The 144,179-nt window shown below is 50.0% G+C and overlaps 1 protein-coding gene across 1 annotated transcript; it reads left to right on the top strand.

Annotated features, from left to right (window-relative positions):
* Positions 1-37,622: 37,622 nt before the first annotated feature.
* LOC138489517 (zinc finger protein 271-like) lies at positions 37,623-131,110 on the top strand. Its single transcript, XM_069617258.1, has 3 exons — positions 37,623-37,756; positions 61,477-62,356; positions 123,592-131,110. Exons 2-3 carry the CDS (start codon positions 61,546-61,548, stop codon positions 124,974-124,976), a joined length of 2,196 nt encoding a protein of 731 aa, XP_069473359.1. The 5' UTR covers positions 37,623-37,756; positions 61,477-61,545; the 3' UTR covers positions 124,977-131,110.
* Positions 131,111-144,179: the final 13,069 nt, after the last annotated feature.

Genomic DNA, 144,179 nt, shown 5'->3' with positions numbered 1-144,179 from the left:
TGCTATATTACAGAGATCCGTGTCACTGCAGTCCATGCTGAGTGCACACCAGCCGTCATATGGAGCATAGAACTAGGGGTAGGTAGCCTGGTCCAGTGGGTGTCTGCAACTGGAGAGGTGCAAGGATTGTGCTATATTACAGAGATCAGTGCCACTGCAGTCCATGCTGAGTGCACACCAGCCATCATATGGAGCATAGAACTAGGGGTAGGTAGCCTGGTCCAGTGGGTGTCTGCAACTGGCGAGGTGCAAAGATTGTGCTATATTACAGATATCAGTGTCACTGTAGTCCATGCTGAGTGCACACCAGCCGTCATATGTAGCATAGAACTAGGGGTAGGTAGCCAGGTCCAATGGGTGTCTGCAACTGGTGAGGTGCAAGGATTGTGCTATATTACAGAGATCGGTGTCACTGCAGTCCATGCTGAGGGCACACCAGCCGTCATATGGAGCATAGAACTAGGGGTAGGTAGCCTGGTCCAATGGGTGTCTGCAACTGGCGAGGTGCAAGGATTGTGCTATATTACAGAGATCAGTCTCACTGCAGTCCATGCTGAGTGCACACCAGCCGTCATATGGAGCATAGAACTAGGGGTAGGTACCCTGGTCCCGTGGGTGTCTGCAACTGGCGAGGTGCAAGGATTGTGCTATATTACAGAGATCCGTGTCACTGCAGTCCATGCTATGGAGCATAGAACTAGGGGTAGGTACCCTGGTCCCGTGGGTGTCTGCAACTGGCGAGGTGCAAGGATTGTGCTATATTACAGAGATCAGTGTCACTGCAGTCCATGCTGAGTGCACACCAGCCGCCATATGGAGCATAGAACTAGGGGTAGGTAGCCTGGTCCAGTGGGTGTCTGCAACTGGCGAGGTGCAAGGATTGTGCTATATTCCAGAGATCAGTGTCACTGAGTCCATGCTGAGTGCACACCAGCTGTCATATGGAGCATAGAACTAGCGGTAGGTACCCTGGTCCAGTGGGTGTCTGCAACTGGCGAGGTGCAAGGATTGTGCTATATTACAGAGATCAGTGTCACTGCAGTCCATGCTGAGTGCACACCAGCTGTCATATGGAGCATAGAACTAGCGGTAGGTACCCTGGTCCCGTGGGTGTCTGCAACTGGCGAGGTGCAAGGATTGTGCTATATTACAGAGATCAGTGTCACTGCAGTCCATGCTGAGTGCACACCAGCCGTCATATGGAGTATAGAACTAGGGGTAGGTAGCCTGGTCCAGTGGGTGTCTGCAACTGGCGAGGTGCAAAGATTGTGCTATATTAAAGAGATCAGTGCCACTGCAGTCCATGCTGAGTGCACACCAGCTGTCATATGGAGCATAGAACTAGGAGTAGGTACCCTGGTCCCGTGGGTGTCTGCAACTGGCGAGGTGCAAGGATTGTGCTATATTACAGAGATCAGTGTCACTGCAGTCCATGCTGAGTGCACACCAGCCGTCATACGGAGCATAGAACTAGGGGTAGGTACCCTGGTCCCGTGGGTGTCTGCAACTGGCGAGGTGCAAGGATTGTGCTATATTACAGAAATCCGTGTCACTGCAGTCCATGCTGAGTGCACACCAGCCGTCATATGGAGCATAGAATTAGGGGTAGGTAGCCTGGTCCAGTGGGTGCCTGCAACTGGCGAGGTGCAAGGATTGTGCTAAATTACAGAGATCCGTGTCACTGTAGTCCATGCTGAGGGCACACCAGCCGTCATATGGAGCATAGAACTAGGGGTAGGTAGCCTGGTCCAATGGGTGTCTGCAACTGGTGAGGTTCAAGGATTGTGCTATATTACAGAGATCAGTGTCACTGCAGTCCATGCTGAGTGCACACCAGCCGCCATATGGAGCATAGAACTAGGGGTAGGTACCCTGGTCCCGTGGGTGTCTGCAACTGGCGAGGTGCAAGGATTGTGCTATATTACAGAGATCCGTGTCACTGCAGTCCATGCTATGGAGCATAGAACTAGGGGTAGGTACCCTGGTCCCGTGGGTGTCTGCAACTGGCGAGGTGCAAGGATTGTGCTATATTACAGAAATCCGTGTCACTGCAGTCCATGCTGAGTGCACACCAGCCGTCATATGGAGCATAGAATTAGGGGTAGGTAGCCTGGTCCAGTGGGTGCCTGCAACTGGCGAGGTGCAAGGATTGTGCTAAATTACAGAGATCCGTGTCACTGTAGTCCATGCTGAGGGCACACCAGCCGTCATATGGAGCATAGAACTAGGGGTAGGTACCCTGGTCCCGTGGGTGTCTGCAACTGGCGAGGTGCAAGGATTGTGCTATATTACAGAGATCCGTGTCACTGCAGTCCATGCTATGGAGCATAGAACTAGGGGTAGGTACCCTGGTCCCGTGGGTGTCTGCAACTGGCGAGGTGCAAGGATTGTGCTATATTACAGAGATCCGTGTCACTGCAGTCCATGCTATGGAGCATAGAACTAGGGGTAGGTACCCTGGTCCCGTGGGTGTCTGCAACTGGCGAGGTGCAAGGATTGTGCTATATTACAGAGATCAGTGTCACTGCAGTCCATGCTGAGTGCACACCAGCCATCATATCGAGCATAGAACTAGGGGTAGGTAGCCTGGTCCAGTGGGTGTCTGCAACTGGCGAGGTGCAATTATTGTGCTATATTATAGAGATCCGTGTCACTGCAGTCCATGCTGAGTGCACACCAGCCGTCATATGGAGCATAGAGCTAGGGGTACCCTGGTCCCGTGGGTGTCTGCAACTGACGAGGTGCAAGGATTGTGCTATATTAAAGAGATCAGTGCCACTGCAGTCCATGCTGAGTGCACACCAGCTGTCATATGGAGCATAGAGCTAGGAGTAGGTACCCTGGTCCCGTGGGTGTCTCAACTGGCGAGGTGCAAGGATTGTGCTATATTACCGAGATCCGTGTCACTGCAGCCATTGCTGAGTGCACACCAGCCTTCATATGGAGCATAGAACTAGGGGTAGGTAGCCTGGTCCAGTGGTTTCTGCAACTGGAGAGGTGCAAGGATTGTGCTATATTACAGAGATAAGTGCCACTGCAGTCCATGCTGAGTGTACACCAGCCATCATATGGAGCATAGAGCTAGGAGTAGGTACCCTGGTCCCGTGGGTGTCTCAACTGGCGAGGTGCAAGGATTGTGCTATATTACCGAGATCCGTGTCACTGCAGCCATTGCTGAGTGCACACCAGCCTTCATATGGAGCATAGAACTAGGGGTAGGTAGCCTGGTCCAGTGGTTTCTGCAACTGGAGAGGTGCAAGGATTGTGCTATATTACAGAGATCAGTGCCACTGCAGTCCATGCTGAGTGCACACCAGCTGTCATATGGAGCATAGAGCTAGGAGTAGGTACCCTGGTCCCGTGGGTGTCTCAACTGGCGAGGTGCAAGGATTGTGCTATATTACCGAGATCCGTGTCACTGCAGCCATTGCTGAGTGCACACCAGCCTTTATATGGAGCATAGAACTAGGGGTAGGTAGCCTGGTCCAGTGGTTTCTGCAACTGGAGAGGTGCAAGGATTGTGCTATATTACAGAGATAAGTGCCACTGCAGTCCATGCTGAGTGTACACCAGCCATCATATGGAGCATAGAACTAGGGGTAGGTAGCCTGGTCCAGTGGGTGTCTGCAACTGGTGAGGTGCAAAGATTGTGCTATATTACAGAGATCAGTGCCACTGCAGTCCATGCTGAGTGCACACCAGCCATCATATGGAGCATTGAACTAGGGGTAGGTAGCCTGGTCCAGTGGGTGTCTGTAACTGGTGAGGTGCAAAGATTGTGCTATATTACAGATATCAGTGTCACTGTAGTCCATGCTGAGTGCACACCAGCCGTCATAAGGAGCATAGAACTAGGGGTGGGTAGCCTGGTCTAGTGGGAGTCTGCAACTGGCGAGGTGCAAGGATTGTGCTATATTACAGAGATCAGTGTCACTGCAGTCCATGCGGAGTGCACACCAGCCGCCATATGGAGCATAGAACTAGAGGTAGGTAGCCTGGTCCAGTGGGTGTCTGCAACTGGCGAGGTGCAAAGATTGTGCTATATTACAGAGATCAGTGCCACTGCATTCCATGCGGAGTGCACACCAGCCGTCATATGGAGCATAGACCTAGGAGTAGGTACCCTGGTCCAATGGGTGTCTGCAACTGGCGAGGTGCAAGGATTGTGCTATATTACAGAGATCAGTGTCACTGGAGTCCATGCTGAGTGCACACCAGCCATCATATGGAGCATAGAGCTAGGGGTTGGTAGCCAGGTCCCTTGGGTGTCTGCAACAGGCGAGGTGCAAGGATTGTGCTATATTACAGAGATCAGTGCAACTGCAGTCCATGCTGAGTGCACACCAGCCGTCATAAGGAGCATAGAGCTAGGGGTAGCCTGGTCCAGTGGGTGTCTGCAACTGGCGAGATGCAAGGATTGTGCTATATTACAGAGATCAGTGTCACTGCAGTCCATGCTGAGTGCACACCAGCCGTCATATGGAGCATAGAACTAGCGGTAGGTACCCTGGTCCCGTGGGTGTCTGCAACTGGCGAGGTGCAAGGAGTGTGCTATATTACAGAGATCAGTGTCACTGCAGTCCATGCTGAGTGCACACCAGCCATCATATGGAGCATAGAACTAGGGGTAGGTAGGCTGGTCCAGTGGGTGTCTGCAACTGGCGAGGTGCAAGGATTGTGCTATATTACAGAGATCAGTGTCACTGCAGTCCATGCTGAGTGCACACCAGCCATCATATGGAGCATAGAATTAGGGTAGGTACCCTGGTCCCGTGGGTGTCTGCAACTGGCGAGGTGCAAGGATTGTGCTATATTACAGAGATCATTGTCACTGCAGTCCATGCTGAGTGCACACCAGACGTCATATGGAGCATAGAACTAGGGGTAGGTAGCCAGGTCCAATGGGTGTCTGCAACTGGCGAGGTGCAAGGAGTGTTTTATATTACAGAGATCAGTGTCACTGCAGTCCATGCTGAGTGCACACCAGCCGTCATACGGAGCATAGAACTAGGGGTAGGTACCCTGGTCCCGTGGGTGTCTGCAACTAGCGAGGTGCAAGGATTGTGCTATATTACAGAAATCTGTGTCACTGCAGTCCATGCTGAGTGCACACCAGCCGTCATTTGGAGCATAGAATTAGGGGTAGGTAGCCTGGTCCAGTGGGTGTCTGCAACTGGCGAGGTACAAGGATTGTGCTATATTACAGAGATCAGTGTCACTGCAGTCCATGCTGAGTGCACACCAGCCGTCATATGGAGCATAGAACTAGGGGTAGGTACCCTGGTCCCGTGGGTGTCTGCAACTGGCGAGGTGCAAGGATTGTGCTACATTACAGAGATCCGTGTCACTGCAGTCCATGCTATGGAGCATAGAACTAGGGGTACATACCCTGGTCCCGTGGGTGTCTGCAACTGGCGAGGTGCAAGGATTGTGCTATATTACAGAGATCAGTGTCACTGCAGTCCATGCTGAGTGCACACCAGCCGTCATATTGAGCATAGAACTAGGGGTAGGTAGCCTGGTCCAGTGGGTGTCTGCAACTGGCGAGGTGCAATTATTGTGCTATATTACAGAGATCCGTGTCACTGCAGTCCATGCTGAGTGCACACCAGCCGTCATATGGAGCATAGAGCTAGGGGTACCTTGGTCCCGTGGGTGTCTGCAACTGACGAGGTGCAAGGATTGTGCTATATTAAAGAGATCAGTGCCACTGCAGTCCATGCTGAGTGCACACCAGCTGTCATATGGAGCATAGAACTAGGAGTAGGTACCCTTGTCCCGTGGGTGTCTCAACTGGCGAGGTGCAAGGATTGTGCTATATTACAGAGATCCGTGTCACTGCAGTCCATGCTGAGTGCACACCAGCCGTCATATGGAGCATAGAACTAGGGGTAGGTAGCCTGGTCCAGTGGGTGTCTGCAACTGGAGAGGTGCAAGGATTGTGCTATATTACAGAGATCAGTGCCACTGCAGTCCATGCTGAGTGCACACCAGCCATCATATGGAGCATAGAACTAGGGGTAGGTAGCCTGGTCCAGTGGGTGTCTGCAACTGGCGAGGTGCAAAGATTGTGCTATATTACAGATATCAGTGTCACTGTAGTCCATGCTGAGTGCACACCAGCCGTCATATGGAGCATGAAACTAGGGGTAGGTAGCCTGGTCCAGTGGGAGTCTGCAACTGGCGAGGTGCAAGGATTGTGCTATATTACAGAGATCAGTGTCACTGCAGTACATGCGGAGTGCACACCAGCCGTCATTTGGAGCATAGAACTAGGGGTAGGTAGCCTGGTCCAGTGGGTGTCTGCAACTGGCGAGGTGCAAGGATTGTGCTATATTACAGAGATCAGTGCCACTGCATTCCATGCTGAGTGCACACCAGCCGCCATATGGAGCATAGAACTAGGGGTAGGTACCCTGGTCCAATGGGTGTCTGCAACTGGCGAGGTGCAAGGATTGTGCTATATTACAGAGATCCGTGTCACTGCAGTCCGTGCTATGGAGCATAGAACTAGGGGTAGATACCCTGGTCCCGTGGGTGTCTGCAACTGGCGAGGTGCAAGGATTGTGCTATATTACAGAGATCAGTGTCACTGCAGTCCATGCTGAGTGCACACCAGCTGCCATATGGAGCATAGAACTAGGGGTAGGTAGCCTGGTCCAGTGGGTGTCTGCAACTGGCGAGGTGCAAGGATTGTGCTATATTACAGAGATCAGTGCCACTGCAGTCCATGCTGAGTGCACACCAACCGTCATATGGAGCAAAGAACTAGGGGTAGGTACCCTGGTCCAGTGGGTGTCTGCAACTGGCGAGGTGCAAAGATTGTGCTATATTACAGAGATCAGTGTCACTGCAGTCCATGCTGAGGGCACACCAGCCGTCATATGGAGCATAGAATTAGGGGTAGGTAGCCTGGTCGAATGGGTGTCTGCAACTGGCGAGGTGCAAGGATTGTGCTATATTACAGAGATCCGTGTCACTGCAGTCCATGCTATGGAGCATAGAACTAGGGGTAGGTACCCTGGTCCCGTGGGTGTCTGCAACTGGAGAGGTGCAAGGATTGTGCTATATTACAGAGATCAGTGTCACTGCAGTCCATGCTGAGTGCACACCAGCCATCATATGGAGCATAGAACTAGGGGTAGGTAGCCTGGTCCAGTGGGTGTCTGCAACTGGCGAGGTGCAAAGATTGTGCTATATTACAGATATCAGTGTCACTGCAATCCATGCTGAGTGGACACCAGCCGTCATAAGGAGCATAGTACTAGGGGTAGGTAGCCTGGTCCAGTGGGAGTCTGCAACTGGCGAGGTGCAAGGATTGTGCTATATTACAGAGATCAGTGTCAATGCTGTCCATGCGGAGTGCACACCAGCCGCCATATGGAGCATAGAACTAGGGGTAGGTAGCCTGGTCCAGTGGGTGTCTGCAACTGGCGATCCAAAGATTGTGCTATATTACAGAGATCAATGCCACTGCATTCCATGCTGAGTGCACACCAGTCGTCATATGGAGCATAGAACTAGGGGTAGGTACCCTGGTCCAATGGGTGTCTGCAACTGGCGAGGTGCAAGGATTGTGCTATATTACAGAGATCAGTGTCACTGGAGTCCATGCTGAGTGGACAAAAGCCGTCATATGGAGCATAGAGCTAGGGGTTGGTAGCCTGGTCCCTTGGGTGTCTGCAACAGGTGCGGTGCAAGGATTGTGCTATATTACAGAGATCAGTGCAACTGCAGTCCATGCTGAGTGCACACCAGTCGTCATAAGGAGCATAGAGCTAGGGGTAGCCTGGTCCAGTGTGTGTCTGCAACTGGCGAGGTGCAAAGATTGTGCTATACTACAGAGATCAGTGTCACTGGAGTCCATGCTGAGTGCACACCAGCCATCATATGGAGCATAGAGCTAGGGTTTGGTAGCCAGGTCCCTTGGGTGTCTGCAACAGGCGAGGTGCAAGGATTGTGCTATATTACAGAGATCAGTGCAACTGCAGTCCATGCTGAGTGCACACCAGCCGTCATAAGGAGCATAGAGGTAGGGGTAGCCTAGTCCAGTGGGTGTCTGCAACTGGAGAGGTGCAAAGATTGTGCTATATTAGAGAGATCAGTGTCACTGGAGTCCAGGCTGAGTGCACACCAGCCATCATATGGAGCATAGAGCTAGGGGTTGGTAGCCTGGTCCCTTGGGTGTCTGCAACAGGTGAGGTGCAAGGATTGTGCTATATTACAGAGATCATTACAACTGCAGTCCATGCTGAGTGCACACCAGCCGTCATATGGAGCATAGAACTAGGGGTAGGTACCCTGGTCCAATGGGTGTCTGCAACTGGCGAGGTGCAAGAATTGTGCTATATTACAGAGATCAGTGTCACTGGAGTCCATGCTGAGTGCACACCAGCCATCATATGGAGCATAGAACTAGGGGAAGGTACCCTGGTCCCGTGGGTGTCTGCAACTGGCGAGGTGCAAGGATTGTGCTATATTACAGAGATCATTGTCACTGCAGTCCATGCTGAGTGCACACCAGCCGTAATATGGAGCATAGAACTAGGGGTAGATACCCTTGTCCCGTGGGTGTCTGCAACTGGCGAGGTGCAAGGATTGTGCTATATTACAGAGATCAGTGCCACTGCAGTCGATGCTGAGTGCACACCAGCCCTCATATGGAGCATAGAACAGGGGGTAGGTACCCTGGACCCGTGGGTGTCTGCAACTGGCGAGGTGAAGGATTGTGCTATATTACAGAGATCAGTGCAACGGCAGTCCATGCTGAGTGCACACCAGCCGTGATATGGAACATAGAGCTAGGGGTAGGTAGCCTGATCCCGTGGGTGTCTGCAACTGGCGAGGTGCAAAGATTGTGCTATATTACAGAGATCAGTGTCACTGCAGTCCATGCTGAGTGCACACCAGCCGCCATATGGAGCATAGAACTTGGGGTAGGTAGCCTGGTCCAGTGGGTGTCTGCAACTGGCGAGGTGCAAAGATTGTGCTATATTACAGATATCAGTGTCACTGCAGTCCATGCTGAGTGCACACCAGCCGTCATAAGGAGCATAGAACTAGGGGTAGGTAGCCTGGTCCAGTGGGAGTCTGCAACTGGCGAGGTGCAAGGATTGTGCTATATTACAGAGATCAGTGTCACTGCAGTCCATGCTGAGTGCACACCAGCTGCCATATGGAGCATAGAACTAGCGGTAGGTACCCTGGTCCCGTGGGTGTCTGCAACTAGCGAGGTGCTAGGATTGTGCTACATTACAGAGATCCGTGTCACTGCAGTCCATGCTATGGAGCATAGAACTAGGGGTAGGTACCCTGGTCCGGTGGGTGTCTGCAACTGGAGAGGTGCAAGGATTGTGCTATATTACAGAGATCAGTGTCACTGCAGTCCATGCTGAGTGCACACCAGCCATCATATGGAGCATAGAACTAGGGGTAGGTAGCCTGGTCCAGTGGGTGTCTGCAACTGGCGAGGTGCAAGGATTGTGCTATATTACAGAGATCCGTGTCACTGCAGTCCTTGCTGAGGGCACACCAGCCGTCATATGTAGCATAGAACTAGGGGTAGGTAGCCTGGTCCAATGGGTGTCTGCAACTGGCGAGGTGCAAGGATTGTGCTATATTACAGAGATCCGTGTCACTGCAGTCCATGCTGAGGGCACACCAGCCGTCATATGGAGCATAGAACTAGGGGTGGGTAGCCTGGTCCAGTGGGTGTCTGCAACTGGAGAGGTGCAAGGATTGTGCTATATTACAGAGATCAGTGTCACTGCAGTCCATGCTGAGTGCACACCAGCCATCATATGGAGCATAGAACTAGGGGTAGGTAGCCTGGTCCAGTGGGTGTCTGCAACTGGCGAGGTGCAAGGATTGTGCTATATTACAGAGATCCGTGTCACTGCAGTCCTTGCTGAGGGCACACCAGCCGTCATATGTAGCATAGAACTAGGGGTAGGTAGCCTGGTCCAATGGGTGTCTGCAACTGGCGAGGTGCAAGGATTGTGCTATATTACAGAGATCAGTGTCACTGCAGTCCATGCTGAGGGCACACCAGCCGTCATATGGAGCATAGAACTAGGGGTGGGTAGCCTGGTCCAGTGGGTGTCTGCAACTGGCGAGGTGCAAAGATTGTGCTATATTACAGATATCAGTGTCACTGCAGTCCATGCTGAGTGCACACCAGCCGTCATAAGGAGCATAGAACTAGGGGTAGGTAGCCTGGTCCAGTGGGAGTCTGCAACTGGCGAGGTGCAAGGATTGTGCTATATTACAGAGATCAGTGTCACTGCAGTCCATGCGGAGTGCACACCAGCCGCCATATGGAGCATAGAACTAGGGGTAGGTAGCCTGGTCCAGTGGGTGTCTGCAACTGGCGAGGTGCAAAGATTGTGCTATATTACAGAGATCAGTGCCACTGCATTCCATGCTGAGTGCACACCAGCTGTCATATGGAGCATAGAACTAGGGGTAGGTACCCTGGTCCAATGGGTGTCTGCAACTGGCGAGGTGCAAGGATTGTGCTATATTACAGAGATCAGTGTCACTGGAGTCCATGCTGAGTGCACACCAGCCGTCATATGGAGCATAGAGCTAGGGGTTGGTAGCCTGGTCCCTTGGGTGTCTGCAACAGGCGAAGTGCAAGGATTGTGCTATATTACAGAGATCAGTGCAACTGCAGTCCATGCTGAGTGCACACCAGTCGTCATAAGGAGCATAGAGCTAGGGGTAGCCTGGTCCAGTGTGTGTCTGCAACTGGCGAGGTGCAAAGATTGTGCTATATTACAGAGATCAGTGCAACTGCAGTCCATGCTGAGTGCACACCAGCCGTCATATGGAGCATAGAACTAGGGGTAGGTACCCTGGTCCAATGGATGTCTGCAACTGGCGAGGTGCAAGAATTGTGCTATATTACAGAGATCAGTGTCACTGGAGTCCATGCTGAGTGCACACCAGCCATCATATGGAGCATAGAACTAGGGGTAGGTACCCTGGTCCCGTGGGTGTCTGCAACTGGCGAGGTGCAAGGATTGTGCTATATTACAGAGATCAGTGCCACTGCAGTGCATGCTGAAGGCACACCAGCCCTCATATGGAGCATAGAACAAGGGGTAGGTACCCTGGACCCGTGGGTGTCTGCAACTGGCGAGGTGAAGGATTGTGCTATATTACAGAGATCCTTGTCACTGCAGTCCATGCTGAGTGCACATCAGCCCTCATATGGAGCATAGAACAAGGGGTAGGTACCCTGGACCCGTGGGTGTCTGCAACTGGCGAGGTGAAGGATTGTGCTATATTACAGAGATCAGTGCCACTGCAGTCCATGCTGAGTGCACACCAGCCGTCATATGGAGCATAGAGCTAGGGGTAGGTAGCCTGGTCGCGTGGGTGTCTGCAACTGGCGAGGTGCAAGGATTGTGCTATATTATAGAAATCAGTGTCACTGCAGTCCATGCTGAGTGCACACCAGCTTTCATATGGAGCATAGAACTAGCGGTAGGTACCCTGGTCCCGTGGGTGTCTGCAACTGGCGAGGTGCAAGGATTGTGCTAAATTACAGAGATCCGTGTCACTGTAGTCCATGCTGAGGGCACACCAGCCGTCATATGGAGCATAGAACTAGGGGTAGGTACCCTGGTCCCGTGGGTGTCTGCAACTGGCGAGGTGCAAGGATTGTGCTATATTACAGAGATCCGTGTCACTGCAGTCCATGCTATGGAGCATAGAACTAGGGGTAGGTACCCTGGTCCCGTGGGTGTCTGCAACTGGCGAGGTGCAAGGATTGTGCTATATTACAGAGATCCGTGTCACTGCAGTCCATGCTATGGAGCATAGAACTAGGGGTAGGTACCCTGGTTCCGTGGGTGTCTGCAACTGGCGAGGTGCAATGATTGTGCTATATTACAGAGATCAGTGTCACTGCAGTCCATGCTGAGTGCACACCAGCCATCATATCGAGCATAGAACTAGGGGTAGGTAGCCTGGTCCAGTGGGTGTCTGCAACTGGCGAGGTGCAATTATTGTGCTATATTATAGAGATCCGTGTCACTGCAGTCCATGCTGAGTGCACACCAGCCGTCATATGGAGCATAGAGCTAGGGGTACCCTGGTCCCGTGGGTGTCTGCAACTGACGAGGTGCAAGGATTGTGCTATATTAAAGAGATCAGTGCCACTGCAGTCCATGCTGAGTGCACACCAGCTGTCATATGGAGCATAGAGCTAGGAGTAGGTACCCTGGTCCCGTGGGTGTCTCAACTGGCGAGGTGCAAGGATTGTGCTATATTACCGAGATCCGTGTCACTGCAGCCATTGCTGAGTGCACACCAGCCTTCATATGGAGCATAGAACTAGGGGTAGGTAGCCTGGTCCAGTGGTTTCTGCAACTGGAGAGGTGCAAGGATTGTGCTATATTACAGAGATCAGTGCCATCGCAGTCCATGCTGAGTGTACACCAGCCATCATATGGAGCATAGAACTAGGGGTAGGTAGCCTGGTCCAGTGGGTGTCTGCAACTGGTGAGGTGCAAAGATTGTGCTATATTACAGAGATCAGTGCCACTGCAGCCATGCTGAGTGCACACCAGCCATCATATGGAGCATAGAACTAGGGGTAGGTAGCCTGGTCCAGTGGGTGTCTGCAACTGGTGAGGTGCAAAGATTGTGCTATATTACAGATATCAGTGTCACTGTAGTCCATGCTGAGTGCACACCAGCCGTCATAAGGAGCATAGAACTAGGGGTGGGTAGCCTGGTCTAGTGGGAGTCTGCAACTGGCGAGGTGCAAGGATTGTGCTATATTACAGAGATCAGTGTCACTGCAGTCCATGCGGAGTGCACACCAGCCGCCATATGGAGCATAGAACTAGAGGTAGGTAGCCTGGTCCAGTGGGTGTCTGCAACTGGCGAGGTGCAAAGATTGTGCTATATTACAGAGATCAGTGCCACTGCATTCCATGCTGAGTGCACACCAGCCGTCATATGGAGCATAGACCTAGGAGTAGGTACCCTGGTCCAATGGGTGTCTGCAACTGGCGAGGTGCAAGGATTGTGCTATATTACAGAGATCAGTGTCACTGGAGTCCATGCTGAGTGCACACCAGCCATCATATGGAGCATAGAGCTAGGGGTTGGTAGCCAGGTCCCTTGGGTGTCTGCAACAGGCGAGGTGCAAGGATTGTGCTATATTACAGAGATCAGTGCAACTGCAGTCCATGCTGAGTGCACACCAGCCGTCATAAGGAGCATAGAGCTAGGGGTAGCCTGGTCCAGTGGGTGTCTGCAACTGGCGAGATGCAAGGATTGTGCTATATTACAGAGATCAGTATCACTGCAGTCCATGCTGAGTGCACACCAGCCGTCATATGGAGCATAGAACTAGCGGTAGGTACCCTGGTCCCGTGGGTGTCTGCAACTGGCGAGGTGCAAGGAGTGTGCTATATTACAGAGATCAGTGTCACTGCAGTCCATGCTGAGTGCACACCAGCCGTCATATGGAGCATAGAACTAGGGGTAGGTAGGCTGGTCCAGTGGGTGTCTGCAACTGGCGAGGTGCAAGGATTGTGCTATATTACAGAGATCAGTGTCACTGCAGTCCATGCTGAGTGCACACCAGCCATCATATGGAGCATAGAATTAGGGGTAGGTACCCTGGTCCCGTGGGTGTCTGCAACTGGCGAGGTGCAAGGATTGTGCTATATTACAGAGATCATTGTCACTGCAGTCCATGCTGAGTGCACACCAGACGTCATATGGAGCATAGAACTAGGGGTAGGTAGCCAGGTCCAATGGGTGTCTGCAACTGGCGAGGTGCAAGGAGTGTTTTATATTACAGAGATCAGTGTCACTGCAGTCCATGCTGAGTGCACACCAGCCGTCATACGGAGCATAGAACTAGGGGTAGGTACCCTGGTCCCGTGGGTGTCTGCAACTAGCGAGGTGCAAGGATTGTGCTATATTACAGAAATCTGTGTCACTGCAGTCCATGCCAAGTGCACACCAGCCGTCATTTGGAGCATAGAATTAGGGGTAGGTAGCCTGGTCCAGTGGGTGTCTGCAACTGGCGAGGTACAAGGATTGTGCTATATTACAGAGATCAGTGTCACTGCAGTCCATGCTGAGTGCACACCAGCCGTCATATGGAGCATAGAACTAGGGGTAGGTACCCTGGTCCCGTGGGTGTCTGCAACTGGCGAGGTGCAAGGATTGTGCTACATTACAGAGATCCGTGTCACTGCAGTCCATGCTATGGAGCATAGAACTAGGAGTACATACCCTGGTCCCGTGGGTGTCTGCAACTGGCGAGGTGCAAGGATTGTGCTATATTACAGAGATCAGTGTCACTGCAGTCCATGCTGAGTGCACACCAGCCGTCATATTGAGCATAGAACTAGGGGTAGGTAGCCTGGTCCAGTGGGTGTCTGCAACTGGCGAGGTGCAATTATTGTGCTATATTACAGAGATCCGTGTCACTGCAGTCCATGCTGAGTGCACACCAGCCGTCATATGGAGCATAGAGCTAGGGGTACCCTGGTCCCGTGGGTGTCTGCAACTGACGAGGTGCAAGGATTGTGCTATATTAAAGAGATCAGTGCCACTGCAGTCCATGCTGAGTGCACACCAGCTGTCATATGGAGCATAGAACTAGGAGTAGGTACCCTTGTCCCGTGGGTGTCTCAACTGGCGAGGTGCAAGGATTGTGCTATATTACAGAGATCCGTGTCACTGCAGTCCATGCTGAGTGCACACCAGCCGTCATATGGAGCATAGAACTAGGGGTAGGTAGCCTGGTCCAGTGGGTGTCTGCAACTGGAGAGGTGCAAGGATTGTGCTATATTACAGAGATCAGTGCCACTGCAGTCCATGCTGAGTGCACACCAGCCATCATATGGAGCATAGAACTAGGGGTAGGTAGCCTGGTCCAGTGGGTGTCTGCAACTGGCGAGGTGCAAAGATTGTGCTATATTACAGATATCAGTGTCACTGTAGTCCATGCTGAGTGCACACCAGCCGTCATATGGAGCATAAAACTAGGGGTAGGTAGCCTGGTCCAGTGGGAGTCTGCAACTGGCGAGGTGCAAGGATTGTGCTATATTACAGAGATCAGTGTCACTGCAGTCCATGCGGAGTGCACACCAGCCGCCATATGGAGCATAGAACTAGGGGTAGGTAGCCTGGTCCAGTGGGTGTCTGCAACTGGCGAGGTGCAAGGATTGTGCTATATTACAGAGATCAGTGCCACTGCATTCCATGCTGAGTGCACACCAGCCGCCATATGGAGCATAGAACTAGGGGTAGGTACCCTGGTCCAATGGGTGTCTGCAACTGGCGAGGTGCAAGGATTGTGCTATATTACAGAGATCCGTGTCACTGCAGTCCGTGCTATGGAGCATAGAACTAGGGGTAGATACCCTGGTCCCGTGGGTGTCTGCAACTGGCGAGGTGCAAGGATTGTGCTATATTACAGAGATCAGTGTCACTGCAGTCCATGCTGAGTGCACACCAGCTGCCATATGGAGCATAGAACTAGGGGTAGGTAGCCTGGTCCAGTGGGTGTCTGCAACTGGCGAGGTGCAAGGATTGTGCTATATTACAGAGATCAGTGCCACTGCAGTCCATGCTGAGTGCACACCAGCCGTCATATGGAGCAAAGAACTAGGGGTAGGTACCCTGGTCCAGTGGGTGTCTGCAACTGGCGAGGTGCAAAGATTGTGCTATATTACAGAGATCAGTGTCACTGCAGTCCATGCTGAGGGCACACCAGCCGTCATATGGAGCATAGAACTAGGGGTAGGTAGCCTGGTCGAATGGGTGTCTGCAACTGGCGAGGTGCAAGGATTGTGCTATATTACAGAGATCCGTGTCACTGCAGTCCATGCTATGGAGCATAGAACTAGGGGTAGGTACCCTGGTCCCGTGGGTGTCTGCAACTGGAGAGGTGCAAGGATTGTGCTATATTACAGAGATCAGTGTCACTGCAGTCCATGCTGCGTGCACACCAGCCATCATATGGAGCATAGAACTAGGGGTAGGTAGCCTGGTCCAGTGGGTGTCTGCAACTGGCGAGGTGCAAAGATTGTGCTATATTACAGATATCAGTGTCACTGCAATCCATGCTGAGTGGACACCAGCCGTCATAAGGAGCATAGAACTAGGGGTAGGTAGCCTGGTCCAGTGGGAGTCTGCAACTGGCGAGGTGCAAGGATTGTGCTATATTACAGAGATCAGTGTCAATGCTGTCCATGCGGAGTGCACACCAGCCGCCATATGGAGCATAGAACTAGGGGTAGGTAGCCTGGTCCAGTGGGTGTCTGCAACTGGCGATCCAAAGATTGTGCTATATTACAGAGATCAATGCCACTGCATTCCATGCTGAGTGCACACCAGTCGTCATATGGAGCATAGAACTAGGGGTAGGTACCCTGGTCCAATGGGTGTCTGCAACTGGCGAGGTGCAAGGATTGTGCTATATTACAGAGATCAGTGTCACTGGAGTCCATGCTGAGTGGACAAAAGCCGTCATATGGAGCATAGAGCTAGGGGTTGGTAGCCTGGTCCCTTGGGTGTCTGCAACAGGTGCGGTGCAAGGATTGTGCTATATTACAGAGATCAGTGCAACTGCAGTCCATGCTGAGTGCACACCAGTCGTCATAAGGAGCATAGAGCTAGGGGTAGCCTGGTCCAGTGTGTGTCTGCAACTGGCGAGGTGCAAAGATTGTGCTATACTACAGAGATCAGTGTCACTGGAGTCCATGCTGAGTGCACACCAGCCATCATATGGAGCATAGAGCTAGGGTTTGGTAGCCAGGTCCCTTGGGTGTCTGCAACAGGCAAGGTGCAAGGATTGTGCTATATTACAGAGATCAGTGCAACTGCAGTCCATGCTGAGTGCACACCAGCCGTCATAAGGAGCATAGAGGTAGGGGTAGCCTGGTCCAGTGGGTGTCTGCAACTGGCGAGGTGCAAAGATTGTGCTATATTAGAGAGATCAGTGTCACTGGAGTCCATGCTGAGTGCACACCAGCCATCATATGGAGCATAGAGCTAGGGGTTGGTAGCCTGGTCCCTTGGGTGTCTGCAACAGGTGAGGTGCAAGGATTGTGCTATATTACAGAGATCATTACAACTGCAGTCCATGCTGAGTGCACACCAGCCGTCATATGGAGCATAGAACTAGGGGTAGGTACCCTGGTCCAATGGGTGTCTGCAACTGGCGAGGTGCAAGAATTGTGCTATATTACAGAGATCAGTGTCACTGGAGTCCATGCTGAGTGCACACCAGCCATCATATGGAGCATAGAACTAGGGGAAGGTACCCTGGTCCCGTGGGTGTCTGCAACTGGCGAGGTGCAAGGATTGTGCTATATTACAGAGATCGTTGTCACTGCAGTCCATGCTGAGTGCACACCAGCCGTAATATGGAGCATAGAACTAGGGGTAGATACCCTTGTCCCGTGGGTGTCTGCAACTGGCGAGGTGCAAGGATTGTGCTATATTACAGAGATCAGTGCCACTGCAGTCCATGCTGAGTGCACACCAGCCCTCATATGGAGCATAGAACAGGGGGTAGGTACCCTGGACCCGTGGGTGTCTGCAACTGGCGAGGTGAAGGATTGTGCTATATTACAGAGATCAGTGCAACGGCAGTCCATGCTGAGTGCACACCAGCCGTGATATGGAACATAGAGCTAGGGGTAGGTAGCCTGGTCCTGTGGGTGTCTGCAACTGGCGAGGTGCAAAGATTGTGCTATATTACAGAGATCAGTGTCACTGCAGTCCATGCTGAGTGCACACCAGCCGTCATAAGGAGCATAGAACTAGGGGTAGGTAGCCTGGTCCAGTGGGAGTCTGCAACTGGCGAGGTGCAAGGATTGTGCTATATTACAGAGATCAGTGTCACTGCAGTCCATGCTGAGTGCACACCAGCTGCCATATGGAGCATAGAACTAGCGGTAGGTACCCTGGTCCCGTGGGTGTCTGCAACTAGCGAGGTGCTAGGATTGTGCTACATTACAGAGATCCGTGTCACTGCAGTCCATGCTATGGAGCATAGAACTAGGGGTAGGTACCCTGGTCCGGTGGGTGTCTGCAACTGGAGAGGTGCAAGGATTGTGCTATATTACAGAGATCAGTGTCACTGCAGTCCATGCTGAGTGCACACCAGCCATCATATGGAGCATAGAACTAGGGGTAGGTAGCCTGGTCCAGTGGGTGTCTGCAACTGGCGAGGTGCAAGGATTGTGCTATATTACAGAGATCCGTGTCACTGCAGTCCTTGCTGAGGGCACACCAGCCGTCATATGTAGCATAGAACTAGGGGTAGGTAGCCTGGTCCAATGGGTGTCTGCAACTGGCGAGGTGCAAGGATTGTGCTATATTACAGAGATCAGTGTCTCTGCAGTCCATGCTGAGGGCACACCAGCCGTCATATGGAGCATAGAACTAGGGGTGGGTAGCCTGGTCCAGTGGGTGTCTGCAACTGGCGAGGTGCAAAGATTGTGCTATATTACAGATATCAGTGTCACTGCAGTCCATGCTGAGTGCACACCAGCCGTCATAAGGAGCATAGAACTAGGGGTAGGTAGCCTGGTCCAATGGGAGTCTGCAACTGGCGAGGTGCAAGGATTGTGCTATATTACAGAAATCAGTGTCACTGCAGTCCATGCTGAGGGCACACCAGCCGTCATATGGAGCATAGAACTAGGGGTGGGTAGCCTGGTCCAGTGGGTGTCTGCAACTGGCGAGGTGCAAAGATTGTGCTATATTACAGATATCAGTGTCACTGCAGTCCATGCTGAGTGCACACCAGCCGCCATATGGAGCATAGAACTAGGGGTAGGTAGCCTGGTCCAGTGGGTGTCTGCAACTGGCGAGGTGCAAAGATTGTGCTATATTACAGAGATCAGTGCCACTGCATTCCATGCTGAGTGCACACCAGCCGTCATATGGAGCATAGAACTAGGGGTAGGTACCCTGGTCCAATGGGTGTCTGCAACTGGCGAGGTGCAAGGATTGTGCTATATTACAGAGATCAGTGTCACTGGAGTCCATGCTGAGTGCACACCAGCCGTCATATGGAGCATAGAGCTAGGGGTTGGTAGCCTGGTCCCTTGGGTGTCTGCAACAGGCGAGGTGCAAGGATTGTGCTATATTACAGAGATCAGTGCAACTGCAGTCCATGCTGAGTGCACACCAGTCGTCATAAGGAGCATAGAGCTAGGGGTAGCCTGGTCCAGTGTGTGTCTGCAACTGGCGAGGTGCAAAGATTGTGCTATATTACAGAGATCAGTGTCACTGGAGTCCATGCTGAGTGCACACCAGCCATCATATGGAGCATAGAGCTAGGGGTTGGTAGCCTGGTCCCTTGGGTGTCTGCAACAGGCGAGGTGCAAGGATTGTGCTATATTACAGAGATCAGTGCAACTGCAGTCCATGCTGAGTGCACACCAGCCGTCATATGGAGCATAGAACTAGGGGTAGGTACCCTGGTCCAGTGGATGTCTGCAACTGGCGAGGTGCAAGAATTGTGCTATATTACAGAGATCAGTGTCACTGGAGTCCATGCTGAGTGCACACCAGCCATCATATGGAGCATAGAACTAGGGGTAGGTACCCTGGTCCCGTGGGTGTCTGCAACTGGCGAGGTGCAAGGATTGTGCTATATTACAGAGATCAGTGCCACTGCAGTGCATGCTGAAGGCACACCAGCCCTCATATGGAGCATAGAACAAGGGGTAGGTACCCTGGACCCGTGGGTGTCTGCAACTGGCGAGGTGAAGGATTGTGCTATATTACAGAGATCCTTGTCACTGCAGTCCATGCTGAGTGCACACCAGCCCTCATTTGGAGCATAGAACAAGGGGTAGGTACCCTGGACCCGTGGGTGTCTGCAACTGGCGAGGTGAAGGATTGTGCTATATTACAGAGATCAGTGCCACTGCAGTCCATGCTGAGTGCACACCAGCCGTCATATGGAGCATAGAGCTAGGGGTAGGTAGCCTGGTCGCGTGGGTGTCTGCAACTGGCGAGGTGCAAGGATTGTGCTATATTACAGAGATCAGTGTCACTGCAGTCCATGCTGAGTGCACACCAGCTTTCATATGGAGCATAGAACTAGCGGTAGGTACCCTGGTCCCGTGGGTGTCTGCAACTGGCGAGGTGCAAGGATTGTGCTATATTACAGAGATCAGTGTCACTGCAGTCCATGCTGAGTGCACACCAGCTGTCATATGGAGCATAGAACTATGGGTAGGTAGCCTGGTCCAGTGGGTGTCTGCAACTGGCGAGGTGCAAGGATTGTGCTATATTACAGAGATCAGTGTCACTGCAGTCCATGCTGAGTGCACACCAGTTGTCATATGGAGCATAGAACTAGGGGTAGGTACCCTGGTCCCGTGGGTGTCTGCAACTGGCGAGGTGCAAGGATTGTGCTATATTACAGAGATCAGTGCCACTGCAGTCCATGCTGAGTGCACACCAGCTATCATATGGAGCATAGAACTAGGGGTAGGTACCCTGGTCCCGTGGGTGACTGCAACTGGCGAGGTGCAAGGATTGTGCTATATTACAGAGATCAGTGCCACTGCAGTCCATGCTGAGTGCACACCAGCCCTCATATGGAGCATAGAACAAGGGGTAGGTACCCTGGACCCGTGGGTGTCTGCAACTGGCGAGGTGAAGGATTGTGCTATATTAAAGAGATCAGTGCCACTGCAGTCCATGCTGAGTGCACACCAGCCGTCATATGGAGCATAGAACAAGGGGTAGGTACCCTGGACCCGTGGGTGTCTGCAACTGGCGAGGTGAAGGATTGTGCTATATTAAAGAGATCAGTGCCACTGCAGTCCATGCTGAGTGCACACCAGCCGTCATATGGAGCATAGAGCTAGGGGTAGGTAGCCTGGTCGCGTGGGTGTCTGCAACTGGCGAGGTGCAAGGATTGTGCTATATTACAGAGATCAGTGTCACTGCAGTCCATGCTGAGTGCACACCAGCTGTCATATGGAGCATAGAACTAGCGGTAGGTACCCTGGTCCCGTGGGTGTCTGCAACTGGCGAGGTGCAAGGATTGTGCTATATTACAGAGATCAGTGTCACTGCAGTCCATGCTGAGTGCACACCAGCTGTCATATGGAGCATAGAACTATGGGTAGGTAGCCTGGTCCAGTGGGTGTCTGCAACTGGCGAGGTGCAAGGATTGTGCTATATTACAGAGATCAGTGTCACTGCAGTCCATGCTGAGTGCACACGAGCTGTCATATGGAGCATAGAACTAGCGGTAGGTACCCTGGTCCCGTGGGTGTCTGCAACTGGCGAGGTGCAAGGATTGTGCTATATTACAGAGATCAGTGTCACTGCTGTCCATGCGGAGTGCACACCAGCCACCATATGGAGCATAGAACTAGGGGTAGGTAGCCTGGTCCAGTGGGTGTCTGCAACTGGCGATCCAAAGATTGTGCTATATTACAGAGATCAGTGCCACTGCATTCCATGCTGAGTGCACACCAGCCGTCATATGGAGCATAGAACTAGGGGTAGGTATCCTGGTCCAATGGGTGCCTGCAACTGGCGAGGTGCAAGGATTGTGCTATATTACAGAGATCAGTGTCACTGGAGTCCATGCTGAGTGCACACCAGCCATCATATGGAGCATAGAGCTAGGGGTTGGTAGCCTGGTTCCTTGGGTGTCTGCAACAGGCGCGGTGCAAGGATTGTGCTATATTACAGAGATCAGTGCAACTGCAGTCCATGCTGAGTGCACACCAGTCGTCATTTGGAGCATAGAGCTAGGGGTACCCTGGTCCTGTGGGTGTCTGCAACTGACGAGGTGCAAGGATTGTGCTATATTAAAGAGATCAGTGCCACTGCAGTCAATGCTGAGTGCACACCAGCCCTCATATGGAGCATAGAACAAGGGGTAGGTACCCTGGACCCGTGGGTGTCTGCAACTGGCGAGGTGAAGGATTGTGCTATATTAAAGAGATCAGTGCCACTGCAGTCCATGCTGAGTGCACACCAGCCGTCATATGGAGCATAGAGCTAGGGGTAGGTAGCCTGGTCGCGTGGGTGTCTGCAACTGGCGAGGTGCAAGGATTGTGCTACATTACCGAGATCAGTGTCACTGCAGTCCATGCTGAGTGCACACCAGCTTTCATATGGAGCATAGAACTAGCGGTAGGTACCCTGGTCCCGTGGGTGTCTGCAACTGGTGAGGTGCAAGGATTGTGCTATATTACAGAGATCAGTGTCACTGCAGTCCATGCTGAGTGCACACCAGCTGTCATATGGAGCATAGAACTATGGGTAGGTAGCCTGGTCCAGTGGGTGTCTGCAACTGGCGAGGTGCAAGGATTGTGCTATATTACAGAGATCAGTGTCACTGCAGTCCATGCTGAGTGCACACCAGCTGTCATATGGAGCATAGAACTAGGGGTAGGTACCCTGGTCCCGTGGGTGTCTGCAACTGGCGAGGTGCAAGGATTGTGCTATATTACAGAGATCAGTGCCACTGCAGTGCATGCTGAAGGCACACCAGCCCTCATATGGAGCATAGAACAAGGGGTAGGTACCCTGGACCCGTGGGTGTCTGCAACTGGCGAGGTGAAGGATTGTGCTATATTACAGAGATCCTTGTCACTGCAGTCCATGCTGAGTGCACACCAGCCCTCATATGGAGCATAGAACAAGGGGTAGGTACCCTGGACCCGTGGGTGTCTGCAACTGGCGAGGTGAAGGATTGTGCTATATTAAAGAGATCAGTGCCACTGCAGTCCATGCTGAGTGCACACCAGCCGTCATATGGAGCATAGAGCTAGGGGTAGGCAGACTGGTCGCGTGGGTGTCTGCAACTGGCGAGGTGCAAGGATTGTGCTATATTACAGAGATCAGTGTCACTGCAGTCCATGCTGAGTGCACACCAGCTTTCATATGGCGCATAGAACTAGCGGTAGGTACCCTGGTCCCGTGGGTGTCTGCAACTGGCGAGGTGCAAGGATTGTGCTATATTACAGAGATCAGTGTCACTGCAGTCCATGCTGAGTGCACACCAGCTGTCATATGGAGCATAGAACTATGGGTAGGTAGCCTGGTCCAGTGGGTGTCTGCAACTGGCGAGGTGCAAGGATTGTGCTATATTACAGAGATCAGTGTCACTGCAGTCCATGCTGAGTGCACACCAGCTGTCATATGGAGCATAGAACTAGGGGTAGGTACCCTGGTCCTGTGGGTGTCTGCAACTGGCGAGGTGCAAGGATTGTGCTATATTACAGAGATCAGTGCCACTGCAGTCCATGCTGAGTGCACACCAGCTATCATATGGAGCATAGAACTAGGGGTAGGTACCCTGGTCCCGTGGGTGACTGCAACTGGCGAGGTGCAAGGATTGTGCTATATTACAGAGATCAGTGCCACTGCAGTCCATGCTGAGTGCACACCAGCCCTCATATGGAGCATAGAACAAGGGGTAGGTACCCTGGACCCGTGGGTGTCTGCAACTGGCGAGGTGAAGGATTGTGCTATATTAAAGAGATCAGTGCCACTGCAGTCCATGCGGAGTGCACACCAGCCACCATATGGAGCATAGAACTAGGGGTAGGTAGCCTGGTCCAGTGGGTGTCTGCAACTGGCGAGGTGCAAGGATTGTGCTATATTACAGAGATCAGTGTCACTGCTGTCCATGCGGAGTGCACACCAGCCACCATATGGAGCATAGAACTAGGGGTAGGTAGCCTGGTCCAGTGGGTGTCTGCAACTGGCGATCCAAAGATTGTGCTATATTACAGAGATCAGTGCCACTGCATTCCATGCTGAGTGCACACCAGCCGTCACATGGAGCATAGAACTAGGGGTAGGTATCCTGGTCCAATGGGTGCCTGCAACTGGCGAGGTGCAAGGATTGTGCTATATTACAGAGATCAGTGTCACTGGAGTCCATGCTGAGTGCACACCAGCCGTCATATGGAGCATAGAGCTAGGGGTTGGTAGCCTGGTTCCTTGGGTGTCTGCAACAGGCGCGGTGCAAGGATTGTGCTATATTACAGAGATCAGTGCAACTGCAGTCCATGCTGAGTGCACACCAGTCGTCATTTGGAGCATAGAGCTAGGGGTACCCTGGTCCCGTGGGTGTCTGCAACTGACGAGGTGCAAGGATTGTGCTATATTAAAAGAGATCAGTGCCACTGCAGTCCATGCTGAGTGCACACCAGCTGTCATATGGAGCATAGAACTAGGAGTAGGTACCCTGGTCCCGTGGGTGTCTCAACTGGCGAGGTGCAAGGATTGTGCTATATTACCAAGATCCGTGTCACTGCAGTCCATGCTGAGTGCACACCAGCCGTCATATGGAGCATAGAACTAGGGGTGGGTAGCCTGGTCCAGTGGGTGTCTGCAACTGGAGAAGTGCAAGGATTGTGCTATATTACAGAGATCAGTGTCACTGCAGTCCATGCTAAGTGCACACCAGCCATCATATGGAGCATAGAACTAGGGGTAGGTAGCCTGGTCCAGTGGGTGTCTGCAACTGGCGAGGTGCAATTATTGTGCTATATTACAGAGATCCGTGTCACTGCAGTCCATGCTGAGTGCACACCAGCCGTCATATGGAGCATAGAACTAGGGGTAGGTAGCCTGGTCCAGTGGGTGTCTGCAACTGACGAGGTGCAAGGATTGTACTATATTACAGAGATCAGTGTCACTGCAGTCCATGCTGAGTGCGCACCAGCCGTCATATGGAGAATAGAGATAGGGGTACCCTGGTCCCATGGGTGTCTGCAACTGGTGAGGTGCAAGGATTGTGCTATATTACAGAGATCAGTGCCACTGCAGTCCATGCTGAGTGCACACCAGCCCTCATATGGAGCATAGAACAAGGGGTAGGTACCCTGGACCCGTGGGTGTCTGCAACTGGCGAGGTGCAAGGATTGCGCTATATTACAAAGATCAGTGTCACTGTAGTCCATGCTGAGTGCACACCAGCCGTCATATGGAGCAGAGAACTAGGGGTAGGTACCCTGGTCCAGTCGGTGTCTGCAACTGGCGAGGTGAAGGATTGTGCTATATTACAGAGATCAGTGCAACAGCAGTCCATGCTGAGTGCACACCAGCCGTCATATGGAGCATAGAGCTAGGGGTAGGTAGCCTGGTCCAGTCGGTGTCTGCAAGTGGCGAGGTGCAAGGATTGTGCTATATTACAGAGATCAGTGCCACTGCAGTCCATGCTGAGCGCACACCAGCCGTCATATGGAGCATAGAACTAGGGGTAGGTAGCCTGGTCCAGTGGGTGTCTACAACTGGCGAGGTGCAACGATTGTGCTATATCAAAGAGATCAGTGTCACTGCAGTCCATGATGAGTGCACACCAGCCGCCATATGGAGCATAGAACTAGGGCTAGGTAGCCTGGTCCCGTGGGTGTCTGCAACTGGCGAGGTGCAAGGATTGTGGTATATCACAGAGATCAGTGTCACTGCAGTCCATGATGAGTGCACACCAGCCGTCATATGGAGCATAGAACTAGGGGTAGGTAGCCTGGTCCAGTGGGTGTCTGCAACTGGCGAGGTGCAAGGATTGTGCTATATTACAGAGATCAGTGTCACTGCAGTCCATGCGGAGTGCACACCAGCCGTCATATGGAGCATAGAGCTAGGGGTAGCCTGGTCCCGTGGGTGTCTTCAACTGGCGAGAAGCAAGGATTGTGCTATATTACAGAGATCAGTGTTACTGCAGTCTATGCCGAGTGCACACCAGCAGTCATAATCAGCATAGAACTAGGGGTAGGTAGACTGGTCCAGTGGGTGTCTGCAACTGGCGAGGTGCAAGGAGTGTGCTATATTACAGAAATTGGTGTCACTGCAGTCAATGCTGAGTGCACACCAGCTGTCATATGGAGCATAGAACTAGGGGTAGGTAGCCTGGACCTGTGGGTGTCTGCAACTGGCGAGGTGCAAGGATTGTGCTATATTACAGAGATCTGTGCAACTGCAGTCCATGCTGAGTGCAGACCAGCCATCATAAGGTCAGCATCAATAAATGCCGAAACAGGGGAAAAACACGTCGGAATGGCAGTAGTGCGCATGGAGGAAGATGACTATGAGACAATTGTGTAAAAGCGCCTCCCATCCCATTACTCAGCACAGGCAACCAAACTAAATGCCCTGATCGAAGCACTGCGCACAGCCAAGGGCTGTGCAGTGACAATATACTCAGACTCAGGCTATGCAACTACCACAGGTACCTCCTGAATCCCCGTTACGGTGGCGTAGACAGGGATTCAGGAGGGCAGACGGGTCTCCAGTACAGCATGCGACATTGTTGAATGAGCTAATAGATGCATTAGCAATACCATCGGTAGTGGCAGTGGTGAAATGCCAAGCCCATACCAACAACACAGATGCAATCTCATTGGGAAACACGGCAGTCGACGCAGCAGCGAAGGAGGCCTCGTATTTCAATGTGACACCAACACTCAAATGCATTGTAAAAGCAACCACCACGGATCCACAAGAAGAAGCATACAATAATACCCCAATAGCGCAGATAATAGAATTACAAAGAAGAGCACCACAAGAGGAGCAAGAACTGTGGAGCAAACGGGGATGTAAACAATCAGTCAAAGATCTCATTTGGAGACAGGAGACAACAGGAAAGGTTGTAATGACCATAGAGTTACTAGAAATAGGATTCAACAGCTGCATTTCCCCGGCCATGTAGCAAAGCAACACATTGCCTCAGACATTCAGGAACACTGGTTTGTCCCCAATTTGCAAGAACACCTGTCAAAATTCATTGTAGAATGCATAACATGCCAAACATATAATTCGGGAATGACATTAAGAACACTGCGCGGTACCATGCCCCGACCAACCATTTAGAGAGCTCCACATAGACAATGCGGATATGGGAGAGCGGTGTAATGGAGCAAGATATTTGATTGTGGTAGTGTGCCCCTTTTCAAGATGTGTGGAAGCGGGCCCATGTCCCCACCCAGATGCAAAGTGTGCGGCCAAGTTCCTTGTGCGAGAGGCGTTTTCACGATGGGGAATATGCGATGTGATTAGATCAGACAACGGTACGCACTTTGTGAATGACCTCATTAAGGAAGTGACATCACTCTTGGGGGTAAAACACAAACTATACTCAATTTATCATCCGATGGCGAATGGAGTGGTAGAAAAAATCAACGGATTACTAAAGAGTAAGTTATCTAAGCTGTGTAACACATTGAAGAAAAACTGGGTGTATTGCTTGCCCCTAGCACTGTTCCAACTCAGGACGCAACCATGTAAAGACCACCATCTGAGCCCCCACGAAATTGTGACTGGCAGGCGAATACACACACCAGTATCCCTGACTAGAAGAGCGTCGGATGCGCACAAGGCTGCCACAGTGCTGGGGGAAGAGTTCAAGGAATACCTGATCCAGTTAACACGCGCAGTATGCAGCATAGCGCGAAATATAGCACCGCCTTTTACTGAAAATTTGGCGACTGATACTACCACACCGGCCACAGACAGTTCAAGCGGGCCACTGATGCCAGGAACACATGTGTTCATCCGCAGCTTTGTGAGGAGGTGGAATTCCCCCAGGTTTCATGGCCCTTATGAGGTAATCTATAGTACACCCACTGCGGTGAAGGTAAAAGGATTGAAGTATTGGGTGCACTTATCAGATGTGAGGAGGGCACACGATAGTACAATCCCCCAGGAGGAGCAAGATGGTGCCACTGGTACCACAAATGAGGTAGAAAAAGGATAACCAAATTGTCAGTAAAGAGAATATGCAGAGATAGAAGTTATGAAATGTATTTTGTTCTGCACGACTTATCTCCTCCTTCCTCCTTTTCTATGTTTTCCTCCTCTCCTCTTTGATTGATCCAAATACTCTCCATACACCTCAATTCTCTCTCTCTCCAGCTCCCACCTTTGTTTCGATTATTGTTACATGCTTTTCTCCATCACTGTTTTACTACCATCTTCTCCATAGCAAAAGTACATGTGCAATTGAGTAAAAGAACAAACATGACTAAAAATGATGATTAAACATGAATTTGAACAAAACATGTAAATACATGTATATATTGTGGTGACTTAACAAATTTATATTGCCCCTCCAGGTGACTAATGGCCCAATGACCTACAATCACGGAGAACCAATTAATGCTAGATAGTGATAGGGTCGCCATTAGGGCTAAAAGGTTCAGTAACGTTGAATGTGTTTTGAAATGTTCTGCAATTTTGATGTCAGTAATGTTGTTTTTCGCAGCTTGGTATTATACCCTTTTATCTTTTGTTAATGACATGCAAAAGGGAGGAAGCAGGGCTAACATGATACGAGAAGGATCGCAAATGATATGGACTGGGGTAAAAACTATATGGAAAGAGTCACATGAGATTAATGTCAACAAAAAGTTGTGATGCAACCCTCAGAATACATCACTGTAGGATCAACAAGTGTGTCAGTGTTACGTTTTAATGTAAATATGAGTAATGCTTATGGATATAACGAATATGATGGAAATTATTATTGGACAAATGATTTAATTAACACTAGTACACAGACAACCATACACCCTACCTCATACAACATTGTTGCTACTGATGAGAATACACATGCCATATTGAATAGTAATGATACAACCTGGGCCGGAATGTTTCCAATACATTACAAAAGGGTGAAAAACAATAACTAGGGAGGGAGGAGGAGAAAAAGGGGGGCGGTGGGGAAAGATACGACATTTATCATGAAGATCCCCGCCACCCTGATCAATCAAATAAATGGTATTCCGACATGAACGCCACGGCGAAGCAAGCAACAAATGAAAGCTGCTACGTCTGTTCACTCATTCCAAAAGCATCAGGAACACCGAAAATGTTAGTACCGCAGGAAGTGCCCTTGTCGGAGGCCCAATGTTTAATTCATCTGGTTTTATGCAGAATAAAGAGCACGTTCCAAGCGCACACCATCACATTGAAAAAACTGGAGAATGAGAAAACGTGCACAAGCAGACGTCAAGGAGTAATTTGCCTCAAGGAACCATTTCTTGTCATCAAGGGGACGCGGTATGCAGAAAACAAGTGGCACGAGGAAACAATTGAATGCAAAACAGAAGCCCTTCGAGGCCTATCAAATGACACTTTCCAATGGATAAAAGAGGTATGTGACCCCATCTGGTCGCGACATATCACAAAGCTAACGTGGGTCACAGCATTAGAAAAACCTATCAAAATACAGAAAGAGGTGCCACATGAGCTGTGCTTCCATGGGGAGGGAAGAGTGAACATGGGAGAGACAAAGAAATGCAACAAGACGGTCATAATACCTGACATGAAGAAAGGCACCGTTGCACTGATGGACATGTACTGGATTTGCGGCAAACAAGCTTACCTGCACCTCTGTCAGCGATTATACTTTGTTAGATATAAATGTCAATTGCTCCAGGTGAACAGAGAAGGAAAAACAGAAAATCACCTACCTGGACTGGATTAACGAAGAGAAATGTCCTGTGGCCCGGTGAGTGCCTGGAATGAATCTCTCTGACTTTTCCTGCAGTAATTAGGAATTCCCCTGAAAACCCCTCCGGAGTCCTGCTCAAAGGCTTGATCCCCGGGAGGTTCCCAGGGAAACCCTCACGGGGGAAAAAACCCTGCAGAGAGCTGCTAGAGAGCATTGTCTCCCCGAGATGTTCCAGCGCGGGATGCAATTCTGCCTTCTGTGGTTGGAGGCTTCTTAGCAATAGAGACTAAGGTCTGGCTAAGAAGATAAGGTTAGATTAGGTTAGAGTAGGATATCATTTCCTTGTCTATCAGTTTGCCAGACCCCCTTTGTATCTTCTGTTCTATGTCTTACCCCCAGTTAGTAGGAAGAGAGGCATCCTGGGAAATCGATGTGAAGAAAGGGGGAGGTCCCCTGGAGTTCCCAGAAATACTGAATAAATGGGCTAAGGAAAACAGTAGAAATAAAAACAGGGTAGAAAGAGAAATAGCTAAAGATCACAAAACAATAGTAGCAAAACCACAAAATATAAAGCCTACCAGTTTGTAAACAAAGGAAGCCTCCCGGAGACTGCTCACTGGGGAGTGGCTGTTAGCCTGGGGTGTTGAGGTAGGAAACCGCGCTAGAATGAAAACATGAAAAGGGGACAACCGATTACGGAATACCCTAGACTGCCGATGGAAGGAGGATTAATGTAAAGCGCTACGGAATACCTCGTGGTGAGCGAGGATCTGAATACCGAAACAAAGAGAAACTGGGCTGGAACCGCGCTCCTAAGGGGCGTGGTTTAGCTCGTCCGAGATCTGGTAATGTCTTTTCTCGTACTGCCGTAGCGGTCTGCAGATCAAGAATAGAAGGGAGAATTAGCGAGATAAGAGAGTGTCAGAAGGAGTCAGGAATAAGGAAGCAAGGATAGCTAAACTGTAACAAACTAACTCACGTAGCGCTTGTATACTCCTATGAGAGTAGCAACGCACTGGACTCTTGGAGGATTCTGTTGATAAGCTGCTTGGGAGGACGTGACATCAGTGAGCTGCAATGTGTTCTGGGATTGAACATCTAGACTGTTGTGTGTGCTATGATCGCCAGATATGTCGGCCATGTTGGAATACTTCCCAGGATAAGGATCTGCCGTACAGAACATGACAACCTCCCTGCATCGTTGAAAGGAACTTGTGCTCTAGCCACCCTCCACACAGCCCTGATGGTAATACCGGAGAGCCACATCCAAGGGTCAGCATGGCAATCGGCTGGCATATCGGCAGCAAAGCAATCGGCTGACATATCAGCAGCAGGGCAATCGGCTGAACCATCGACAGCGCCCCAACTAATAATAACAGAAGCTCCAGCATATGAACTATTGTCAGAATATGAACTAAAGTTGACACAAAGTAAAAGATCCAATTACATCTCATCCGAATCCACGAAACTCCTTGCTGAGGTCCCGCAGAAATATAAGCTCTTTTCATCAGCAGAGACATTCTTTGCCTCACTTGTCGTCCCGGGACTGCAAGCACGAGCGAACGCCAAATGGTTGCAGATAGTGCGCTGGGAGCTCATTCAACTGGCTAACGATACTGAAGAGGGGTTCAACGTGATAAAAATAGAGCTCCGCACGCTGCGCCTAATGACAATGCAAAACAGATATGTCCTAGATCTCCTCACGGCGATGGACAGTGGTGTTTGCTGAAAAATTGGGGGGCGTGTTGCACATTCGTGCCAACTGAAGATGCTGATAATGGGACACTCTCACATGTGATAAACACAGTGCACAACATAGGGGAGAGAATGAGAACGGAAGGAGGAGCAGAAGAAAGCACATGGTTCGACTATTTGTTCAGCTGGATACCATCATGGGTAAATGTGGCAATGAAAATACTGATCCCCATCATCGTCTTTGTGCTCCTGTTCTTTTGTGTGTGCCAACTGGGACTATGGTGTTGTGAGAAAAGCATGCCAACCCCAGCTATCATGATGGTAACAATGGGCCGACCGACAACGGTAGCTACTATGATAGATGCACAAATGCAAACAGGGGAATACACTACACCACAATACAGGATGACAGCAATTTACAGGCAATATGGGGATATAGTTGATAATTTGCATCATACAACGATAAAAGAACCAAGGGAGTTCCAATGGTACCAAGAAGTATGGGTGGATGTAGATGGGGATGGAGGAATTTACTTAGTGTACACCAGACGAATATGCCAGAAGAGGAAATAGCCTAAGAAGTGTATGCAGAGCATGGATGCCCATAAAAGGAACCCCCGCGTGGGACGAGGCTGTGGCGGAAGTTCACTACTACCAAAGGGAGAATGAAAAGAATAAAAAGTAGAAGTATTCATTACTTTAGATGTAATGAAAGGGGGGAATGTGTGGGAGCGAGAGGCCAATGGGCCCCCCCTCTACCATCACTTCCCAGTACAAAACTCGGACCAAGTGCCTCTAGTGGTGGGTACGCCCTCTCGCCCTTATGCAATGTTAACTTTGGGTTACATTTGCATAGATGGGACCACCGAGCAGGACACGGGGCATCCATTTTTTGTACCCCCTTTTCGACTCCATCTTGGTGACCAGGCCTCACTGCAATAGTACAAAATGCCTCTCTCCCTTTTGCCTGCCGCAATATCTCGGAGCACATGGCCCCCACCCTCGTTCCCACTCTAACTGGAAGATTCCGCAGCTCCAGTCTCACCCTGAAGCCGGAGCTGCTTGCAACAAATAATAAATGTAACACATCTCTTTTCCTCTGAGATCACTGTCCTGCATGTGAACCAACATGAGCCAAGCACATAGCTTGTCCATCTCCACAAAAGTGTCCTTGCCCTCTTACACTCGCCAGTTGAAACTTATTGCCATTCTAACCCTGTGTCCCGGCAAGTTATCCCTTTCATGTGCCAGACCGCTGACCATGCTATGAAGCCCACCCAACAGACCCCCAACTAACATTAGACCCCTGCTGCAGTATATCGTGTCCAATACTAACAAATGCCACATACCGGAGATTCTTGTGAGACTAACCCTATAGTTCAATGACAGTATTATAGTGGTCAAGGCCCGTAAACCTGTGACCTGTTGTTAGGCAGAAACCTGTGCAGTTCCCTCTGGGACCACTGCAAAAGATTTAAGACTACAGGTGTTTGGCAGTAAACCCACTTGGTAGCAGTCTGTACCACACAGATTCACTTGGTAGCTGTGGCTGAGCAGTCAGACTTCCCTCAAGAAGAGTTAGGCAGTATGCAGAGTATTCACAATGGGTCAAAAACACACAATAGAACAAGTAAACACAGACCAGGGCTTGGTGTAAAAGAGATATAATTATTTATTTAAAACCACATCTAGAAAAACACACAAGCACTAATAATAAGCAATTCAAAAACACGGTCACTAAAAGATATACACTCCCTTAAAAGAATATTAGACAAGTCTTAAGTAAAGCCCCACTTATTTTCAGACAGCGGTGAGCGCTTAACGTAGATGGCACTCTAATAGTTTGTTTTAAAAAGGGAGAGAAAAGCAGAGAACAAATTGAGCAGAACCCAACACTTTTACAAGAACATAGCAAGAGGGGAAGGTAAAGTAAAACCGGCGGTATGTTCGAGGCTATGAGAATTAAATATTTAAAGTTGGTAGCCTCGAACAATGGGAAAATCCCATAGGAAAATATTTGCGGTCGAATATAAAAAGTAGTTTCCACTGCCACCAGCCAAAACTCGATCAGGGGGGACGGAGACGTGCCCCCTCGACTAACAGACCCTGGGGAAATCGAATTGCCCCGACCAGTACGTCCACAATATGATGGTTTGTACTGGTTTCTGTTAATAATTTGGGACTAGTAAAGCCAATGGTGACTTTACATGCCCTGGGAGACAGTAGTCAGTCCCAGGGTATGGAGTCTATGGTGGGGTGTCACTATGACACCCCTGTGTTACTGCACGGAGGGTGCTGTGTAACACAGATAGTAAAAACACATGAGACCCTATGGAGTAAATGACCCCATAGCCCATAAAACACATAAGCAGTCAAAGGAACACCATAAATCATGTCCAAGAGTAGGAGAAAAAGAGTCTCACTCTTGGCAGGAAGAAAAAAGCCAAACTCCAGAAATCCAGCAAAGCTGCTGGGGGTCTCACTAGGTTAGGAAATTCAGCCTAAAGAGAGAATTCTCCCTAACACCTGTATAACCCAAATGTTATAGATGATATAAACTCTTGAGTGATTTGTACAATGACATGATACACTACTATGGGTCTTTTGATCAACCATTATTTAGTGCATGCATTATTCAGAATGTATTTTCTTAGCTTAGCGTAGATAGTGACCACCGTGTTTCACAGCGACCTGACCTTCACCCATCCGGAGCACAGATGTCTGACGTCAATCCTCCCGCCAAGCAAGCAACCAACCCGGAGGAAGAGATGATGCCCACACCTAAGACACCACCCCGGCTGACCAATCCAGGTCCAACGTAGCATCATATGTTAAAAATGTCAATGTTCTATATAAATGTGTTGTAACCTTGATGTGGTCAGAGCACTCGCACAGATCTAGATAAACTTTTCCTTGAACTCTCGCAGCCTGCTCTTTTGTGCCTTATTCCCTGTCCAGGGAGTGTCTGTATTATTCATTTTTTCACATAGAGTCAGGGAGGGCACAAACAAAAGCCTGCCCGGCGCAGGTAAGGGCGACACTGTAAAGCCTGCACTGCGCAGGTAAGGGCGACCCTGTAAAGCCTGCACTGCGCAGGTAAGGGTCACCCTGTAAAGCCTGCGCTGCGCAGGTAAGGGCGACCCTGTAAAGCCTGCGCTGCGCAGGTAAGGGCGACCCTGTAAAGCCTGCGCGGCGCAGGTAAGGGCGACCCTGTAAAGCCTGCGCGGCGCAGGTAAGGGCGACCCAATAAAGCCTGCGCAGGTAAGGGGGGAAACTGTAAAGCCCGGCCTGCGCAGGTAAGGGTGACCCTGTAAAGCCTGGGCTGCGCAGGTAATGGCGATACTGTAAAGCCTGCACTTTGCAGGTAAGGGCGACACTGTAAAACTGCGCGGCGCAGTTAAGGGCGATACTGTCAATCCTGCGCGGCACAGGTAAGGGCGACCCTGTCAATCCTGCACGGCGCATGTAAGGGCGACCCAGTCAATCCTAAGGGTGACACTGTAAATCCTGCGCGGAGCAGGTAAGGGCGACCCAGTAAATCCTAAGGGCGACACTATAAATCCTGCGCGGAGCAGGTAAGCACGACCCTGTAAAGCCTGCGCTGCGCAGGTAAGGGCGACCCCGTAAAGCCTGATCGATGCAGGTGAGGGCGACCCTATAAAGCATGCGCTGCGCAGTTGAGGGCAGCCCTGTAAAGCCTGCGCTGCGCAGTTGAGGGCAACCCTGTAAAGCCTGCGCTGCACAGTGGTGGGCGACCCTGTAAAGCCTGCGCTGCGCAGTTAAGGGTGACCCTGTAAAGCCTGCGCTGCATAGTTAAGGGCGACCCTGTAAAGCCTGTAAAGCTGTGCAGGTAAGGGCGATCCTGTAAAGCCTGCGCATATGATGGCGAGACCGTAAAGCCTGCGCAGCGCAGGTAAGGGTGACCCTGCAAAGCCTGCACAGGTAAGGGTGACCCTGCAAAGCCTGTGCTGCGCAGGTTAGGGCGGCCCTGTAAAGCCTGCGATGCGCAGGTAAGGGGGGCCCTGTAAAGCCTGCGCTGCGCAGGTAAGGGGGGCCCTGTAAAGCCTGCGCTGCGCAGGTAAGGGCGGCTCTGTAAAGCCTGCGCTGCGCAGGTAAGGGCGGCTCTGTAAAGCCTGCGCTGCGCAGGTAAGGGGGGCCCTGTAAAGCCTGCGCTGCGCAGGTAAGGGTGACCCTGTAAAGCCTGCGCTGCGCAGGTAAGGGTGACCCTGCAAAGCCTGTGCTGCGCAGTTAAGGGGGGGCCCTGTAAAGCCTGCGCTGCGCAGTTAAGGGCGGCTCTGTAAAGCCTGCGCTGCGCAGGTAAGGGGGGCCCTGTAAAGCCTGCGCTGCGCAGGTAAGGGCGGCTCTGTAAAGCCTGCGCTGCGCAGGTAAGGACGGCCCTGTAAAGCCTGCGCTGCGCAGGTAAGGGGGGCCCTGTAAAGCCTGCGCTGCGCAGGTAAGGGCGGCTCTGTAAAGCCTGCGCTGCGCAGGTAAGGACGGCCCTGTAAAGCCTGCGCTGCGCAGGTAAGGGGGGCCCTGTAAAGCCTGCGCTGCGCAGGTAAGGGGGGCCCTGTAAAGCCTGCGCTGCGCAGGTAAGGGGGGCTCTGTAAAGCCTGCGCTGCGCAGGTAAGGGGGGCCCTGTAAAGCCTGCGCTGCGCAGGTAAGGGCGGCTCTGTAAAGCCTGCGCTGCGCAGGTAAGGGCGGCTCTGTAAAGCCTCGCTGCGCAGGTAAGGGGGGCCCTGTAAAGCCTGCGCTGCGCAGGTAAGGGCGGCTCTGTAAAACCTGCGCTGCGCAGGTAAGGACGGCCCTGTAAAGCCTGCGCTGCGCAGGTAAGGGCGGCTCTGTAAAGCCTGCGCTGCGCAGGTAAGGGGGGCCCTGTAAAGCCTGCGCTGCGCAGGTAAGGGGGGCCCTGTAAAGCCTGCGCTGCGCAGGTAAGGGGGGCCCTGTAAAGCCTGCGCTGCGCAGGTAAGGACGGCCCTGTAAAGCCTGCGCTGCGCAGGTAAGGGGGGCCCTGTAAAGCCTGCGCTGCGCAGGTAAGGGGGGCCCTGTAAAGCCTGCGCTGCGCAGGTAAGGGCGGCTCTGTAAAGCCTGCGCTGCGCAGGTAAGGGGGGCCCTGTAAAGCCTGCGCTGCGCAGGTAAGGGCGGCTCTGTAAAGCCTGCGCTGCGCAGGTAAGGGCGGCTCTGTAAAGCCTGCGCTGCGCAGGTAAGGGGGGCCCTGTAAAGCCTGCGCTGCGCAGGTAAGGGGGGCCCTGTAAAGCCTGCGCTGCGCAGGTAAGGGGGGCCCTGTAAAGCCTGCGCTGCGCAGGTAAGGGGGGCCCTGTAAAGCCTGCGCTGCGCAGGTAAGGGCGGCTCTGTAAAGCCTGCGCTGCGCAGGTAAGGGCGGCTCTGTAAAGCCTCGCTGCGCAGGTAAGGGGGGCCCTGTAAAGCCTGCGCTGCGCAGGTAAGGGCGGCTCTGTAAAACCTGCGCTGCGCAGGTAAGGACGGCCCTGTAAAGCCTGCGCTGCGCAGGTAAGGGCGGCTCTGTAAAGCCTGCGCTGCGCAGGTAAGGGGGGCCCTGTAAAGCCTGCGCTGCGCAGGTAAGGGGGGCCCTGTAAAGCCTGCGCTGCGCAGGTAAGGGGGGCCCTGTAAAGCCTGCGCTGCGCAGGTAAGGGGGGCCCTGTAAAGCCTGCGCTGCGCAGGTAAGGACGGCCCTGTAAAGCCTGCGCTGCGCAGGTAAGGGGGGCCCTGTAAAGCCTGCGCTGCGCAGGTAAGGGGGGCCCTGTAAAGCCTGCGCTGCGCAGGTAAGGGCGGCTCTGTAAAGCCTGCGCTGCGCAGGTAAGGGGGGCCCTGTAAAGCCTGCGCTGCGCAGGTAAGGGCGGCTCTGTAAAGCCTGCGCTGCGCAGGTAAGGGCGGCTCTGTAAAGCCTGCGCTGCGCAGGTAAGGGGGGCCCTGTAAAGCCTGCGCTGCGCAGGTAAGGGCGGCTCTGTAAAGCCTGCACTGCGCAGGTAAGGGCGGCTCTGTAAAGCCTGCGCTGCGCAGGTAAGGGCGGCTCTGTAAAGCCTGCGCTGTGCAGGTCAAGGCAACACTGTAAATGGGGTGGGCGGGAGTGTTGGATGGGGAGAAAACTCACCAGCCAGAAAAAAACACAAAGAGCCGCTGTTGTTGCAAGCAAAAGCAAGACAGGAAGAAGAAACCCACAAGGACCTAAATATGTCTGGCGCTCCCGAGATGTGTAAGCGCCTCAAAAATGCAGAATAACCACCTGCCCAGTCCGGCATAAATGCCACCACTCCTGAGCGGGAGATCTCATCCGATCCGGATGGTTGGCATGTGTAATGGAGCCTCCTCACTCCAAGAGCCTCTTCCTGAGCACGCAGACGTCCTACGTGAAACGTCATGGCGTCCTAACGGAGGTTCAGAAATACGTGAAACGCCAGGACGCTTTGACGGCATTTCAGAAATACGTGGAACTGTCATGACACTGTAAAGGTATTGTCGAAAGTGTCGGCAAATTTTTAAGCAGACCTATAATCTTACGGGGTCTCGTGGGGACTTTAAACGCGCGATTCACTTGATAATGAAAGCAGCACCGGGCTTCGCTTTAGCGGAAGCTCTACTTCAGTTGCCAGGCAGCGGCAGCATCATCAGGTGAGTGCCGCGCGACGGTGCATGCAGTGCCTGTTACATACATGACTTAGATATACACACAGACCCTGCTCTGGTGCGAGTGACTATATATATATATAATACCCACAGACCCTGCTCTGGGGCAAGTGACTATATATATATAATACCCACAGACCCTGCTCTGGTGCAAGTGACTATATATATATATAATACCCACAGACCCTGCTCTGGGGCAAGTGACTATATATATATAATACCCACAGACCCTGCTCTGGTGCAAGTGACTATATATATATATAATACCCACAGACCCTGCTCTGGTGCAAGTGACTATATATATATATAATACCCACAGACCCTGCTCTGGTGCAAGTGACTATATATATATAATACCCACAGACCCTGCTCTGGGGCAAGTGACTATATATATATAATACCCACAGACCCTGCTCTGGTGCAAGTGACTATATTTATTTATATATATATATAATACCCACAGACCCTGCTCTGGTGCAAGTGACTATATATATATAATACCCACAGACCCTGCTCTGGGGCAAGTGACTATATATATATAATACCCACAGACCCTGCTCTGGGGCAAGTGACTATATATATATAATACCCACAGACCCTGCTCTGGGGCAAGTGACTATATATATATAATACCCACAGACCCTGCTCTGGGGCAAGTGACTATATATATATAATACCCACAGACCCTGCTCTGGTGCAAGTGACTGTATATATAATACCCACAGACCCTGCTCTGGTGCAAGTGACTGTATATATAATACCCACAGACCCTGCTCTGGTGCAAGTGACTGTATATATAATACCCACAGACCCTGCTCTGGTGCAAGTGACTGTATATATAATACCCACAGAACCTGCTCTGGTGCGAGTGACTGAATATAATATAGACCCACATATATACCCACAGACCCTGCTCTGGTGCAAGCGACTGTATATATAATGCCCACAGACCCTGCTCTGGTGCGAGTGACTGTATATATAATACCCACAGACCCTGCTCTGGTGCAAGTGACTGAATATATAATATAGACCCACATATATACCCACAGACCCTGCTCTGGTGCAAGTGACTGTATATATAATACCCACAGACCCTGCTCTGGTGCGAGTGACTGTATCTATAATACCCACAGACCCTGCTCTGGTGCAAGTGACTGTATATATATAATACCCACAGACCCTGCTCTGGTGCGAGTGACTGTATCTATAATACCCACAGACCCTGCTCTGGTGCAAGTGACTATATATATAATATAGACCCACATATATACCCACAGACCCTGCTCTGGTGCGAGTGACTGAATATAATATAGACCCACAGACCCTGCTCTGGTGCGAGTGACTGTATATATAATATAGACCCACATATATACCCACAGACCCTGCTCTGGTGCAAGTGACTGTATATATAATACCCACAGACCCTGCTCTGGTGCGAGTGACTGTATCTATAATACCCACAGACCCTGCTCTGGTGCAAGTGACTGTATATATATAATACCCGCAGACCCTGCTCTGGTGCGAGTGACTGTATCTATAATACCCACAGACCCTGCTCTGGTGCGAGTGACTGTATATATAATATAGACCCACATATATACCCACAGACCCTGCTCTGGTGCAAGTGACTGTATATATAATACCCACAGACCCTGCTCTGGTGCGAGTGACTGTATCTATAATACCCACAGACCCTGCTCTGGTGCAAGTGACTGTATATATATAATACCCACAGACCCTGCTCTGGTGCGAGTGACTGTATCTATAATACCCACAGACCCTGCTCTGGTGCAAGTGACTATATATATAATACCCACAGACCCTGCTCTTGTGCAAGTGACTGTATATATAATACCCACAGACCCTGCTCTGGTGCGAGTGACTGTATATATAATATAGACCCACATATATACCCACAGACCCTGCTCTGGTGCAAGTGACTGTATATATAATACCCACAGACCCTGCTCTGGTGCGAGTGACTGTATCTATAATACCCACAGACCCTGCTCTGGTGCAAGTGACTGTATATATATAATACCCACAGACCCTGCTCTGGTGCGAGTGACTGTATCTATAATACCCACAGACCCTGCTCTGGTGCAAGTGGCTATATATATAATACCCACAGACCCTGCTCTGGTGCAAGTGACTGTATATATATAATACCCACAGACCCTGCTCTGGTGCAAGTGACTATATATATAATACCCACAGACCCTGCTCTGGGGCAAGTGACTGTATATATAATACCCACAAACCTTGCTCTAGTGCCAGTGACTATATATAATACCCACAGACCCTGCTCCGGAGCAAGTGACTATATATATACCCACAGACCCTGCTCTGGTGCGAGTGACTATAAATATAATACCCACAGACCCTGCTCTGGAGCAAGTGACTGTATATATAATCCCCACAGACACTGCTCTGGTGCAAGTGGCTATATATATAATACCCACAGACCCTGCTCTGGGGAAAGTGACTATATATATATAATACCCACAGACCCTGCTCTGGTGCAAGTGACTATATATATAATACCCACAGACCCTGCTCTGGGGCAAGTGACTGTATATAATACCCACAGACCCTGCTCTGGAGCAAGTGACTGTATATATAATACCCACAGACACTGCTCTGGTGCAAGTGGCTATATATATAATACCCACAGACCCTGCTCTGGTGCAAGTGACTATATATATATAATACCCGCAGACCCTGCTCTGGTGTGAGTGACTATATATATAATACCCACAGACCCTGCTCTGGTGCAAATGACTGTATATACAATAGCCACAGACCCTGCTCTGGTGCAAGTGACTATATATACAATAGCCACAGACCCTGCTCTGGTGCAAGTGACTATATATATTTATATAATACCCGCAGAACTCGTTCTGGTGCAAGTGACTATATATATAATGCCCACAAACCTTGCTCTAGTGCCAGTGACTATATATAATACCCACAGACCCTGCTCTGGTGCAATTGACTATATAATATATATTTATAGTAACCACAGACCCTGCTCTGGTGCAAGTGACTGTATATACAATAGCCACAGACCCTGCTCTGGTGCAAGTGACTATATATATAATATAGACCCACATATATACCCACAGACCCTGCTCTGGTGCAAGTGACTATATATATAATATAGACCCACATATATACCCACAGACCCTGCTCTGGTGCAAGTGACTGTATATATAATATAGACCCACATATATACCCACAGACCCTGCTCTGGTGCAAGTGACTGTATATATAATATAGACCCACATATATACCCACAGACCCTGCTCTGGTGCAAGTGACTGTATATATAATATAGACCCACATATATACCCACAGACCCTGCTCTGGTGCAAGTGACTGTATATATAATATAGACCCACATATATACCCACAGACCCTGCTCTGGTGCAAGTGACTGTATATATAATACCCACAGACCCTGCTCTGGTGCAAGTGACTATATATATAATATAGACCCACATATATACCCACAGACCCTGCTCTGGTGCAAGTGACTGTATATATAATATAGACCCACATATATACCCACAGACCCTGCTCTGGTGCAAGTGACTGTATATATAATATAGACCCACATATATACCCACAGACCCTGCTCTGGTGCAAGTGACTGTATATATAATATAGACCCACATATATACCCACAGACCCTGCTCTGGTGCAAGTGACTATATATATAATATAGACCCACATATATACCCACAGACCCTGCTCTGGTGCAAGTGACTGTATATATAATACCCACAGACCCTGCTCTGGTGCAAGTGACTATATATATAATATAGATCCACATATATACCCACAGACCCTGCTCTGGTGCAAGTGACTGTATATATATAATACCCACAGACCCTGCTCTGGTGCAAGTGACTGTATATATAATACCCACAGACCCTGCTCTGGTGCAAGTGACTATATCTATAATATAGACCCACATATATACCCACAGACCCTGCTCTGGTGCAAGTGACTGTATATATATAATACCCACAGACCCTGCTCTGGTGCAAGTGACTGTATATATAATACCCACAGACCCTGCTCTGGTGCAAGTGACTATATATATAATATAGACCCACATATATACCCACAGACCCTGCTCCGGTGCAAGTGACTGTATATATATACCCACAGACCCTGCTCTGGTGCAAGTGACTGTATATATATACCCACAGACCCTGCTCTGGTGCGAGTGACTATATATATAATATAGACCCACATATATACCCACAGACCCTGCTCTGGTGCAAGTGACTATATATATAATATAGACCCACATATATACCCACAGACCCTGCTCTGGTGCAAGTGACTATATATATAATATAGACCCACATATATACCCACAGACCCTGCTCTGGTGCAAGTGACTATATATATAATATAGACCCACATATATACCCACAGACCCTGCTCTGGTGCAAGTGACTGTATATATAATATAGACCCACATATATACCCACAGACCCTGCTCTGGTGCAAGTGACTGTATATATAATATAGACCCACATATATACCCACAGAACCTGCTCTGGTGCAAGTGACTGTATATATATATATACCCACAGACCCTGCTCTGGTGCAAGTGACTGTATATATAATATAGACCCACATATATACCCACAGACCCTGCTCTGGTGCAAGTGACTGTATATATAATATAGACCCACATATATACCCACAGACCCTGCTCTGGTGCGAGTGACTGTATATATAATACCCACAGACCCTGCTCTGGTGCGAGTGACTATATATATAATATAGACCCACATATATACCCACAGACCCTGCTCTGGTGCGAGTGACTGTATATATAATACCCACAGACCCTGCTCTGGTGCAAGTGACTGTATATATAATACCCACAGACCCTGCTCTGGGGAAAGTGACTATATATATATAATACCCACAGACCCTGCTCTGGGGAAAGTGACTATATATATATATATATAATACCCACAGACCCTGCTCTGGTGCAAGTGACTGTATATATAATACCCACAGACACTGCTCTGGTGCAAGTGACTGTATATATAATACCCACAGACACTGCTCTGGTGCAAGTGACTGTATATATAATACCCACAGACCCTGCTCTGGGGAAAGTGACTATATATATATAATACCCACAGACCCTGCTCTGGTGCGAGTGACTATATATATAATACCCACAGACCCTGCTCTGGTGCAAGTGACTATATATATAATACCCACAGACCCTGCTCTGGTGCCAGTGACTATATATATAATACCCACAGACCCTGCTCTGGTGCAAGTGGCTATATATATAATACCCACAGACCCTGCTCTGGGGAAAGTGACTATATATATATAATACCCACAGACCCTGCTCTGGTGCAAGTGACTGTATATATAATACCCACAGACCCTGCTCTGGTGCGAGTGACTATATATATATAATACCCACAGACCCTGCTCTGGTGCAAGTGACTGTATATATAATACCCACAGACACTGCTCTGGTGCAAGTGACTGTATATATAATACCCACAGACCCTGCTCTGGGGAAAGTGACTATATATATATAATACCCACAGACCCTGCTCTGGTGCAAGTGACTGTATATATAATACCCACAGACACTGCTCTGGTGCAAGTGACTGTATATATATAATACCCACAGACCCTGCTCTGGTGCAAGTGACTGAATATATCTATAATGCCCACAGACCCTGCTCTGGTGCAAGTGACTATATATATAATACCCACAGACCCTGCTCTGGTGCAAGTGACTATATATATAATACCCACAGACCCTGCTCTGGTGCGAGTGACTATATATATAATACCCACAGAACCTGCTCTGGTGCAAGTGACTGTATATATAATACCCACAGACCCTGCTCTGGGGAAAGTGACTATATATATATTATACCCACAGACCCTGCTCTGGTGCAAGTGACTGTATATATAATAGCCACAGACCCTGCTCTGGTGCAAGTGACTATATATATATAATACCCACAGACACTGCTCTGGTGCAAGTGACTATATATATAATACCCACAGACCCTGCACTGGTGCGAGTGACTATATTTATTTATATATATATATATACCCACAGACCCTGCTCTGGTGCGAGTGACTATATATATATAATACCCACAGACCCTGCTCTGGTGCAAGTGACTGTATATATAATACCCACAGACCCTGCTCTGGGGAAAGTGACTATATATATAATATAGACCCACATATATACCCACAGACCCTGCTCTGGTGCAAGTGACTATATATATATATAATATAGACCCACATATATACCCACAGACCCTGCTCTGGTGCAAGTGACTATATATATCTATAATGCCCACAGAACCTGCTCTGGTGCAAGTGACTGTATATATAATACCCACAGACCCTGCTCTGGTGCAAGTGACTATATATATAATGCCCACAGACCCTGCTCTGGTGCAAGTGACTGTATATACAATAGCCACAGACCCTGCTCTGGTGCAAGTGACTATATACATAATACCCACAGACCCTGCTCTGGTGCAAGTGACTGTATATATAATACCCACAGACACTGCTCTGGTGCAAGTGACTGTATATATATAATACCCACAGACCCTGCTCTGGTGCAAGTGACTGAATATATCTATAATGCCCACAGACCCTGCTCTGGTGCAAGTGACTGTATATATAATACCCACAGACCCTGCTCTGGTGCAAGTGACTGAATATATAATATAGACCCACATATATACCCACAGACCCTGCTCTGGTGCAAGTGACTGTATATATAATATAGACCCACATATATACCCACAGACCCTGCTCTGGTGCAAGTGACTATATTTATAATATAGACCCACATATATACCCACAGACCCTGCTCTGGTGCAAGTGACTATATATATAATATAGACCCACATATATACCCACAGACCCTGCTCTGGTGCAAGTGACTGTATATATAATACCCACAGACCCTGCTCTGGTGCAAGTGACTATATATATAATACCCACAGACACTGCTCTGGTGCAAGTGACTGTATATATATAATACCCACAGACCCTGCTCTGGTGCAAGTGACTGAATATATCTATAATGCCCACAGACCCTGCTCTGGTGCAAGTGACTGTATATATAATACCCACAGACCCTGCTCTGGTGCAAGTGACTGAATATATAATATAGACCCACATATATACCCACAGACCCTGCTCTGGTGCAAGTGACTGTATATATAATATAGACCCACATATATACCCACAGACCCTGCTCTGGTGCAGGTGACTATATATATAATATAGACCCACATATATACCCACAGACCCTGCTCTGGTGCAAGTGACTGTATATATAATACCCACAGACCCTGCTCTGGTGCAAGTAGACCCACATATATACCCACAGACCCTGCTCTGGTGCAAGTGACTGTATATATAATACCCACAGACCCTGCTCTGGTGCAATTGACTGTATATATAATATAGACCCACATATATACCCACAGACCCTGCTCTGGTGCAAGTGACTGTATATATAATATAGACCCACATATATACCCACAGACCCTGCTCTGGTGCAAGTGACTGTATATATATAATACCCACAGACCCTGCTCTGGTGCAAGTGACTGAATATATAATATAGACCCACATATATACCCACAGACCCTGCTCTGGTGCAAGTGACTGTATATATAATACCCACAGACCCTGCTCTGGTGCAAGTGACTGGATATATCTATAATGCCCACAGACCCTGCTCTGGTGCGAGTGACTATATATATAATACCCACAGACCCTGCTCTGGTGCAAGTGACTATATATATATAATACCCACAGACCCTGCTCTGGTGCGAGTGACTATATATATAATACCCACAGACCCTGCTCTGGTGCAAGTGACTGTATATATAATACCCACACACCCTGCTCTGGTGCAAGTGACTGTATATATAATACCCACAGACCCTGCTCTGGTGCAAGTGACTGAATATATCTATAATGCCCACAGACCCTGCTCTGGTGCGAGTGACTATATATATAATACCCACAGACCCTGCTCTGGGGCAAGTGACTGTATATAATACCCACAGACCCTGCTCTGGAGCAAGTGACTGTATATATAATACCCACAGACACTGCTCTGGTGCAAGTGGCTATATATATAATACCCACAGACACTGCTCTGGTGCAAGTGGCTATATATATAATACCCACAGACCCTGCTCTGGTGCAAGTGACTATATATATATAATACCCGCAGACCCTGCTCTGGTGCGAGTGACTATATATATAATACCCACAGACCCTGCTCTGGTGCAAGTGACTGTATATATATATAATACCCACAGACCCTGCTCTGGTGCAAGTGACTATATATATAATACCCACAGACCCTGCTCTGGTGCAAGTGACTGTATATATATATAATACCCACAGACCCTGCTCTGGTGCAAGTGACTATATATATAATACCCACAGACCCTGCTCTGGTGCAAGTGACTATATATATATAATATAGACCCACATATATACCCACAGACCCTGCTCTGGTGCAAGTGACTATATATATAATACCCACAGACCCTGCTCTGGTGCAAGTGACTGTATATATAATATAGACCCACATATATACCCACAGACCCTGCTCTGGTGCGAGTGACTATATTTATTTAAATAAATATAGTCACTCGCACCAGAGCAGGGTCTTAGAGCAGGATCTGTGGGTATTATATATAGTCACTGGCACTAGAGCAAGGTTTGTGGGCATTATATATATAGTCAATTGCACCAGAGCGAGGTCTGTGGCTATTGTATATACAGTCACTTGCACCAGAGCAGGGTCTGTGGCTATTGTATATACAGTCACTTGCACCAGAGCAGGGTCTGTGGCTATTGTATATACAGTCACTTGCACCAGAGCAGGGTCTGTGGTTACTATAATATATATATTATATAGTCAATTGCACCAGAGCAGGGTCTGTGGGTATTATATATAGTCACTGGCACTAGAGCAAGGTTTGTGGGCATTATATATATAGTCACTTGCACCAGAACGAGTTCTGCGGGTATTATATAAATATATATAGTCACTTGCACCAGAGCAGGGTCTGTGGCTATTGTATATATAGTCACTTGCACCAGAGCAGGGTCTGTGGCTATTGTATATACAGTCACTTGCACCAGAGCAGGGTCTGTGGGTATTATATATACAGTCACTTGCACCAGAGCAGGGTCTGTGGGTATTATATATATATAGTCACTTGCACCAGAGCAGGGTCTGTGGGTATTATATATATAGCCACTTGCACCAGAGCAGTGTCTGTGGGTATTATATATACAGTCACTTGCTCCAGAGCAGGGTCTGTGGGTATTATATACAGTCACTTGCCCCAGAGCAGGGTCTGTGGGTATTATATATATAGTCACTTGCACCAGAGCAGGGTCTGTGGGTATTATATATATATATATATAGTCACTTTCCCCAGAGCAGGGTCTGTGGGTATTATATATATAGCCACTTGCACCAGAGCAGTGTCTGTGGGGATTATATATACAGTCACTTGCTCCAGAGCAGGGTCTGTGGGTATTATATTTATAGTCACTCGCACCAGAGCAGGGTCTGTGGGTATATATATATTAAATATATATAGTCACTTGCTCCGGAGCAGGGTCTGTGGGTATTATATATAGTCACTGGCACTAGAGCAAGGTTTGTGGGTATTATATATACAGTCACTTGCCCCAGAGCAGGGGCTGTGGGTATTATATATATATATAGTCACTTGCCCCAGAGCAGGGTCTGTGGGTATTATATATATAGTCACTTGCACCAGAGCAGGGTCTGTGGGTATTATGTACAGTCACTTGCCCCAGAACAGGGTCTGTGGGTATTATATATACAGTCACTTGCACCAGAGCAGGGTCTGTGGGTATTATATATATAGTCACTTGCACCAGAGCAGGGTCTGTGGGTATTATGTATATAGTCACTTGCACCAGAGCAGGGTCTGTGGGTATTATATACAGTCACTTGCCCCAGAGCAGGGTCTGTGGGTATTATATATATACAGTCACTCGCACCAGAGCAGGGTCTGTGGGTATTATGTATATAGTCACTTGCACCAGAGCAGGGTCTGTGGGTATTATATATAGTCACTTGCACCAGAGCAGGGTCTGTGGGTATTATATATACAGTCACTTGCACCAGAGCAGGGTCTGTGGGTATTATATATATACAGTCACTCGCACCAGAGCAGGGTCTGTGGGTATTATATATATATATATATATATATATATATATAGTCACTCGCACCAGAGCAGGTTCTGTGGGTATATATATATATATAAATAAATATAGTCACTTGCACCAGAGCAGGGTCTGTGGGTATTATATATATAGTCACTTGCCCCAGAGCAGGGTCTGTGGGTATTATATATATAGTCACTTGCACCAGAGCAGGGTCTGTGGGTATTATGTACAGTCACTTGCCCCAGAACAGGGTCTGTGGGTATTATATATACAGTCACTTGCACCAGAGCAGGGTCTGTGGGTATTATATATATAGTCACTTGCACCAGAGCAGGGTCTGTGGGTATTATGTATATAGTCACTTGCACCAGAGCAGGGTCTGTGGGTATTATATACAGTCACTTGCCCCAGAGCAGGGTCTGTGGGTATTATATATATACAGTCACTCGCACCAGAGCAGGGTCTGCGGGTATTATGTATATAGTCACTTGCACCAGAGCAGGGTCTGTGGGTATTATATATAGTCACTTGCACCAGAGCAGGGTCTGTGGGTATTATATATACAGTCACTTGCACCAGAGCAGGGTCTGTGGGTATTATATATATATAGTCACTCGCACCAGAGCAGGGTCTGTGGGTATTATATATATATAGTCACTCGCACCAGAGCAGGTTCTGTGGGTATATATATACAGTCACTTGCACCAGAGCAGGGTCTGTGGGTATTATATATATATAGTCACTCGCACCAGAGCAGGTTCTGTGGGTATATATATATATATATATAAATAAATTTAGTCACTCGCACCAGAGCAGGTTCTGTGGGTATATATATATATATATATATATAAATAAATATAGTCACTTGCACCAGAGCAGGGTCTGTGGGTATATATGTGGGTCTATATTATATATACAGTCACTCGCACCAGAGCAGGGTCTGTGGGTATATATATAGTCACTTGCACCAGAGCAGGGTCTGTGGGTATTATATATATATATATATAGTCACTCGCACCAGAGCAGGTTCTGTGGGTATATATATATATATATATATATAAATAAATATAGTCACTCGCACCAGAGCAGGTTCTGTGGGTATATATATATATATAAATAAATATAGTCACTTGCACCAGAGCAGGGTCTGTGGGTATTATATATACAGTCACTTGCACCAGAGCAGGGTCTGTGGGTATTATATATACAGTCACTTGCACCAGAGCAGGGTCTGTGGGTATTATATATATATAGTCACTCGCACCAGAGCAGGTTCTGTGGGTATATATATATATATAAATAAATATAGTCACTCGCACCAGAGCAGGTTCTGTGGGTATATATATGTATAAATAAATATAGTCACTTGCACCAGAGCAGGGTCTGTGGGTATTATATATATAGTCACTTGCCCCAGAGCAGGGTCTGTGGGTATTATATATATATATAGTCACTTTCCCCAGAGCAGGGTCTGTGGGTATTATATACAGTCACTTGCACCAGAGCAGGGTCTGTGGGTATTATATATACAGTCACTTGCACCAGAGCAGGGTCTGTGGGTATTATATATATATATATATATATATATATATATAGTCACTCGCACCAGAGCAGGTTCTGTGGGTATATATATATATAAATAAATATAGTCACCTGCACCAGAGCAGGGTCTTAGAGCAGGATCTGTGGGTATTATATATAGTCACTGGCACTAGAGCAAGGTTTGTGGGCATTATATATATAGTCACTTGCACCAGAGCAGGGTCTGTGGGTATTATTATTATATTTATAGTCACTCGCACCAGAGCAGGTTCTGTGGGTATATATATATATAAATATATATAGTCACTTGCACCAGAGCAGGGTCTTAGAGCAGGATCTGTGGGTATTATATATAGTCACTGGCACTAGAGCAAGGTTTGTGGGCATTATATATATAGTCACTTGCACCAGAGCGAGTTCTGCGGGTATTATATAAATATATATAGTCACTTGCACCAGAGCAGGGTCTTAGAGCAGGATCTGTGGGTATTATATATAGTCACTGGCACTAGAGCAGGGTCTGTGGGTATTATTATTATATTTATAGTCACTCGCACCAGAGCAGGTTCTGTGGGTATATATATATATAAATATATATAGTCACTTGCACCAGAGCAGGGTCTTAGAGCAGGATCTGTGGGTATTATATATAGTCACTGGCACTAGAGCAAGGTTTGTGGGCATTATATATATAGTCACTTGCACCAGAGCAGGGTCTGTGGGTATATATATATATATATAAATATATATAGTCACTTGCACCAGAGCAGGGTCTTAGAGCAGGATCTGTGGGTATTATATATAGTCACTGGCACTAGAGCAAGGTTTGTGGGCATTATATATATAGTCACTTGCACCAGAGCAGGGTCTGTGGCTATTGTATATACAGTCACTTGCACCAGAGCAGGGTCTGTGGGTATTATATATACAGTCACTTGCACCAGAGCAGGGTCTGTGGGTATTATATATATATAGTCACTTGCACCAGAGCAGGGTCTGTGGGTATTATATATATAGCCACTTGCACCAGAGCAGTGTCTGTGGGTATTTTATATATACAGTCACTTGCTCCAGAGCAGGGTCTGTGGGTATTATATACAGTCACTTGCCCCAGAGCAGGGTCTGTGGGTATTATATATATAGTCACTTGCACCAGAGCAGGGTCTGTGGGTATTATATATATATATATATAGTCACTTTCCCCAGAGCAGGGTCTGTGGGTATTATATATATAGCCACTTGCACCAGAGCAGTGTCTGTGGGGATTATATATACAGTCACTTGCTCCAGAGCAGGGTCTGTGGGTATTATATTTATAGTCACTCGCACCAGAGCAGGGTCTGTGGGTATATATATATTAAATATATATAGTCACTTGCTCCGGAGCAGGGTCTGTGGGTATTATATATAGTCACTGGCACTAGAGCAAGGTTTGTGGGTATTATATATACAGTCACTTGCCCCAGAGCAGGGGCTGTGGGTATTATATATATATATAGTCACTTGCCCCAGAGCAGGGTCTGTGGGTATTATATATATAGTCACTTGCACCAGAGCAGGGTCTGTGGGTATTATGTACAGTCACTTGCCCCAGAACAGGGTCTGTGGGTATTATATATACAGTCACTTGCACCAGAGCAGGGTCTGTGGGTATTATATATATAGTCACTTGCACCAGAGCAGGGTCTGTGGGTATTATGTATATAGTCACTTGCACCAGAGCAGGGTCTGTGGGTATTATATACAGTCACTTGCCCCAGAGCAGGGTCTGTGGGTATTATATATATACAGTCACTCGCACCAGAGCAGGGTCTGTGGGTATTATGTATATAGTCACTTGCACCAGAGCAGGGTCTGTGGGTATTATATATAGTCACTTGCACCAGAGCAGGGTCTGTGGGTATTATATATACAGTCACTTGCACCAGAGCAGGGTCTGTGGGTATTATATATATACAGTCACTCGCACCAGAGCAGGGTCTGTGGGTATTATATATATATATATATATATATATATATATAGTCACTCGCACCAGAGCAGGTTCTGTGGGTATATATATATATATAAATAAATATAGTCACTTGCACCAGAGCAGGGTCTGTGGGTATTATATATATAGTCACTTGCCCCAGAGCAGGGTCTGTGGGTATTATATATATAGTCACTTGCACCAGAGCAGGGTCTGTGGGTATTATGTACAGTCACTTGCCCCAGAACAGGGTCTGTGGGTATTATATATACAGTCACTTGCACCAGAGCAGGGTCTGTGGGTATTATATATATAGTCACTTGCACCAGAGCAGGGTCTGTGGGTATTATGTATATAGTCACTTGCACCAGAGCAGGGTCTGTGGGTATTATATACAGTCACTTGCCCCAGAGCAGGGTCTGTGGGTATTATATATATACAGTCACTCGCACCAGAGCAGGGTCTGCGGGTATTATGTATATAGTCACTTGCACCAGAGCAGGGTCTGTGGGTATTATATATAGTCACTTGCACCAGAGCAGGGTCTGTGGGTATTATATATACAGTCACTTGCACCAGAGCAGGGTCTGTGGGTATTATATATATATAGTCACTCGCACCAGAGCAGGGTCTGTGGGTATTATATATATATAGTCACTCGCACCAGAGCAGGTTCTGTGGGTATATATATACAGTCACTTGCACCAGAGCAGGGTCTGTGGGTATTATATATATATAGTCACTCGCACCAGAGCAGGTTCTGTGGGTATATATATATATATATAAATAAATTTAGTCACTCGCACCAGAGCAGGTTCTGTGGGTATATATATATATATATATATATAAATAAATATAGTCACTTGCACCAGAGCAGGGTCTGTGGGTATATATGTGGGTCTATATTATATATACAGTCACTCGCACCAGAGCAGGGTCTGTGGGTATATATATAGTCACTTGCACCAGAGCAGGGTCTGTGGGTATTATATATATATATATAGTCACTCGCACCAGAGCAGGTTCTGTGGGTATATATATATATATATATATAAATAAATATAGTCACTCGCACCAGAGCAGGTTCTGTGGGTATATATATATATATAAATAAATATAGTCACTTGCACCAGAGCAGGGTCTGTGGGTATTATATATACAGTCACTTGCACCAGAGCAGGGTCTGTGGGTATTATATATACAGTCACTTGCACCAGAGCAGGGTCTGTGGGTATTATATATATATAGTCACTCGCACCAGAGCAGGTTCTGTGGGTATATATATATATATAAATAAATATAGTCACTCGCACCAGAGCAGGTTCTGTGGGTATATATATGTATAAATAAATATAGTCACTTGCACCAGAGCAGGGTCTGTGGGTATTATATATATAGTCACTTGCCCCAGAGCAGGGTCTGTGGGTATTATATATATATATAGTCACTTTCCCCAGAGCAGGGTCTGTGGGTATTATATACAGTCACTTGCACCAGAGCAGGGTCTGTGGGTATTATATATACAGTCACTTGCACCAGAGCAGGGTCTGTGGGTATTATATATATATATATATATATATATATATATAGTCACTCGCACCAGAGCAGGTTCTGTGGGTATATATATATATAAATAAATATAGTCACCTGCACCAGAGCAGGGTCTTAGAGCAGGATCTGTGGGTATTATATATAGTCACTGGCACTAGAGCAAGGTTTGTGGGCATTATATATATAGTCACTTGCACCAGAGCAGGGTCTGTGGGTATTATTATTATATTTATAGTCACTCGCACCAGAGCAGGTTCTGTGGGTATATATATATATAAATATATATAGTCACTTGCACCAGAGCAGGGTCTTAGAGCAGGATCTGTGGGTATTATATATAGTCACTGGCACTAGAGCAAGGTTTGTGGGCATTATATATATAGTCACTTGCACCAGAGCGAGTTCTGCGGGTATTATATAAATATATATAGTCACTTGCACCAGAGCAGGGTCTTAGAGCAGGATCTGTGGGTATTATATATAGTCACTGGCACTAGAGCAGGGTCTGTGGGTATTATTATTATATTTATAGTCACTCGCACCAGAGCAGGTTCTGTGGGTATATATATATATAAATATATATAGTCACTTGCACCAGAGCAGGGTCTTAGAGCAGGATCTGTGGGTATTATATATAGTCACTGGCACTAGAGCAAGGTTTGTGGGCATTATATATATAGTCACTTGCACCAGAGCAGGGTCTGTGGGTATATATATATATATATAAATATATATAGTCACTTGCACCAGAGCAGGGTCTTAGAGCAGGATCTGTGGGTATTATATATAGTCACTGGCACTAGAGCAAGGTTTGTGGGCATTATATATATAGTCACTTGCACCAGAGCGAGTTCTGCGGGTATTATATAAATATATATAGTCACTTGCACCAGAGCAGGGTCTGTGGTTACTATAATATATATATATATATATATATATATATATATATACCCACAGACCCTGCTCTGGTGCATAACTGCAGTGTCGAAGTCTATGGGAGGACCTTATGGCGGGTCTGGAAACCTATAAAGACCTGGTGCATGACTGCAATGCCGAAGTCTATGGGAGGACCTTACGGCGGGTCTGGAAACCTATAAAGACCTGGTGCATGACTGCAATGCCGAAGTCTATGGGAGGACCTTACGGCGGGTCTGGAAACCTATAAAGACCTGGTGCATGACTGAAATGTCGAAGGCTATGGGAGGACCTTTTGGCGGGCTGGAAACCTATAAAGACCTGGCGCATGACTGCAATGTCGAAGACTATGGGAGGACCTCACGGCGGGTCTGGAAACCTATAAAGACCTGGTGCATGACTGCAATGTCGAAGTCTATGGGAGGACCTTACGGCGGGTCTGGAAACCTATAAAGACCTGGTGCATGACTGCAATGTCGAAGGCTATGGGAGGACCTTTTGGCGGGCTGGAAACCTATAAAGACCTGGTGCATGACTGCAATGTCGAAGTCTATGGGAGGTCTGGAAACCTATAAAGACCTGCTGTATGAATGCAATGCCGGTGAGAGTAGTTTTTGGCTAAACTGTTGGGACATTCGTTGAGAAATGGTATTGCGTCTTTTTACCAACCGTAATTACCTCGTGGTACTTTATCATGAAGTAATTGCTTTGAATTTTCATCAAATTGCTTAAGGAATTGCGTGTGGGTTAAGGGGTAAAACAGGCATGGGGAGGGGGTTTTAGTTAGGGGCAGTAATGAAGGGGAAGGAGAGGGCATGGGGGATTCCCCCTCCGAAATGAACGAAAAAATGGATGAAAGAATTCGAAGCAATTTCTTTGTGGTAAAGTACCACAAAGTAATTACTGTCAGCAAAAGAACATGGAACCTTGAGAAACTAGGTTAGCGGGAAGTCTAAGGAGTTGTTAAGATTAGGATTTTGGATTGTCCGTCAGCCACCTGTTTGAAACTGTTTCTTTATAGTAGGGTGTCTTAAAAGAACTACATGTGTCGAAGAGTATGGCTCCGCGTAGAGGAGCCCTAGGTGGATCCTGACCCTCACATTCTTTGGATGTAGTAGCACCTATTAGTTGTAGTGACCCCCCTAGCTATTAATCCCAACCTGTCTTGTATCGTACGAGTAAAGACGAGACAAACTAAGCATGTTGAGTGCGGTGTCTTACTGCCTGGCCTACGCCACAGTATATATGCATGTGATTTCTAAAAAGCAAGTTTAGTGGCAAAGTGCCCTATGTAGGGAGAACATCCAGGGGGGGCATGGGTACCACAGGAGCTGGAGCGTAGTGTGGAGGAGGCGGAGCTCCAGAGGGTGAGAAGTAGGGTCTAGAGGAGCAATCTGCGATTTCCAGGTTGTTCCTTAAAGAGTAGGATGATATGATCGTAGGAGACTTTAGCCTTAGGGATTCCTCTGCCTTTGGAGTCACTATAAAGCAACCTCATGTTGCCTCGTCAATACTTGACGTAAAAGAGGGAGCAGGAATCCACTTGTGCCTTAATATGCAGATGCCATATATCTCAGCTAAGACTCGGAGAGACCTGGTCCTTGTTATGAGCAACGTTCTGTCACCATCAGGACCTGAACCTAGGGATGTCCTTAGAAACCAGGTGCTGGCCTGCTTGCTACAGAGAACTGAATCTGTGACTGTTAGAAACTCGCACCTAAACCTCCTGTGGAGGATGAAGATTGATGGATGGTGCACTCAGGCTATTATGGATTGCATAATTATTGGATGCACAGGCACCAATCTTCCCAGTTTTTTAGCCAATTGCAATCTCTTTATAAACACATCCTCTGATCTTAAATTGGTTGTACATTGGAATAGTGTTTTCTCTTTTTCCTGAACTTCGACAGTGTTAATATGGATTTCTGAACTCGGACCTGGAGGGGCAGAGGTTCAGAAGGACAGCCTAGTTTCTTGGAACAGGGTAACCTCTGGACAAGCCGGACCAATCAGGGTAGCGATGGCGGCGGTCAAGCCTAAGTCTGAAGAGGAGTGAGGGTGACGAAAAGACCTCAATGAGCACACAAAGCAAGGACACTTACAAATTACTCCAGACAGGTGTTATATTAAAAATATAGACACATTTATTACAAGGCCTTTGTAACATAGACCATAGCAAAGAATCACAATAATACTAAAGTAAACCAACACATCACCATCAATACAATATATATACAAGACCGCAGGGTCTAAGGAGTTAGGAGCACGTAATATGTAGACCACATAGATGGGGAGGAAAACAGGCAGTGCAAGTAATCATTAGATCCAGTTCGACATCCGAAATACACCTAACTATGAGAAAGTCCGAGCCCTACGAAGAGAGGAGCCTTATGCTCAAAAGTACCTGCACGCACTGGTGCCAATGAACAAAAGAGGGCCTCTTCAAGGATATCAGGCAGTTCAGGAAGGTGAATGAGGCGATGCAGAACAAGTCCCCACTACTCAAGCAAGGCCTCCACTTGTGGGCAGAGGCAGGGTGAGAGTGCGGGATAGAGTCACTATTTCGCAACGGCGGTAGAAAAGAAACGGGCTCCTGCGCGAGGAACCACCGTTTGGGGTATGGACTACTCACCGGTCCCCGACGCAGGCAGACCCAGACTTCTCCAGTTGAGGTTGCTGGCAGGTTCAGCTGCGATGATCAGGACGTCTCGACACCGTGTCGATTCTGCGTAGCAGGATGCAGAGTCGAGGGTGTCCCAAATGCAGCGGACGTGCACAGGTTGTTACCACAGCAGTGCAACACGGCAAACGCGTTTACTCTGGTCCGGCCACACTCGTCTCACTTCAGACCTGGGAATGCCAAGTGTACGAATTCGGTCTGAGAGTGCCGTGGACGCAGAGCAAGCAGTAGACAAAGTTTTGAGGGCTTCCCCGAAACAGTGGCTGTGACAGAGCAATGTGTCTTGCGTAAGCTGGTCAGCCCACTGGTTGGCCCAGGGACACTTCCGAAGAGGCTTACTTGCAGGGTTTGATGAAGGTGCTGGGAATAGTTGATCCCACTATTCCAATGGGTTGAAGTGCCTTCGCAGACCTTCTAGGACGATCAGATGCAGATGGGCCTAGCAGGGCGACAGCGGCTCAGGGTTCCAAACCTTCAGCAGGTCACCAGCGGTTCCTCGACTCAGCTTCTTGTCGCAGGATACTTGGCTCCTTATCCCTTGTTCGGTGTGAACTCAGGAGATCGACAGGGTAATGGTGTTTTCAGCCTCCTCTTATCCAAAGTTCCCTTCGCGCCAAAACTGAGAGGACCCAATGGGAGATCTGCTCACAAACACTCACAGTATACGTGGACCTATCACGGACCACGGTGGTCCCAGGCATTCAGGACACTCTAGACTCTCTGCCACCCAGGATGTGTATTGGGACCAGACATCCCAGCCCACATCCTGGAGACACACACAAGGCATGCAGAAGCCCGCAAAAGCATTGTGTTTTGCGGGAAAGTGCATGACTAAATAAGGACTGCCCCGGGTCGGCTCAACCTGGGGGAAGGTGAAGGGGCAAGACGGTCAGCGGATAGGACAAAGAACCTCGTGGCATGGCCATTTTGGAGCCAGGCCACTCATTTGTGCCAAACGCGGTAAGCGCGGATAACATGGCGAAAAAGGGTTGAAAACACAAGAGAAACGATAGCTGCCACAAGTCCCGTCCGTGACACACTTGCACAGTTCATAATAAGTCCAGCGAGAGTTTCTAGGGCCTTTGGAATGACTAGAGACCCAAGAGCGCGGTAATGTAAGTTACGGTGCACTCTTGTTTCATGTTGCACAAAAGCTGCAACATGCGGAAAGGACTAAGGGAAACAAAGTCTCCCAGTACTGACTGTCTTAAGGGCATGTCAGTTTCCCCATAAGAATTGAGCGAAAGCCCCGAGGAGTGCGGCGGAAGGCTGCGCTTCTCTGGCAAAGTCTAGATCAGGGTGTAAAACAACAGCAAAAGTTTGGGGGTTGCCACATGGAGGAAAAATTACATACAATTATGAAATCTTTCCTAAGAGACAGTTTTTAATTTTTTTTTTGCTCATGCTGTTTTTGTCTTATAATATTGCTTTACCTGTGTTTGTTTTGTTCTGTTTTCTGCGCGCACTGAGGCTTGTGGGCGTGTTGCACCACATAAGAAATAAATAACAGTCTTCAGAACCTTTTGATACAGTGAGACGAGATTCCAGAAATCACAGGGACTAGGAGACATGATATGTGGATAGAATAGGGAACTGTGGCGTTGTAATCCATTCCCTAAAGCTTCAAAAATAGGTGAATGGCAGTTAAAGCGTGCAAGAGAGGTCTGATTGTGGGGCAGGTGAAGGCGTGGGCATATTCTTTAAATATTGTCCTCTTATTTGTAGTTCTTTAGCTTTACTTTGTACGAGTGCATACATATTTTCTTTGTATTTAAGTATATATAAGTATAAATTTTTGCCTTTTTATTTCCAAAATATAAGGAGCACTATCGACAGTGGCAGAAAATTATACTTGGCAAGTGTTAGGCAGAATCCTGTGCAGTGCCCTTAGGGACCACTACACACAATTAAGACTACAGGTGGCAATACAAGTTTTACCTTTGGTACAAGCCTGTACTACTATGTTAAAGTGGTAGCAGTAGCAGAGCAGCCAGGCTTATCTCAAGAGTATATGAGCAGTAGCAGAGATTACACAAAGGGACCACAATTACTGTGACTCAAGCAAACACTGACTCAAGGTTTCAGGTAGAAAAATATAAGTACATTTATTTTTAAACCAATTGTTATAAACGCAACACTTCTATTAATTCAAAACCACATGTAAAATATACTACAACCAACCAATTCACTTTGGTATACTCTAACTCAAGGTAAGTATCCTGTGTTTTAACGGACCGGCGTTGTGAAACAAAAGACGTTACAGGGAATACACTTGCAATCACATTTTGACAATAATGACAGTCTTACTAAAGAAACGCGTATCCGCGGCAAGAATTGTTACCATAGCACCTGGGTTAACTAGAGAGAGTTGGGGGCAAAAATCATAGGCAATACCTTTGTCAAGACAGACAGAATCAGAGAACACTATTTGACGGAAATTCAAGAGTCAATAAGCCGGAGCCAGTGTCAAGTGGAACCGGGTTCCTGTTGCCGAGGATCACACAGTCAGACAGTTTGAGATTCAACGTTACCAGGAGTACTTCGATTTTGTCAACAGAGGAAGCAAAAGTTATAAGAAAGAGGGAAGACAAGGGCACGCCTTGGAGATGAAGAAAAGGGATTCACCCTAATTCCTCAAGCAGAACACAGTACCTTATTCAATGGAGAAGCTGGTGCCCTGGCAGTTGTTCCTGTTGGTTTCCTGCAGACCCACGGTTCCTGGAGCTTCGCTGCGAAGGAGGACGTCTGGAGGGGTCTGCACCACACAGGGATGAAGCCGGCAGCAGCGACGATGAATAAAAGGTGCGCTCCCTAAAAACAGGAGAGGCTCTTCAGATGGCTATCCGGACCACTACAGGAGTGTGCAGCGATTTCGACCAAGAAGAGGATCCTCTGGCTGTGGAAGATGAGCTGGTTATCCCCCCCAAGCTCAAGGGAAGAAAACTTCGGACTGGATCTTCTCTGGTCGTCGAAGGGTAGATAGCTCAGGACTGCAGCAGGGCTTCACCGGGACGGGGTAGTTGCAGCAGCCGCCTTCTTCTCTGCTTCTCTTCGGTTCCTTGTAGTTCCAGTGGCGACTCTGACTTCTAGCCCAAGAGACCTGCCTTTTATGCGAAAATCCCCCATTCACACAGCCTGGCTGTCAATCACGCAGCAGGGGGGTTGTCCGGCCCGGACAACCACCTCAGCCAATCATGGCAAAGTGCGACTTGGGTTTCCTAGGATACCCTGTGCAGGAGGTGACTACACCCCTCCCTCACATTCTGCCAACCTAGACACCCAGGCGCCTGGAGGAGGGCTTCTGAGCAGAAGCCTGCCAAAAGATGGTGACCAAAGAAGGCAAACCTGGTTTGCCGCACAAAGTAAAACACAAGAAGGACTTTAACAAAAAGAAATGGCAAATAAACCCGACCGGAGCCAAAAGAAAAAGTATTTGGTCAAGCGGGTTTAAGTTCGAGGCTAATATAATAGCCTAAAACAAAAACACGTTTATCTAATACATTCGCAGTAGAAAAGTTAGGGTAGACACCACTGCCACCAGCCAAGTCTAAATGTTAAAGAGCGAAACAATGCTCTAGGAGGTACAGATAAAAAGGGATACGGAGTAACCCTTTCCAGTACTCCATGGAAGATGGGGTGTACTGGATCTGTGGTTAAAATGACGAAGTAAATGTAATGGCAACTTTACCCTTTTCTGGGGGACTGTAGTCAGCCCCAGAAATGGAGTCGGTGGGAAGTCTAAAAGACAACCCTGTGTCACTGCACTGAAGGTGCTGTGTAACACACAAAAGAAGGGGACTACTGAAGTGGTGTACTCCAGAGTTCACAATCACAAAAAAAGGTAAAAGACACATGGGTAAGAGTGGGGAAAAAGCTCACACTCTTACCAAGTGAAAATAAATAAACTCCAGAAGTCCAGCAAAGCTGCTGGGGGACTCACTGGGTGAGGGAAATTAGCCATAAATGAGAATTCTCCCTAACAGCAAGGTCCCTCATTAAAGGTTTGGTGTTACTCCCATGGTATTTCTGCAGAAATACCTCCAAATTCTCTTGCTGTTATTGGAACTGTGTCGAGCGGATTTACGGCTGGATATCGTGTGCTGGGATGGCCAGTTTAATCCCCATTTTTGGATCCCATGGGTCTCAATTGGGGATTTGTGAGAATTAACACAGTTGTAAATCCACCCACTGTGAATCCTTTATTTCTTTCCAGTAGAGTGGAGGTGATACCTCTAGCTAGCCAAAGGTTATGCTACAGGTAACCCCTCCACTTTACATCTTAATCTGTGATTTGGCAGTACATGAAAGGGCTGGTAAATTGGCAGCTAAGGAATGAATGCCACTTTATTCTGGCACTTCACATGTCTTAGTAAAACCCATAGTGTGCGAATGCAGTGTGGGGAAGTGTTCCAAGAAGGAACTTCACAGAAGAGAGCTTCAGGATGTCCCAAAAGTAGAAAGAGAGGGAGAAGGGCGGACTGATGAGGAAGGAATTGCAGAATTTAGGTATGTTAAATGAGGAAGAAGAGGGACAAGTAAGATGGTCAGGGAGGTGGTACAATAACAAGAAGGGCTAGTCTGACTTTGTAGATAACTGTAATTGAGAGAAGGCTCCTGCCTCTCTCTGCAGCAGGCTGAACACTACCCTAGAGGAAGAATGTCTTCCTGTATGGGTGTAGTTGGTTTACATAAAGACATCCAGCCAGTAAACTATCTAGTAAGGAGGATAACGCCAGTCTAATGCCACTCTCTCTTTATCTTTCTCTGTTTCAAGGACAATTTTGGGGAATGGCTGAAGATTGAAGAAGATATTCAACCATCTTCTAAAGATCTGAATAACAGCATGGACCAAATGAAAAGCAGCAAAGGAGAGGCAACTTCTATTGGGAATTGTGAGGAGTCCATGGAGCGGGTGAAGGTTGAAGTAAAAGAAGATCCGTCTTCCAGTGATTATTTGAACTACATTAACCTGGTGAAGGTTGAAGTAGAAGAAGGTCCAACTCCCAGTGATTGTTTCCACTCCATTACTTTGGTGAAGGAAGAAGTAGAGGATGGTTCATCTTTCAGTGGCTGTCTGCCCTCCATTAACCCAGTCAAGGTTGAAGTTGAAGAGGGTCCAACACCCAGTGATTTTTTCCAATCTGTTAATTTGGTGAAGGAAGAAATAGAGGATGGTTCATCTTTCAGTGGCTGTCTGCCCTCCATTAACCCAGTCAAGGTTCAAGTAGAAGAAGGTCCAACTCCCAGTGATTGTTTCCCCTCCATTACATTGGTGAAGGAAGAAGTAGAAGGGCCATCTTCTGGTGATTGTTCACACTCCATTAACACAGTCAAGGTTGGATTAGAAGAGGGTCCATCTTCGGGATATTGTCTGCCCTCCATTAACCAGTTGAAGGTGGAAGAAGAGGAAGATACTTCTTCCAGGGTTTACTGGAGCTCCAAGGATTTGGTGAAGATTCAGGAAGGGGAGGAGCGATGTGCGCAGGACTGTTTGAATTCAGTGGACCCTGTGAAGACTGAAGAAGAGGAAAGAGCTACTGACAGAGACTCCCAGGACTTTAAGAAGAGTTTGAACTCTGAAGATGAGGAGGAAGAATTTTCCAGATATTCCCAAGAATATTCTGAAAGATGCAGGATTAAACGTGCAGCAGCAGGTGAGTGTTTAAAACATAAAGCAACATTATCCATTTGTTAAAGTATGAGACAAAATACAGTGGTTGCATATTTTCCGAGGGTAGCACTGACAGGTATTGTGTGATGCAGAACAAGAGCAGATTGGACAGACCACCTCCCTTTTCTTAACAGAACCTGGGCAATCTAAGTAACATGATATTTCTGCTGGTCCGTGACCACTCATTCAGTGCCAGGTGGTGACCTGTGCTTATTACACAGAACCTGGGTAATCTAAGTAACATGATATTTCTGCTGGCCCGTGACCACTCATTCAGTGCCAGGTGGTGACCTGTGCTTATTACACAGAACCTGGGTAATCTAAGTAACATGATATTTCTGCTGGCCCGTGACCACTCATTCAGTGCCAGGTGGTGACCTGTGCTTATTACACAGAACCTTGGCAATCTACGTAACATGATATTTTTGGCGGTCTGTGACCACTCAGTCAGTGCCAGGTGGGGACCTGTGCTTATTACACAGAACCTGGGCAATCTAAGTAACATGATATTTTTGGCGGTCCGTGACCACTCAGTCAGTGCCAGGTGGTGACCTGTGCTTATTACACAGAACCTGGGCAATCTACGTAACATGATATTTCTGCTGGCCCGTGACCACTCATTCAGTGCCAGGTGGTGACCTGTGCTTATTACACAGAACCTGGGTAATCTAAGTAACATGATATTTCTGCTGGCCCGTGACCACTCATTCAGTGCCAGGTGGTGACCTGTGCTTATTACACAGAACCTTGGCAATCTACGTAACATGATATTTTTGGCGGTCTGTGACCACTCAGTCAGTGCCAGGTGGGGACCTGTGCTTATTACACAGAACCTGGGCAATCTAAGTAACATGATATTTTTGGCGGTCCGTGACCACTCAGTCAGTGCCAGGTGGTGACCTGTGCTTATTACACAGAACCTGGGCAATCTACGTAACATGATATTTCTGCTGGCCCGTGACCACTCAGTCAGTGCCAGGTGGTGACCTGTGCTTATTACACAGAACATGGGCAATCTACGTAACATGATATTTCTGCTGGTCCGTGACCACTCAGTCAGTGCCAGGTGGTGACCTGTGCTTATTACACAGAACCTGGGCAATCTAAGTAACATGATATTTCTGCTGGTCCGTGACCACTCAGTGCCAGGTGGTGACCTGTGCTTATTACACAGAACCTGGGCAATCTAAGTAACATGATATTTCTGCTGGTCCGTGACCACTCAGTCAGTGCCAGGTGGTGACCTGTGCTTATTACACAGAACCTGGGCAATCTACGTAACATGATATTTCTGCTGGTCCGTGACCACTCAGTCAGTGCCAGGTGGGGACCTGTGCTTATTACACAGAACCTGGGCAATCTAAGTAACATGATATTTCTGCTGGTCCGTGACCACTCAGTCAGTGCCAGGTGGTGACCTGTGCTTATTACACAGAACCTGGGCAATCTACGTAACATGATATTTCTGCTGGTCCGTGACCACTCAGTCAGTGCCAGGTGGGGACCTGTGCTTATTACACAGAACCTGGGCAATCTACGTAACATGATATTTCTGCTGGTCCGTGACCACTCAGTCAGTGCCAGGTGGTGACCTGTGCTTATTACACAGAACCTGGGCAATCTACGTAACATGATATTTCTGCTGGCCCGTGACCACTCAGTCAGTGCCAGGTGGTGACCTGTGCTTATTACACAGAACCTGGGCAATCTAAGTAACATGATATTTCTGCTGGCCCGTGACCACTCAGTCAGTGCCAGGTGGTGACCTGTGCTTATTACACAGAACCTGGGCAATCCAAGTAACATGATATTTCTGCTGGTCCGTGACCACTCAGTCAGTGCCAGGTGGTGACCTGTGCTTATTACACAGAACCTGGGCAATCTATGTAACATGATATTTCTGCTGGTCCGTGACCACTCAGTCAGTGCCAGGTGGTGACCTGTGCTTATTACACAGAACCTGGGCAATCTATGTAACATGATATTTCTGCTGGCCCGTGACCACTCAGTCAGTGCCAGGTGGTGACCTGTGCTTATTACACAGAACCTGGGCAATCTATGTAACATGATATTTCTGCTGGCCCGTGACCACTCAGTCAGTGCCAGGTGGTGACCTGTGCTTATTGCACAGAACCTGGGCAATCTACGTAGCATGATATTTTTGGCGGTCCGTGACCACTCAGTCAGTGCCAGGTGGTGACCTGTGCTTATTACACAGAACCTGGGCAATCTACGTAACATGATATTTCTGCTGGTCCGTGACCACTCGGTCAGTGCCAGGTGGTGACCTGTGCTTATTACACAGAACCTGGGCAATCTACGTAACATGATATTTTTGGCGTTCCGTGACCACTCAGTCAGTGCCAGGTGGGGACCTGTGCATATTACACAGAACCTGGGCAATCTAAGTAACATGATATTTCTGCTGGTCCGTGACCACTCAGTCAGTGCCAGGTGGTGACCTGTGCTTATTACACAGAACCTGGGCAATCTACGTAACATGATATTTTTGGCGGTCCGTGACCACTCAGTCAGTGCCAGGTGGTGACCTGTGCTTATTACACAGAACCTGGGCAATCTACGTAACATGATATTTCTGCTGGTCCGTGACCACTCAGTCAGTGCCAGGTGGTGACCTGTGCTTATTACACAGAACCTGGGCAATCTACGTAACATGATATTTCTGCTGGCCCGTGACCACTCAGTCAGTGCCAGGTGGTGACCTGTGCTTATTACACAGAACCTGGGCAATCTACGTAACATGATATTTTTGGCGGTCCGTGACCACTCGGTCAGTGCCAGGTGGTGACCTGTGCTTATTACACAGAACCTGGGCAATCTAAGTAACATGATATTTCTGCTGGTCCGTGACCACTCGGTCAGTGCCAGGTGGTGACCTGTGCTTATTACACAGAACCTGGGCAATCTACGTAACATGATATTTTTGGCGGTCCGTGACCACTCAGTCAGTGCCAGGTGGTGATCTGTGCTTATTACCTATTGATGTATATTATATGTATAAGGCACCCACCTAGCTTTGGAGCAGCAGAGTGCTGTGCAGCAGGATTGGGATCACATTAACATGCATGCAAGTCGAGGGGGAGACAGCAGCGCAGTAACTGTTAAGTTGCAGACAGTCACCCCATGACTGCTGTGTAGCCTGGGAGTTCATGTAACGTCAGGGTGTAACTGAAATAGCCATAACAGGAGGTGGGAGGGAGTTCTCCCGATTGCTATTGAGATGTGTCACTGATGGCACAAGAATTACTTCCAAGTCTCAAAAATAGTTCAAGGTGTTTTATTGAAATGGGCCTTGGGGGCGCCCATCTCTCATCTTGTTGAGCGCCTCCTCTTTAACCCATGTATCCCAGATCCCAGGTTAGTACCTGCTGCTGGAGATGGACCCCCTACTGTAAGACTCTGCCTTATACTTGCTATGGAAAGTTAAAGGCAGGGTGTCTTCTGTACCTAAACTCCCTCAGGGACTTCTGACCTGTCCCTACTCTATCCAGTTGTTAGTGTTCTATAGGAATTGGGAATTTTGCCATACAGACAACCTGTTGGATTCAGTCCTCCTCCCGTGCTTTCTCTTTCCTCTTCCTCTTGTGACCTCTAGCTACTTTGATGAATGCAGCAGAGTCATCACCAAACCCCAGCCTAAAGTCTCCTTCCGTGTGGCCAGGGGAAGGCAACCGCTACCTGATCCTAACCCTGAGAGTGATATCGGGGGGGGGAGGTTCACATGGGAGGAGACAGCTATCAAGGGGAAGTGGTGACTCCGTTAGAGACGCAGTACTCATCTTCCTCTGAGAATGAAAGTCAAACCATTCCTAAATACCTAATAGTGTGTTATCAATGTAAGAGTCCCTCCCATACAACTACTCAAAGAACCTGTCATGGGAAATCCTCTAGACCGAATAATGTCGGGGCCTCTGGGGTTCAAGAACTGAAAGTGAAACGCTTGAATTGTCCTAATTCCACCTTCAATAGAAATCCTCACTCCAAGAGGAATCACAAGCTCTTGTCATAACCTCTCCTGTCTCTATTAATTCTCAGTACCTAAAACAGTCTAAATTACCTAAAGGTAGAACTGAACAAACCTTTATCACACCATCTCATATGGACTTCATTAACCATGATGTGTATGGTACTGGGACGAGGAAGAAGGGCACAGAGGCAATGAGATTTCAAAATGCTGTTTGTAAAAAGGTACAGTCTACTTGTTGTGGACCAAGGCACCTGAGCGGGACATTTAAGTCCCAAAATGAGGCCCAGCTGGAGAGAGGATAGGAAGAAGATGAAGGCGAAGTTGAAAGCTGTGCAGAAGGCGTAGCTGCTGAAGCAGAAGTCATCTGTGGTGCAGGATCAGCCAAGGAAAAAACACCACCAGTGGAAGCTGCCACGAGGGGTTAAGGTGAGCAGGGGTTGAGAGTATGCACAGCAGAAAGCGGTTTGTTAACAGGCCCAGCTGAGGAGGAGCCATGCTCCCAGCTCAGCAAATAGCATGTCGATGTGAAAGAAGCCGCAGAAGACCAACAGAGCTGTTGGAGCTCATGGAGACCAACAGGCAACTTTCTGAAGGTATACGGAAGCAGGAGAGAGGGCAGATGGGCGACCGAAGACTTGCAGCAACACAAGACCATGAGAAAACAGGTGAGTTGGCTAACTGTCAATGCTGACCCCGGGGTGCTCCACAAAGAAAATCATTGAAGTTTAATGATTTTGAATACCGAACAGTTAATAAAAGAGAGCAGAAACCACTGAATTATGAATACCGAACAATTAATGAAAAGACGCAGAAACTTCATAATTGTAAATACTGAACAATTAAAGGACCAGAGCAGAAATGGCAAGAGCGTGGGGGAAAGCTTACAACCTACATTGCCAACAGCCAGGCCGTCGTAAAACTACAATAAACCAACAAAGGCATACATCCCCTTTTAGGAGCCACACCTTGGGGAAAGCTTAAATCCCACATTGGCAACAGAAAAGAGACTGTAAAACCATACAGAAGCGCACAACTCTCCCTTTTTGGGATATCAACTGGGGGCAACCTGTAACCCAAACTGCCAACAGTGAAAAGGTTGTCAAGAAGCATTTAAGAGACACTTTGAAAATGACTCTTCTATATTAAGTTATCAGTTTGAGTGAAACTGGAACACATATTACCAAGACTTAAGAAATCCTAAGAAAAGGCAATTGTTATGCAGGCCTCCTTCCAAGAGAGATTGGTGTTGAGAAGCTTGGAATAAATATTGCCATCAAAGCTTCACCAAATAGCAAATAAGTTCACACACAAAAATCCTAAACAGGAATCCTTGTGACCAGGGTTAGATCCCCTTCCCCTGCATCAATTCAGGATGCTTTCAACCAAAGTTCAATTTCAGAACCTTTCCTTTCACAAATAGGTTTCACTCCAAGTTCTTTTCATTCAATATGTCCTTCACTTGGCAAAGTGAATGTCTCAGTTCAAAAGGTTTTCCACACTTGCAAGCAATTATTAAAGTTTCCACAACCTTCTACTGGACAAACCAAAAAGGCTTTTTCTTTGCACATCTATTCAGAAGTCAAGGTAAATGTTCACTGAAGATCAACCAATTGTTATCGCGTCATATTTCTTCTTTAGAAAAAACTTCTTAGGATGGTTATATAACAGTTCATCAAACGCAGTAGTGGAATTGTCCCTTATTTTCTGCCACAACCTAATACCACATACACAGTACTTCACATTCACAGTATTTCAAGTTATCTTCTCCCTGCCAGGACTAACCACTATTTGTCCCTTTCCTAGTTTACTCTCCTGCCAGGAGAAAGCTGCCACTACTACAATTTGTACTCATTGGTACGGCTTGTTAACAAAATTGTCATACAGTTTCTTTCTCTAACATACTGCACAAAAGGTCACTAGTTGTCACATTGATGTGTTTGCCATAAGCAATGCAGGTTACACTTCTCTTCCTTGTTACAAGGAGGGCTTCTCTCCTGCTGTATCTGACTTTCCCTTTCACATCCTTTTGGCTGTTGGTAAGTGGTTTACAACTTCCTCCCTCAAGGTTTCTTATTATGGGACTGTTAAATTCAAATTGCCTTGGAGTCGCTCTCAGCTTGCTTTGGAAAAGTAGGTTATAATGTCCTCTTTTTAGATGTCCCTCTTCGGGAAAGTTGTATCTCCTTTGTTTTATTATTGCCCCTCTTTGGTTTTGGCAATGCGGGTTATAATACTCTCCTATTCGACAACTCTTAACAGGAGAGTTGCGCCCAGTCTGCTTAAATTAAACTGTTCAGCATTCAGAGTTGCTCAGCGGTCTACTTCAAAGTGCCCCGGGGTCACCTGCATCAGGCTAGCTCACCGGTTTGTCCTGGCTCGTTGGGACTGTTTGACATCTCCTGCCAGCCTGCCGCTGTTCGCGCTGACTATCCATGGTGCTTGCACAACCCTGTATGCTCACCGGTGAAAACCTTGGTTGTATGATGCAGAGAGCTTAAGGTCGCTGGTCTCAGTACCACTTCCCGCTGTTCGTCCTCTGCATACACCAGGGATCCCGAACTCCACCAGGCTCTCTGCACGGTGTCCCTCTGTCAGCAAAGTGGTGACTCCCACCTCGGCTGCTTCCTGCTGCTTCTTGGCCTTTTGACCTGCACATGAAAGGCCTTTAAATGTTTAAAGGTCCCGTCAGGTGTGGGTCATTACAACAACTAGACTGCACATTATAGTTTGGTAACTCTGGACCCCTCTTTCTCGTCTCAATGCTAGGAACATTATGGGACTTGAAGTCCATAATGTTCTTATTTGTTTTTCCATTATTTAATCCACTCTATTTAGGGGATTTACATGATGCATGTTTAGGGGAAGATTTTAAAGGACATATTATTCTTTTCTTAGGTCTATAACTTGAACACAATTGAGAATCATCACTACTAAAAGTAGCAGTATTAACTCCCTGTCTCTTATGTACATAATTTCCATGTTTACAAAGAGGTTTCTTATACTTGGTACCTTGGGAAAGTCAGAGAGGGGAGGTCTTACTGTAACAACATTCCATTAAATATTCAGGCACTATGGCGACCATATCCTCAGAAGAGGAATACTGCGTCCCTCCTGACAGTCAACACATTCCCTTGACAGCTTTCTTCTCACATGTGATTCTCTCTCCTAACTCCACCCCCAGGGTTAAGATTAGGTAGCGGCTGCCTTTGCCTGGCCGCATGGCAGGAGACTTTAGGCTGGGAATCTGTGATGACTGCGCAGGATTCATCACAGAGGGTCAGAGACATTTTGGACACTAGATCATTATTCTTTGGTCTTAGTTTGCCAGGCAGAGCCATACTTGTTAGGTTAGGGAAAGACAGGTGTTTATCTTACCTCTGTTTATTTAACAAAAATGGAAATTTTGGAGAAAACGATAACTTTGTGTCCATCTGGCATTTCTGACCCCTCACATATGGCGTCAGGGTTGGGATCGGATTCAGCTGAAACAAACTGGGGATACCACATGAGTATGGTAGCTATTAACCATACCTGTCACGATGCCTGCCCCCAGACATCAAGAGCGGACCAGTCTGCCCAGAGTATTAGCACCCATGGGAACCTGTAAGGCCCCAAGGGGTTGTTTAAGGGCTTCTTGGACACAGTCCTGGCGCCGTTGGCACCAGGCTCATATTGCCTCATTCAGGCAAACCAGGTCATCTTGTGGAGAAAACATGTACAGGCCACCTTGAGGCCCTTTTGAAGGGATTACTTTATTCAAGGGACTATTTCTTTGGGTGTGGTACTGGGACTACTTTACCTGGGGACTACTTTTTAGTGGCTATTTAAACCACGCCCGGAGAACAGAACAAGCTTCGCGTTATTCTTCACTCCTGCAGCGTAACACTCACCGTGCCTGCAGCTCCAGTATCCAGTCCTCAGCCACGCCTGTCTTGTTCTTTGCGATCCGAACTTGCAAAGGGGAAAAAGAAAGCAGATTAGAACAGGAGTCTTCCATTGTCATTGCAAGCATTTGGGAGCCGCCGCACCTGCAAGAAAAGGAATACTAGTTACCGCGCTATACAGCCAGCATCAGCGCCGCGGGATACTCACCGATGCTCATTTCATCCTTGCGATTCAGCTAGGCACTCTGACGGGATCGCCGTCCGGAACACCCGCATCTGCAAAAAGATAAGAAAAGTTAACAGGTGAGCTGCGCCTCGCTAAAAGACATTTAGACCTCGCATCACCAGATAGTTACCGAGGTAATACTCACTCGAAGTCCGGCGAGTTTCCACCATACGTTCTTCGCTCCAAGGGAACACTGCACCTGCAGAATAAAGAGAGGACAATTGATTAATCACATTAATGAACAACATCGCATACTAAGACTGTTTGTTTATTGCACATACCGAATCTTACCTTGGTGCTACCTCGTTCCTTTCGAAGAAGAGACACCTGTCTTGGGCAATCTACAAGAGGAAGAAACATAAGGAAAAGGCACAAGAGTGAACAATAAGACAACTTGATCTCTAAAACATTACATGCTACCTTGGACTAGCATAAGACTTACCTTTGAGTCATTGTTGTCCGGAACTCTGCCATAAGAATACGGAATAAGTGAAGTTAACTGGATCTCCAAGTTCAACGCACCCCTGCATTCCGACGCAGGATGGAGAGCCCATCCTTCTTAACAATAAGGTGAGACATATAAGGGGGAACACCAGGTGGTTACGGAAGCAGAAGTCAAAACCTCCTTCCAGCGGTCAACTAATTTGCCATTTTTACCACTCTAGGAAAATCCTTCTACGTGCCAGACAGACAAAACTCAGTGGGCAAGCGCAATCACTCATCACTACAATACGAGTCGCATTGGTGGAGACCGTTGAAGTCCAGCTTCGCTCGGTGCCCCTGTGGAACCCAGGTGAGCGTAACAATACCTTTGTTAGATCAGAGGAAGATTGGCATGGACATACTCTCTCCCCTGCTAGGTCATATGCTCAATTCCCCAACCTTGGCTCTATTATATCTGTAGCTGGGGAAGAGATTACCTCAGACCCATTTGCCATTAGAAGAGTAGAAACATTGAGAAAACATCAAGAAAACTATTGGGTTTTCCACATTAACGTAGGCGTGACTTTACAGAAATTGTCTAATCAAACAATTTCTTCTATTAGGAAATCTGTAGAGGGTAATTTATATAATCTTTTTTGTCCTCAAGATTATGTAGTCCCAGGAAAGGACAAAACATTGGTCTCACTGCACGTAAATGCAGAATACTTAATTAATACATCCGTCTACATTATACCATCTCAAGAAAGGGGATTGAAAATATTTCCCCTTATTTCTTGTGGAAAGGAATTTAAGTTAATGTTCCTAAACACTTCACCAGATTCTTGTAAGATTCAGAGGGGTGATACGGTTGAAAAGTTAGTTTATGATATTGTGTGTGTGTGAAACCTGAGGGTATTCTCACTCCTATTCCCCATGGGTCCTCTACGCAGGTGGCCAGGGAAAGTCTGTGCTTTTGGATCCGGACACTGTGGCTGGACAACCGAGGGAAGATCAACTGGGTGGAGGGTCTGTGGGGACTGGGAGAAGGATGCCTTTGGGAGAGACATGGTGTCCCCCTTTTCCTACTAATGACCACCCCAACCCTTTCCCCGTCTTCATGGGTTATTATGAGTCAACTCTGCTCACCACTTCCTATATAATTACAAACCGTACTGGGACGAAGTAGAGGCAACTGTGAGTAATGAAGACTAGGTGTTTTTACCACTCTGGTATTGGGACGAGAAAGAGGCCTGGTGAGAGTAGTTGAGGTCAGGCATGTCGCTTTAATGATGGTCAGGCATGGCTAATTGTACATTCACACCTGCAGCCTGTTAAAGGGCTGCAGCTATATAAAAGGCCCAATCAGATAATGTCAGAGGGGGAAGCAGTTGCAGTGATGGTGGAGCAGCAGCAGAGAGGCCAAGAAAAGCAGCTGGGAGGCTCAGGGTGGAGCACACCAACAGTTCAGGGGAGAGTGGCCTGGGACCAGGAGCACAGTGGAACCAAAGGAACACTAACAGGGGAGTCATGCAGTGAGGCTGCCCTTTTTTTGGGTGTTCGAAGTGCTCATTCTCCTGGGGACAGAAGCCAACCCCAGAGTACCTGAGGGGCAGGAGGTGGAGTCCTGAGGTGGAGAAAAGAAGGCAGAGAGATTTGCGTTGCAGGAACTCACAACAAAGCAACCAGTGAGTTTCTATGAAAGCAGAAACCTGGTAAGCAAGCGTTTTGACCTTACGCGCAAGGTTATGTTGTATCGGAGTGGTTGTGTGAATGATGAGACATGTTTTTAAAGGTCTCCAATCCGAATTCTTGTTAACCAGTGAACAATGGAACTTCTTAACCATTGAACAATTGAGAATACCTTGCATAGAAGTGGTGTGTACATGAAAGCACGTTTTCAAAAGTCTAAGTGCTGGGCACATTTAAAGTCAAACTACAAAAGTATATCACAATGAAATGAACTGAGTATAACAATGAAGTGATTTAAATGAAAACCTTTGACAATCATTAAATTCCAAACTGAATCCAAATCTTAAAAATATATCTTCATCTTTACAGAATACCGTAATGAAAGTCATGTTTGTTGAATTTATAAATTACGACGGATGTACAAGAAAAATCATTAATAAGTGAGGTGGGCGAAATAACATGGGTAAAACATTTCGAAACAATGTACTTGGCTCCAACGAAACCCTCTATCGAACTCGTGGGAAATGAGCAAGGCCCATGGCTAAAAGTGGACGACCCTGAGGAGATTCGATTAAAAATTTCAAGTTTAAAGAACGCAAGAGCCCCGGGGCCCGACGGGGTCACTAATGTGGACTTAAAAACAAATCCTGAAGAGTGGGCAAGTCTACTGAGTAAAATCTTCAGTAAATGTTCGGATCTGAGAACTATACCGCCGTCTTGGAAATCAGCAACAGTGGTACCCATTTTCAAAAAAGGTGATAAAAAGGACCCAGCAAACTATAGACCAATCGCGTTGCTTGATGTCATAGGCAAAGTGTTTGGAGCAATGTTGCTAGATCACTTTAAGCTATGGGCAGCAAAAACTCCATGTGAAGATCCATTCCAAACGGGATTTAAGAAAAATATGGGCACGACGGCTAATATTCTACTCCTTTCTGTCCTGAAAAACAAAGTCCTGGAAGGGGGTCCAAACATTTTTGTGGCATTCATCGATCTGACCCAGGCCTTTGATCATATAGATAGAGCTAGGCTCTGGTCTAAATTGGAGGCGTGGGACTGCCCAGCCATCTTGCTAAACCCAATGAAGGCATTATATACAGACACCAATATGCGGATCCGCTTGGATCAAACCGGTTTACTATCAAGCCCGATATCAACAGCTAGAGGTGTGAAACAGGGGTGTCCATTGGCCCCGGCCTTGTTCTTGGCATTCATTGGCGACATAAATGGCTCAGATACAAAAACACGATCTTTCCCTCCGAAAATTTGTAAAATGCCTATAACGAGGCTCCTATATGCGGACGATCTAGTCCCTTTGGACTATACTCCCGTGGGATTACAGAGACAAATGACAAGTCTGCAGAACTATATGCAAGAAAATCGGCTGGAAATTAACACCAAAAAAACTAAATTGCTGAGATTCGAGAAGTCGACTAGAAAAAACAAAGGACCGAGCTTAAATCTTGAGGGCAAGCCGATTGAAACAGTCTTGGTCTTTAAATATCTAGGAGTTACATTAGACAGCACTAAACAAGACAAAGCTATGCAAATAGCGTAAACAACGAAAGTAAACCAAATGGCAGCCCAAGCCAGGGCAATAGATAGAAAGTTTGGCAGATTCTCGCTGATACCAGTGCGAGAATTCTATAAGAAAAAGGTGATGCCAACACTATCATATGGAGGCGATGCCATGATAAACTTGCCATTAGACATCTGGACAAAAATGGAGTCAAAGTTTTGGAGGAAAGTCCTCACGCTGCCGAACTCAACATCGGGTGCTTCGATTCGTAAAGAGCTTAGCCTGCCGTCCCTTAAAAGCTCAGTAGAACAGGCAAAATTGATGCTTTACAGGAAATGCCGGATGGCGGAGCCCCCATCAATTTATAATTTGATAAATCAGGAACTCGAACGAACCACTACTGGAAGCCTAACGAAATGGAAAAATGATAACATCAAGGTGTTGAAACAAATACAGGAGAACGAAGATTCACTAATCACTAATCCGAAACAAGTCCTCAAAAAACTACGAGAATACGATTGGATACTAACTCTGGAAATTGCAGAAAAAAATAAGCTAACTGCACATCTGCCACCAAATGTTAAAAAACTAAATGAACTACAAGAATTCATTAAAAAATTCCCTTGCAGGAAAGGGAGAGACATGTTACTACGTGCTCGTCTCAATCTCCTGCCAACAAACGAGATCTTGGCAATAAGAGGCAAAACTGCATCCAATTTTTGTCGTTTTTGCAATATAGAAGAAACAGAGTCAATACGTCATTTATTGCTAAAATGTGCCGCAAACCAACAAGTAAGAAGTCGGTACTTGAGACCTATTTTTTCGGATTTTATTATAGCCGATGAAGATACTTGTTGGGCTCGCTTAATGGGAGGAGACAAGACAAAATGGCAGATAGCTACGTATAAAATATTAGAATCATTAAATCTGCCATGGAAATAGCCCACGAGGACGACACATTTTAGCAAGACCTTCTGCTTAAATGCGAATTTTATGACAAAATGTCATTTTGTAAAAATCTGTTGATTAAATACAAAAAAAATTTAAAAAAAAAAAAAAAAAGAAAGTCATGTTTGTTGAATTTATAAATCAGTCAGACTTTGAGCCAAAGAAACTAATACCGATTGAACTTTAAAGGGAATAGAATCTTACACAAGTCCAGCGAACCCAATGTATATTGGACTCCAAAGTGAATGGAGCTTTTTTTCAGCCAAGATACTTTTTTGTACAAAGATTAATTATATGCAGAAGGCGCAAGTGGGGGGCAGAACGTTAAGAAAACTGGGAAACACCATGATATCAATATGTTATTGAAAGTGCATCTTGGGGAAAGGAACCCTGAGGTTTGAATTACTTACTGACTTGAGGACGGAATCTCAAGATATGTTATGAAACTTGGGGAAGGGAACCCTGAGTACTGCTTAACCTTATATCACCCTGAACTGGGTTTTAAAACTCGGTGAAGGGAACCCCCGAGCACTACTGAATTCCATATTATCTTGAACTTAAGGCAGTTCTAAGACTTTTTGTTGGAATTGCTTTACACTTGGGGAAGAGAGCTGAAAGACAGCAGCGAGCTGAACAGAGCTCAGAACTTTATGTTGAACACAGTTTTGTTGGTTGCTGACATCCCTACACATTGTATAGATGAGTTGTGAGGGAAAGTATAGATTTTGGACACAGACAGATTCCGAATTTGAACTCTTGGTGTATAAAAGGCACTCAATTCAAGAGACATGGATAGAGGTGGTGGTGAAGCAGCAGCAGAGACGTCAAGAGAAGCAGCAGGCTGTGTGTGTGAAACACGCCAACTGTTCATGGAAGTGCGGCCTGGGAGCTGAGGCTCCATTTGAACACTGGGAAGGGAGCTGTGCAGAGATACTAGCCCTTTTTCTGGTCACTGCTCGTTCTCCTGTGGACAGAAGCCAACACAGGAGTGCATGAGGGGCAGGAGGTGGAGCCCTGAGGCAGAGAGCAGAAGAGCGAACGATCTGCACTGCTGGAAAACTCATGGACGCACCAGTGAGTTTCAATCAAAGGAGAAACCCGGCATGTGAGTGTTTGAACTTTCGTGAAGGATTACATTGTATTGAAGTGGTTGCTTGTATGATATAAAACGTTTTCAACAGTCTCCATGTGAATCCTTGTTAACAATTGAACAGCTAAAAATACTTTGTAGTGGAGTGTCGCGTGTCTACGAAAACCGGTTTTCGCAAGTCTGCGTGTGCTGGGCACTTCATTAAAGGCAATCTACAAAGTTATTAAACGAGTCATGCTGAATGAAAACTTTAACAAACATAACCTCACGGTTATTGAATTCCGAGCTCAACAAGCAGAACAGTTATATGTGAAGATTAAAAGTGAATGGAGCATTAAATTCAAATAAAACTACCATGTGCGGAACACTGAAATGTATGAAATGTTATTCCAAGCACAATCAATATATGCAGAACTTTCAAGTGAACAGAACTTTGAATTTAAGTGAAATATATATAATGAACTTTAAAATAAATGGAACTTTAACAGTGGAAGTAAAGCCATTACATGTTACATGCTGAGCTCTGGAGGGGTTGTATAATGTGAAATTGTCCTAGTTGTTTTGTTTAGAAGCACATTGAGTGCATTTAGTTTTTATTATCTGTATACATTTAGAGGCCGATTCATGGAATAATTAGCGCGGCGCAAGTGGCCAAAAACGTGCGATTTGCAGTGGAATAGCAAAAATCGCAGTGCAAGTGCGAAATTCGCACGAAAAGCAGCGCACATCGATTCATGGAAGGCCGTGCGCGAGAAAACCATCGGATGTGCGCTAAAAAAGTGCGCGGTGCACGTTGGTGCACAGGCCATCTAACGGCGTGCGCCAGATCACAGCGAAAATCGCACAGGCCACAGCGAAAATCGCACATAGCGCGGCGCACACGACAAAAGTAGGCGGAACACGGGGCGTAACACTCGGAATGGGGAACAACTTGCCAAAATGTGGGCGTCACGGGGGAAGTACAGGCTGCAAGTGCGCGGAACGCCCACACGCTCGCCTACAACACGTATTCATGGAATCGAATAGGGCAAAACAGCGCACTGTCAAACCAGCGCACAGGCACAAACACGACCGCCACAAGAAAGCAGGCGGTAGCGTCCCTGCGCCTGTAATAAATGTGCGCCAAAAGGTGCGCCAACAAATAGCATCTATATACAGCTATGATGAATGTCCTATACTGTGGCCCTCCAGGACAAATGACGTGTAAAGGGGTACCCACAAACACGGACACCCGCTGACTGAAAAATAACATGTGCGTGTATTTCGGGGTGCACGGGAAGTTTCACACGCGATTTGGCTGGGTACGTGGATTCCAAGGGTGCGCGGGAAGTTTCACACACGATTTGGCTGGGTACGTGGATTACAGGGGTGCGCGGGAAGTTCCACACGCGATTTGGCCGGGTACGTGGATTTCAGGGGTGCGCGGGAAGTTTAACACGCGATTTGGCTGGGTACGTGGATTTCAGGGGTGCCCGCGAAGTTTCACACGCGATTTGGCAGGGTATGTGGATTTCAGGGGTGCGCTTGAAGTTCCACACGCGATTGGCCTGGGTAGGTGTACTACGGGGTGCGCGGGAAGTTCCACACGCGATTGGCCTGGGGACGTGTACTACGGGGTGCGCGGGAAGTTCCACACGCGATTGGCCTGGCTAGGTGGGGGTGCGCGGGAAGTTCCACACGCGATTGGCCTGGGTACGTGTATTCCGATGTGCGCAGAAGATTCACACGCGATTTCTGTAAGGTACGTGTATTTCGGTGGTGCCGGGGAATGCTACACGTGATTTGGCCATGTGGGTCCCCCCAGGTGTTCCCTCTACACCCTCCACGGCCCCTGCAGGCAGCCCACACCTGCACCCCTGCTCATGTCCCACAGGCAACCCATCCACCATGGCCATGCCCACCAGGCAACCCACATGTCACCTTGCACCACTGATCACCAACACGTCTCCCACCACCCCCACCCCCCAGCAGTGCAGGGGCACCCTCCACCAGGCCCCCACCCATGTCTCCCACCACCCCCACCCCCCAGCAGTGCAGGGGCAGCCACCACCAGGCCCCCACCCATGTCTCCCACCACCCCCAGCCACCAGGGGCAGCCTCCACCAGGCCCCCACTCATGTCTCCCAACTCCCCCATCCCACAGCCACCAGGGGCAGCCTCCACCAGGCCCCCACTCATGTCTCCCACCACCCCCACCCCCCAGCAGTGCAGGGGCACCCTCGACCAGGCCCCCACCCATGTCTCCCACCACCCCCATCCACCAGGGGCAGCCTCCACCAGGCCCCCCACTCATGTCTCTCACCACCCCCATCCCACAGCCACCAGGGGCAGCCTCCACCAGGCCCCCACTCATGTCTCCCACCACCCTCACCCCCAGCCACCAGGGGCAGCCTCCACCAGGCCCCCACTCATGTCCACTATTACCCCCACCCCCCCGCAGTGCAGGGGTAGACTCCACCGGGCCCCCACTCATGTCTCCCACCACCCCCACCCCCCAGCCACCAGGGGCAGCCTCCACCAGGCCCCCACTCATGTCACCCAACACCCCCACCCCCAGCAGTGCAGGGGCACCTCCACCAGGCCCCCACTCATGGCTCCCACCACCCCCACCCCCCCAGCCACCAGGGGCAGCCTCCACCGGGCCCCCACTCATGTCTCCCACCACCCCCACCCCCCAGCAGTGCAGGGGCACCCTCCACCAGGCCCCCACCCATGTCTCCCACCACCCCCCAGCCACCAGGGGCAGCCTCCACCAGGCCCCCACCCATATCTCCCACCACCCCCATCCCACAGCCACCAGGGGCAGCCTCCACCAGGCCCCCACTCATGTCCAACTCATGTCTCCCACCACCCTCACCCCCCCAGCCACCAGGGGCAGCCTCCACCAAGCCCCCACTCATGTCCCCTATTACCCCCACCCCCCGCAGTGCAGGGGCAGCCTCCACCAGGCCCCCACTCATGTCCCCTATTACCCCCACCCCCCAGCCACCAGGGGCAGCCTCCACCAGGCCCCCACTCATGTCTCCCACCACCCCCACCCCCCAGCCACTAGGGGCAGCCTCCACCAGGCCCCCACTCATGTCCCCTATTACTCCCACCCCCCCCCCGAAGTGCAGGGGCAGCCTCCACCAGGTCCCCACTCATGTCTCCCACCACCCCCACCCCCCAGCAGTGCAGGGGCAGCCTCCACCAGGCCCCCACCCATGTCTACCACCACCCCCACCCCCCCAGCCACCAGGGGCACCCTCCACCAGGCCCCCACCCATGTCTCCCACCACGCCCACCCCCCAGCAGTGCAGGGGCAGCCTCCACCAGGCCCCCACCCATGTCTCCCACCACCCCCACCCCACAGCCACCAGGGGCAGCCTCCACAGGCCCCCATTCATGTCTCCCACCACCCCCATCCCACAGCCACCAGGGGCAGCCTCCACCAGGCCCCCACTCATGTCTCCCATCACCCCCACCCCCCAGCAGTGCAGGGGCACCCTCCACCAGGCCCCCACCCTTGTCTCCCACCACTCCCCAGCCACCAGGGGCAGCCTTCACCAGGCCCCCACTCATGTCTCCCACCACCCCCATCCACAGCCACCAGGGGCAGCCTCCACCAGGCCCCCACTCGTGTCTCCCACCACCCCCAGCCACCAGGGGCAGCCTCCACCAGGCCCCCACTCATGTCCCCTATTACCCCCACCCCCCCGCAGTGCAGGGGCAGACTCCACCAGGCTCCCACTCATGTCTCCCACCACCCCACCCCCCAGCAGTGCAGGGGCAGCCTCCACCAGGCCCCCACCCATGTCTCCCACCACCCCCATCCCACAGCCACCAGGGGCACCCTCCACCAGGCCCCCGCCCATGTCTCCCACCACCCCCACCCCCCAGCAGTGCAGGGGCAGCCGCCACCAGGCCCCCACCCATGTCTCCCACCACCCCCAGCCACCAGGGGCAGCCTCCACCAGGCCCCCACTCATGTCTCCCACCACCCCCATCCCACAGCCACCAGGGGCAGCCTCCACCAGGCCCCCACTCATGTCTCCCACCACCCCCACCCCCCAGCAGTGCAGGGGCACCCTCCACCAGGCCCCCAGCCACCGGGGGCAGCCTCCACCAGGCCCCCACTCATGTCTCCCACCACCCCCATCCCACAGCCACCAGGGGCAGCCTCCACCGGGCCCCCACTCATGTCTCCCACCACCCCCACCCCCCAGCCACCAGGGGCAGCCCCACCAGGCCCCCACTCATGTCTCCCACCACCCCAACCCCCAGCAGTGCAGGGGCAGCCTCCACCGGGCCCCCACTCATGTCTCCCACCACCCCCACCCCCCAGCCACCAGGGGCAGCCTCCACCAGGCCCCCACTCATGTCCAACTCATGTCTCCCACCACCCTCACCCCCCAGCCACCAGGGGCAGCCTCCACCAAGCCCCCACTCATGTCCCCTATTACCCCCACCCCCCGCAGTGCAGGGGCAGCCTCCACCAGGCCCCCACCCATGTCTACCACCACCCCCACCCCCCCAGCCACCAGGGGCACCCTCCACCAGGCCCCCACCCATGTCTCCCACCACCCCCACCCCCCAGCAGTGCAGGGGCAGCCTCCACCAGGCCCCCACCCATGTCTACCACCACCCCCACCCCCCCAGCCACCAGGGGCACCCTCCACCAGGCCCCCACCCATGTCTCCCACCACCCCCACCCCCCAGCAGTGCAGGGGCAGCCTCCACCAGGCCCCCACCCATGTCTCCCACCACCCCCACCCCCCAGCCACCAGGGGCAGCCTCCACCAGGCCCCCATTCATGTCTCCCACCACCCCCATCCCACAGCCACCAGGGGCAGCCTCCACCAGGCCCCCACTCATGTCTCCCACCACCCCCACCCCCCAGCAGTGCAGGGGCACCCTCCACCAGGCCCCCACCCATGTCTCCCACCACCCCCCAGCCACCAGGGGCAGCCTCCACCAGGCCCCCACTCATGTCTCCCACCACCCCCATCCCACAGCGACCAGGGGCAGCCTCCACCAGGCCCCCACTCATGTCTCCCACCACCCCCACCCCCCAGCCACCAGGGGCAGCCTCCACCAGGCCCCCACTCATGTCTCCCACCACCCCCACCCCCCAGCCACCAGGGGCAGCCTCCACCAGGCCCCCACTCATGTCCCCTATTACCCCCACCCCCCCGCAGTGCAGGGGCAGCCTCCACCAGGCCCCCACTCATGTCTCCCACCACCCCCACCCCCAGCAGTGCAGGGGCAGCCTCCACCAGGCCCCCACCCATGTCTCCCACCACCCCACCCCCCAGCAGTGCAGGGGCAGCCTCCACCAGGCCCCCACTCATGTCTCCCACCACCCCCACCCCCCAGCGACCAGGGGCAGCCTCCACCAGGCCCCCACTCATGTCTCCCACCACCCCCACCCCCCAGCCACCAGGGGCAGCCTCCACCAGGCCCCCACTCATGTCTCCCACCACCCCCACCCCCCAGCCACCAGGGGCAGCCTCCACCAGGCCCCCACTCATGTCCCCTATTACCCCCACCCCCCCGCAGTGCAGGGGCAGCCTCCACCAGGCCCCCACTCATGTCTCCCACCACCCCCACCCCCAGCAGTGCAGGGGCAGCCTCCACCAGGCCCCCACTCATGTCTCCCACCACCCCCACCCCCCAGCCACCAGGGGCAGCCTCCACCAGGCCCCCACTCATGTCCAACTCATGTCTCCCACCACCCTCACCCCCCAGCCACCAGGGGCAGCCTCCACCAAGACCCCACTCATGTCCCCTATTACCCCCACCCCCCAGCAGTGCAGGGGCAGCCTCCACCAAGCCCCCACTCATGTCTCCCACCACCCCCCAGCCACCAGGGGCAGCCTTCCCCAGGCCCCCACTCATGTCTCCCACCACCCCCACCCCCCAGCCACCAGGGGCAGCCTCCACCAGGCCCCCACTCATGTCTCCCACCACCCCACCCCCCAGCCACCAAGGGCAGCCTCCACCAGGCCCCCACTCATGTCCCCTATTACCCCCGCCCCCCCGCAGTGCAGGGGCAGCCTCCACCAGGCCCCCACTCATGTCTCCCACCACCCCCACCCCCAGCAGTGCAGGGGCAGCCTCCACCAGGCCCCCACCCATGTCTCCCACCACCCCACCCCCCAGCAGTGCAGGGGCAGCCTCCACCAGGCCCCCACTCATGTCTCCCACCACTCCCACCCCCCAGCCACCAGGGGCAGCCTCCACCAGGCCCCCAGTCATGTCTCCCACCACCCCCACCCCCCAGCAGTGCAGGGGCAGCCTCCACCAGGCCCCCACCCATGTCTCCCACCACCCCCACCCCCTAGCCACCAGGGCCAGCCTCCACCAGGCCCCCACTCATGTCCCCTATTACCCCCACCCTCCCGCAGTGCAGGGGCAGCCTCCACCAGGCCCCCACTCATGTCCCCTATTACCCCCACCCCCCAGCCACCAGGGGCAGCCTCCACCAGGCCCCCATTCATGTCCCCTATTACCCCCACCCCCCCGCAGTGCAGGGGCAGCCTCCACCAGGCCCCCACCCATGTCTACCACCACCCCCACCCCCCAGCCACCAGGGGCAGCCTCCACCAGGCCCCCACTCATGTCCCCCTGCACCCCCACCCCCCAGCAGTGCAGGGGCACCCTCCACCAGGCCCCCACCCATGTCTCCTACCACCCCCACCCCCCAGCAGTGCAGGGGCAGCCTCCACCAGGCCCCCACTCATGTCTCCCACCACCCCCACCCCCCAGCAGTGCAGGGGCACCCTCCACCAGGCCCCCACCCATGTCTCCCACCACCCCCACCCCCCAGCCACCAGGGGCAGCCTCCACCAGGCCCCCACTCATGTCTCCCACCACCCCCATCCCACAGCCACCAGGGGCAGCCTCCACCAGGCCCCCACTCATGTCTCCCACCACCGCCCAGCCACCAGGGGCAGCCTCCACCAGGCCCCCACTCATGTCCCCTATTACCCCCACCCCCCTGCAGTGCATGGGCAGACTCCACCAGGCCCCCACTCATGTCTCCCACCACCCCCACCCCCCAGCCACCAGGGGCAGCCTCCACCTGGCCCCCACTCATGTCACCCACCACCCCCACCCCCCAGCAGTGCAGGGGCAGCCTCCACCAGGCCCCCACTCATGTCCCCCACCACTCCCACCCCCCAGACACCAGGGGCAGCCTCCACCAGGCCCCCACTCATGTCTCCCACCACCCCCACCCTCCAGCCACCAGGGGCAGCCTCCACCAGGCCCCCACTCATGTCTCCCACTACCCCCACCCCCCAGCAGTGCAGGGGCAGCCTCCACCAGGCCCCCACTCATGTCTCCCACCACCCCCCAGCCACCAGGGGCAGCCTCCACCAGGCCCCCACTCATGTCTCCCACCACCCCCACCCCCAGCAGTGCAGGGGCAGCCTCCACCAGGCCCCCACCCATGTCTACCACCACTCCCACCCCCCAGCCACCAGGGCAGCCTCCACCAGGCCCCCACTCATGTCCAACTCATGTCTCCCACCACCTTCACCCCCCAGCCACCAGGGGCAGCCTCCACCAAGCCCCCACTCATGTCCCCTATTACCCACAGCCCCCGCAGTGCAGGGGCAGCCTCCACCAGGCCCCCACTCATGTCCCCTATTACCCCCACCCCCCAGCCACCAAGGGCAGCCTCCACCAGACCCCCACTCATGTCCCCTATTACCCCCACCCCCCCGCAGTGCAGGGGCAGCCTCCACCAGGCCCCCACTCATGTCTCCCACAACCCCACCCCCAGCAGTGCAGGGGCAGCCTCCACCAGGCCCCCACCCATGTCTACCACCACCCCCACCCCCAGCCACCAGGGGCAGCCTCCACCAGGCCCCCACTCAGGTCCCCCTGCACCCCCACCCCCCAGCAGTGCAGGGGCACCCTCCACCAGGCCCCCACCCATGTCTCCCACCACCCCCAACCCCCAGCAGTGCAGGGGCACCCTCCACCAGGCCCCCACCCATGTCTCCCACCACCCCCACCCCCCAGCAGTGCAGGGGCAGCCTCCACCAGGCCCCCACCCATGTCTCCCACCACCCCCACCCCCCAGCCACCAGGGGCAGCCTCCACCAGGCCCCCACTCATGTCTCCCACCACCCCCATCCCCCAGCCACCAGGGGCAGCCTCCACCAGGCCCCCACTCATGTCTAACACCACCCCCACCCCCAGCAGTGCAGGGGCAGCCTCCACCAGGCCCCCACCCATGTCTACCACCACCCCCACCCCCCAGCCACCAGGGCAGCCTCCACCAGGCCCCCACTCATGTCCAACTCATGTCTCCCACCACCCTCACCCCCAGCCACCAGGGGCAGCCTCCACCAAGCCCCCACTCATGTCCCCTATTACCCCCACCCCCCGCAGTGCAGGGGCAGCCTCCACCAGGCCCCCACTCATGTCCCATATTACCCCCACCCCCCAGCCACCAGGGGCAGCCTCCACCAGGCCCCCACTCATGTCCCCTATTACCCCCACCCCCCCGCAGTGCAGGGGCAGCCTCCACCAGGCCCCCACTCATGTCTCCCACTACCCCCACCCCCCAGCAGTGCAGGGGCAGCCTCCACCAGGCCCCCACTCATGTCTCCCACCACCCCCCAGCCACCAGGGGCAGCCTCCACCAGGCCCCCACTCATGTCTCCCACCACCCCCACCCCCAGCAGTGCAGGGGCAGCCTCCACCAGGCCCCCACCCATGTCTACCACCACTCCCACCCCCCAGCCACCAGGGCAGCCTCCACCAGGCCCCCACTCATGTCCAACTCATGTCTCCCACCACCTTCACCCCCCAGCCACCAGGGGCAGCCTCCACCAAGCCCCCACTCATGTCCCCTATTACCCACAGCCCCCGCAGTGCAGGGGCAGCCTCCACCAGGCCCCCACTCATGTCCCCTATTACCCCCACCCCCCAGCCACCAAGGGCAGCCTCCACCAGACCCCCACTCATGTCCCCTATTACCCCCACCCCCCCGCAGTGCAGGGGCAGCCTCCACCAGGCCCCCACTCATGTCTCCCACCACCCCACCCCCCAGCAGTGCAGGGGCAGCCTCCACCAGGCCCCCACCCATGTCTACCACCACCCCCACCCCCCAGCCACCAGGGGCAGCCTCCACCAGGCCCCCACTCAGGTCCCCCTGCACCCCCACCCCCCAGCAGTGCAGGGGCACCCTCCACCAGGCCCCCACCCATGTCTCCCACCACCCCCAGCAGTGCAGGGGCACCCTCCACCAGGCCCCCACCCATGTCTCCCACCACCCCCACCCCCCAGCAGTGCAGGGGCAGCCTCCACCAGGCCCCCACCCATGTCTCCCACCACCCCCACCCCCCAGCCACCAGGGGCAGCCTCCACCAGGCCCCCACCCATGTCTCCCACCACCCCCATCCCCCAGCCACCAGGGGCAGCCTCCACCAGGCCCCCACTCATGTCTCCCACCACCCCCACCCCCAGCAGTGCAGGGGCAGCCTCCACCAGGCCCCCACCCATGTCTACCACCACCCCCACCCCCCAGCCACCAGGGCAGCCTCCACCAGGCCCCCACTCATGTCCAACTCATGTCTCCCACCACCCTCACCCCCCAGCCACCAGGGGCAGCCTCCACCAAGCCCCCACTCATGTCCCCTATTACCCCCACCCCCCGCAGTGCAGGGGCAGCCTCCACCAGGCCCCCACTCATGTCCCATATTACCCCCACCCCCCAGCCACCAGGGGCAGCCTCCACCAGGCCCCCACTCATGTCCCCTATTACCCCCACCCCCCGCAGTGCAGGGGCAGCCTCCACCAGGCCCCCACTCATGTCTCCCACCACCCCACCCCCCAGCAGTGCAGGGGCAGCCTCCACCAGGCCCCCACCCATGTCTACCACCACCCCCACCCCCCAGCCACCAGGGGCAGCCTCCACCAGGCCCCACTCAGGTCCCCCTGCACCCCCACCCCCCAGCAGTGCAGGGGCACCCTCCACCAGGCCCCCACCCATGTCTCCCACCACCCCTACCCCCCAGCAGTGCAGGGGCAGCCTCCACCAGGCCCCCACCCATGTCTCCTACCCCCCCCACCCCCCAGCAGTGCAGGGGCACCCTCCACCAGGCTCCCACCCATGTCTCCCACCACCCCCACCCCCCAGCCACCAGGGGCAGCCTCCACCAGGCCTCCACTCATGTCTCCCACCACCCCCATCCCACAGCCACCAGGGGCAGCCTCCACCAGGCCCCCCACCCATGTCTCCCACCGCCCCCACCCCCCAGCAGTGCAGGGGCAGCCTCCACCAGGCCCCCACCCATGTCTACCACCACCCCCACCCCCCAGCCACCAGGGGCAGCCTCCACCAGGCCCCCACTCATGTCCCCCTGCACCCCCACCCCCCAGCAGTGCATGGGCACCCTCCACCAGGCCCCCACTCATGTCCCCTATTACCCCCACCCCCCCACAGTGCAGGGGCAGCCTCCACCAGGCCCCCACTCATGTCTCCCACCACCCCCATCCCACAGCCACCAGGGGCAGCCTCCACCAGGCCCCCACTCATGTCTACCACCACCCCCACCCCCCAGCCGTGCAATTTGCCTGGGTACGTGTACTTCGGGGTGCGCATGAACTTCCACACGCGCTTTGCCTGGGTACGTGTACTTCGGGGTGCGCGGGAAGTCCCACACGCGATTGGCCTGGGTACGTGTACTTCAGGGTGCGCGTGAACTTCCACACGCGATTGGGCCTGTGAGAGTGGGTTACATGTATTCCAGGGGTGGGCGGGAATATTTACCCGCGACTGTGCCTGTGAGAGCGTGCTACGTGTATTCCTGGGGTGGGCGGGAAGATTCACACGTTCGCCTACGACGTGCCGAAAAATGGTCCAATCCTGAGACACGTACGCCAGCATGAAGCAGGCGTACGTCCACCCGCGCAGCATAAAAGTGCGCGCAAACAACAAACAAGCTCATACGCCAGGATGAATATACCATTCCTAGCAGCAGTGGCCGTGGGTTACCAAAGGAGGAGGAGGAGGAGGATAGTGAGGGCCCGAATTTTCACTCCCAGAACCAGCCTTTTTGGGATGCCTGATGACCAGGTGTATGGGAGGTACAGGTTTCCCTCACACATAATACTGGACCTGGTCAGTGAGTGGGAGGATGACCTCACATCACCCACTCTGTGCTCCCAAGCACTCAGCCCCCTGGAGAAGGTCCTCAATATACTGCACTTCTTGGCCACAGGATCATTTCAGCGGATAAGTGCCATAGGCGGTGGGGTGTCACAGGCCACGCAGTCACGCTGCCTACACCAGGTCTTAAACATCATCACTGCACGCCCATCAGTCCTTAGGCACATATACCTGCCCAGGACACCTGCAGAAAGGCAGGCTGCCACCCTCGATTTCTACGGTGTGGCACAATTTCCAAAAGTGCTAGGTGCCATTGACTGCACCCATGTGGCACTACGTCCCCCCCAGGGCATCTGAGCACATCTATAGGAACCGCAAGCACTGGCATTCCATCAACGTGCAGGTAGTATGTAATGCCAAGAGAATCATCACCTCAGTATATGCCAACTATCCAGGGTCCACCCACGACAGCTTCATTTACCGAATATCTACCCTAAGCCGGGACCTAGAAGCTGGCCGGCATGGCGATACATGGCTGCTTGGTGAGTATGAATGCCACTGCACATGCATGCATGTCAGATGCAGAGTTATGTCACTACCCCACTAATGATACCCATCACCTCCTCACCAGGCGACAGTGCCTACCCTCTGAGCACCCACATGATGACGCCAATTCGTAACCCCATCACGCCTCCAGAGGTAACATACAACACAGCCCATATTGCAACCCGGGGCATAGTGGAGCGCACATTCGGAGTGCTTAAGTCACGCTTTCGCTCCCTTGACCGTTCTGGCGGGCAGCTGTTATATGCGCCCCCAGTAGTGTGCAGGATCACAGTGGCAGCATGTGTCCTGCACAATGTTGCAACACGCCGGGGCCTGGCCGTGGACATGGTGGTGCCCCCACATCCCCAACCACATGCACGCCCGCTGCGCATGGGAGGGGAGAGGGCACGGGGTGAGGCAGCCCGTACGCAGATGGTGGCTAATTACTTCACATAGAAATCACACCCCAGTGGAGTGCACACAGGCCTGGCACATACCATCTGACAAGCAATGATGGCTCGACCTGACAATTAAGACGAACAAAGGAACTGTCAACTGTCAGAACCATAGCAGCCTGAGATTGTTCATGTGGAAGTGTCACAATGTGTGCATCCCTACCTACACAAACACCACCAATGCAGTGTCATGAAAAGACACTTCCATGCTGCAGAAATGAATACCCACTTGCAAAATACTACATAAAAACAGTGCCATGTCACCCACCCCCTCCCCGGCACGGCCACACAACACACCATGGCATGTCATGCAATGTGAGAGGAAAGAAATGAATCCCCACAACATGCCCAAAGTGTCAGCAGCTACAGTGTCCCTAATGGAAACCTGTCCACACATGAAATGCTCACAGTAATGCAGGACCTACAACCCACATTACCAAATACCTACCAAGAATACCAATCACCTACACAACCTCCAACCTACCTTAAACATGACATTACAGACTTAAAAATTAGCTAGCTGTTAGGCGGAAACCTGTGCAGTTCCCTCTGGGACCACTGCAAAAGATTTAGGACTACAGGCGTTGGCGGTGAATCCACTTGGTAGCAGTCTGTACCACACAGATTCACTTGGTAGCTGTGGCTGAGCAGTCAGACTTCTCTCAAGAAAAGTTGAGCAGTATGTGGAGTCTACAAAATAGGGCAATTCTTCACAGCAAGACAAGCAAACACGCAACGAGGCTTAGTGTAAAGATATCAAGGTATTTATTTATAACACAACATCTATGCAAAACACTAAAGCAGATCACGGCAAACAAATCAAACACAATTACTCTACGAAGTAGAAAACGATCAATCCCCCTAGCAAAATATCGACAACTCTAGGTTCTACCGGTACCACTTATTTTCAGACAGAGGTGTATACCTCAACCTAGATGATACTCGAATATTAGTTAGGAAGGGAGAGAAAAAGATAGGCAGGTTATGAAATCAACACAGTTCAATCCTACGCGGATAAAATGCAAGGCAGGAAGGCAAGAATCGCAATAGATCATAAAGTTCAGAGGCCAGGCCCACTCGGAGAGAGGCAAGGCGCGATGTCCCGAAAAGTCTCTAGTGGAGATGCATTCAAGTCTTTATAGCAAATTGTTATCGGCAGATTGAACCAGTTCAGAACAAAGAATGAGCAAAGCTTGGAGGCGACCCAGCGGAACGGAGAGGATTAAGACACCTCACTCGAACCAAACAAAAGGGAAGCCAGGCGGACACGGTACCTTGTTGTGGAGGGCAGCTCCGGCAGGGGCAGTTGTTCCTGGTGGTGGATGCACGTCGGGTCTTGGCCAAGAGTAGAGATGATCTCGTCGTCGAAGGAAAGTAAAGTCCGGTGCACCACCAGGGAAGAGACCAGCCGCGGAGTGCTCCGTCACAAGGCACCACCTTTTGGTCGCGGTACAGGGGTAGTGGCTATCCGGTTGCTAAGGTCCTCTGCACGGGCAATTGGCCACTGCGTCCTGAGGCGAATAAAAAGCAAAGGGGACTGGTTGTTCCCACCAGTCAGGGGAAGAGACTCTCCGGCAGGGAGATCTCCTCCGTCGTCGGGAAGTGGTGAGTCGGTTCCGCAGGGCTGCACTGGAGGTGTCGTCGTGCAGGTCGGCTCAGCGTTACCCTCGTCGGATTCTTAGGTCCTGTGGCGACTTCTGAAGATCCAGTACCAAAAGCCCTGCTTTTATGCAGAAAACCCCCATTCATTCAGCCTAGCTGTCTATCAACACATGCTAAGTGGTGAGCGGGAAGGCTCACCAGCTGGGCCAATCACTCCAGAGTGCGACCTGAGTTGGCAAGGCAACTCGGTCCAGGGTGCCTAAACCCCCTCCCACACCCCTGAGGTAACCCAGACAGAATGGCACCACTTTGGAGGGTCTCTGTACCGAGGCCCGCCAAAAGTGGAACAAAGGGCTCAACCTTTGGTTTAGGAGTCACAGAGACGAACACAGACGCCATTTTAAAACCGAGTTCTGGCAGAAAATACCACTCGATAAACTTATTTAAGATAAGTAGATCGGTGGTACGTCAGAGATTAATGAGAAAAAGTATCAATCTCCAACAATGGGACGAATCCCATAGGGTTATGTTCGGGATCGAACATAACAAGTAGTTTCCACTGCCACCAGCCAAAACTCGACCAGGGGGGACGGGACAGTGCGCCCTCGAGTAACAGATCCAGGAGTAATCGAATTACCCCTACTAGTACGTCCATAATAAGATGGTTGGTACTAGTTCTGTTAGTAAATTTAGGTCTAGTAAAGCCAATGGTGACTTTACATGCCCGGGGAGACAGTAGTCAGTCCCCGGGTATGGAGTCTATGGTGGGGGACCCGTTAGGGCGCCCCCGTGTAACGGCACGTAGGGTGCGGTGTAACACACATAGAAAAACATATGAGACCCTATGGAGTAAAAGACCCCATAGCCCATCGAACACATTGACATTTCAAAGGAATTACACACATACATGTCCAAGAGTGGGAGAAAAGAGTCTCACTCTTGGCAGGATGGAAAAAAACAAACTCCAGAAATCCAGCAAAGCTGCTGGGGGACTCACTAGGTTAGGAAATTCAGCCTAAACAGAGAATTCTCCCTAACACTAGCCTCACCACCTGATGATGACAGCCCTCCGAACACTTGCAAGTATACAGTGTTAGCGCCACGCAAGAGTGTAGGTGCACTGCTTACAACATGGACTCCAGTTCCAAGGTGGACCGCATTGTGAAGACATGAGGAATGGACCTGCAAATATGGAGGATGAGATGGATGCAGAGGCACATATCAATACACCACGCAGTGTACAATACAACAACAATATGCACTATGAATGTATACACAGTATTGACTCCAGACTGCCCACACAGCTCATGGGAGTCCAATGTCACCATGTACGTCAGTGTCACTTGGGCACACCCTTTGCAAGCCCATGGAAACGGGAAGCAGGAGGGGTGTGTGTGACAAAAACCCAAGCATCTGAAACAAATCCATGACAAGCCTGCATGTGCCCAGCCACAATGCAGCGTATGCCCACGGGAGCCACACAAGGCAACACACTGTCCCCAAAAAAAAAAAAAAAATGGCCATTAATGGGCCCGGGGGGGTTGGGGAGGCCACCCAGGAGGTCCGAGGACAGGGTGCACACCAAAACCCACCTGTGTGGATCTTGCGGAAAAAAAACACCTCCATGGGCTCATGGCCTACACGGCTACCCTATTGTGGGAGTATCACTGCTGTCGCTATCCTCACCCTCTGCAGCTGCATCCGGAGGTGGTGGCACTATGGGAGGCAGCCCACGCAAAGCCCTAGTCTGTTCCTCCATGGCTGCAAGCATGCGGGTGTGGTAGGTCTCGTTCTGGAGAATAAGTGTGCGGAGGTCCCCATGCAACAACTCACGGGATGCCCGGACCTCTGCCCTAGTTGCCTGCATCTCAGCTGAGAGCGTACGGGTGAGACGCTCCAGCTGCTGTTCTGTCCTTCGGTTTGTTGAAGCCTCAAGCTCAACAAGGGTCGTCCTGAGGTGAAGGAGTTCCACCCTCAGGGCTTCCCTGTGGCCCTGGGACTCTATGGAAATGGCTTCCTGCAGAGTCGCCAATGCCGCCCGCTGTCCCTGTCGGACGCCAACATGTCCTCCCTGTGTGACTGGCAGATGGAGTCGGTTGCCTGCTGTAGTCGCTCCATGAGCCTTTCGGGGGGGACAATGGAAGTAGCCACCCTATCCATGGCCTGAGCCATCATCTCTGATGGTGCTGCCTGTTGGGTTGCCATACCGTAAATGGATTGCTCCCATGCGGTATTGCCAGGTGGCGTACGGCCACCACGTCGGCGGGCACCACACCTGTCTGGGGCAAGGCGAACTGCGCCTTGCTGTGCCGGCACTGCCTGAGGCTGCAGGACTGCATTCCCCCTCTGATCTGCTGGCCCAGGAACAGGATCAGATGTCGCGGAGTATGACCCTGCATCCGTAACCACCAAAGGCGTACCTGCCAACACTGACATCTCCATTGAGGGTTCTAACCCTGGTGCAGGTGGGTCGGACAGAACAGAATCCCTCCCAGGAACACTCACCTGCGACGGCATGTAGGTCTCATCATCATCCGAATCAACACCTGAGTACAGCTCGGGGGAGGTGCAGCCAGAGACACCCCTTGAGAGCACGACCTGCAGCAGTTGTGGGTTCTCACCCACCACCACACCACGTCCCTCATTGGTGGTCCGTCGGCCCTCAGACCCCTCCTGGGTCTGCACCATCTCCACAACCCCAGCAGTATCAGGTGCGTCTTCCCCTGCAAAGACATAAAAGAAAACAAATGGAAACAGGCATTAGCACTATGGCACACAATGAGGGCTGAGAGGCTACAGAAACAGTACTTGATTGACACATGTCCCACATGACTAAAACACTCCCATGCATGCACCGTCACTGCGTGTGAGGGGGAGGCAGATGCCACACATTGATGACACCAAGATGGAAGATGAACACATTTGCTGCATGCTGCCTAGCAGTGGCATCACACATTGGCCAGTGATTGGCAGGTCAAATAAACATGCCATCACACAGATGGCATGTACCCTAGCGATGAAGTGAAGAGGGAGAGGAAGTCACCAATTGTTCATTCAGTCCAGTTTGTTCATATGATTGATTATTTTCATTGTAATGGTACTAATGTTTAACATGCAGCTGCCAGTCAAAAATGGTCCTATAGCACAGGGACATGTCCAAACTAATCATGTCCACGAAACTGAGCCAGTCCACTGTACCATAGCCATGTCAGACATGTGTCAATAGGACTGAGAAATCCCGAGTAAAAGTGGTGGTATGCAAACAATCAGCCTGAATAAACAGAGGTAAATAAGCAACAGTGTAGTGGCAAGATGACACTCCAAGGGCAACTGGCGTGGTGTTGGGCTGGATGTCTAATGTTGGCCGAAGGGATGCTGCTATACCCAAATGCTGTTGCCAAGAATGTTTAGGAAGAGGCACATGGGTGAGCCGAACCACTCAGGCACACACACCCTCCCCTGGCACCCAAACAGAATCCCTCCCACACACACCATGCACATGGATGACACACACACACATGCATGTGCACTCACCGGACAATGCCTCGTAATCTGCCACTTCTCCCACGCCTTGGATCTGTTCCTCCGTGACGTAGGTCCCAGCAACCTGCTCATGTGGAGTGAGTTCTATGTCGTCTGCTGGAGACCCACCTCCAGTCACTAGAGTTGCGGCATGACTTGAGGCCAGCTTATTCTTTGCCCTGCGCTTCAGGTCATTCCAGCGCTTGTAGCATTCATTAGCTGTGCGCCTCACGATTCCAAGGGCACTTATGATGTCCGCAATGGTCTGCCAGTGTGCCTGACGTTGTGCAGGTGTGGTCTTGGATCCTGCAACAATCACCATTTCGCGGTCATGTGCGGACACATACTCTACAAGTGCATTCAGTTCGGCCTCATTGAAGCTGGGCTTCCTTGACGGGCCGGACTGTGTAGCCGTGTCTGGGGCATCAGCCTCTACTGGACGAGCACTCTTCCTCTTCCGCTTGGAAGGTGGTGGGGATCCGGAGTGTCCTGCGCCGCTCTGGACACTAGGGGCAGGAGCGTGGGATTGCACACTCAGCATGGGAGTTGGTGCAGGCATTATCTCAAGTGTGATGGTGTCAGGGGGAATGTCAGCATGATGGACTTGGACCGACACTGTCCTGGATGGGTGTGTGAGAGGTGGGGTGGATGGAGCCGCAGCTGCCCCTGCAGCCTCCCCAGCCTGCCTACGCGGGGCAGCAGATGACCTAGCTGCCCCTGATCCACGTGGCCTGATGACACCAATGTTCACCAGCACACGTGGCCTAGACCTGCTGACCTGAAAGTCAGCCATGGAGTCACCCTGTGCCAGGTCTGGTTCCACAGTGGGCTGGTGCAACAAGGGCTGAGCATGGATGGTGTCAGCCACAGTAACCTCAACCAGGGGGGGGGGCATGGGTGTCCCTGACTGCTCCTCCACACATGGGGGGCTAGGGGCACCCTGCAAGTCACGGCCACGTCCCCTACCGGATCCACCACTTGGGGCTCGGCCACCTTTGCCACCCTTACGGCTTGTTGGCCTCCCAGCCATGGCACTGATGTTATTGTGCGTATGGGAGTTGATGTGAACTATTGTCCTGGGCAATTGGGGGTCAAAGGGGTTGGGTACCAGATGGTAATCGTACCCTAGTGCTCTAGCAAGGCTGTATGTCACCCCTGGGGAAAGATGACGGGTCACGCAACGCACAGGCACCCCAAAAACGCAAAGTAAGGTGCAACCCCTCCTAGATCACGTGCGTGGAAAAATAAACCTGCACTACGCTGTGGCACCCAGGAACACAAGAATGAACGTATGCGTGTCACACGCAGCCTAGAATGACCTCTAAAGGGGTACGCGACACACGGGGCAAGCACAGATGTTAGATACGTGCGCGACTCACCGTCCGCCAGGAACAAAAGCGTGAAAAATATGCGCATGTGCGCGTTGGCAACACCCCCGCCAAAAGAAGAATTGTACGCTGTCTGAGGAGACAGGACAACAGTAGTAGGGAAGCTGTTTGAGGAAACAGGCCCAGGAAAAAGAGGAAAAGAGAAAAAGCTGTCAGAGATAACAGGGAGTACGAACTGGAAACGCCGTGAAGTTAATCGCGTGTGAACCGACAAGAAGTACAGATTTCACCCACTCGCTCTCCACGAAAAGCACGTACAAGGAAATGGCGTTCTACACGTACCTTTTATACACACTCACAGACGCGCATACGCAATGAGGCCATTTCCACCAATTACGCGCTTTGACACTCGGACGTGTATCTCTTCATTTTTACACGCGCCATTCTCTACGGCCATGCGCGTGACGTCACAGCTGCGCATGGTGGCCTTTGGGCCAATGAAATCGCATATGCGAGCACACGTGATAAAACTGCACGTCCAAGTGTCATCGCGTGTAATCGGAGGGAAGTGAGCGTACACGCGATTGGCCTGGGTACGTGTATTACTGGGGTGCGCAGGGAGTTCCACACGCGATTGGTGGAAATCCACGTGTGCTCTGTCATCACGTGTAATGAGGGAAACACCCGCGCGCCTCACGTCACAGACACGCTCACGCGCTAAGGGCCTTTGGTCCAATGAAATCGCATATGCGTGCAGGATTTTCACGTGCCAAATCACTCCGTATCAAGCTGGCCACGCGTAAGCACACGGAAGACCACGCTCCCGCCCAGAAGGCCGAACTACTGCCCCCCAGAGCCCCGAGCACGCTCCCACCTGCCATCTGCTGCTGCCTGACTGCCTGCTGCCCACGTGCCCTGCCATTTGCTGCCTGCACATCAGCCAGGGGTGCTGTTGCTGTGACCACCCCTGCTGGAACCGAAGACTCCCGACTGGGATTCCATCGCTCCACAGCCCAGCCCCAGGACCCAGTTGCCCACCCACTCCTGCCTCTGGGGTTGTCCTGTCGGGGCAAACACCATCTGAGACCACTGACAACCCCCGGCCAGAGAGGCAGAGGGGCACCAGCTTCAGTGCCACCGAAGTTGGTGTCCTGGTGGAGCAAGTCCTGGGGCAGTATGATGCCCTCTTCGGATGTTCCTGCGCCGACAAGGAAGGAAGGACGGACTCGGATCTGGACTGACATCGTGACTGCCATCAACGTGGAGGGGGTGGCAGTCCGCGACTTCCAACATGTCAAGAAGCGCTGGGAGGACTTCAGGTCCAGGACCCTGAACATGGCCCGGCGCCTTTTGAAGGCAGCGGATGCCAAGGGGCGCCGGGGCCACTTGTCGGAAGAACAGATGAGGGTCCTGGAACGCATATCCCCAGCGCTCCACGTCCAGGTCCTTGAGAGGCTGACCCGTCTGGAGTCGAGCTTTAAGTGTACATGCATCCTGATTGTGAGCTGTGCGTGTGGTGATTTTTCAGTAGTGTGCAGGTTGCACATCTGTTTGTATGGGGTCGAGTATGGGTGGGGGTGTACAGGGCCGTGGGGCTAACACATGCGAGGGCTGGAATGTGTGAGACATGGATGGTGCTTGTGTGTGTAGGCTTGCATGCCAAATGCAGTTGTGTGGGCACACATGTTTGGATGAATGTGTATGTAAGTAGACATGTCCGTGATGTCACGCATGTATGTTGTTTTCAGCTGCATGTATCAGCACTGTGTACATGTGCATGTGTGTGTATTTGACAAGGGTGCAACAGTGATGCAACATGGATGCATGTGACAGCGGTATGTGGAAGCCTGATGGACAGATGTGACATGGATGCCCATCTGAACACTGCGACACTTGGCAGAGGTGTACCCATGCATGCAAGTGTGGTGGTGTGTGTACATGTGTGGTGCACTTCCTGTGTTGCATGTGATGTCTGGCTCACCTTTGCCTGCTCATGCTGTTGTATGTGTATGGATGGTGCTGGCAGTTGCGATATGGCTGTGGTATGGCTCATGTGTGCGAGTTGAAATGACATGTGTGTTGGGGATTGTGATGACATGTCTGAGGTTTGCCAATGCCACTCATGTACAACTGTCATGTGTGTATGTGTCCATTGTACAGTGCCCTGATGCCTGTGTTTTATTTCTCCCTGTCTGCAGCGTCAACTGATGAAGAGGGCGGAGAAGGTGCTGTGGAGCACAGCGGCGGGGATCCCACCGCCAGCCGGAGACGCAAGGCCCGGCTCCCCTCCCATGTTGTCATCTCGTCGGGGAGTGAGGAGTCCGGTGCCGCGTCCCAGGCCGCAGCTGCCGGGGGGAGGTCCAAGAGGCGGAGGTTGGAGTTGGACTCCTCGGCAGCAGAAGGGGCAGCTGGGACCCCACAGGGCCCAACGGGGGAAGATGGCACGGAGTCATCCAGGTTGGTGGGGGGTTTGGTGGAGGAGGAGGCCGTGCAAGCAACAGAGACGGGGTCTGGAGGTGGGGATCCCACTGGTGCTAGTGGTGCAGTGCAGGACCAGGGACAGGAGGCAGCACAGGCCGCCGCAGAGGTGCCTGTGTGCAATCCTGTCCCTGATCCTGACCCTGCATCATCTTGCACCAGCAGGGTTGCCTACGTCCAGACCCGTTTTTAGGCAGGGGATGAGCTCATGACAACTGGCCTTCCTCTGCCTGCGGACGTGGCTATCCGGGTCGAGCCTGTTCTGAGTGGTGTGGCGTTGCGTCAACGGGCCATGCGAGGTGACCTGCAGTCTTTTCATGAGGAGACTGCACGTCATCTCGAATGGCTCGTTGACCACGTCAGCCTGCTGGGACAGGTCACCCAGGCCGGATTCCTCCGTATGATGGGGCTTGCTACGACCCCCTCCTCAACTGAACCCCCTACGCGCCAGTCGTCCTCCGTGCCATCTTCCCACCCATCAGTCACCTGGGTGCCCTGTGGAGCTGCCTCTGACGGTGCGGCCAGGCTGGTGGAGGAGGCATCCCTGCCACAGTCGGGAGTCGGACGTCCAGCAGGGGTGGCCACATCAACGACTGCACCCCAGCCGGCGGAGGATGTGCAGGCAGCAGGAGGCAGTGCACGGGCAGAGGCACTGCAGCAGCAGCAACGTGGTGGGAGCAATGAAGGCTCGGGGCCTTCAACATCGGAGGGGCAGGCATCGGCCAGAGGGCAGGAGGACCCAGGACAGAGAGTGTCTTCCGTGTGGCAGCGGTTGGGCCACGCCATAGGTGCGGAGCGGCAGCGGGCGGATGAGGCACGGCTCACAATGGTCAGGGCGGAGAACTCCATGCGGAGGGCCCTGAGGCGGGCCGAGTGCCTCGAGCCAATCCGGAGGGGTTTGGAGGTGGACACGTCGACGGCCCTGCGGACCCTCGGGGCCATGGAGGAGGACCGCCTCCGGGACATTGAGCAGGAGTTCGATGATGCCCTGGCCCGGGACATCCACAAGTGAGCCGTCAAACTAGCCCGCTGCCCTTGTACATAGTTATGTAGGTAGTGTTAGGTTTAATTTTTTTTTAGGATTTATTTTGGACTTTTCGGACATTGGCCACATTTTTGTATATAGTTTATTTTATTCGTTTGTGTAGTTAGATAGGTTTCCTTTCTTTTGTTGGGATAATGGACCCTGGCTTGTTCGTATGTACATAGTTCACTGTTGGATTGTATTTTTCTTTCACATTTTAACCATGGAGCAATGGCTTTCTATTTTATTTCCCATTGGATTTTGTTTTCTGGACAGTGACTTTGGATACCATTACTTTGGATTTTGATTTTTGGTTTTGCTTTTTTTCACAGACATGCTTCTTTTCATTTTTGTACATTCCCATTTCTGTTTCTTTATTTTTGATTCAATTTATGTTTCCTTCAATACATATTTTTTTATCAAACTTCAATGTGTAGTATCATCTCATTGGTTTAATGCATATAATTATATGGGTTTTGAGATTCACTGACACCCATTGGGTGTATGTGAGGGAAATGTGTTTGTTTCGGAACTTGCAATTGGTGTTCTGTCATGTAATTGCCAATTATGAGTGGGTGGATGCAATACTCGGGTGGGTGTTTTGCATTTGGAGGCTGACCATAGGGACCAGTGATCTAGATTGTGATGACATGTTGGCTGGGGAACATGAGTTGGACATGGGTGGGGGCCTGCTGGCAGGTGCCCCACAGTGCTGGGGGGGTGGGGGTGCAGGGGTACATGAGTGGGGGCCTGGTGGAGGCTGCCCCTGGTGGCTGTGGGATGGGGGTGGTGGGAGACATGAGTGGGGGCCTGGTGGAGGCTGCCCCTGGTGGCTGGGGCGTGGGGGTGGTGGGAGACTTGAGTGGGGGCCTGGTGGAGGCTGCCCCTGCACTGCTGGGGGGTGGGGGTGGTGGGAGACATGAGTGGGGGCCTGGTGGAGGCTGCCCCTGGTGGCTGGGGGTTGGGGGTGGTGGGAGACATGGTGGGGGCCTGGTGGAGGCTGCCCCTGCACTGCTGGGGGGTGGGGGTGGTGGGAGACATGAGTGGGGGCCTGGTGGAGGCTGCCCCTGGTGGCTGTGGGATGGGGGTGGTGGGAGACATGAGTGGGGGCCTGGTGGAGGCTGCCCCTGCACTGCTGGGGGGTGGGGGTGGTGGGAGACATGAGTGGGGGCCTGGTGGAGGCTTCCCCTGGGGGGTGGGGGTGGTGGGAGACATGAGTGGGGGCCTAGTGGAGGCTGCCCCTGCACTGCTGGGAGGTGGGGGTGGTGGGAGACATGAGTGGGGGCCTGGTGGAGGCTGCCCCTGCACTGCTGGGGGGTGGTGGGAGACATGAGTGGGGGCCTGGTGGAGGCTGCCCCTGCACTGCTGGGGGCTGGGGGTAATAGGGGACATGAGTGGGGGCCAGGTGGAGGCTGCCTCTGGTGGCTGGGGGGTGGGGGTGGTGGGAGACATGAGTGGGGGCCTGGTGGAGGCTGCCCCTGCACTGCTGGGGGGTGGGGGTGGTGGGAGACATGAGTGGGGGCCTGGTGGAGGCTGCCCCTGGTGGCTGTGGAATGTGGGTGGTGGGAGACATGAGTGGGGGCCTGGTGGAGGCTGCCCCTGCACTGCTGGGGTGTGGGGGTGGTGGGAGACATGAGTGGGGGCCTGGTGGAGGCTGCCCCTGGTGGCTGTGGGATGGGGGTGGTGGGAGACATGAGTGGGGGCCTGGTGGAGGCTGCCCCTGCACTGCTGGGGGGTGGGGGTGGTGGGAGACATGAGTGGGGGCCTGGTGGAGGCTTCCCCTGGGGGGTGGGGGTGGTGGGAGACATGAGTGGGGGCCTAGTGGAGGCTGCCCCTGCACTGCTGGGAGGTGGGGGTGGTGGGAGACATGAGTGGGGGCCTGGTGGAGGCTGCCCCTGCACTGCTGGGGGGTGGTGGGAGACATGAGTGGGGGCCTGGTGGAGGCTGCCCCTGCACTGCTGGGGGCTGGGGGTAATAGGGGACATGAGTGGGGGCCAGGTGGAGGCTGCCTCTGGTGGCTGGGGGGTGGGGGTGGTGGGAGACATGAGTGGGGGCCTGGTGGAGGCTGCCCCTGCACTGCTGGGGGGTGGGGGTGGTGGGAGACATGAGTGGGGGCCTGGTGGAGGCTGCCCCTGGTGGCTGTGGAATGTGGGTGGTGGGAGACATGAGTGGGGGCCTGGTGGAGGCTGCCCCTGCACTGCTGGGGTGTGGGGGTGGTGGGAGACATGAGTGGGGGCCTGGTGGAGGCTGCCCCTGGTGGCTGTGGGATGGGGGTGGTGGGAGACATGAGTGGGGGCCTGGTGGAGGCTGCCCCTGCACTGCTGGGGGGTGGGGGTGATGGTAGACATGGGTGGGGACCTGGTGGAGGCTGCCCCTGCACTGCTGGGGGGTGGGGGTGGTGGGAGACATGAGTGGGGGCCTGGTGGAGGCTGCCCCTGGTGGCTGGGGGTGGGGTGGTGGTAGACATGGGTGGGGGCCTGGTGGAGGCTGCCCCTGGTGGCTGGGGGTGGGGATGGTGGGAGACATGGGTGGGGGCCTGGTGGAGGCTGCCCCTGCACTGCTGGGGGTAGGGGTGCAGGGGGACATGAGTGGGGGCCTGGTGGAGGCTGCCCCTGGTGGCTGGGGGGTGGTGGTGGTGGTAGACATGGGTGGGGGCCTGGTGGAGGCTGCCCCTGCACTGCTGGGGGGTGGGGGTGGTGGGAGACATGAGTGGGGGCCTGGTAGAGGCTGCCCCTGGTGGCTGGGGGGTGGGGGTGGTGGTAGACATGGGTGGGGGCCTGGTGGAGGCTGCCCTTGCACTGCTGGGGGGTGGGGGTGGTGGGAGACATGAGTGGGGGCCTGGTGGAGGCTGCCCCTGGTGGCTGGGGGGTGGGGGTGGTCGTAGACATGGGTGGGGGCCTGGTGGAGGCTGCCCCTGCACTGCTGGGGGTGGTGGGAGACCTGGGTGGGGGCCTGGTGGAGGGTGCCCCTGCACTGCTGGGGGGTGGGGGTGCAGGGGAACATGAGTGGGGGCCTGGTGGAGGCTGCCCCTGGTGGCTAGGGGGTGGGGGTGGTGGTAGACATGGGTGGGGGCCTGGTGGAGGCTGCCCCTGCACTGCTGGGGTGTGGGGGTGGTGGGAGACATGAGTGTGGGCCTGGTGGAGGCTGCCCCTGGTGGCTGGGGGGTGGGGGTGGTGGTAGACATGGGTGGGGGCCTGGTGGAGGCTGCCCCTGCACTGCTGGGGGGTGGGGTGGTGGGAGACATGAGTGCGGGCCTGGTGGAGGCTGCCCCTGGTGGCTGGGGGGTGGGGTTGGTGGTAGACATGGGTGGGGGTCTGGTGGGGGCTGCCCCTGCACTGCTGGGGGTGGGGGTGGTGGGAGACATGGGTGGGGGCCTGGTGGAGGGTGCCCCTGCACTGCTGGGGGGTGGGGGTGCAGGGGGACATGTGTGGGGGCCTGGTGGAGGCTGCCCCTGCACTGCTGGGGGGTGGGGGTGGTGGGAGACATGCATTGTTGATCAGTGGTGCAGGGTGACATGTGGGATGGCTGGGGGGCATGCCCATGGTGGATGGGCTGCCTGCGGGACATGAGCAGGGGTGCAGGGTAGTCGCACGTGGTGTGGGCTGCCTGCAGGGGCCGTGGAGGTTTTAGAGCGAACACCTGGGAGGACCCACACGGCCAATTCACGTGTAGTACTCCCCAGAACCCCTGAAATACACGTACCCTGCTGAAATCGCGTGTGGAACTTCCCGCGCACCCCTGCAATACACGTACCCTGCTGAAATCGCGTGTGGAACTTCCCGCGCACCCCTGGAATACACGTACCCTGCTCGCACTGGGCCAATCGCGTGTGGAACTTCCCGCGCACCCCTGAAATACACGTACCCTGATGGAATCGCATGTGGAACTTCCTGCGCACCCCTGAAATACACGTACCCTGCTCGCACGGGGCCAATCGCGTGTGGAACTTCCCGCGCACCCCTGAAATACACGTACCCTGATGGAATCGCGTGTGGAACTTCCCGCGCACCCCTGAAATACACGTACCCTGCTCGCACGGGGCCAATCGCATGTGGAACTTTCCGCGCACCCCTGAAATACACGTACCCTGCTGAAATCGCATGTGGAACTTCCCGCGCACCCCTGAAATACACGTACCCAGCTGAATTTGCGTGTGATACTTCCCGCGCACCCCTGATGCACACGTACACAGGACAATCGCGTGTGGAACTTCCAGCGAACCACTGAAATACACGTTCCCCACTTGGCGTTTGCTGTTTGCCAGCCCTGTGAACTGGTCCAGGGTTAGCGCAGCCCTTTGCGATTATTTGGGGATTTTGAAGGCTTTTCCTTGCGCGAGGGCGTTCTTGGGGGCGTAACTGGCGCTGCTGCAGGGTCGCTGCGCCACGCTGCGCCACGGCTGGTTTTGGATGCGAAAATCCATGAATACGCTGTGCGCGGAAATCGATTTTAGCGCACGTGGCTGGCGCGGACATTCGCACGGGCATGCTGTGCGCCAGTCGCGTGCGCCACTTTTGTGCGAATTTCTATGAATTACCCTGTTAATGTCTCCGAATTGCCAGCATTTGTTTAGCAACAATAAATCACAATCACCAATTAATTATGATTTCACTTAGTTTATATTTCAGTGTAGAGCGATGGTATCGATCCCCATCCTCTTAGTCTTTCATTTTTCAAAAGTTATTTCAACGAAAACTAGTGCAAAATATTGACCGAATATACAGCATTTAACGACTTCTGCTACTTCATATATTTCCATCTAATCCATATTACATACATTGTGACGTACATTAATTTCTAGAGGCCCTTTCAATTCAAAATACTTAATACAAACATAAAATACATATGTAAACATAGACAAAGTGATTTAACAAAACATTACATACGGTGAAGAAAAAGAAATTGATTACCAAGCTGTGTGCAGCGTAATGTATACTTATATAACGTAGGTATACCCCAGGTCTTATTCACCAGGGACCATAGAGGAGCACACTTCCACCAATCTCAGTGGAAAAATACTCAGAATGAACTTTGGAACATTAGAGGTGTAACTACAAGTCTTTTTTAGATTTCCACTAAGCCTAATGCTTATGTTACACACAGCTTAGTAATCAATTCTGAGGCTGCACCCATTTATTGACTAGAGGAAGGGGTCTCAAGATTCTTGTGTGTTTGGAACTGAGATATTACTTATAAGGGAACACTGAGTACTGGTTAAAATCATCCTGAACTTAAGGAAGACCATTCAGAGACTTTTGTTGGAACTATTTTATTCTGGGGGAACAGAGCTGAAAGGAAGCTGCAAACTGCGTGGAGCTCAGAACTCTTTTGGACACTGTTTTGTTGGTTGCCGACATCCCTACACATTGTATAGATTAGTTGTGAGGGCAAGTATTGGTTTTGTACAAAGACAGATTCTTAAGTTGAACTCTTTGACTGTAACTTTCCTTAGTTTTATTTCGGTTGGGAAATCCCACCATAGTATAGGGCAAGTTATGCCTTTTTCCATCCTGACCTTTAAGTTAATAGAGTTTTATTATTAATTCAGACTCTGTTGTCTGTGTCTTACTCCAATATGCCTTCATATGTGGCAGACATGGAGCAATGATAGACCTAAGCATTATGCAAATAACAATCAAGCAGAAACCTTTTTCTCCCCTTGTTTAATAAAGGAAACCAATTGTGAATCCCTTGACAAAAAGGTAGATGAAGCCAATAATATGTTAACATGTTTTGAGCCCAGAAACAAACTCCATCAAGAAACGGCTAGTTTAGGCTTCGATAATTTAGAATTATCCTTAAACCCAGCTAAACTTGAAAATTACTTAAAGAACAGTATCTTCGAAAGAAACTTTGTTCCTGGGAGTGTTAGAGACAGGTTGTCATGCACCTAAAAACCATCTTTCCAAACCAGGGGATAAACCCCCCTGGCATAATAAACCCAATAGAGGGGAGTATTTAAGAAAACCCAACACACTGAATATAATCATTTTGAAGATTCATATCTTGAGGAATTGGACTTCTCTTCTCCCGTAATTCTCATTGGTGGTGGCTGCCTTTTCTAGCCAATAAGGGACCGGCAGCCTTTAGCTGGCCCCCTCAGCAAAGGCCCACTGGCTTTGAATCCTTTCTTCTCTCCTACTGATACGGCAAGCAAGGTCCTGTTTTTCCCCACCCTACCATCTGCATTCGAGGAGCCTGGTCTTGCGGGGCTGTTGCAGGCTCATCCATGAGGTAGGAACATTTATCCTGTCTCACTACATTGCAAGGCTTGAGAGGAAGAATTTTGGACTTGTTTTTGGAGAAAAAATAGAAAGCACTGGATTGTGTGTAAAAATCAAGTTTATTGTGGCGCTTTCCCATTGCGCTACCTGGCAGTCTTTGATGTTGCACCTGTTGCCTGCTATTTGAAGTTCCTAACATGTCTATGCTTTCTGCCTATTTACCTGCCTTCCATGCGGTGCCTTGAAGATGGCTGCCTTACTCTTTGCATTGATTAAGGCAGTAATACTGAGCTGCCTTTCTCCGCTCCTGTATTTCTCATTGGTTGTTGGCTGCCTTCTCTAGCCAATATGGGACTGGCAGGCTTTATCCGGCCTCCTCAGCAGAGGCCCACTCCTAAGGCCCCTGTCTGCACCCTGTCCGCTTCTGGTATGCTTCCACCCCCCCCACGGTCACCTGTGACGCTGTGTGTGCCCCCTGGTCACCTGTGATGCTGTGTATGCCCCCTGTTTGCCTGTGACGCTGTGTGAGCCCCCCCGGCTGCCTGTGACGCTGTGTGCGCCCCCCAAATACCCCCGGTCGCCTGTCACACTGTGTGTGCCCCCTAACGCCCCCCTTGTCACCTATGATGCTGTGTGTCCCCCAAACCCCCTTGGTCGCCTGTGATGCTGTGTGCCCTCCACACTCCCTTGGTCGCCTGTGATGCTGTGTGTACCCCCAACCCCCCTTGGTTGCCTGTGATGCTGTGTGTGCCCTCCACAATGCCCCCTTGGTCACATGTGATGCTGTGTGTGCCCCCCACACCGCCCCCTTGGTCGACTGTATTGCTGTGTGTGCCCCCCACCTACCCCCTTGGTCACCTGTGATGCTGTGTGTTCCCCACCCCCTTGGTCGCCTGTGACCCTGTGTGTGCCCCCCCTTGGTCGCCTGTGATGCTGTATGTGCCCCGTACACCCTTGGTCGCCTGTGATGCTGTGTGTGCCCCCCCCCCCCAAACTTGGTCACCTGTGGTACTGGGTGTGCTCCCCCTCCTTGGTTGCCTGTGATGCTGTGTGTGCCCCCACCCCCCTTTCTTGTCCTTGATGTTCTCCCCCATTCTTCCAAGCCCGATATTGCCCCTAATTCGTTTTTTTTTGCTTTTGTATGCTGCTGCCGCCATGCATCATGGGGTAGGCACCATGTATTTTCCCATTTTTGACTCTCGCATCTGTGTGCTGCTGCTGCCGCCCTGCAACATGGGGTAGGCACCATGTATTTGCCCATTGTTTGACTCTCGCATCTGTGTGTTGCTGCTACCGCCCTGCAACATGGGGTAGGCACCATGTATTTACCTACTGATTGGACTTTCGCATCTATGTGCTGCTGCTGCCCTGCAACATGGGGCAGGCACCATGTACTTGCCTACTGATTTGACTTTCGCATCTGTGTGCTGCTGCCGCCCTGGAACATGGGGTAGGCAACATGTATTTACCTCCTGATTTGACTTTCGCATCTGTGTGCTGTTGCCGCCATGCAACATGGGATAGGCACCATGTATTTGCCCATCGTTTGACTCTCGCATCTGTGTGCTGCTGCCGCCCTGCAACATGTGGCAGGCACCATGTATTTACCTACTGATTGGACTTTCGCATCTATGTGCTGCTGCTGCCCTGCAACATGGGGCAGGCACCATGTACTTGCCTACTGATTTGACTTTCGCATCTGTGTGCTGCTGCTGCCCTGCAACATGGGGTAGGTAACATGTATTTGCCCACTGCTGGACTTTCACATCTGTGTGCTGATGCCGCCCTGAAACATGGGGTAGGCACCATGTATTTGCCCATTGTTTGACTCTCGCATCTGTGTGTTGCTGCTACCGCCCTGCAACATGGGGTAGGCACCATGTATTTACCTACTGATTGGACTTTCGCATCTATGTGCTGCTGCTGCCCTGCAACATGGGGCAGGCACCATGTACTTGCCTACTGATTTGACTTTCGCATCTGTGTGCTGCTGCAGCCCTGCATCATTGGGTCAGGCTCAATGGATGAGATCACCATGTACTTTTCTTTTGCACTTTGCGTATGATGTATTACCTTTGCACGTTCCACAATGTTGTAATTCACCTCTTACGCTTCCTTTTCTGTGACCTGAAGCACTGAAACTAATCTCTTAAGTTTAAGCGCCTAGATACCTCAGGTTTTGCGCGCTATACAAATAAACAAACAAACAAGGTCCTTGATCCTGTGGGATGCTTCTTTCAATAGATATGGGTTGTTTTATTTGCAGGATTTATTAACATTTGATACATCATTTCCCACTCTTCTTCCTCCTCCTCCACTCCTGGTGTGCCTGTGGGCACCTCTCCTCCTCCCTTCCCTTCCTTTCCCTTATTCACCCCTGACGACATTTCTAGACATGTCCGATCTATGAAAGTCTCGTCAAAACAGCTTCTTCCCTGTTCATCCAGAACCATCAAAGACCACATGGAAACCCTTGCTCCAGCCTTGGCCGATTTATGCAATCACTCTTTTGCCACTGAAACCTTCCCCTCCCCCTTAAGCACTCCATTGTCCACCCCCTCCAAAAGAAGCCCTCTGCAGATCCTTCGTCTTTGGCTAACTATCGCCCGATCTCCATCACTCCTTTCCTGGGCAAACTCTTGGAAAAGCTGGCCATCTCCCAGCTTAATCTGCACACTGAATCTGTTGGTTGTCTCCATGACCACCAGCCTGACTTCAGAGCAGCCAGAAGCACAGAAACTGCTCTCCTGAACATCTGTGAAGACCTGCTCTCTAATCTTGACTCTAACCTTACTTCTCTCCTCATTCTCCTCAATCTTTCATCTGCTTTTGATACAGTCAACCATGCCATCCTGCTCAATCGCCTCCATGATAACCTAGGTATCACTGATCAGGCCCTGGCCTGGCTGACCTCCTTTCTCACTGATCGAACCTTTCAGGTCCAGCTGGGGTCCTTCCTCTCTTCTATCTCTCTCTCTCTACCTATGGTGTTCCCCAGGGGCCTAACCTTTCTCCATGGCTGTTAAACCAATACCTGGCACCTCTTGCCCACTGAATCGCTGCTCCCTTCTCCAACCTTCAGTGTTATGCAGACGACACCCAGTTCACCTTCAGGCTCCCCTTGGCCGCCTCTACTCCCTCTCTCATACTAGGCTGTCTGTCCCCAATTCAGCAGTGGTTTGCCACCAATGATCTCTGCCTTAATGCGAGTAAGACAGATATCCTTGTCATCAGAACACCAGCTGACTCCTTTCCTCTCTCTCTGTCCGCCCACTCTGGGCCCTCTTCCTGCTCATACCTTTGATGCTGAGAACCTTGGGGTCATTTTTGACTTCACCCTCTCCTTTTCCCTTACTTCGCTGACGTCGCTAAGGAGTCACACTACCAGCTGCACCTCCTCAGAGGTATTCTTCCTTTCCTCTCCTTCCCCCAGAAGCTCACTGTCTCCAGAGCACTGGTCCTCTCTAGGCTGGAACTTTGCAGCAGCCTCTTTCTAAATCTTCCTGCCTCTATTCTCCGTCCTCTACAACTTATCCAGAACAGGACTACAAGACTTGTCCTTGGCCTCAATCCCAGGGATTGTATCTCTACAGCTCTGTAATCTCTTCATTGGCTCCCAGTGGCGGCAAGGATCAAGTTGAAGACCCTCTGCATCGTCCACAAGGCTTTCTTGGGCTTGGAACCGCACTACCTCCAACCCTGTCTTCCTAAACATATCCCTTCTCGAGCTCTCCGCTCATCCACCTCCAACTCTCTTGAGGGTCAGTCGCTTTTCCAAGCAGAGAGTTGGGGGCAGATCTCTATCTCCGGCTGGGACCTCCCTCTGGAAAAGCCTCCCTGCCACTCTCAAACTTGAGCAGAACCAACTCCGGTTCTGGATGCAACTAAAGACCTTCCTCTTCGCTTCTGCTTTGTCTCTTCCTCTCCACTGCTTATAACGCATCTGCTCCACACACTGGTCACCTGGCCACCCTCTGAACTTGGTCCCGGGTCCCTGCATGTCCAGTTGTACCTCACACTGCCTTTTGGCTCCCCCAGCACTTGTGGTCTGTATCTGTAACCCTACAGTCCCTTCTCCCTGCACTTTTCTGAGCCACCCGTTGGCTGCACTTTCTGACTTACCCACACCGAGCCACCTGCTGGCTGCACTTTGTGATTAGCTGCACTTCTCTCTCCCTCTAACTGCCCCGCCTCCCTGACTACTCCCCTTCCACTTCCCTGCCTGTGCATGATCTGAATGGCACAAGGCCTATTAAGATTCTTATTTTGTACTCCCTCTGTTTTCCCCCTCCTTGTCTTGTGGCTCCTAGAAATGCTTGTGTACAGGCGCGTTATAAATGCCATATCATATCATTATCCCCAATTCCCTAAAGAGAGATGAAAGAAGGTACATATCAGATCGTATTGTGAAAATACTGTATTCTTCCACTTTAAAGAAGGCCTATCTTTAGAAAAAAACAATGTTATGCAGTGTACAGGAGAGAAGAGCAGATATTGAATCCCAGTGCTAATACTGTATGCGCCCAATTAGATACAGGAAGTACAGGGTGTGCCATAAGAGCAGATCATCTTCCTCCAGATTGGAAACCCACTGGACAGAGAACAGTAGGTTGTGATCACGGTCAAACAAAAGGACATCCGGTAACCCTACTATATGTTACCATATCGGGAAAGGAGGTATCGTTATTAGTGGCAGTAATACCTGATCTTCCAACTTAATTGGTGTTGGGTAGTGAAGTTCCCAATTTTGATCAGTGGATCCCTCAAGTGGCTCGAGTAACATTTAAAACAACTAAATACCCCATAAAGGAAGAGCAGAACACCTCTCTTCCTTATTCCCCAGTTAATTCATAGGAAAAGGAAGGACTTTCATCAGGAGACCTTATTTGGGACTGGAAACACCAAAAACCTCCTTTTGGATATGGAGGAGGCTATTGGGGCAAGTCAAGAAAAAGAACCTAGAACGGGAAGCCAGATCTTTAGGGGAAGGGTATGTGAGGAATCCCACAGAATCATCACCAAACCCTAGCCTAAAATCTCCTCCCATGTAGCCAGGGGAAGGCAGCTGCTACCTGATCCTAACCCTGGGGGTGGTATCAGGGGTGGGGGGGAGTAATATCACATGGGAGGAGACGCCTTTCGAGGGTGTGAGACAATTGTGGACTGCATAATAGCATGTTTGCACAATGTGATGGGGATAGGAACTGGGACTCTCTCGACTGCCACTGTCCGCCTCATGGAACGGACTGGCTCTGAATTTCTCTGTGGTAGGCGGAATGGGGTTTCCATTCCCTCTTGACAAGGCTACTGTGCTGGCCTTGTCACAGATGGAATTCCATAGGACTGGAGTGTAGCAGGAGAAGACTTCTAGTGTTCTCCTTAAAGGCTCGTCTAGTCTCGAGTCTGGCAATGGTCCTACTGCGCGTATGTCACTACCCGCCGTAGGTCTTTAAAATAGTCACCCGGTTAGGTGATGAGCCGGTCTAGGCAGCCTAGTATAAATCAGATGATGGCCTCTGAACAGATTGAAGTGAGCTAGGTGAAGGCGGACCGTTGGAAACAGCTGCTGGTTGGCAGCGCGGTTTGGTGGCCGAGACCTTTCTAGGATGCTCACTGGACCTTCTCATGGTCACTTTCTCTAATTTGTAGAAACCGGTGTTGCGTGGTAGTTACCTCATGTGCCTTGCGGCTCATGCTCAGTGACGGGAGTTGTATCTTGAGATCTTACGGTGCGGGGCATTGCACAGAACTTCCCTGCCGACTTTGAGCTCTCCCTTGGGACATATTCAGGACATCATTGACGTTTCTGGTGGGGTTTATAAGGCTGCACTTTGTGGTGGTCAGCTGGGGAGCGGTGATCCTGGTGAGTCTTTGCTTGTTACGGTGGCCGTTCCTGTCAGCCCGATTCTGACATCTCTAGTATGTTAGAAACTCATGCTGCCTATGCCGCATGATCCATAAGCTTGCATAGAAGCTCCTCTCTACTTTAAAAGAATCAGTAACTCGTGCTGCTACCTTATTAGAGGCAGTGTGAGTACTATGTGCCCTGCTCTCCCTGGATTGATTGAAAACTGGATATATACTGCGGTGTTCGTTTCACTTTAACTACACAGGTTTACTTTTTTGGAGCATGCAAGTGTAGCTCCTGTGTTCCCTGTCTCTCTTTCTGCTTGTGCCTTAGCTTCACTGCATTTAGCCAATCTAGTGAGAATGCCTATTAATAGAGCCCATGTGTCCAGAATTAGGGCCGGGCAGGTAGTTAGTTGTTTCCCTCTCCCTAAGCTCACTGAAAATGAGGTAACTAAGGGTCTTGCGCACAAAGATTTGAAAGCAGTGTCTTTGGAACAGGACTCTTAGGAGCAGGGTTATCCCAGTACTCTCACAATGCCGGGTGATAGTCGCTTGACAGAGGCCCTGGCTAGAAGTGCTAGCAGCTCCAAAAAGAGAGAAAGGAATTTGATCCTGAATAGGGCCAGTGTTCTACACCTACGTTATAGCATCGTATGACCTGCACCTAGTGGAATTCCCGGAGGAAGATCGTCTGGATAAAATAGTAATGTACCTATATTCATCGAAAAAGTAGGCTACTCTCCTAAGGGAGAGGGAGAAATTGCTATCCATGGGATTTGCTCTTTTTGAATATGTCATGGAAATGCAAGCTCTATCCAGAGGAGTAAAGGGGGCCAATAGGATCGGGCAATCCAGGGGGCGCTCCGTGCAAAGTGGCCAGGCGCCAATTCTCCATAAACGAAGATTAACGTTGAATGAAAGATATTCTGCTACAACAGAGATCTCTCCCCTCAGACGATCCGTCTTGTAATTGACAACAATCACAAGTCTAAAAAGCAGAGAGCATTCAGAAGAACGACAGACTGATCTGGAAAGAGAAGACTGGGGATTGCTGGTGGGGGCCTTGGCCGCTGGAAGTCCCCGGGAATAGCGCTGTAGGAGAAAGGGGAGCCTAGGGAGAGATCAAGTGGATCTCACTACGCGCTTGTGTTTTTGGAACACGGGAGGCTTCGCTCACCCTTTTGGTGAGGGGGCCCTAAAATTCCAGGACTTCGACATTGTTTGCTTGCAAGAGACGTGGCTTCGGTCCCACCCCCCTCTTTTGGATGGCTTCACCATACACTTTAACCCGGCTGAAAAGGCCCCTTTAACCTGGCTGAAAAGGGCCCAAATGGAAAACCAACAGCTGGCCTGTTGATAGCCCTAAACAATAGTAGGGGCTATAAAGTGATTTCAGAAAATCAACCATCTGCCCTGGTCCAGGCTTTAATGATGGGGATGGGATCTCACCCATATGTGGCGGCTAAGACAGTGATGCTAATAAATCATCTGTATTGGAACAAGGCTTCACCGAAGGGTAAGGGATTTGTTAGCAAAGGCTTCACCGAAGGGTAAGGGATTTGTTAGCAAAGGCTTCACCGAAGGGTAAGGGATTTGGTAGCAAAGTCTTGGCCCTGATTAACATGGCAATGGACAATTGGCCCAATTTGGAAATTCTATTATGAGGAAATCTTAATATCCATTGTTTTGACGCTAATCTTAACCTTATTAAAGATCATATGCCACCAGCAAACCCCGGACAATGAGACGTTTGCAGTGGAGAAATTAATTGCATATGAGAAACATTCATTTGGCAATTGGCCTCATCATTGGTGATTGTCCAGCAAACCCAACATGGAAAAGGGGCAAGGAAAAAAGGTCCTGTATCCGCATCTAAGCAGTCTGACAACCTGTATCCACATCTACCAGTCTGACAACCTGTATGAACATCTATCCATTCTGACAATCTGTATCCACATTATCCAGTCTGACGGTGCATGACACCGACCGTAGTGATCACCACATTGTTGAAATTATCATAGCTAATGGCCCACAGGGTCAGTTGTCAGACAAACAGCAATTTTGTAAGTGGAGCCCAGAAGGAATAGGCTGAGGCCATGGCCGGCCTACACTCCATAGGCAGGAGCAATGCTAGAAGAAAATGGATCCGGTGTGGTGAATTCTCACCTCAAAGTCTTCGACACTATCGTCTCACTTAATAACAAACCAGGTTTTTTCACACAACACAACTTTAACCGTGAGGTGGCGAAGAGGAAAAAAGATCTCAATAAAAATGTTAGATCGAATCTTCGTATCAATACAGTGAAGTCCAAGGAAAATTCAAGGCGATTGAAACAAAATTTCAAACATTGGTTTAAAAAATCATAAATTCTGGATGCTACAACAGAAGGCGGACAACATGATGAATATAGTGTCTGCTAAGAATACAGCTAAAATGTGGAGGATTATGACCTCCCACCATGCACCCCAGGAATCCGTGTGCCTTATTCTGGTCACAGCTGAGTCTTGGTGTAATCATTTCAGTTCCCTGTATGCACTGCCTAATAAATGGCAATTTACTAGGGAAGACCCAATGGAAGGTCCATGGACGTTTTCAACGGAAAAGACTGAGATCTTAGATCTGATACACAAGGCGAGCAACTCCAGGGTGGCAGGACCCGACGGCCTCCCCAACCTTATACTCAAGAAAGAGCCAGAGAAATGGGCAGGCGGATGCAGGACTGGTTTGCGGAAATCAAAAGGGCAAAAAGAATTCGAGCCTCTTGGACGCGCTCTAAAATTGTGCCTATACACAAAAAGGGTGACTGGTCAAATCCATGCAATTACAGGCGGATCGCCCTATTAGATGTTATAGGTAAGGTTTTTGGATCTCTGATCTTGAATGCCCTTATGAAATGGAGTAAATCTTCATCGCACTACGATCAGTGGCAAGCAGGCTTCGTCAAAGGCTCAGGGACCGCCTTAAATGTATTCCTGCTAAACATCTTAAACGCTTAAGCGAAAATGAAGAATGGGTCTGAATTGTTCCTTGCTTCTATTGATCTGGCCCGGGCATTCGACAGGATCGACAGACAACTTCTCTGGGCGAAGTTAAAATCTTGGGGAGGCCCGAGGACATAAGAGAGGCACTGAAGCTCCTCCATGATGACACCTCTTTGTGTGTGAGGCTGGACCAAAAGGGGAATCTGAGTGACCCTATTCAAATATTCATTGGGTTAAAACAAGGCTGCACCCTGGTGCCAGCCATTTTCAATCTGTTTCTTTCTGACATCAACAAGGCCCTTGAGCTAGCTAGAAGTTTCCTTGCCCGCCTGGTAGGAGTGGTGATCAGTCGGCTATTGTACGCTTTGGAAATCAGGACAGTAGGCGATGTGGAGTTTTTGTAGACCTTTATTACACAGTGCCTTAACCAAGGTAGTGGAACTCCAGGGTTGACCCCACAGTTACTTCACTGTGAGTAAACGGCACCAGGAGTTCCTCTTCTTTTTGAGTGTCTCATACTCTCACGGACCCGGATAGGCCCACCAGTTGCTCTCACTCTCCTCTCCTTCTCCCTGCAAAAAGCAACAAAATTGCCATTAGGCCAGTCCCTTTTATACCTGGGGTCTGAAGGGAAAAAGGGCCAATCGGGGACAACTTCCCTTCCCCCCTGTCTGATTGGTGGGGACCCTAGGCACCCACCCTCTATGAATAGTGCTGCCTCCTCCCCCCCTCCTCCTTTATACTGGCTGCCTGGTTCTAGCTTCCCCTCCCTGCTGTCAGCCACACCCCCTCCATTGGCCCCGCCCCCCCAACAATGTGTCTCCCTCGAGACATGTCTCCCGGAGGCCCGTCCCGCTTGAGGCCCCAAGCCACCATTCTGGGTCTGCCCCACATGAGGTAAGGAGGGGGTTCTGGTGGGATTCCCCTGATGGGTCTTTGCCCAGCTGTCTGGCGCACCTCCGACGCCGAGCGGTCGGCACGAGTCGGGCTCTCCAGTTCCCGAGCCTCGCCGCCGCTCGCCGCCGGAGGCCGCCAAGGTATGTTGCGCTCGCGGGTCTCCCATCCGCAGCGCCAGTGAACCCGGTCCTTGTGGCCACCCGCGGCGCCGACAAGGCTCCCCCTTTAACAGGGACGCCTTCCCGGCGCCCGCATTCGGCGCCGCACACGCCCGCGGCACAGCGGGCTCCTTCGACCGTGCGTCCCGTTTTCCCCCACCATCCACCTTCACATCCTCACAAACCCCCACTACAGATCCAGGCCGGTCGGGCCGGATCGAACTCCTGGACAAGTAATCCGCCAAAAGCTGAAAGCTGGCGGGTCTATGCAAGGTAACGAAGTCGAAGGGTTGGAGGGACAGGAACCACCGTAGGACACGTTGGTTGGAGTCCTTGTGTCTCGCCAACCACTGCAGGGGTGGATGGTCGGTATACAACGTAAATTTCCTCCCCAGTAGGTAGCATCGCAATGAATCCACCGCCCATTTAATGGCGAGACACTCCTTTTCTATAGTGGAATATGCCAACTCATGCGGAAGGAGCTTCCGACTGACAAAACAGATCGGTCGCAGGAACCCGTCTACCTCCTGCGTCAGGACCGCCCCCAACCCCATTGCAGAGGCATCCGTCTGTAGAAAAAAATGCTTCCGGATGTCTGGGCATACCAACACAGGGTGGGATGATATACTGTGCTTCAGCCCCTCCATGGCCAATATGGCGGCGTGATTGGTTGACAGGTCTGGGGAACCCCCGATTTTCAACGCCTCGGTCAGCGGCGCAGCCAGGGAAGAAAAACCGGGAATAAAGCGCCTATAGTACCCTATAAACCCCAAGAAGGCCCTAATTTGTTTTCTGTTAGTTGGTACTGGGATCCCCTGAATAGCCTCGATTTTGGACACCTGAGGCCGAATCACGCCGCCACCGACTATATGTCCGAGGTACTTGGTTTCCTGGGACCCTAGTACCGATTTCACTCGGTTGATGTGGAGTCCGGCCTGGGTTAGGGTGCCGACCACCTTGCGTAGATGGGTTAGATGGTCATTCCATGATGCGCTGTATATCACGATGTCGTCCAGGTAGGCTGCAGCGTATTGGTCGTGGGGCTGTAGGAGGACGTCCATCAGCCTCTGATAGGTGGCTGGAGCCCCATGTAACCCGAATGGTAGCACTTTATATTGAAAGAGCCCCTGGGGTGTAGAAAATGCGTTTTTTTCTTTGTCAGATTCCCGTAGTGGTATCTGCCAGTATCCCTTGGTGAGGTCCAAGGCACTGAGATAACGGGCAGCACCCAATCTTTCCAGCAGTTCATCCATCCTGGCCATGGGATAGGCTTCGTATTGGGATATCAGGTTGAGTTGCCTAAAGTCCATACAAAATCGTACAGCCCCGTCTGGCTTGGGTACGAGCACAATTGGAGAACACCACGCACTGGTTGAGGGTTCAATGATATCCAACCTGATCATTTCTTCGATCTCTTTCTTAATGATCAACCTTCGGGCCTCTGGGATCCTGTAGGGTCTTAGCCGGACTATCTGTCCGGTTAGGGTTTCGATACGATGCTCCATTAGGTTGGTCCTTCCAGGTAATTGGGAGAAGGTGTTGCGGTGTGGTTTGAGCGTCTCCAGGATCTCATTCTTCATGTGTTCAGTGAGTGTTTCACCCCATTGCACCGCATCCAATTGGCCGGTCGTGTGTAATGACCCCGTATCCTGGGTGGCCAGAATATCGACCGGGGCAGGCTCGGCCCATTTCTTTAGAAGGTTTATATGGTAAACCTTATATGATGGACTTCGGTCAGGTTTGTATATCCGGTAATTTACTGGTCCTACCACGTCCTTCACCACATAAGGGCCTCTCCACTGAGCCAACATTTTGTTCGTACTTGTGGGTAGTAACACCAGTACCTTATCCCCTGGTTCTAGCTTTCTTAGGCGACAGCCCTTGTTGTATGTTTTCTCCTGTCGGTCTTGGGCTATGTTTAGATGGGTTTCCGCTAGTCCCCTTAAAGTAGATAGATGGTTCTTAAGGTCCTCAGCGACTCGGTGAGGGATGTTTCCTTAATATTTTCCCACTCCTCCTTAACCAGGTCTAGGATCGTTCTGGGCTGTCTTCCAAACAGTAGCTCGAATGGGGAGAATCCTGTCGAGGACTGGGGGGTGTCCCTTAATACCATAAGGATCAGGGGTATGACTCTGTCCCAGTCCTTCCCCTCTGGGCCTGTTACTCTCTTCATCATTTTCTTTATTGTTTGGTTGTACCTTTCCACCAACCCATCCGTTTGGGGGTGGTAGACTGAGGTACGTAGACGTCTGATCTGTAGTCTTTCACAGACTTGTCGCATGACAGCTGACATGAAGTTGGTACCCTGATCGTTGAGGATTTCGGTGGGTAGGCCTACCCGTGCGAAGTAGGGGATGAGCTGGTCACAGATTTGGTTAGCCGACGTCCCCTTTAGGGGGAAGGCCTCGGGGTAGCGGGTGGCATAGTCCACCACGACCAGTAGGTATCGATATCCACGACTGACTGGCTCGAGCGGGCCTACCAGATCTATACCTATCCTTTGAAAGGGTATGGTGATCAAGGGCATCCGCTGCAGAGGCGCTTTGGCTGGCTTTTCCCCACTTGTCAACTGGCAGACTTTGCATTCCTTACAGAATTTCGCCACCTCCCCATAGACCCCCGGCCAATAGAAGCGTTTTAGAATGTTTTGCTGTGTCTTTAGGGAGGCCATGTGTCTGCCACAAGGGTGATTGTGTGCCAACTGGAGGACAATGCCCCTGTGTGTTTTGGGTAGGAGTAGTTGTTCCCTCCGTGCACCTCCCTCTTATTGGTAGACCCGATAGAGTAGGCCCTGTCTAGATATAAAACCGGCTCCCTTGGCCAGGTCTGGGTCCCCATTCGTGATGGCCCTTTCGCGGGCCAATGTTAAGGTAGGGTCCGTCAGGGTTTCTCCCCGGATGGAATCCTCATGGTCCTCCGGGTTCCAGGCTATCCGTTGGGTGGCATACATGGATGCGCACTGAGCAAGGCGAGCTTCCCTTCTTTTCCTAGGGGGTCTCTCTCGTCCCTGGGTGTTCGGGGGGATGGGCTCCCTGGCAAAGGGTGCTTCTTCCCACCATCCCTGGTCTAGGGCTTTGATAGTCTGGTGGAAGTGGGGTAGATCGGTCCCAATCACCACTGGGGCGGGTAAGGAGGGGAGGACGGCAGCTCTCATCTCTGTAATGTTAGGGCCCACCTCTACTGTTATGGATTTCATGGGGTAGGTCCTTACATCCCCATGTATACACCGGATCGGGATACTAACATTGGCGAGGTAAGGAGAATCACTTACGGTTGGTAGTACCGCCGTCTGTCGACTTCCACTGTCGAGTAGGGCCCTGGCTTGGTTCCCGTCTACCCAGACGTCCATCTCGTAGAGACCTTGGCATCTTGGTCCTTGCTCGGTCCTCATGAATCCGATCTCCATCGGCTCGGTGCCTCTCTTCCGGGGACAAAACCGGGCGATATGGCCCCACTCGCCACAGTCATAACATTGCGGTTGTCGGTATCCCGTGGAAAACTGGGTGGATCGCGGGTCGGGACCGCTCCTCTTCTCCTCGGATCCAGATGGGCGTCCTTCTGTTGCTCTCCACTTGGGAAACCCTCCTCGCTGGCTCTTGGTTGGGAGGGGTTCCACTGGTGGCATTGGATTGCGAATGGGAGATCCGACTCTGAAGGGTTTACCAGTTCCCCCTGCCTTTTGGTAGGCCGACGCGATGTTCACCACCTCAGATAAGGTGGGTCGGTGATGTTTTCGGACCCATCTTTGCATCGGAGGGGGTAGGGCCTCAATGAACTGCTCGAGGATGACTTTATCTAAGACATCTAGGAGGCCCGTTCCCGGTACTTGTAACCATTTCTCGGTGAGGTCCTTAACTCGGTAGAAGAGTTGTTGGGGGTTCTCCCCCGGTTTGAGTTTAGTGTCGCGCAGCCTCATTCTGTAGGCCTCTTCGTCAAGTCCCAACCGGTCCAGTACTGCCTTTTTGATTTCAGCGTAAGGCGTAGTTCCGTTTGGGTTAACGGCCTGGTAGGCACCTTGCATGATGCCAGACAAAAGGGGAGCAACATACTGGCCCCAGCGGTCCACCGGCCACTGAGCGTTTCGGGCGATTCTCTCAAATGTGGTGAAAAAGAAAGCCGGGTCTTCACCTTCCTTGAATTTTTGCAACACTGCGGAAGGGACCATGGGCTGGTTTCGGGTGTCGGTAACAGCATCCGTCAGGTGTTTTATCGTCTCTTGGTGTTGGTCTTGAGAAGTGGACTGCAGGGTTCCTTGCAATTGTATGGCCTGTTGAAAGGCTTGGCGATCAGCGGCCGCCTGCTGGGCCTGAAGTTGGAAGAGCTGTTGTAACTGTTGTTGCCCTTCTGACAGTGTCTGTATTATCTTCTCCATCGCGTTCTCCTAATCCTGCCGACTACGCCACTTGTGGAAATCAGGACAGTAGGCGATGTGGAGTTTTTGTAGACCTTTATTACACAGTGTCTTAACCAAGGTAGTGGAACTCCAGGGTTGATCCCACAGTTACTTCACTGTGAGTAAACGGCACCAGGAGTTCCTCTTCTTTTTGAGTGTCTCCTACTCTCACGGACCCGGATAGGCCCACCAGTTGCTCTCACTCTCCTCTCCTTCTCCCTGCAAAAAGCAACAAAATTGCCATTAGGCCAGTCCCTTTTATACCTGGGGTTTGGAGGGAAAAAGGGCCAATCGGGGACAACTTCCCTTCCCCCCTGTCTGATTGGTGGGGACCCTAGGCACCCACCCTCTATGAATAGTGCTGCCTCCTCCCCCCCTCCTCCTTTATACTGGCTGCCTGGTTCTAGCTTCCCCTCCCTGCTGTCAGCCACACCCCCTCCATTGGCCCCGCCCCCCCAACAATGTGTCTCCCTCGAGACATGTCTCCCGGAGGCCCGTCCCGCTTGAGGCCCCAAGCCACCGTTCTGGGTCTGCCCCACATGAGGTAAGGAGGGGGTTCTGGTGGGGTGCCCCTGATGGGTCTTTGCCCAGCTTTCTGGCGCACCTCCGACGCCGAGCGGTCGGCACGAGCCGGGCTCTCCAGTTCCCGAGCCTCGCCGCCGCTCGCCGCCGGAGGCCGGCAAGGTATGTTGCGCTCACGGGTCTCCCAGCCGCAGCGCCAGTGAACCCGGTCCTTGTGGCCACCCGCGGCGCTGCGGCTGCGAGCACCCGCGGCGCCGCGGCCGCAACGCCGGCACCGTCGCGGGACGCCGACAAGGCTCCCCCTTTAACAGGGACGCCTTCCCGGCACCCGCGTTCGGCGCCGCACACGCCCGCGGCACAGCGGGCTCCTTCGGCCGTGTGTCCCGTTTTCCCCCACCATCCACCTTCACATCCTCACATACGCTGATGATTTGATCCTTCTGGATCAAACCCAGGTGGGCCTTAAAAGACAATTAGATGAACTGGAAAGGTATGTTGACGCAAATGGGTTAAGAATAAAACAAGTCAAGAATCCCAATATTTGGCCTTAAAAAAGCAAAAAAGGAGTCTAAAACAAAAGCCTTGTATATTAAAGGTAAATCTTAGAGGTGGCATCTTTAACTTATTTGGGTATGTACCTGAATCACAGTGCAGTGGATGCTCAGAGGGAACTAAAAAGGTCACAGGCTGGAATGATTCAGAAGCTAATTGCAAATTCTCTCCAATAATTGATTTCTAGCGCCTGAAAGTCCTGCCCATTGTGCCGTATGGGGCAGAAGCCTCCTTCACATTATCTGCTGAGGTATGGGCCAAACTGACCCCTATATCTGCCCAATTGTGTGCCCACTCAAGTTATAAGGGTCGAGTTGGCCTTGACCTCATGGTATGCCTCCCCAGTGTGGGGAAAATATGGAAGGAGGATTTGCAGCCATAGGTAAAGCAATGCTTAATAATAGAAATGATTTGCTGAAGGTGTCTGGCCATTTTGACAGAGCTGAATGAGCAAGCCGACGCAGGTAAAGAGGAAACTCTATGACTTAGACTGGATCAAATCATTGGAGTATAGGGGCAACTCCAAACTATATAGCAATACCTTTCCGCACATAAGAGCAAGGGGAATGGTGCCAATCTATCTGTCTAAATTCCCGTGCAAATACAGGCGCGGCCAATTTTTGCGCTTCAGGTTGAACCTGTTTCCACCAAAAGAACTTACTGAGGTGCGACAGGTGAAAGAGCTGCAGAATTTCCAATGCAGACTGTGTGAGTGCAAATGGGAATCCATGTACTATTTAGCTTTTTTTATGCCCTGGATTGAGAAACTTGTGGTCAAAATGGTTAGGCAAATTCGTCAACCAATTTCAAACATTAATGGCTAAAGACTGGTGGTCAAGTTTAATGTCGAGGGAGCAAGTGTCCATGAGCTTGGCATTACTGGCGTACCTAAAAGAAGTGTTCAAGTTGATTGAGGAGTGGAACGAGAGGAATGACAAATTTAAAACTATGGAAGGCCATGAGATCTAGAGTTTCACTTCTAAGGCTCAGGGCAGTCCTGGCTGGTAAAACAGGGAGATGCCCCCGGTGAAAGGACGGGAAACATCGCATAAGGCTGGCACTACTGTCTACTCTCTCGTTACCTCCTTTTTTTCTGTTTTCTGTTAATTTTGTATTACTGTAATTCTTTTCTTTTATGTCATGAAAAGCTAAAAGGTTTGCTTTTTTTATGCTAATAAAAAAAGAAAAGAAGGGAACTAATGAATGATGAGCATAGTTTTGCTATGGATGCTCCTTTGATTAGTTTGGATTTGGAGAAAGAAGAGACTCAAATAATTTTTCAGAATGACCCCCAGGTCCATCTAGAATAGTTCCACTTGGAAGTGAAGCTGGGAACATTGACTGTTTACCATCAGCCTTAATTAAGGCTATGCAATCCCCTTCAAAGAGTATGGACAGTATTGTTTCCAAAGCCCTATCCTATTGTCATCTGGGAGAGTAGGGGGTGAATGCTGGCTATACGTATACAGGGATATGGCAGGACATTAGGGAGAAGATCAGGCAAGACCTCAACTCATGCAAGAACGTTATGCATTTCCGCACTGGTGTGGAATAATTTGATATGATAGTACCACAACCAATTAGCATGAACAAAGGTTGGCAAACAGACCTGTACAATACAAAGGCACATCCATGTATGGCTGTGGAAGGCTGTCAAACTGACCTGAAGGTTATCAGTAGCTTGTCATCTGCTGGCGAGGAGGTCCCAGAAGGTCAGGCAGAACCCTTTCTGTTGCCTCTGGCTCAGGGCGGCCATTAGGATCTGTGGACTCCCCTTGTAGTATTACATCCATTCCTCTGAAACCTCTGGTGCGTGAGACCTCTAGAGTGATTTCAGGTAGCTCCTTTCTGGGCAAAGATACGTGCATTAAAATGGCCAGAGTGGCTGAGATAACTGATACAATTTTAAGAGGGCTTATCTTGTATCGGAGAAATATAATTATAACGAATGTGAATAAACTGGAAAGTGCAGAGTCGATGGAACCACTCCAGAATAATGAGCATGGTTACAGACTAGATTGGGCTGTGCTTACAGACTAGATTTGGCTGTGGTTACAGACTAGATTGGGCTGTGGTTGCAGACTAGATCAGGCTGTGGTTGCAGACTAGATCGGGCTGTGGTTGCAGACTAGATTGGGCTGTGTTTGCAGACTAGATTGGGCTGTGGTTGCAGACTAGATCGGGCTGTGGTTGCAGACTAGATCCGGCTGTGGTTGCAGACTAGATTGGGCTGTGGTTGCAGACTAGATTGGGCTGTGGTTACAGACTAGATTGGGCTGTGGTTACAGAGTTGTTTGGGCTGTGCTTACAGACTAGATTGGGCTATGGTTGCATCAGAACCCAGGACTTGCGACTCCTTCGGAGGGTACCTATTGAGGACTGGTGCTCTGTGAGCAATACAGACTGTCGTCATTGGATGTGGTCATAGCAACCTCCCGCCGCTTTTGAGTCGCTACCATAATCTGGCCAGCATGTCACCCACCTCAGATTTAAGAATTATACTTGAATGACTTGTGTTTTTTAGCCTTTCCTTATTTTATGAAGATTGCTTTGATATTATTTCAACTTAACCCTCATAGGTTTGATTATGTTTTGTTTTAATTTCTATTGTATAGGATTGTCTATGTTCTATTTTTATTATTTGTGTAGCGCTCTGAGGCCCTCCGGCGAGTTGCCACTGTATATAAAATGTATTAAATTCAATTCTTTGCACATTCATTAAGTGTCAGGTGTGGACAGTGGGATTGCATTGGGGTGCAAGCCGGGCTGCTGGCACTCCCCTGCACATCAGACATGCCAGCAAGGAGGTAAGACGCATTTGCATGGGTTTCTATTTTTTTCCCCCAACCCCATGTCATTCTGCAGCAGAGTGTGAAAGCCTTGTGGTATTATTTGAGCTCGCTCATGTTTGTGGTCATTTTAAGAATTTTTAACTATATTGTTAAAACATTCAGCCAGCAAGTATACTTTGTCTTTCCCTGATTCCTGATATAGGCAGGCCCAAGAGAGTTTATTTTTATTGTATTTAGTTAAGGTCACAAACCTGCACTCTTCAGGTTTAAACATTTTCACCAGCACAATTAACCTGGTGGACAATGATGGACAAATGGACGCCCCCACAATCAGGCAGTGTGGTATTAGGAAACAGGAATAATAATTCACAGCTCTGCACAAAGTGCATTCTTTTTAGGTGTATGTGACAATGTCATATCTTTTAACAAACTGGCCAAAATTGCCATTTTTTGATTCACTTATCTTTGAGAAATCGTTTTCTTCTTTTTCATATTAATGGTGGTCCCTTCTATATACATACCCCTCTTTTTCCTAGCTTTGACTTCCTTTTGATTTTTTACCTTTTTTTTGTTGATCCTTTTATTGATCCTTTTACTGACCTTTTACTAACAATATTAGTTTCCTGTGGGCCTGCAGCAATTTGTCCCAAAAAATTAATATATGGGAGCGCACCAGCGATTGCATGACAAAAGGTTGCAATCCGACAGGTGTGACCTGTTGTGTAAGAACCTGTCCCGTCCATGTCAGACGAACCCCCTGACACTCCCAGCCCCTATGCTGCACCCTGATACCCCTCCCGCCACCCCCTCTTAGCTAATGCAGGCTCCTCTCCCCTGCTCTCAGTCTGTGAGCCGCAGCACCAGAAGCCTGGGGCACAGCATGGCACACTTGTGTGTGTGACCTTTTGTGCCACGGGATGCACGGCCACGCTCTACAGACATTAAGCTGACTGAACCTGCTGTTTTTCAGGCTGTACATGACACAAAATAAATGCTGAAACTTCTGCTTCTTTCAACAGGCAAAGAAGCCGTTATCAAAACTGAGAGCCTGCAAATTAACACCAGAAGATGCCCAGACTGCGATCAGAGCTTCATTGAACATTCCCAGCTCAGGATCCATATGAGGATCCACACAATACAGAAAGAATGGACCTGCAGTGTGTGTGCGGAATGCTTCACTAACAAGTCCAGTCTACTCACACACAAGGGATCACACACTGGTGACAGGCCATACAAATTCACAGAGTGTGAGACAGGCTTAACTCAGAGGCCACATCTGTCCAGCCATCGGAAGATCCATTCTGAGAAGAAGCCCTATGAATGCAGAGAGTGCCAAAAAAGTTTCAGTCATTCCCACGATCTGATCAGGCATCGGAGGAGCCATACTGGTGAGCAACCATATCAGTGCACAGAGTGTGAGAAAAGGTTCACTCGGAAGTCGCATCTGAACATCCATCAGAGCATCCACACAGAGGAGAAGCCCCATGAATGCACTGAATGCAAGAAAACATTCAATCGCTCCTCAACGTTGAGCATTCATCTGAGGAGCCATTCTGGGGATAAGCCCTTTGAATGCACTGAATGCAAGAAAAGATTCAATCGCTCCTCAACTCTGAGCAGACATCTGAAGAGCCATTCTGGGGAGAAGCCCTATGAATGCACTGAATGCAAGAAACGATTCAATCGCTCCTCAACTCTGAGCAGACATCTGAGGAGCCATTCTGGGGAGAAGCCCTACGAATGCACTGAATGTAATAAAAGTTTCACTGACTCCTCATACCTGAGCATCCATCGAAGGACACATACCGGAGAGAAGCCTTTTGGGTGCACAGAGTGTGGAAAGCACTTTATTGAAAAATCACAGCTGAAGCGGCATCAGAGATGCCACACAGGAGAAAGACCTCACCAGTGTTCAGAGTGTGAAGCAAGCTTCACTCAGAGGGTGCATCTGGTCAGCCATCAGAGGATCCATGGTGGGAAGAAGCCGTACGAATGCACTGAATGCAAGAAATGCTTCAATAATTCCTCAGATCTGAGCAGGCACCAGAGAAGCCATACCGGGGTGAGACCGTACCAATGTACAGTGTGTGAAATGAGCTTCACTCAGAGGGTGCATCTGTACAGCCATCAGAGGATCCATCATGGGAAGAAGCCCTACGAATGCACTGAATGCACGAAAAGATTCACTAATTCCTCAGATCTGAGGGAGCACCAGAGAAGCCATACTAGGGTGAGGCCATACCAGTGTACTGAGTGTGAGATGAGCTTCACTCAAAGGGTGCATCTGTACAGCCACCAGAAGATCCATGGTGGGAAGAAGCCCTATGAATGCACTGAATGCAAGAAAAGATTCAGTAACTCATCAAATCTGAGTAGACATCTAAGGATCCATGCTATCTTCTGAATGCGCGGAATGCCTCACAAGATTCAGTCAATGCTATGATCTGATAGGCTGTCAGAGCACCCGTAAGAATGCAACGAACGCTGCAGTGGATCCTGATCTTAAAGCAGACATTGAAGGAGCCATACATGCATACCAGAGAAAATCCCCAGGGAGGCACAGTGAGGAGTCAGTATTTGAATCTGGCATTAAATCCAGCGGAGGGATTTGCAACCGTCCCTAACCATCATAAATCTATGACATGCCCGCTGTAGCATTAGTCCTCTCTGTACCTGGTTTGTGGTCACACAAAAGCACAGGGGGGATTAAGCCCAACAGCATACACTCTGGAGGACTGGAAGCAGTGCTGAGCTCAGGAAGGTTAGGTGCTCTTAGCTACAGCGCAGGCCATTCGCTGTCCTGACTCGGGTTCTCTGGCATCAGCAAATGTATGTAAACGTTAGGCAAGTGAAGAGAAATTATAAAGCAAGAAAGCAGCAACTGAAGAATTAAGAAGAATCAATTTATGAAACTAGACCCACAGAAAAGATGAAAACGGAACGCACAAGTGTAATGGGAAATGCATAGATTTAGGGCAGAAAGAATTGCTGGTCAGCCAGTAACACCGGACTGGTCGTTAAAATAAGAACTGAGCCCAAAGATGAAATACAACATGACGATACCAGGGTAGCTCTGGAATACACTAATACGCTTCGCAATTTATTAGCTTCTGCGGGTGCATCGGTTCTTCGAGTCAAAGGAACTCTCATACTACTGGAAATCTAGAAATCAACTGAATCTATAAACTAGGCTTGAAGACATGATCATGCTTCCAGTTCAGAGAAAGCATTGCTGAGCATGGAAGGAATGAGTTCCATGTCCCAGACGACGGATTATCAGCTGATGAAGCCATCTGTGCAATTGTGGCTTTATCCACCCTGTGTCTGAAAGTAGGTAGTGAAATGATCGCCGACTAGTGGTTTCAAATGGTGCTGAGGCATCGTAGCGTCAGTGGCAATCAACGAATTGCTCAAGTGCCTGAAATATAATGAGTCCGCTCGGGCTCGCAGCAATCAGGAAAGCAACTGGGTGATTCGTTATTCTTAAAATAACTTGAGTCTATCACGTCAATATACAGTTGCTTTTAGACAGCTCAAATGTTAGCCACTTTAAATAATCTAATTTTTGTATGTTCTTTTTTTCTTATGCAGTTAAACCCTTGTACATTCGCAGGATGCATTCCTGTGCTTGGGTGGGACTACAAAGCAAGATAGAAATAAAAGTGAAATACTAATATTCAGACTTTGATATTGAAACACTACCTAAATGGCTGGCTTTGAAATGGAGCAAAACACTTGCTTATTCCAATTAGCGTCAAATAAACCTGGTTCCCTGTTCACTAGATGGTTCATGATTCTATGGCTTGTTCTATGTCCCCCACTCATCAACACTCCACCAGCAGATACAGCGCTCATGATCTCTCCCTGTCCAAAAACCAAAGCACGCTCACCCCTCACTCCTCTCCTCTTGCGGCAGACGGGCCTCTAATGTTATTTAGAGGTTTACCAATGAGCAAGTTCAATATATGCTGGGAAACCTGCACCTCTTGCACTGCCTGGCATGTAGCTGACACCACCTAGCCCTGTTGACATACAGGACACAGCCCACCTGTTAGGAAGTCTTCCAATTTGTAAACATCTTCCCCACTACCCATTTCACCAATGGAGCATAGCTCTCTGATCAAGTCTCGCACAGATTCACCATACCAATCTCTCCATTCCTCCTCTGACAGAGTGGCCCTGGACAGGAGCTTCCCACTCGACATATAGCTGACTAGCTCATCTGTACCGCTCTCCACTACCTGTTGTTGTGAATTCTTAAAGTTTCTCCACCGTCATGAATCATTGGAAACAACTCATGCTCACCTCTCACTCCTTCTCCAATATAGAACTGTGCAACTTAGTCTGATATGTTATCAGCAATGCTGTCAGACAATGTTTAATCTTATTCTTGCTTTCAATCAACACCCCATGTTGCCTCACTGAGTTGTTACATTGTATACAACTGAGAAGACAATCTATTCGGCAGGAGCTGAAAAGCAAGAAACCATTAGCCTGGAGAGGAATAACTAGTCTTTAGCCAGAATTCGTGTGAATACTTACTGAAAGCCGAAATCGGGTACACCCCTAAAAAAACACCCAATACCTTTATCTTTTTTTGGACATTTCTCCTAGTCTGTTTTTATTGGATGGACTGTGATGCTTTCTGGAATGCGGCCACAGGGTTGTGCTACCATATGACCCGCACATTCAAACTGTCTTGCCAGCACTGGTTTGAGTTTCTCTTCATAGTATCAGCTTTCTGCTCTATGATGAAGATTTGTGTGGCTTGAGCATTCTTACCAGCATAACACAGACCACATGGGCAGACTATGGCATAAATTGTTTGAATGTATTTCTCTGGGGGTCATCTGTTTGATGCCACACCAGACACTTCTCATTGAGTGCAATCTCAAGTTGATTGTGCTGTGTTGCAATGGTTTCATTATGAGTTGTAATTTAACATATTCACAGTAGTTGGTATTGCGGTAAAGAGTGCATCGTTGCTGGCAGATGAAATAAAGAGGCTGAAAGCAATGTCTTACGTTGGTTTGTAATACGTTGCAAACTATGAAAAATTGATAGTATTAGAAAAATCATAGTGAACATAATGGTGAGGTGAATGGTGCCTACAATGATAAAATACAGTATCCACAGAATCTATGCACAGGAGGAAAATATTGATGTAACAAGTTTAAAATGGCACATGCTGGTTCCTGCCTTTTGTGGTAAAGATACATTGCTGTTCACATTCAGGCATCAAAGGATTCGCAATGCGAGGTACAAGCAAAGCACTCATTGAAAGGCCTCGTTGATAAAAATTGAAATTGAATTATAAAAATCTAGTGTCAGGCAACAGAAAACATTATCCACTTTAGTTAAAGCTGTTTAGCAAATTCATTTAAATGTGAGCAGGGGGTTGTACGTTTACAAGACCACGATGTCCAAAGTTAACAAACTGCACAAGTATTGTAAAATTGGCTCAAACGGGTCATTATTCAGATAAATCTTTAGTCAGAATAAGGCTCTTGTGATTTTCAGGTGAGATGTACAAATAATGTGTTGTATGATAAGAGACTTTCAGGACTTGTGCTGTGGCTGCGAGTATTCCATGTTCTAGTGTCAGAATAACATCAGACCTAACTATAATTTGTTTTTATATGATGATCCATCCGATCGTCGTCTGAGAACTTCTCTTCGATATTGTGTTTTATCCATTTCGACAATGGCCCTGCCCTTATTTGCGCGCATCCCTTACTCTTTTCTTATCTTCTTCTTAGCCCACTTTTCTCCTTCTACTACGAGTTAACTGTATAGAAATATGGTATATATTATTGAACGTTTTAACTCTTAACCACCAAACAGGTATTTTCATTTCCCTGTTAGTTTTAACAATAGAAGCTTTCTGCGATAACCCATGTTGATAACATTTGAAAACGGTTCATTGGACAAAATAATGTTGTATCTGCTAGTGTGTATTGCCTTAAAAATACAACTGTATATATAAGAAGAAACATGGTTTCAGAGTGATTTCCTCGTCCTCTGCATGAAGAGAAAGATGATAGAATGCCAGGTGCTACATCAGGTAAGTCACATCGAATATTGATGGTGGGACGTGGCTTAAGAAGAAGCTCACCTACACAATCTGGGTGTGAAAGGAAGAGGGCGTAATATCCCCAAATGGGCGTCAATGCAAGGTCAAAGTCGAGCACTGAGAAATAAGTCCTGTGTCATTTTGCATATCTGCAAGTATATAATGTTACAATCAGAGGTGAAGATGGGTGCACCGTGTGGTGGCTGAAAGTAAATGAGCGACATTGTGATTGTTGATTCTTATAGCCAGAAATATCTAGTTTATGTTGAATAGTATATTAAGTATCATCGATTGTGTGGCAGCATTAGAAACCTGGCCCGACTCAGTGGAAATTTGTAGTCTGTGACCCGTGTAGAGGGCTTGGAGCAGACCGATGATGCACTGGACAGTATGCAGGATTGGAGCTCAATCATGCGTTGAGCACCTGCAGCAGACCTCTCTTTGTAACTTGCATGGCACCGCCTCAATCAAAGCATGATGGCGCAGTTGGTTTAGAGCTGGCAATACATGTTTATGTATAACCTACATGGCACAGATTATAATTCCTGTATGATAGTTGGTTGGGGTGAGCACCGGTGCAGCTATCAGTCATCTGAGTTGTTTCAACACCCTAAGATGACATCGGGTAGCAAAGCTAGTAAGATAGCTTGGTTAGTTGAGCAGCCTCTACAAAGGTATATGCAGCCATGACATGCCTCTATTTCACATCAAGATGATGGGACTCTCAAATATCACCGCTTGCCCACATGCTAACCACCCCTGTCTGAACTTTACTGAATTACATGGGCTTTGTACTATGTTTACATTTAATGAAATTATCTAATGTTACCCAAAGCACTGATCCTCTGTCCTGGTGAGTGAAGAAGGGCAGCGATTACTTCTGCCCTGCTACCTGAACTTGCTTTGACTGAAAGAAGGGGGGGCACTTATGAAGGGAGGATGCAAAGATGGGAGTGAGAGCAGCATTTTCTTTGAGGTGGGTCCTTGAATTGCCAAAAGTTCTAAACTAATAATTTGCACCAATATCGATACTTAGGTGTGGAGGTAGACTCTAAAGGAGAATACAGCTCCTGTATACAATCACGTAAAACTAGGGCTGCTCAATTAACTTCGATGATAAGTCAATTTTCCAACAAGTGGATTCACTCTCTGTGGAGTACGTCAATTATACACACAGGTTTTGGCACCCATAATAGTGTATGGATTGGAGGCCCTATTATCCATCGATCTAAATTGTTTGCAAGTGGTGGAGGGTAAATTCTGGCAGAGAATCTTAGGCCTTCCTGCTTGCATACTAATGGCAATAATTCGGTTAGAGCTTGGTTTACCCTCTTTAAAGTCCATTGTATTGAAAAGAAGAGCTGAAATGTACTTAAGGATGATGAGCAATAATCCTGAGAATCTCCTTATGAGATCAATCTATCAGGAAATCTCAAAGGAATCTACCATTTATTATCTTAAAGCAAAAATGGAAACATTCCTTGGGGATATATGCTGGTCCCCTAGGGGCGGGGGCTACAGCAACCCAATGAAAGTTGCCTTATGAAAAAGATAGATCTCTAGGATTGGTTAGAGAATTATGAGCATTTGAGTAAATTATGGAAATATCAGTTTATACACTATATGCTATATACATTTAAATATGCACAGAATTACATGAATCTCTGTCCAGCAAGTAAACTAAGATGTTTTATTCTGTTACTGAGATTAGACCATCTACCTGTTTTGGACAATAGAGGTGTTAATAGGCACCAGTCCCCCTTGGAAAGATACTGCTGAATAAGCAAACATTTAGCTGTAAGAGAAAGAGCAAAGCATATTTTGATGGAATGCGCTGCTATGAGGGAAACGTATCATCTCTGTTAGGAAAGGTATGTTCATGATCTAGAATCCATTAGGGAGCCCATGTGTTGGTTCCATTGTATTAATTCACAAAACATCAAGGTGCTCTTTGTGATGTTGAATGTCTGTTTTAAAAATTGAAAAGCTTTTGGGCATATCCATTTAGGTGATTTAATAACAGAGCTATTGGGAGGTTCTGAGGCAGAAGATATCAAACGGAGTCTGATTATAGGTCGCTCATAGATTGTAAAGTTCGCCAGGTAGCATCTAGAAATCTAGAAGAAAACACAGCAGAGAATGTGAGTGTTAATGTTGATGTATGATGCATTTTTAAGGGGTAAATTCTGTAGTACCAGTTTTTTTTAATGATTTACTCGTAATGAGAAGTAAGAAATGATGTTATATTAACAAAGTTTGTTTTATCTTTTCTATTTTTTCTTTTTCCTTATTCCAATTTCCTATTATTTTTTTCTCTGCTGTTTTGTTACTTGCAAGATGTGAAAATGAATTGGATATATTATAAGTATGTAATTTTCCTTTTTGATTTTCTTTTAAAATTATGTGTAAAGTTTATTTATAAACTGTATCACATTATTCATAATAAATTAATAATAATTTGCTAACGTTTTGGTGATGTGATATCGCTTAGTGGCCATTTCAAGGTATTAACAAAGTATTATTAACTTTTTATCATGCTGTGATGAATCTGGCCATGTCCTCACATGTTTCCCTAGGGTGACCTCCCACTATATGGCCAGGGGACGGTCACCCTACCTGATCCTGACCCTGGGGGCGGCTATCTGAGGGAGGACCATCTGGGGGAGGTACATGTTCGGAAAAGAATATGGCATTGGAGGAAACCACATTTACCCCCACCCCTCCTTTTCCTTTCAGGATTGTTCCCTCTGTCCCCTGTACATTAATGACCTACTGTTGCACTCCTCTCCAACCTCTCTGTACATCTACTTGTGTTAGTCCCCAAATTCCCATGAGGGATAGTATATGGAAAAATGGGATGAGGAAGAGGCAGGGAGTAATGAGGATCACTTCCAACAAAGTTCAGTATCCACTTCCTCAAAGCCATTTAAGAAATGGTCCCATGGCCACTGACGCGAGAAAGAATCACAGAGTAATGAAGATTGCAAGACCCGGAAGACCAATGCAGCGGTCTAGTTGTTGGAAGATGAATAAACAAACTGGGAAGTTTAAATACGTCGCGACTACACCTGACAGTCAGAAAGAGCAGGAGAGAGGAGAGCTGCAGATGCTGAACTGCATGCGACCCGCAGTAACGCTAAGTACCACGCTGGGAGAGAACACGCTGCGGCAGGTGACGTGAAGGTGAATCAGAATGAAGAAAGGAGAAGCCTGGGTGCGCACTGCTCACTTCTGAGAGAGAGAGAGAGAGCTGCGGGAACCGCTCCCCAGAGAAAGATAGACCGCATGGGTACAGTGCTTAACCGGCGCACACAAAGTCAGTATGCTCAAGCAGACATGAGTGAAGGAGTGCTGGAGACAACTGGTAAGCTCAGGGAGAATAAGAGTGTTACCGGGTTGCAGGCGCATGTGTTCCACTCCATAGGAATAACACAAGTTACCGGTGAACCCGGAGAGCACAAGTGTGTTACCAGATGGTCTAATAAAGTTAGTCGCTTGTTGAAAACACGAGGGGTCAAAAGCAAAACCGCTAAAGAAATAAAACCTTTGTAAAACAAGTCACAAGTAGGTTATGAACACCAGCCTTAAAGAAAAAGTATTTGTGTGACCAAGTCCTGGCAAGAAAGTATACCAGGTGCAGTTAAGTGTGTAACAAGTCCTGGCAGGAGAAGATCAATAGAGAGATACGTTTTAAAGAATCTCAAGGAAGGAAATGATATGATATGGCATTTATAACGTGCCTATACACAAGTGTTTCAAGTCACAACGAGGCAAGGTAGGGGGAACAGAGGGACGACAGAGACAATGATCTTACCAGGCCAGGTGTCATTCAGATTGGGCAAGTGCAGAGGAAGGGGACAAGTGTTGGGGTAATGAGGAGGGGACAGTGCAGTACAAGGGATAAATAGAATACATAAAAGCAATAAGTAAATAGTACGGCCAGCTGTGGGCAAGTTCAAGGGTAAGTGCAGCCATCAGGTGTGAAGTGCTGGTAGGGGACTGTAGGGATACAGAAAACAGTCCCCAAGTGAGGGGGTTGCCATGGAGGCAGTGCAGGCGTGCAACTGGCGGGGGAGGGGACATGGGCCCAAGATGAAAGGGTGGCCAGGTAACCAGTGCAGTTTCAGTTTCAGCCAGGAGTTCAGCAGGGGGAGAGGAGGAGAGAAAGCAGAAGCAAAGAAGAATGTTTTGAAGTGCTTCCAGAACCGGAGATGGGTCTCCTCAAGTTTCAGGGAGGCAGGGAGGCCCCAGCCGAAGAAAGAGATCTACCACCAACTCTTTGCTTGGAGAAGTGACTGACCCTGAGGGAGTTGGAGGCAGATGAGCGAAGAGCACGAGAAGGAAGATATTTAGGAATAGAGAGTTGTAGGTATTCAGGCCCCAGAAGGCCTTGTGGACAGTGCAGAGGGTTTTGAACTTAATCCACACAGCCACTGGGAGCCAGTGCAGTGATTTCAGTCCTGTAGAGATGCAATCCCTGAGCTTGAGGCCAAAGACCATTCTCACAATCCTGGTCTTGATGAGTTGCAGAGGGCAGAGAGTAGATGCAGTCAGATTTAGAAAGAGGCTGTTGCAATAGTCCAGCCTAGAGAGAACCAGAGCTCTGGAGACAGTGAGCTTCTGGGGGGAAGGAGTGGAAAGGAAGAATACCTCTGAGGAGGTGCAGCTGGTAGTGTGACTTCTTAGAGATGTCAGAGATGTGAGGAGAGAAGCAGAGTGTGGAGTCGAATATTACCCCCAGGTTTTTAGCCTCGCAGGTGGGAGCAGGAAGAAGGCCAAGAGAGGCCAGCTAGAGAGTGAAAGGAAAGGTGGGAGCGGGTGTGCTGATGAGGAGAATCTGTCTTAATGGCATTAAGGCAGAGATCGTTGGCGGCACACCACTCCTGGATGGTGGACAGGCAGTCGGAGATGAGAGAAAGAGAAGAGGTGGCTGAAGGTAGCCTAAAAATGAGCTGAGTGTCATCCGCATAGCAGTGAAAGTTGGGGCAGAGAGCAGCAATGCGATGGGAAAGAAGTGCCAGGTATTGGTTGAACAGCCAGGGAGAGAGGTTAGTACCCTGGGAAACGCCACTGGTAGAGATGGAGATAGAGGAGAGGAAGGACCCAAGTTGGACCTGGGAGGCTCAATCAGAGAGGAAAGAAGTCAGCCACGCTAGGGCCTGACCGGTGATACCCAGGTTATCACGGAGATGGTTGAGCAGGATGACATGATTGACCTTGTAAAAGGCAGAAGAGAGATCAATTAAGATGAGGACACAGGGGCTGTTGGATTCAAGGTTGCAGAGCAGGTCTTCACGGATGTCTAGGAGAGCAATTTCCATGCTTCTGGCAGCTCTGAAGACAGACTGATGGTCATGAAGACAACCAAAAGATTCAGTGTGGAGATTAAGCTGAGAGATGGACAGCTTTTCCAGGAGTTTACCCAGGAAGGGAGTGATGGAGATTGGGGGATAGTAAGCCGAGCAGCACGGGTCGGCAGAGGGTTTCCTAAGAAGGGGGTGCACAAGGGAGTGTTCAGGGGGGAAGGGTAGACTCCAGTGGCAAAGGAGTGGTTGCAGAAGTCAGCCAGAGCAGGAGCCAGGGTATCAATGTGGTCCTTTATGGTTTTGGAGGAACAGGGATCAACCTGTTTTGACGAGACCTTCATGGATCGGACGTGTCTAGAAACCTTGTCTGGGCAGAACAGGGGACAGGCAGAGAAGGAGGGAGGAGAGGTGGTCGAAGAAGAGCCAGAGGAAGAACAGGGAGGAGGGGGAGAGGAATAGAGAGAGTACAGGATGTCCTGAGTTTTAGAGATGAAATGAGAACCCAGAGCCGTGCAGAGGGCCTGGAAGGGGACCGGAGAGGTAGAGACTGCACCAGGATTGGCTAGTTCCTTGAAGATTTTGAAAGAGTTTGGCTGAGTTGTTTGATGCTGCAGAGATGTGGGCTTGATTGTGAGATCTCTTCTTGGTGCAGACAGAGACCCGGTATTGCCTTTGGAGCAGGCAGCATGCCAGTTTGTCAGAGGATGTACCAGGAGCACGCCATTTCTTCTCAGTCACCCTGCACTTGCGTTTGAGGGTGACGAGGTCTGAGTCATACCAGGAGTTGCACTTGACTTTGGGCTTCAAGCAGATCCTTATGACGGGCAAGAACATCGAGAGTATCAGATATAGCAGAGTGGAGCATGGAAAGGGCTGTATCAGGATGAGAGTCGGCCAAAGGGGGACGGAGTGAGAAAGTGGCTCTGAAAGCCTCAACTGACACACTTGTCATGGGTCGGATAACCGAGAAGGTGGGTGGCAGTGCTGGAGTTGGCTTGGCCTGAGGGGTAGAGAGGGTGAGCTGGGAGGAAAGAAGAAAGTGATCACTCCAGGAGAGAGGAGTGGTGGGAGGGATAGAAACGGGAAGGTCTGAAGAGATCAGAACATCCAGAGTGTGCCCTGCAGAGTGAGTCAGGCCTGAGGGGATAATAGAGAGTGAGATAGAGTTGCAGAGGTCGTGAAAGAGCCCAGAGGCAGGACAGGAAGCAACCAGGTGGATGTTAAAGGAAAGGACATCCTTAAGAAGAGACATATCCTCAGGTTTTGCAATGCTTAAAAACGTGAAGAGAAAGCTTGGGGATGGGAACAGTTTCCCAAGAAAAACAAAGATACCAGGGGGGAGAGACATCCTCTTAACCTGATTAATCTTTTTGAACTTGATATCGGAACAAGGAATCTGGGGAAGGAAGTTATTCTCTGGAACTTTGAACATTGTTCATTGGAACCCTTTCCGTTGGATTTTTACTTTTGTGTTGCACTTGAACATTTGGGCACTTTTTTTGAAAAGCAAGAGACGATATCCTTTATACCTTAGAGTTTATTTAGAGTGTGAGGTACAGAATAGGATTACAGACACAGGACATACGTTTTTTTGGACCTCATGACACCGCACAGACCCATTCGTTTTGGTTGAGGGAATGAAATTCTTCCTAGATTAGGGATAGTGAGGTATTTTCCAACCCCCATTTGTTTTAATAAAAGTTTGGAACAACAAACATTACCCACCTGTGTCTGCCTCTGATTTCTGGCTACTCGCAATGATATCGCTACAACTCACCATTATTTATTATTCACTTCAAGTCCAATCAAGAAACCGACAACCAACGAACAAGCCATCAACCCAACAACAAAAACTACAACAAAGTGTCAAGCACCAGGAAAGACCGATCATTGCAACTTACCGCTTTAAGGAGCTAACGAACAGCAAGAAACTGTCATGATTCCTGCCCCTCATGTCCCCAGCCCTCCAAGATGTCAGGCTGGAGCCAGGCCACAATCACCTACATGGCCCTCAAGGGCCTCTCCATCCCTCCAAAGACCTACTTGGAGTCAGACTTGGCGCTTGTGGCACCAGACTCACTCACTCCCATAGGATAACATTGGGGATTGGACTTGTAGTGCATTGATGGGGGCAAGATGGATGCCCCCACCTATTTCGGTTCCCAGAACTGCATGTGCAGTCTAGTCTTTTGGGTGTGGTTCAGCCCAGAGACACCTGGGATACCCAGAGACTATTTAAGCCACGCCCAGGCTGAGAAACATGCTTTGCGTTTTCTGCACCTGCAGCGTGACACTCACCATGTTTGGATCGGTCTCCAGTGGGCCTGCATCTTTCTTCTGTGCTCAGCTCCTGCAAGAACAAGAGCACTGTTAGGAACAGCCTTAGCTTGCAGCGCTTCTGCCCATCATTTATCGCTTCTTCTGTTCTGCGGGCATCTTCAGCGGTGTCATTCCCACCCCGGCATGCCGCTTCCTAAGGAAAAGGGAAAAGAACAGAAAAAAGGCATTAGTAAGCATTCAGCAAATCTTCGCTTATTTTTAAAGACTGTACGAGCTTCAAACGCTTACCTGAATCCCAGCCACTCTGGGGGAACTCTGTCTCCGGAACTTCTCATCCATCTACAAGAGGGAAAAGACACTCCAGGTTAGCGTGGAAACATCTAGAGGCGCCGCATACCACGCTTACTCACCGCATTTCTTATTCATAACCGGCATCCACGCTGAAAACGTTGCAGCACCTAAAAGACACAGAAAAAGAACTCAGTTCAATACAAATACGAAAGGGTCGCATTGCGCATCGTGCTCTCACTCACCTTCAGCGCTACTCATCTCAGCAGCACGTCACCATCCCCGGACGCCGGCCATCATCTAAGGAAGGAAAGGAACGAAGTTAGAGAACTGTTCAAAAGACTCATTATACTTACCTGTCGGACTATTGCCAGTGAAGTAACTAGGCAGCAATGAGCCTGCATCAATCAATGCGCCCCTGCACTGAAAGCAGGACCGAGAGCACACTTTCTAAGAAAACAAGGTGAGCTGTGGATCAAAGGGAAGGGTTGGACCCCGGGGAAGAAGGGGTTCAAGCACACAGAGACAATAGGCAGTTAAACTCTACCAATCCTGTGTTTCAGGCCCAGTCTCCGGTCGAGTAGACTCAAGGGAAGGGTTTGAGGTCGTAAGAGGTCAGAACAGGCTGAGTGACATCCCCGTGGATACCGGATGAGCGTTACAGAAACACATTGTCACTTTGTGGAATAGAGGCTCTTATCCAAAAGACAACCAAAATCAATTTATTTGTCCCGCTACCTAACAACCTACAACACACCTCAACAACCAGTCACCTATCAACACTCCAGGCCAAATCAAGTCACGAAAGGACAAACAAGAAACAAAATGATTCACTGGAACCTAGTCAATGCCAGGTCATTGTCAAAACACATCACAGAGATAAACGATCTCCTCAGCGATGGTGGAGCGGACATCCTATTCCTCACAAAACCTAACTAATGGAAGAATTCAAGGTAGTTGCACACAAATCCTTACCCAATAACTTCAAAATTAAACAAGAGAACAGAGAAGGAAAAAGGAGGCAGTGTTGCCATTGCACACAGATAGCACCAACACTATCCCAAACTGTGAATCGCTCCTGTTAGAATGTATTTCTGAACTCTGCTCTGGTGAACAGATGTTCAGGAGGTCACCCTTGTTTAGTGAAACGGGGAACACTTCTGCGAAGTTAGCCTGGACAATTCAAGGTACTTGGAGAGCAGTCAAGGCTAAGTATCAGGAGTAGTGGAAGTGATCTGAGGTCTTGAATGAGCACACACAGTAGGACAACATGAATTACCCTTAGACAGTAGTATATCACAAATAGACACTTTATTAGGCCCAGAACGAACACAATGGAATAATGAAGAACACAGTAATATCTCTATTTAAACACACACTATGTAAAATATATATACAGTCACTTTTTGGTAAATGCAGTAAACTGCCGATTCCCACAACAAACTGTAAGGAAGGAAAGCACACAAACTGTATCATAATAGCCAACTCCAGAAATGGATATCCCTAACTTAAGTCCATCCCAACGAAGATTGGAGCCTTGTGCTCAATGTTATGTTTGTGCGTAAAAGTGCTTGTTGATGCGTGATGGTCACAAAGGACAAACATCACTGGGAAGGAAAAGTTAGAAGAGGACACTGGAGTGGAAGGAATTTGGTTCCAAGAGTCAGAGATGGGTCTGCTATGGAGAAGAAAGCTGTCCCCAACTTTCGGATGACTATAGGAAGCAAAAGCCACCCAAGGCAAGGACCACAAGGGATCCTTTGTGCGTAAAAACGGTATGGATGAACTAGAGGCCACCGGTAAGTGGTATGAGTACTCACCACCCTTAGCTCACTCCGGGCTCAAACTTGGCAGGTTTGAAGGTTGCCTGGACTACGAAATCCACTGCTTGGTTACGCTTCAAAGTGCACAGGCACTGTGTGTGCGGATGCAGGTCTGATATATATCAGGGGCAGGATCTCTTGTCACAAATGCTGGACAAAGAAAGCACAGATGTAACTGGCTTCAGGACATTTGAAGAAAGGTAGGAAAGTTGCCAGCAGTGACTGCCACTGTCGATAAGTGACGCAGGAGCATCCAAGTCTTGCGTAGGGACACCGAGATTTGGAAAGAAGATGCTTTGCAGTGTGCACTAGGGTTCTCCCGAAGCTCAAGCCGGAACTCGATGTAGCAACTCTCCAGCACAGGTACCAAGGTACAAGCTCATCAGTCCACTAGAGGGCCCAGGGACACTTCCGAGAATGCTGGTTTGTAGGGCACCAAGGAGGCATTGAGAGCGATTGGTCACACCACTCAAAAGGGTTAAAGCAGGTCTTCAGAGAATGAGAGCAAAGCAGGGCTCTACCGGGACAATAGTGGGCTCAGGGTGCCAAACCTTCTCTGCGCAGTTCTGGACAGTCCTTGGATCTGCTTCGCTTCTCAGGATTCTTGGCTCTGTGTATAGGTCGATTCTGACCTAAGGGTGATCTGCGGGTCTGCACTGTAAGGAAGGCATGGTATCAAACAGTAAGATAGACACAAGTGATCACGTACCAACAGTGTTTATTGAACTTCAGTTGGGTTTGAAAAACACCCAGCTAATCCTAAATCTAAAGATGGGAGCATGCTAGGACCATCAAATAATAATAACGCAGTCCTTGTGGTGTCTTGTCAAAATAAAAGTGCCCATACAAATAAACCTATTGCCAATCCTTACTTCTAAATACAAATAGTGTGGGAAACAATGTTATACAAAAGAAAAGTGTTTAAGAAATGATATATCAGGATATTCAAGCTGTTGGCTTCCCTACCCCATGTTTTTCAGCACGGCGACACACTTGAGCTTAGCACACTTTCTGGCTTCTCTAGCACGAAGATGCTGTTCAAAACTTCATCATCAGGGCCTTTTGTGCCAAAGTCTCTTTGCCATTCAAAGTCTCTTATTTTAGAGGGCCTGATGCAACATGAAAAAACATTAAAGTTCCTTTCCACTCAGGATTTTCATTTATACAAGCTTCTCGGGTGATTTATGGTTCACGCCGGGTCCTCCTCCGCGTGGATCAGACCTACTGATAGGGCCCCTGGGGGACCCTCGTGCATGGAAACAAGGCACAATCACCACACATGAACTGATACGCCAGACACAAGGTTCAATTCCCAAAATCTAGGGTTTATTGCAAAGCAAATAGTCTCAGTCGGCCGACCGGATCTCATGTCCCGCAACGTGTGTTAGCCAGATCTTGTGGGACGCAAGAGAGCGAGCATTTTACAACAGTCACATATTTACAAAAGATCAACATATTATCAGTTAGTGACACATCAAAACCACCCATAAATGTATCTTCTATAGCAGGTGTACAGTGATTGACAATGATGACAAGTATGACACCTTCTAAGACATTTATTCATCAACAGTTTGCTATCTGTGAAGGCGCAGACATTCTTTGATACAGAGAACATATTGCTCTTGTTCTGTTTATAAGCTGCGTTCGTAGGAGGGACACATTCCAAAGAATGCTATCTTCTAGTTTCTATTCATGTGCTGAACCAAAGGGCTCAGTAAGGGGGGCAGTGGAAGAGAGTTTCATTCATGCCTTTAACTATCTATTTCTGCAGTTCTAGCGAGATTGGCTGGCACCTGCTTGGTGATTAAATGCCTTTCTGCTTACTTCCAAGGACTTGTGAGGGAGGAAATTTGTGCATTGCTGTCTGGGCTGTCTGGGCTAGTCTCTCAACATGTAGCTTGTGGCCTTGCTCTGTGCATGAGCAGAACAAAAATAGAATTCACTTTTAGCAAAGCATTTGAACAGAAAAGCAAAGGAAAGCAAAATAGCAAAATGGTGACTTCTACTGTTACAAAATGGACGCTCTATGGTTATACTGACGATTCTGTACTGATGATGCTAGACATATGATGCGGTTGGTTTTCGGCCAACATAATATACCGTCCATGCTATGGTAGGGTATTTTTCTAGACTAACACTACTGTAACACAAAACCTTCAATTGGTCTCCCTCTGCCGGGCTCGGACCAAATTCATGTACTTTTCCAAACGTTCTCTATTTCATCAAAATCAAAGACGTTTGACTGTGCGATAGATTTTGCTTGACCCGTCGCAAGAAAACTTTGATACACATTTATTTGTTATTTTTCAGTTGGTCTCCCTCAGCCGGGCTAGGGCCAGATTTATCTACTGTTCTCACTTCTCGGCTGGATACTTTACAAAGGCCTTTGATTGAGCAACAACGCAGTGTCGGGCCACTCTGTCGAAGGTATTGTAGCTTGCTTTAAAGTCCAATCACTCATCAGCAGTACAACTTCACTTGCATTTCTTATCACACACGTTCAAACAATGTTCGTTCCAGCGCTCGCCATACAATGCTGCTGCTTGCAACCTTGGCTTCAACACAGACCTGTCTTGTATCTGTCTCCCCAACTCACCGCTTGTGTTGACTTCACTGAAGCTGCTTTGTTCTTGGAGCCAAGGATGGTACCAGAACGGCTGTTGATTCTCCCTGCCTTGATTATTAACGCAGGAGGGCCCCTGGTATCTGCGACACACAATACAGGATTCTTCAGCCTGGTTTCTTGGTCTTACACTTTCTATTCTCGAGGTTTCAGGAAAGTAACGGTTCCTTGGCGAAAAGGTCAAGAGAATTTCCCTCCTTGCAATCCTCGTCTTCTGTTTTGCCCACGGTCTTCTCTTCTTAAACTTCCATCTTGGATCTGCTGTTTCCTTGTGTGTTTTGCCTCGCTCTGAGCGTGCCCTCGTGCTCCACCTTATATCCGTGTGGGTAAGTGAATGGAAGTCAGGTGTGTGTGATGGTCAGTCATTTACTGACCATTTTATTAGGACACGTTAGGTATACTGCTCAGGTGTTGGTCTGTTTTCTCTCATAGCGGGCTGTCCGGGAGAAAGTGTTCGTGTTCGGGGGGTAGAGTTCCTAAATTTCCTTCCTTGTAGGATGGGGTAAAGGTGTTACTAGGAAGGGGATACTGTGTTTCACCATCCGGTGTTCCACTCCTGAAGACCCCTCACCCAGGTGATCCTCCCGCACTCCACCCCAGGAACTAGATACAAAAGCGATGCCCGTCTGCTGGCGACGTGGATGACAGAGCCCCGACGGTATCTCCTCCTCTACTGCCTACACATGCAAGCTTATCAATGCCTGCAGACCATACTTATCCGCCTCCAACTGCGCCACCTTAACCAGAGCACTAGTACTCTCAAAAATCAACTACTGCAATGCACTTTATCTGGGCACCAGCCAAAAAAATATCAAGAAGCTACAAGTAGTTCAAAATAATGCCATGAGGGCAGCCTTGAACATCCCAAGATCAGAACACATCTCAGACCTGAGACGAACCACTCAAAGGCTATCGGTATCCCAAAGAATCGAGTACAAAACACTTTCCCTCACCCACAAGTGCCTGACCAATCAAGCTTCCAGATACCTACAGACAACTTCATGCACAATACCTCTTCACAGACTACCAGATCAGCTCAAACACACTGTTTGAATGTCCCTAGGTTTAAGCTCCAAAGAGCAGACGGCACAAGTTTCCCAGTGCTTGCCACGAAACTCTGGAACTCCCTACCACTTGCCATCAGATCTGAACCATCGTTCCACCGATTCAGACAAACCACAAAAACATGGTCACTCGCCAAAGAAGCCTAAGCGCTCACCTACCTATCACTCTGTGACAGATGTATATAGCCTGTACCCACAACCTTGTAAACATTATCTCTGTACTTTGTCTATTGTATATACTCTATATTCTCTGTTTATTCTTCTGCAAACTTCTGTATATATGCTATATATCCTGTATAACGTTAATTATGCACATGCCCGATATTTTCTGTAACCATGCTAAGCGCCCAGATGCCCTAGGGCCAGGCAGCGCTATATAAATAATAAACAAACAACAAAGTAGTGGGTTAGACACCTTCTGGTTTTTCACAGCACTCAGAGCCTCTAAAGTCCAGTGAGTGCTCACAGCCAGCTGGCCAATGAGGAGATCTGGCTCACTCATGCTCATTGTCAGCCTCTACACCAGCATCCCCCAAGATGCAGCGGTGGGAATGCATGAGGCAATACCTTACACACCATATGCAACATAGGCAGGTCCCAACCAGTTTCATAATAGAACTGCTCGAGTTAGTTCTGACCAACAACTATTTTCTATTTGAAGACACCTTCTAAGTACAAATTAGCGGGAATGCCATGGGCGCAGCCTTCGCCCCCAGCATGGCCATAATATTTATGGCTGAATATGAACGGATCCATGTACTGAATAGCAACAACCCCTTCCATGAAAAGATACATCACTGGCACCAATATATTGATGACATCATCATAATCTGGAAAGGTTACAAGCAAACCTTAGACAGCTTTCTGACATGGCTGAACAGACAAACTCAGGAAATCAAGTTTACAATGACCAGCAGCAATGTGGAGATAAACTTCCTAGACCTCGTTATCCAACCATCGAGCGGGGCCCTCACGTGTACTCTGTTTACCAAAGAAACAGACAGGAACACGATTTTACATTATAAAAGCAACTACCCTAAGAATCTTCGGGTTAACCTTCCATATGGGCAGTTTCTTCGCCTTCGCAGAAACTGCACAGAGATGACACAGTACCAAAAACATTCCAACATTCTGCAAGAAAAACTACATGCAAGGGGTTATCCCAAAAAACTCCTCAGCTATACCAAAAACAGAGCCAAGTATACATCAAGAGAATGTCTGCTGACATCCAAAAACCGCATCAGTGAAGAAGATGATGTTTTGGCCTGTGTGTCCACATTTGGTCCGACAACTACCAAACTGAAAAAGTTCTGGCCACTGGTTTAGCTTACCACAAGAGAAACTTCCTAAAAAGGCACTTAAACGCTCCAAAAATCTTAAGGACATGCTGACCAATGCAAGAATGAGCAAGAAGAACACAATGTCCTTAACTTGGGACAAGAGGAAAATTAAAGGTCACCACCCCTGCGGGATGTGCTCATGCTGTAGGTTTACCGGAAAAATGTCCTCCTTTCTGATTCAAGATAGGGCCTGGAACATCCGTCACTTCTCTAATTGCAAAACGACTAATGTAATCTATGCAATAGTATGTCCTTGTGGACTAAGATATGTTGGACAAACAAAAAGAAATGTCTACAAAAGAATAGGAGAGCATAGGTCCACAATTCGATGCAGAACTCTATCAGCCCCCCTGGTGACACACTATGTTGAATTTCAACATGGCCCTGACGATCTACTATGGTGGGTCCTTGACAAGGTCCTTGACACGGTATCTACTTCCTCCAACACCACCAGTGCCCTCAACCATAAAGAGGCCTGGTGGATGTTCAAACTAAACTCGATAACCAATGGTCTTAAAGAGGCGATACCCAGTGGCCCATATGGGTAGCTACCTCCCCCCGTGACCAGCACCCTATACTACGGGTGCAGCACTCCTGTTTACCCTCCCGAGTAGACTCTGTCCTTTTATTTTTTTCAAAGTTGCCAGACAACTCTTTGAATATGACTATACAACACTATTCTAATTGCCATTCACTTTTCCTACTCTTTAGGAATACCAGCATATACTTACTAGCCTTGATCTACCTTGACGATATACACAGCTGACTACCCAAGCTCGGGAATTAGGCCCTGTAACTACGGGACTATCA

This window comes from Ambystoma mexicanum, chromosome 9 (genome assembly GCF_040938575.1).
Source record: "Ambystoma mexicanum isolate Mex_15411 chromosome 9, UKY_AmexF1_1, whole genome shotgun sequence".
Classification (NCBI taxonomy): Eukaryota; Metazoa; Chordata; class Amphibia; order Caudata; family Ambystomatidae; genus Ambystoma; species Ambystoma mexicanum.
This window is presented reverse-complemented; position numbering and strand designations above follow the sequence as displayed.

Coding starts and splice junctions, on each gene's coding strand:
- LOC138489517 (XM_069617258.1), top strand. CDS start 61,546: ATGGACCAAATGAAAAGCAGCAAAGGAGAGGCAACTTCTATTGGGAAT. Junction 62,357..123,591: donor GATTAAACGTGCAGCAGCAG/GTGAGTGTTTAA, acceptor TTCTTTCAACAG/GCAAAGAAGCCGTTATCAAA.